Source organism: Mytilus trossulus, chromosome 13 (genome assembly GCF_036588685.1).
Source record: "Mytilus trossulus isolate FHL-02 chromosome 13, PNRI_Mtr1.1.1.hap1, whole genome shotgun sequence".
NCBI classification, from domain to species: Eukaryota; Metazoa; Mollusca; class Bivalvia; order Mytilida; family Mytilidae; genus Mytilus; species Mytilus trossulus.
The window spans coordinates 19,551,937-19,696,115 of NC_086385.1; the positions used below are offsets into that span (position 1 = coordinate 19,551,937).

Consider the following 144,179-nt stretch of genomic DNA (forward strand, 5'->3'; position numbering starts at 1 on the left):
CAATGAAATTACTGCTTTTGGCATGTGTCTCATACAGCCTCTGACAACCAAAGTTCAGCTCCAACCTTCATGAGTGATTAATTATTTGTAAACCTGGTGGAACTGTTTCATCTGACTGGAGAAGGGGTGAAGGCAAGCCACTGGCGCCTCAAAACCAGATAGCCTTGGGAAGATGGGCTTGTCAACCTTGGAGAGTAGCCCATCTAGGAAAAGGAAAACTCTAACTCAAAACCTATGCTGCCTTGTGGCCACACCCTTATACAAGGGAAAGGCTTCAGGACACAAACTCGAGGAAAATCTGAATTTCCAGGATCAGAACATTTGTTTCGAATTTAAGGGTAACCCCTATAGAAAACATAGAGTGCTGAAGAAGGCAGTGTTTTGCTATGCAGCGCATTCTTAACAGACCACAACATCACGCACAAACATCTGTTATGACACTTGAAATCACAACCAATGGATGTGGTGCTCGCCCTGTGAGGACCCACCAGGGAGTCAATCAAATGCTACTGGAGGTACCTTTGTTTCGTCTTGTGGAGTCAGGGGTCGAACAAGATGAGCGATTGGCCAAAAAAACACCAAGCCAAAGTTGAAAAAAAAACAGTCATAAACATCATGCACTGGAATGCAAAAAGGTATCTAACAAAAGAAATGAATTGCATCATTTTCTACATGAAAACAATGTTAACATCTGGTGTTTTCAGGAAACACACTTGCAAGAAGGAAAATCTTTTAGTCAGAGGATACCAAGATTTCAGGAGTGACAGAAAAGAAAAAAAGGAGGTGTTCATGAAGAACCTAGTAAAAAACAACATAAATGCCAGGGAGATTACAACATATATGGTGGAAGCACTGAGAATATCTTGAAATCAAAGTCACCACTGGGCAATGCTCTTATAACATTGACAACTTATACTGTCTAAATGATAACAAACTCTCCCTAGATACAATATTTCTCATGGTAAATTTTAACAGCCAATCTCATAGCTGAGTATACAATACAAATGATAAAAAGAGGAGAAACCATAGTAGATTGTCAAGATGGACAATATCTTATTCTTGTCAATGATCCAACTGATACACAAACCTTCAATTTGCCGCTGGCACACAACAACAACACTATACCTAGCTTTATGTACAGAGGAACAAAGACAACTATTAATGCTCAATTACCAAGATGGAATTACTAGAATGCAAACTGGGGCAAAATTGAAACAAGAGCAAATGAACTTTAAAAGGACATAGTTACTGAAGGAAAGAACATCAACAATGTTGTAAAGATACGGTATTCAACGCAGTCAAAAGAAAGTGTGAGAAAAGACTACAAGCCATACTGATCCAATGAATTATCAAGAAACAAATGATGCAATCACAAGAGCAAGAGAAGAGGCTGAATCAAACCTCAGCAAGAGAATAACGCCAAACTCCAACAAAGCAAGGCAAAACACCTCAAAACAAAACTTTAATGCCAGAGAAGAGGATTGAGAGGGAAAAACATCATCTCTGAATATGGAGAAGGATACAACAAAGCTGTGAAACTTGACGAAAGCTCTAAATGACGAGGGAAGTTAAGGCCAAAAGATAACTCTATATGTTGAAGGAAAAACGACTACAGGAAAAGCTACTGCAAATGCATTTGCAAAAGGTTATGAAGAAGAAAGCAATACCAACAATCCAACTTTACTTAACAAAAGAAGTAATGAACAGATATAAGAGAAAGACAGAAAACACCAGGACATGAAATCATGCAGAATGACATCACAATATCTGGAATGAGTCAATCTACTGGTACAATAAAGCTTAAGAAGAAAAGTCTCCAGGTTCAGATAAAATCACAATGCTACAACACATAGGGAACTCATCAGTAAATACTATGTTGGACATATTCAATCTTAGCTGGAGACCAGGTCAAGTCCCACATTATGCTGGAAGGAAGTACTAATGATGCCAATACTAAAGAAAGGAAATAATAAGTCAAAAGCGTCAGGTTATCGTCATATAAGCATAACAAGCAGCTGTTGTAAATTGTTGTAGAGCATAATAAACAAGCGCATGCACATGAACTTAGAGTCAGAGAACATCATTGGAAATGAACAAGCTGGTTTTAGACAATACAAAAGCACAGCGGACCAGACTACACATCTATCACAGGAAGTAAAAGATGCCTTCCAATTCAAGATAGTAACGTTGGCTGTCTGTGTAGATCTACAAAGATCAGTTTATAAGGTATGTAAAGATGGACTCCTTGTAAAAATGCAATCTAATTAAAAATTAATGATAACAGAGATTAATATTTTATTTAGATTGGTAAAAAATGTTTAGATATGGCATAAGTGGAAGAATTTATAAATGGACCAAATCGTACTTGTACAATAGAAAAGCCAGAGTATTGGTAGATTGGCATTGCGGACAGAAAGTACTCTTAAAACAAGGGGTCTCACAAGGAGGAGTATTACCACCAACTCTATTCGTACTCTTTATGAACCACATAGTACCAGAGCTATCAAAAGGGGTACAATCATCACTCTATTTTGTTCTCTGGTGCTCAGAAGAGTTTGCATCTACAGCTAAATACAGACTACAAAGATTTAGATATGATAGTCACATGGGCTATATAAGCAGTGGTGTCACGGAATAGAAGTTCCTTCATAATGTAAGTTCCCAATGGAAAAAATATTCTGGATTATAACTTCCACAGGAATAAATATTACAGTAGATGTTTCTAACGGAATAAATAGTATAGAATATTTGTTCAATCAGGTACAGGTATTATGACATTGTTTATAAATTAATAAAGTTTCCACTGGAACTTCTGAAATCAACACCAATTAAAAAGTATAGAGGATATAACAAACATACCACCATACCGAATTATACTATTTAACAGATTTGTAATAACATAACACGACGGGTGCCACATGTGGAGCAGGATCTGTTTACCCTTTCGGAGCACCTGACATCACCCCCAGTATACGGTGGGATTCGTGTTGCTTAGTCCTAAGTTTTTAATGTTATACTGTTATTTGTCTGTCTTTTTATTTTTAGCAATTGCGTTGTCCGTTTATTTTCAAAATATGAGTTTACTGACTGTCCCTCTGGTATATTTCGTCCCTCTTTTTAAGTAAGAGAATGGAGTGCATAGCCATGTTACACGCCACCAAATATCAGCGTTCACAAGACCATGAATACCAGACTGAACCAACTCTCCCCAGGCAGACTCAAGAGATCAAGCTTTACGTTAGAGACAAGAGTCTTACAAAGAAAACATGAGGAAACTCTACCTAAATATATCGAACCCATAGCTATCACAATGAATAACAACCCTTGTGAAGATAAACTTGTACAAGCCGATAAGTTAGCAAAGTATAGTGCTGAACAACAACAGGGCGAAAATCCGGGCTGATACACTATCATCAAATCTCTGTTCAACACTTCACAGCAACAAGACATTTACCATCAGCTAACAAGATCTGAACAAACCAACATCTTGAGACTGGAGACAGGACACAACAGACTCTACCAAAGAACTATCTATCAAATCGGCTTTGAGTACACAGCCACGGTAAAAGTTTTAATATATTAATGCGGTCAGGGTATGTCCCAAGTGATGTTGTTTTTTTTTTTTTTTTATCTCGTCTGATTTGCGAAACACAGGGGTGCTAGTCTAACTGTGACCTTAACTACTAAGACAACGTATTTTTATGTTCAACTTAATAATCTGAGCTGAATCGGCTTCAAAACCTGTAAATAGATATAGGAAGATGTGGTGTGAGTACCAATGAGACAACTCTCCATCCAAATAACAATTTAAAAATTAAACCATTATAGGTTAAAGTCATATGCAACTATTACAGTCATAATCACGTTCGATAACTCTGCATGTGACTGGTTCAATTAGGATTTTTATACTGGTTACCTGATGAATTATTTAAAGAAAATTGAAAAATATATTCAGTTCAACTCGGTTTATATACATTCGATGTCTTCTTTTATGAATATGAAATAATATTGCAAAGAATTTCATTGATAATCGGACAACATTTACCGGCATAGGTATTGTCAAAACATGCATCTACATGGGTATTGTCAAAACTTACATCATGATTAGGTGCCATGTTTGTTTTCTTTGATCACGTTGATGTTATGACTTAATTAATATCTCCTTAATCTTGCTATGGCTATTCTTATAATTACAATAACGTGTCATATTTAATTGCAATATAAACAGAAAAAATCATTTGAATTATGTGCATTAACGAAATAAGTGTCGATCATCCTCTACGTTTGAAAATTATTTGTTCGCCATTTTTCAAAATTTTATAAAAATAACAACAGCATGTTTAAGCTTGATAAAAAGGAACCAATGTTCGATTACATGCTGCATTAAGGTAAGACAATGAATGAAAACGCGAGCATCCAACAGTTATTTAATTTTCATAGTAAAAATCGTACAAATAACATTTTTACCATGTCGCCCCACGCTGTCAATCTGGTCGCCATCTTGAAAAATAATAGCAGATTTTCTGAAAATAGCTTATTTTCAAATCAATTTGGAAGGGACATAATAGAAAATTAAACTATTCTATATACGATATTTCAAATATTTATGAATATAATAATAAGCACAAAGACCCACAATTATTCCATCTGTTTTGTTTAAATCGCAATTTAAGGTTAAAGACGACAGAAAATCCAATATTTATCGTAGTTGTATGATTTAACAGTGTGAACTATCGAGGCAACAAGACAAATTTTCAAAAGCATTTGGAAGGGAGAAGATCAAAATTTAAACTATTCCAAAAGGAATATTTATATTTCTTAATATATGAGGAAATACTACAAAGACCCACACTTTTAGAATCATGAACTTAAAGTAATGTATTTCATCGATTCCAGAAAGCCCCTATGCATTTCTATACAATTTACTTTGGGCTTGATACGGGTGATGTGTGACGTCACAAAAGTCACGTGATGACTGCTATAGTTGGATATGACGGTCTTCAACACGGAGCCTTGGCTCACACCGAACAACAAGCTATAAAGGGCCCCAAAATTACTAGTGTAAAACCATTCAAACGGGAAAACCAACGGTCTAATCTATATAAACAAAACGAGAAACGAGAAACACGTATATATTACATAAACAAACGACAACTACTGTACATCAGATTCCTGACTTAGGACAGGTGCAAACATTTGCAGCGGGATTAAACGTTTTAATGGGCCCAAACCTTCTCCCTTTTTCTGAAACAATAGCATAACATCACAACATATAAAAACATACGATAAAATATCAATTAGCAGACTTAACTCAATCAAAAACGTATGATTACACAAAGAACGAATAAATTTGATCTGCGATATCTGAATACAAATGCACAGTTAATTAAATATTAGAGACAAACAGTCATGACCAAAAGGCTATCAAACAAATTCAAACACACTGAGAAAGATTTAACCAATCAATGTTCACTTTAGAAAAAAAACGTTTTTTTATAATCTTGAAGTTTATACAAATGTTGTAAGAATAAGTGAAAAATTGAAGATATTACAAATAATCAAAGCTGGTATACAGCCAAGATCCATATAAATAAAAAATGACAAAAAAGCATTATAAACAGTATCAACAGGTCGAATTAACAAGAAAATACGATTTGAGAGTAGATACCACATTTTTGTCATGTGTATTTCTGACTTAATTTTAGTAAATGGATGAATTATTCGCTACCTCATCTCAGTACAAATACTTTTATCGAAACCCCATTTAGTGTGATAGGTCTAAATACATTATGAGCTCTAACTAGCCTGTGGGATGAATTTATATAGTTTACCAGTGTCAAGTTATCCAGCAAGTTCTCACTATATAATCTTTGCATTCGGTTAAATGGGCAAAAAAGCAAATGTAAAGGAACTACTAGTGAAGTTTTTAAGTATTTGTTTAAACATATAAAGAACAATGGTACGGAGATAAATCGGTTGAAATTACTAAATTTAAAATGTTTACTTGATATAGATCTCTAATTGTGCAAGGATTTTGTGTATAGCCTAAGCTTACTCTACCATGGCTCTAACCAGAGAAATATGATATACAATGTATCAACGTCTCTGCTCGAACATATAGTATCCATTCACAAGTTTGAATTTGTATATACAATACTTTTACTCTGTCAAATATTTATGTTTAAAAAGTCTTAAAATCTAATATAAAGTGTTTTGAAAGAATGCATTTGTATAGTTTTCACACTTCATAAGTTCAAGCTTTCCTTTATTACTTTCTTTTATATTATCTGTGATGAAAAGTCACTTTCTTTCTTTTCTAAAACTTTTTTTCCTTTCATAAGATATTTATGAGAAATTCAAACATTATGACAGAATGTGCGGTGAACCATATAGACCGAGAATCGTTTTATACGCTAATTGATTGTTTTCCCGGACTTGTAACACAGATATTGGTGCTCGGCTCATTAACTCTTCCAATATTTTTTATATTAAGAAATATCGTTAAATTCCGCCGACTCCGTCAGTACACGATTGGCAGAATCATCCAATCATCTGATTCAAAAGTTCACCGAAGGTCAATTGATTCAGGTATGAAAATATGATCTGAACTGACAAATCATAATATAGTAAAGAGAAGAGTCGCAATGGAAAATATTGCTTGTCTACTTGGATTATTGTGTTGGATTTTGGTGAGTGATATTTCTGTTGTCTTATAATCATTTCGTCAATATAGAATAAATGTTTAGTCAATTTACACGCTAATTTAAGTGATTGAAATTTATATTTTCTGGCATATATATATAATCGTTCTTCTTACGGGCAAGGATTTGTACATTGTTACGGGTTATTCCTACGGTAGTATCCGTTCATATTATTAATGTAGTCTATAATTTGTTGAATGATTATGTATTACTTTGTGTAAAATTTTGAATGGAAAGTTCTTCTTTATACATACACCCGTGACCGTTCTGTAGGTCTCTGATTTTAACTTATGTTTTCTTTCGGCTCTCTAATAAATACATGCACGCGTAACGTAGTTTTTTTTATTACTTTGATATTTTATTTTTTTTCTTCAAAAACTAACTCTGTTTAAATGACAATAAATATGAGACAATATCTGAAAATGTCTTTTTGGCAATAGGGAAAACCAAAAAAAAAGTCTTTAGAACCGGTTTTACAATGTTTTATAGTACAAATCGAAGAACACACATTGATGATCTAGGAACTGTTGTCTGTAATTCAAACAATGGTTAAATGTGGTAACAATGACAATTCTAAAAATGGTAACAAAAATTCCAGTTCTTTCCTATTACCAAAGTGAATCAATTTAAAAAAAGTTTTTGATGGGAATAAGCAATAACTTAAAGATACTATTTGTGGTTTACTATATCCTGCAATAGTTTAATAAATGTAAATTATTTATTTTAGCATTTTCAATACCGAAAAGGTAAAGAAATATAATAAAATATAGTATGAAATATCGGTAACATTAAAGAATCTTGAATAACAGGATAGGGAGGAATTATTTTAAAACAAATGCATTATTTCATAGTTTAAGAAAAAAAGATCATTTCAAATTGGTCGCAATTAGAGATAAAAGCAAACAATGCCATTTATCTTTTAAAACTGTATTTACAAGATAAAAACCTGCCAAGGTAATGACATTTTTGAAAATAATAAAATCCTTTCTGTTACCATCTACTATACTAGAAATGCACAATGTTCTCTGCTGTTATCACAAATAAAAAGTCTGTCTTTTCATTCAATATACAGTAATTGTATATTACGTTGAGATTTATTTAATATGATGATCATAACTTTTATTAAATGAAATGGTTGGCATATAGTAGATGAACTTTATGATTCATTAGTGAAATTGTCTTTAACATTATTCCTGTTACTGATAATGGCTATGCTGTTGCTCTTTATCAGGTAGCTTGACAGAACGTAACAGAACTCAGTAACAGAATGGAATTACACAGTAGTCTTTGTACTTTTACTCGAATTGTATGGAAAAAAGAAAATAAAAGAAAACGTTCCCACAAGGGCTTTAATGTCAACAAATAAAATATATATGACGTTCCAATCATCAAGAGTTCTACATTCTATATTCTACATCAACCAATATAAGTGATTACCGGGCATTGAATGTATAAAACATTATCTTTGTATCATCATAAAGTAACACGATCAGTCCAAGTTTCCATGCAACCAAACATTAAAGATCTCAAAGCTATAATACGCGTTAATAGCATTCGTGTGCATCTTATTTTCTCTGATGAGAATTTCAGTCATAATTAACAGCGTTTGGTTGCTGAAGCATAACTTAACTTTAATGTAATAGTGAAGATCAAAGTCAAATACAATTATATTTTTTATGACGGTTTGGTTCCGAACGTAATGTTTTCCTTTAATCAATAAATACAGTCCATAGAACGATTGTTTTCCCTCGATTTCATGTATCGCCATCATTAAACGTAACAAAATAGGAAAAGGGATGGGAAATAATCGCACGACAAGAGGGAAAACAGACCAGATAATGGTGTTCAATAAAGGACAACAAGATAGAACGGCCTGTAATTCAAATTTCAAACTGATGACGCAAGCATTTCTGATATTAAAAATCAAACATTTGTCTATTTCTGCTGTTTTCAGTAGATCAATAATTGATTTAATTAATTGAAAGCAATTCTATGCTAATTGAAACACCTGTTATTAGTTGAAAATCATTAATTATTCCATGTGAAATAATTATTAAATTGATACCTTTATTTTACGTTAGTTTCTATCATTCTAATCAAAGTGACGAACAGAAGATGTATAATAAAAATTACGATGGGATTTTAAGTGTTACTTTTTACTTGGGGACACAGACTATTAAATTTGTTCTCTTTGTCGTAGCCTTGACTCTAGAAACACGGAAATAAAAATCAGCCAGATTTCACCTCAAGGACAAAAACTAACACGTTTTATCTGTTTATCTTAGGTCAACTGCTAATTATACTTTCCTGTATAGAATTTTTTAATATGTTTAACTCGAACAGGTGCTAAACACTTGACAAAGATATGATCATTGCCACAGGACACGGCCACTTTTATTTCATTGAAAATGGGTAAAAAAAAAAACAATAAAATTGTGAATGCTGACGCCTTAAACTTCTATTAGTGGTTGGTCAAGTAGGAAACACCTATGATCGATCCCGCCAGCGCCAATGGCTTCAATAAGTTGTATAAGGTATAAGCTGGGACATTATAATTAGTATGATAGTCCCAGGTATAACTGAGGCGGATCCAGGGGACCCAGTGGATGGAACCGGGACCCACCACCTCTTATGACCATTAATGTTTTCACCTGGAATGGGGACATATGGTTGGAACCTCCTTGTTTGAACATGTGGTGTCCTTTATGAAAAAAAATATGGCTGGATCCGCCACTGTATAAGTACATGTACCTAGATTTGGAGCGTCTTTTTTTTTTATATATATTCACACGAATTCGACATACGGAACATTCACTGAGAATCGTTGACTGTATTGTGCATGACTAGGCACCACCCTTTGACTGACACACAATTTAGACCAGGAGCATTCAATTTTACCGACGAAAACAAAAATCTGACGACTCTACGAGCTTGAAGTTTACTATGAATCAAGCCTTTTCCCAAACACTGACTATATATATAGCCAAGGGATGTAGATTGGATGCACAACTTTGAAATCTTATTTTCTAAGTAGTCTACCATCCAGCGGAAATGTTTCGCTGATGAATGTTGAATGTTCGACTCGAGAGGGGGCTCACGCTTTCTACTGTAATTGTTCGTGGCCATGAATCGCTGTAATAGGGATTTGTTCAACCTTTATAAGATATAATCAGTAGGTTGACATAGGTGTTTAGGGACAGAACATTTTTGTTTAGCTTTCCCGCTTTTTCTAAACTAAGTTGGTTTTCCCGTTTGAATGGTTTTCCACTAGTAATTTTGGGGCCCTTTATAGCTTGTTGTTCGGTGTGAGCCAAGGCTCCGTGTTGAAGGCCGTACTTTAACCTATAATGGTTTACTTTTTAAATTGTTATTTGGGTGGAGAGTTGTCTCATTGGCACTCACACCACATCTTCCTTTATCTAAGATCTGTTATTTTTTTAGTTATTCTATTCATAGTTTCAGGTATTTTTGCGTTCAGGGCCCAGGGGCAGTTCTATCCGTTTTCAAAAGTTTTTTATTATTTATCATTATGTCAACATTCAAATGCATTGATCGTTCAAAAAGGGGGGTACCAACCCCGGAATCCCCCCTTTTAGATCCACCGCTGCTGTCCCTGAAGTACCTATTCGGTAAATTAATAGATTTTGATTAGATAGCCTAATTTGATGAATCTTTCATTACTATCCACGAATAGTGTAAAACATATCTAGGACTTGTCAAAAATATATGATAGGATGCTTTTTGTTTGTTTTGTTTTTTAAGTTTTCAAAGTACATGAATGAGGAAGCAGGACAAGTCGCCCCACTGGCAAGTCGCCCCACTTTTTCACCAACTCGCTTCACTTAAAAAAAAAACCGCCCCAACCTGGATCACCAACTGGCCCTACTTTTTAAAAAATCGCCCCACATGTGAAATTGGTTAAATCATGTTTAATATTACTCCTGCCAACTCGCCCCACTTAAAGGGAAATCACACTATTTAAACTACTAATAATAATTCATTGAAATTTCTCATTTAGACAGATCATACTTATTTCAATATTTTAGGCGAAAAAAAAATTGGGGTCACCGATGTTGTTTTCGAGATATGACGTCATCAAAAAGTTAAGAATTGCGTTATACTGTAATAAAGAAATAGCGCTCAAAAATGCTAAAAGAAGGCAAAATTATTGAAAAACTTTGTTTAACTGGTTTAACTAAAACGGTCAAATGTAACTTTTATCTTATACACATTTATTTTTTTCACTTTCCTTATTTTTTTAAGGCCTTTTTACATTTCCCGCCATTTTTAATTGCCGTTTATTATAGATTTTTCTTGAAATAAAAAAAATCTGCTAATGTTTTTTCCTTCAAAGTTCTGCATTAGTTACAGCTTCAGGGGAGATTTTAAAAGCATTAATAAAAAAGGGGGGTCACCGATAATTTAAATCCGCTACAGAGGAAATAATCTTATAATCATTTTTTGGCGGGAATTATAACTTTTTCTCCTAACGTTATCGAACGACGTTACTAGCATAGCAGCATGTCTTGCAATGCTTGGAACTATTAGGTTAAAATTATATATTTTTACGTTTTACGGCGATTATACCGATTATTTGGGATAAGTTTTGTGTTTTGCTTGCAATTTTTGTTTTGCATATCAATATGGATACTTCTTATAATGTTTTGTTGTACTGAATATGCATTGAATATTTCCCAATGAAAGTAACGTAAGCAACAAACAACAAAATATATCGTATTTGGGTAATGCATAAGCTTTATGAAATGAGAAGATATATACGGTATGATGAGACAACTCTCTTTCAGAGATCAATTGACATAAATCGTATTAAAGTGCAATGTTTTCCCATTTAGATCCGAAAAGGAGGAGGATATATAAACTTTGTATGATGTGGAGAGGTATATAGCCACGCTTTAGGCCCAATTTTATTTCACTTTCAATTCTATACACATAAATCTTATTGCAGAAAAATTAAAAAAACTCGCAGTCAATTTACGCTTTCCAAATTTGAAAAATTTGATAAAGATAATTTGTTATCCTCTTGTGATACAAAACTTTTTTCACAACTTAAGAACCTCGTCTAAACGAACAAACCCAGTCATTGGATTTTTTTGTAATACTTTGTAGTATCTGACTATCAAGAAAATTCTATCTGAGGAACTATATACAGATGATCCCCCATAAATAGCGTACCCCGAATCGACAACGTAGAAAACGTACGAAAATCGTCCAGTGGACAAACTTGCAAGACATTTCCTTTCTTTGAAAACGAAGTCGTTTTGACTACGCAAGTTATCAAAGAGTATGTACCTGTTTTGTAAAGTTAAAGCACAATTACGGAAAAGGACTATTTAGCATGCAACTAATCTAACTTTTTGATGAAGAACGCAAATGACAATTTATTTGTAAAAAACGGCGAAATCCGACATTGGACATCTTGCAAGACTTTGCCGGATGCCGTTGCATTTTAATATGTAGTGTTAGTGATCCAAAAATTCGATTTTGATATGGTGTATGTATGCACTTATGTGAGCCGAATTTACACAAACTAGTCTAGTCTATGGATATAAGTTTTATATGACTTAACTGTTATGATTTATAGTATTGACGCAATAACGTGCGTAACGTCCAAACAAACAGTAACAGTTTATTAAAAAGTAATTGCCAAAGTTGAAGTCATCTGAATTTTTTAATTGCATTTGTTGTATTGGAAAAACTAATGTGTGCTTCATGCTGTATTAAATAATTAATTTAGAATCTTCTACTTCGGAAGATTGAGGGTATCTGGGCTGAAAAGTAAATTTTTCGGGACGTCGGGATCAATTGTTTTTAAACTCGGGATTTCGGAATTGACCCTTTCGGAGTCCGGGATTTCTTTTTTCGATGTTCGGCATGTCAGGAGATTTTTTTTAATTCTGAACCTCGGGATTTCATGTTTTAAGCTCGGGATTTCGGGATCAGGACCCCTCTGCACCACCCCACCCCTCATTAGTGAAAGTTAATTTGAAAATAATTAATTGAATTTGTGTGCCAATATTTAAGCACTCTCTGATATATCATGTTGGCTATTTTTGTTTAAAGAACCAAAGAATAAAGAGTAAAAAAACTTGATGTCCTTTTCAGTCACGGTCTCCGACAATATACCTTTATCACTGTCGACAGTGATCACATTGAGTGATCTAAACTCGAACCTACATCTGAACTTTTATTACTATTTATTAATTTACCATTGTTTTCTTGATTTTTGCAAAACTTTCAATGGCAAATACTACATGAACATCAGCACAAAACATTTGTCTATATGAGTGGAATATTCTTTCACCAGACGGACCATTAATGTGTTTGTTACAGTTAAGCAATACTCTGTGAGACATGTGTTTATACTCTACTACATAAAGACATGCGTGTGTGTTAAATATTTCTCTTGTTGGAGACTGATAAAGCCAAATGTATAGTACGTGTTGAATTATTATACGCCCGGTTATGGGACGTATTATGGTAAACATCTGTCCGTCCGTCCGTCGTCAACATGTCGGACATTAACTCAAAAACGCTTTGATAAATTGTTTATATCTGTTGATGTAAATACCCTTATGATTTTCATAAATTTCTAATATGACGTTAAGAAGTAATGAATCTTTCTGAAATTGTACCACAAGGTTCCATATATCACAAATGAAAGGCTGAAATTGATTTAAGGGGTACATGTAATTTCCAAAAACGGTCAGGAATTAGGGGCCACAAACAAGAATTTTACTAAAATTACTATTAATAATTTTACAATAAATTGTGTTATGGATCTATCTAAAATTGTACTACAAGGTTCCATACCACACAGGGAAGGCTGGGATTGAGTTTGGTGGTAATTACTACAAAAGGGGAGGGGTGGCGTTTCATTTGTTTTTTGCAAATTTTTCGAAATATCTCGAAAAGAAATCTCCTATTGCACAATAGATTTTAATACCTTTGACCACATTTATTTTGTGTCAGAAACCTAAATTATGTCAAAAACTGTATCACAATCCAAATTTAAACCGTATCAAGCTTTAATATTGTATCCAAACTTGTTTTAACTGTTCAGGGTTTAGAGGCGTTAGCTATCAAAGGAACATTTGGCAAAGATGGACGACACTTAGATCATTTCTGTCGTCACATGTGAAATAAAATAACGATTTCAAATAGTACTTCACACATGTACGTCCAGTGGCAAGTTTAGTGCATATTCAGTATTAGAACATATGAATTTGACTCTGCTTTATAAAAACCCGACAGGCTGAGCCGGATAAATACTTATATGAAATGAGATGATTGATGAATTATTTGTACATGTAGCATAGAAGACTATAATAGTTATGACGTTGCATGCATGTGATATGAGAAGACTGTAAGTCGAAATTCCGATTGCTATACGCTAACATGCTGGTACTCTTGGTCTATATGTACCTCCGCCCCCCCCCCCCCGGACAATATACGCTGAACCCTACATACCGCATCGCAGCGATACGCTGCCAAAGTTGTTCCATTTCATGACCACTTTCGGCTATTTTTTGCAATACATTTTGTCCATTTCGAGTACTATTTTCATTTTTGCACTTAAGGTCAAGATGAGTCCATAATATTTTTGGAAATTTACAATTCAATTAGATATTGAACATATACATCAGAAAATGGTCGGAGAGGGTACTAAGTTACATTGAATATGCTATGAAATTCCAACGTTCTTAGTGTTGATTATGCATGATGATTATGTGTATTGTATTGGTAGATCCTTTTTATCATATTGGTCTGGATAGTGGGTCATTCATTTATTAATTAGATATAGGAAGATGTGGTGTGAGTGCTAATGAGACAACTCTCCATCCAATGTTTATTTTGTGTTTCCAATATTATTCTCTTTATATTTTAGCACCTCATCATTCAATTATTTTTTTTTGCCTTTTCTTCTGCATTATTTGCCCATTATTTTGTATTCCGCAGGTAAACCCCTATACAATCTAGAAACTCGCTAGTACAACATATCTGTTGTAAAACATATATGTCCATTATCATTTCTCCTGCTTTAGTGGAACATGCCTTCGAACGTTCGCTTTTCATAAATTAGCAACCTTTACGGCGGAATCGAAAACGGCGACGTCATAATACAGTTACGACACTATGGCGGCGCCGAGAGTGATGCGTATAAACAATAGTGTGATTTCCCTTTAATGGAAAACGGTAATATTTAGATTTATATAAAAAATAAAAATAAAACTCGCCCCACTTCAATGAAAACTAATCTTCAAAGAATACAAAAAAACGAAAATTTATTTAATTACTATTATTTATTCTGAGATTATAATTCGAAAAATAATTTTCGTATTGATGAAGAATAACTGTATTTTTTTAAGATTAGTTATTTGCATAACAATTGAAAAGAAACCTGTTAATTGTATCATAATGCAATATAATATATCATAATAATTAACGGATTTCAATTGGCAGGAGTAATATTCACGGAATTTAACTTATATACAGCGGGATAATATCTTTTTCCATAAGTGGGGCGAGTTGGCATTACTACATTTATCCTGGTTAATAATATATTAATCTAGATATTATCGTTTTCCATAAGTGGGGCGAGTTGGCAGGAGTAATATTCACGGAATTTAAGTTATATACAACGGGATAACATCTTTTTTCCATAAGTGGGGCGAGTTGGCTTTACTAAATTAATCATGGTTAATAATATGTTAATCTAGATTTTATCGTTTTCCATTCAGTGGGGCGAGTTTTCATGAGTAATATTAACGGGATTTAACACATTTCACAAGTGGGGCGATTTTTTAAAAAGTGGGGCGAGTTGGTGATCCAGGTTGGGGCGTTTTTTTTTAAAGTGGGGCGATTAGGTATGGGGCGACTTTCCAGTGGGGCGACTTGTCATGGATGCCATGAATGACATGAATAGGATTTGATAGGCCTGTTCGATGTCTCAACTCCAACCTTTAATTATTACCACAGTAAATTGCTCACAAATTGTGGAATCAGAATGGAAATAAGACAAAGACGTATAGTTTGGTAGAAAAACTTAATCTCTATTAATTGGTACTACAAACGGAAACGAGACTGTGATATTTTTTTTATTGTGAAAGTTTTCGTATAAAAAAGGCTGAATACCAGCGTATGCAAAGAGCATTCGCACCGCCATTGTAAAATTGACTGCTGATGATAGTAATTCAATAAACTAGGAATAGTAACAATACAAGTTATTTCTTGTGTGACTGTTAATACAGGAAAACGCAAAATAGGATGTTTGGGGAAAAAGGGGGGCGGCAAAAAAAACCTCATGTCCTCAATAACCTATGATTCCACAGTCACGTTCCACTCAGACAAATGTTGTTTTAAATTTGACCATTCAAAATCCTTGAATTTCATCTACACACTACTACACCCACAGTGGCGGATGCAGGAATTTTCGAAAGGGGGGGTGCTAGCCCAGGGCAAAGGGGGGTGCAAAACATATGTCCCGATTCAAATGCATTGATCGGCCAAAATAAAGGGGGGGTGCTCACCCCTGGAACCCCCCCTCTGGATCCGCCACTGACCCAGGTATTCCATGTATTTTTGACTGCAGCTAATTTTATAAAAGAATGATAATCAAACTGACAACAAATGAAATGCATACTTTTTGTCAAAATAAGTGCCAAAAAAGCTCAAAAAGTGTCCCACCTCCACTGGCACCTTGCCTCTTTCAATTTTTTGCTGAAGCACTTATTTGAGTATCATTTAAAAATGCCAATATGATATTAACTGCCAATGTATGCAATTGTCAATGTCTGTCATTGTCTGATTTAATGTAGGGGATATCATTGATATTCAGGGGAGGACAAAGTTTAGGAAGGTTTTTGGTGGATTGACTTCATAATCATGAGTGTTGTTTTTTTAGCATGCTTTTTCCACAGAAAATGTATTTTCACTTTGGCACACAACTGATTTCAACTTTTTCTTGAATTTTGTGTGGCAGAGTAATTTCATGGCCTGTTCATTCTGTCTTTAACAAGGATTTTTTTCAGCACTAACCAGACCAAGGTATTTTCAAAATCCCCCCCCCCCCCCCCCCCCCAGGAAATAACATGATCCCCTTCTTTAATAAATCTGTTTCACAACCATTAAACCAATAATTATGTCTATTGACAGGTGAGAATGTGCACTGCGTTAGACTGTAAAGAACAAGCTTATGACTTCAATGGGAAGAGGTGCTGCAATAAATGTCCACCTGGACAAGGATTAAGTCAGGATTGCTCTCATGGTAATGATACACAGTGTGGATCTTGTATACAAGGACACACATTTTCACCAGAATTCTGGCATACAGAAAAGTGTCAAAATTGTTCTGAATGCAAAAAAGATTCTCATGTCAAAACTCCATGCACAGTTATAGAAGATACCATTTGTGAATGTAATGTTGACTTTTACTTCCATACTGTAGCTAAAGAATGTTCATTGTGTAATTTTTGTCCAATCGGATATGGTGCCATCATTCCCTGCAATAGATTACAGAATTCTATTTGTCTCAAATGTCCTAATGGGACCTACTCTGATGTTAAAAGTGCAACATTGCCATGTAAACGCTGTACCAAATGTTCATCAGGCCAGGCAGAATTCAAACCTTGTGGAGACACAGAAAATACTATCTGTTATGGACACCCAAAAGGTATTTATATTATGTTGTCATATAAATTTAATACGCAGTTTTTCATTCTTATTTTAAAAAAAAACCAACTTGACACTCTTGAAAACATAAGTGGCCCTGCCCTCCCTATGGAAAGAAATTTGTTATATATGGAAATCATAGATTCTGATCCAGGATTTTGCAAATTTGGGGGCTTGCACTGTGTAAACACCCCCCTTGTTTTTTTAAAATAAAATAATCAACATGTCAGGGAAAGGATAAATCCTCTAAGAATAGGAGAATCAAATTTTTTTTTTTTTTATAAAAGGAAGTTAAAAAAAGTCCAGCTGAGTTACATCTTTAATTTCAAATTTTGAAATGATCAGAATGTTTGTATATACATTGAAGATAACTTATGTTTGCTCATTATGGCAGATTTTTCTAGATCAATCTAATATATAAGTCAATGATTATTTTGCATTTGAAGCACTATATTAATAATAAACAAGTAGTCCATCAGCTAGTTCTCAAAAGTGCTCTAGTTAAGGAGTTTGTGTTACACCCCAGGGTACCGCGATTTTTTTTGATAGAATTCAACTTCATTATCTTATTGATAAAATACAAGGTGTTAGACTAAAAAAAAAGTGTCCAAAAGAGGTTTAAAAACGTCCCTTTCAATGGTCCCCTCATTTAGCAATCACGACTAAGTAATTTCTTATTAATTTTTTTGATATAAAGCGACTAAAAAAAATAAAGTATAGGTGTAAACAACTAAAACAGATACAAAACTATCATATTTAATGTTCCTCTGAAGATTTTTTGTTTTAAAAAAAAGTTTTTTGTACATTACAAACAATCCGATTTTTTGGTAAAAATTAAGGCACATTTTTTCCTTTCATAAAGAAATTCGTTATAAATTGACCCGTTTTGGTTAATTAAACTTTAGAATTAATCATAATACAATGTTTCAATCATTTGCAGTATTTATATATCGTCTAAAATATGAAATATTTGATAAAATATATGTACGTGCAAATACTCGTTATATTACGGAAATCATCAAATTACCGTCTTTGATTCAGTATACAACATGTACAATGCATTCACACATAAGCATTATCAATTTGCAACTTAAAACACACATTTAAATGTCGATTAATGATGTTTTGGTGAGACAAATTATAAAGTGAATGCGTAACAAAATATTACTGAAAGGTACAAATTAAGGTGATTTTTTTTTGGCGTTCAGAAAAGGTGCACTCTATCGAACTCAATAAAAGTGTGCTTGATTACATCTTGTATTTTAGCTATGTAGTGATTGACTTAAGATTATTAAGTCATTCAATCGACAAACATCGCTTTGAATGAACGTCAAATAGTCAGTTATGAGAATTGGCCATACTTTTTACGTTCTTAGGTTTCTAAGAGATACAAAATAAATTGGCTTTGTTGTTTTCAGTTTAAATAAAGATTCTGTTAAGCGTTGGTTGTTAAATGTACATGACATTGTTATCAAAGGTACCAACATTATAATTTGGTATGCCAGACGCGCGTTTTGTCTACATAAGACTCATTAGTGACGCTCATATGAAAATATTTGTAAAGCCAAACAAGTCCAAAGTTGAAGAGCATTGAGAATCCAAAATTCCAAAAAGTTGTGCCAAATACGGCTAAGGTAGTCTCTGTCTGAGATAAGAACATCCTTAGTTTTTCGGACAAATCAAAGTTTTATAAACAGGAAATTTATATAAATGACCATATTATTGATATATATTCATGTCAACACAGATTGTTGACTACTGGGCTGGTGATACCCTCGGGGACGAAACGTCCACCAGCAGTGGAAAGAGCTTCAATATCCTTAAAATTCGAGATTTGGTAGGAATGGGTAACCCTGAAACATCCGCACAAAAAGAACTTTAAAAAACTTGAATGAAGCGAGACAAAACTGATGTTATGAAATTGTTTCAGACACTGCAAAGCTGACCAAATCCATTTCAAACATCTGAGCATTTATATGGCTTGTTCTCGGGTTCTGTTGCTTATTCGGAATTAATGTACAACCTTCTAAACGCGTATGAAAAGGGAAAATTTGCTTCAAAAATTTTCATTAATGAACGGCTTTTACAAAAGTCAACCGATATCTTCAAAACAATTAAAAAAATATTATTGCTAACATTTTTTAAAAAGGAAATAAAAGATAAGCAGTGAATGGCTGTTAAGAACAACAAAACATTGAGAGCAGATAAAAAAATTGTCGCCTGCTTGTCAAAGCCCAGACAAGATAGTTGGTTGCACAAAAGGCTCTCCAGTTTGAATTAAGTCCTCTTCCAATGTATCGTGCAATCTTTGATGGTACACATGTAATGAAAATTAAAATCTGTCCTGGATGGTCTTTTATAAAAATGGTCATTCCCAATGAAAGCATGTGGATATTTGATGACATGGCAGTTATTCAACCCATTACTAGGATACCACGCACTTTTTTTTATTTGGCAATAGTTATTTTAAAAACCATCCTTGTAGTTTCGAAAAGAGGTCCCGTATTGATTTTGTCACTGATTAGTATCCCAAAATATCCATATTTTTTTTTAAAAAGCAGGTCCTGGGGAGGGCAAATCATTACGATAAGTTCTAGACCATCACAATCGTGTTCTTGGGAATGGACGAAATGTTTGTTAGTTGGGGAAAACAAAGTTGCTCTTGTTGAATTCTTTGTTTCGGAAAAGAGTAAATAATCCTATAGATTTACACTTAAATGTATTGATTTATTTGTATTACATGGAAGTATGTGCCACAAAATAAATGTTGGGAATGAAAAAGCGTAAAATGGTTTTATCTTATAATCAAACAGGAAGAAGTCGATTACAAAATGTTTCTTAATGCAAAAATATGCAGCTGACAAAAGTTACGACTCCATTCTTACAAAACCTTCTGACATTGATGTGGAAGTATTAGCTTACTATTTTCCCAGTTGAATATCAATTCTACAATTGTTAGATTGGTGAGAATATTTGTAGAAAACTGCCAGGATTTCACAGCAGTACAGGTTGTGATTCAGTAAGTGTTTTGTCTGGTAAAGGAAAAAAAGCAAAGTATTTGGCTTTTTGACACGTTATGTGTTTTCGGAAGGTCTATTCCATCGTGGTGAAACCTTTGAAGAGGTTGACGAAGAGTTGGCAAAACACTCGAGAGGTTTTCATATTCTATATATGGCTACGAAATTAAAAATATCGATGAAATTAAAATAAAGAGCAGAACGTTTTGAATTGCAGCCAAAAAAAGTGTATTGTCATCTATAAAAGATGCAATGTTAAAGAACATTAAACAAGCTAACTTTCAGACGAAGATTTGGAAATCTGCTCTTAAACACAACACTGGTCTATTGCTAAACAACTACAGTTGGATTGTTTAAAAAGATTTGATCAGTATCAATTGACTAGACCAACCACCAGCGTTAGATGCTTTAACAATTCTGAAGTGCTGTTCATTTAAAGCTGGTGTGTGTTCAACAAAGTTTATCCTGAACAGATACCTGTATGTAAATGCTCGAAAGCTTGTAGATATAAGGATTATCAAAACGTTGATATTGCTAACGATGACGACGAATATAATGGAAATGATGATAATGATAATTCGGTAGATGCAGGTGACCAAACTGATGATGATTCTATGGATTGACCTTCTGCGTGACCTTAAAATGTAGTGATTCGGTTGAAAAAATAAAATAAAAAGATATAGATCTAGAAACCCTGACAGTGTTGTGTGTTTTAATATGTCAGTTATTAAATTTCATGAATATGATGTATAAATATGTGCCAGAATCGTACAATTCTAGTTGCCTATGTTTGTGTCTGTCGTTGATTCTATGTTTTTGTTTCTTACTTTTAAATGGGTTTTTTTCAACAACCTTTACATTGTAGTTACATTATGCTCTATGTTTCAATATAAAAAATATACCATCTTATCAAGAAAATTAGTACTTTTGCTTCTTTTCATTCAAAATCATGAATTTTGGAAATTACCCTCCCCCTCTTTTCTTGGTCCTCTTCGATTTAAAAATTAATTGTAAATTAGCCTGCGTTTTAATAAGGTATGATTTATTCCATTTAATAAAAAGAGTAGTACTTAATTATTGGTTATTTTTACATTTTTCTGTAAATATGTGCAAAACAAAGTTTTTGATATACCCTTAAACAAGTCCCCTTTTAACCCCTTTTGGACACTTTTTCAAAAGTCTAACACCTCTTAAAATATTCATCATATATCACTCTTGAAATTTATACCAAAAAAATGCGGTACCCTGGGGTGTAACACAGAATTGAAATTTTGCCCTACCAGCTGATGGACTAAAGGTAATATTAAAGGTTTCCTTAGTAATTTAGGTATAAAAAAGACATCTTGAATTCTTTGTTTTATTCAACATCAGAGTTCAAAGAATGTTGTGATCTCTTTAATATATCTATACTGATATCCACAAAGCTGAGCCTCTTGTTGATATTAACTGGTTTGTACTTGAATACACAAGTGGTATACTTGAGCTGCTTCATTGAAGTTAATACATCAAATTGATCACTCAATTAACTACAAAAAATATTGATATCTTTTGAAAACTATATGAAAGGCTTTATTTCACACCACAGTTTTAATAGCATTACAAGTTGGAAAAATTCATCCCTAAATTCTTTTGAAGTCCATATAGATCTATATATACACACATATATAATGAACTAAACAAGCATATATATATATCCAGTTTGAATTAAATTAAACAACAGAAATAAAATGACTCTTTATAAAATAAACGTTTGTTCTGACTATGTTTCCATCTGCCTCAATGCAGACATGGTCTTATGTCAAAGTTATGAAATTGATTATGGTGAGGGCCATATAACCTATTGATCTTGGGCTCAAAAAGTATATATTAAAATAAATCATCTTCACTTTAAACACCTTATGTCATTAAATGTTCAAAGTAAATCAAAGATGCTTATCAGATAAATGTTTTGTAGAGCTCTTTTAAATGTATACTTAGTATACTTGTGACCAAAACATATATAAATTTGTCAAATCATCTCATATTTGGTAAACTTAACATTATTAGAGTTGCAACCTAAAAGCATAAATGTACATGTCTGAATTCAATGTCTGAATGAAAGAGATTTGCTAAAGCAAAATATCTTAGTTTTAAAAGATTAATTGGACCTTCTTTCATTTTTCCATTCTTTCCTCCGATTCCTGAGCCTCCCAGGTACATTTAGGAAGTACCATAGATATACTAAATCTATACACACTGAAATATAGTTCCTAATAATTTGTATGTTTGTGTCTGTGAACAATTTAGGAGCAGTTCATTGAAGTATGAATGTCTTTACTTTGTCTGAAAAAACATAGAACTTACAAAGATCCATTATACCAAATATATAGTTATCATATTTCTCATAGTAAGAGTGAGACATTTATATGACAATAAAAAAACTATTCTTTTTAGCATTTGCTGAACAATGAAAATGTGGTCGAGGACAATGGACATATATAACAGACATAAACATCCTAACACAAGGCATTATGCCCTTTGAAATATAAAGCTTTTTACAATCAGTTTACTTTGTTTCCTGATCGTAATATCAATGTCTAACGTCATTTGACTTTCTAGAGCTATGGTGGCTTTCCTTGCACTGGCCAGACAAAACATTGTGAATCAAGCACTATTACAAACCTACATTGAAAGCTAAACCTGTCATTCTTTACCAGATGATCATTCAGAAATGCTACTTTCTACTTGAGTTCAGATTTTCAGTGAATTTATCATATATCACCTCAGATGGTCCAGTTACACAAGCTCAACTAGCTTTTACCATGGTATACTACTATACTATGGTCCAGTTACACAAGCTCAACTAGCTTTTACAATGGTATACTACTATACTATGGTCCAGTTACACAAGCTCAACTAGCTTTTACCATGGTATACTACTATACTATGGTCCAGTTACACAAGCTCAACTAGCTTTTACCATGGTATACTACTATACTATGGTCCAGTTACACAAGCTCAACTAGCTTTTACCATGGTATACTACTATACTAAGGTCCAGTTACACAAGCTCAACTAGCTTTTACCATGGTATACTACTATACTAAGGTCCAGTTACACAAGCTCAACTAGCTTTTACCATGGTATACTACTATACTATGGTCCAGTTACACAAGCTCAACTAGCTTTTACCATGGTATACTACTATACTATGGTCCAGTTACACAAGCTCAACTAGCTTTTACCATGGTATACTACTATACTATTGAATCACTGTATGCTACTTCTGGTACATATTTTATTCTTGATTGGGAATTTTCCAGAACTTGAATAGAAATGGTTACATTTGTTAACTGAAGTGGCGTTGTTTAAATATCTTTTTATGTTTTATTAATTTATACTAAAAAAAGATGAGTTCTTTGACACGTTATAAAAAATATATAAAGTTACTTCAAAAAGATTACATTAAAGTTAATTGCAACAAATTTCCAATTACATCAAAAGTCTTTTTCTTTTCAAATTTGTTTGCCTGAAATAATTGACAACATAAAATATAAAGCTATATCCTTTTTCAGTATGAATTAAAGGGAATAATTTGAATAAAGATTGCAACAGAAATGAAATAATGATTTAAATTATACATAAATGCTGAAAAAAAAGAAACCTGGAGTTCTATGATGGTTCATGCATGTCAGTAAATTACAGAAAAAAATCATTTTTTAAAGAGTTTCTCATTTTCAAATTATACATTAGGTAAAATAATTTACTATTTTAGGTATTTGTTTTTAGATTTTTCAAACATGCCTTGAGATTAAAGAATTTAATGATTTATTTTTTACAAAGAAACATAAAAGCAATAAAATCTACACAGTAAATGGCAACAAACAATGTGGAGTCTGCAACATTTTGTTAGGGGAAAAATGCTGCAAAAGCATGATACAGTAATCCATTATTCTGTCATAGAAAACAGTGTCAAAATTGAGGTTAAGTCTGTGGTTAAAGTTTTTGTCTTGCCTCCAACAAAAGTTGCCGTAAGTCTAAAAAACATTGTAGTATGTTAAGACTATAGTTTAACAATCCAGTGATGGCTTCATTTTTTTATTTGTTTTTCAACATTGATAGCAATAGGTCAGCTGTTTTTGTTGTATTGAATATTTGTAAGGGTTAAATCTTTATCTAGTCAGTATCATCTGACCTTGACCTCATTTTCATGGTTCATTGATCAATGTTAAGTTGTTGTTTTTTTGGTCTGTCTTTCAATTACCATTGGCAATAAACAGTGAGATGTATCTAAAACCTTTGTCTTGACTATGTTGGACAGGATTTATCTGACCTAACCTCATTGTCATGGATCTTTTTTTTTTAAATCAATGGTTAGTAAAGCAGGTGAGACATTTCAGGTGTGCACTCTTGTTTCAGACAATAATAACTTTGTAAAATCTTATTAATCAGCAGGATTTCATAGCTTTCTGTAGTACAATTACAGTTTGGGGTTTGATATTTAAAACACCAGTAACTTATAAACTTTCATCTAATTTCATAAAGCTTTGAAGGTAGAATCTTTTTATGATAAAGAGATAATTTGAACATCAACATTTTGAAAAATGTTTTTCTTTTCTTCATTTTCTGAATGTTACAGATAAATACGCCTGTTTTGATTGCAGTTAACTTTAAGGTACTTGGAATTTTATTAAACTAAAAAAATAACTTTGGTAAATTAAAAGGTTTTTTTTAGTTTAAGATGCAGCATTAGTAAAATTAAGAATTCTTTATAATTTACTTAATTTTTACAAATGTACAGATTTAGTATTTGGTTGTCACCCTGGATTATCGGGGTTCATTTTATAACAGTTATTCCAGTTGCTAACTTGTATCATTAGGATAGATGTTAGTAAACAAACATTTCCTTTGTTTTGGGAGTTTGTAATAGTTAAGGCAGATTATGATAGTCTTTTTTAACACTTTTACTTTCATACTTGAAATATATTCCTCTTCCTTGACGAAGGGACAGAAATGTATTAGAGTATTTTTCATATTGGTTATTCTTGTTTACGAGTATTTTTCATAGTGGCTACAACATTTTTTTTCCAATAATCTGAAGACGTTGATATCAAGATGAATAAAAAAATGGCTGATTTTTTATACGACCGCAAATTTTGAAAAAATTTTCGTCGTATATTGCTATCACGTTGGCGTCGTCGTCGTTGTCGTCGTCGTCCGAATACTTTTAGTTTTCGCACTCTAACTTTAGTAAAAGTGAATAGAAATCTATGAAATTTTAACACAAGGTTTATGACCATAAAAGGAAGGCTGGTATTGATTTTGGGAGTTTTGGTCCCAACATTTTAGGAATTAGGGGCCAAAAAGGGCCCAAATAAGCATTTTCTTGGTTTTCGCACTATAAGTTTAGTTTTAGTCAATAGAAATCTATGAAATTTTGACACAAGGTTTATGACCACAAAAGAAAGGTTGGGATTGATTTTGGGAGTTTTGGTTTCAACAGTTTAGGAATTAGGGGCCAAAAAAGGGCCCAAATAAGCATTATTCTTGGTTTTCACACAATAACTTTAGTTAAAGTAAATAGAAATCAATGAAATTTAAACACAATGTTTATGACCACAAAAGGAAGGTTGGTATTGATTTTGGGAGTTTCGGTCCCAACAGTTTAGGAATTAGGGGCCAAAAAGGGACCCAAATAAGCATTTTTCTTGGTTTTCGCACCATAGCATTAGTATAAGTAAATAGAAATCTATGAAATTTAAACACAAGGTTTATGACTATAAAAGAAAGGTTGATATTGATTTTGGGAGTTTTGGTCCCAACAGTTAAGGAAAAAGGGGCCCAAAGGGCCCAAAATTAAACTTTGTTTGATTTCATCAAAATTGAATAATTGGGGTTCTTTAATATGCCGAATCTAACTGTGTATGTAGATTCTTAATTTTTGGTCCCGTTTTCAAATTGGTCTACATTAAGGTCCAAAGGGTCCAAAATTAAACTTAGTTTGATTTTAACAAAAATTGAAACCTTGGGGTTCTTTGATATGCTGAATCTAAAAATGTACTTAGATTTTTGATTATTGGCCCAGTTTTCAAGTTGGCCCAAATCGAGGTCCAAAATTAAACATTGTTTGATTTCATCAAAAATTGAATAATTGGGGTTCTTTGATATGCCAAATCTAACTGTGTATGTAGATTCTTAATTTTTGGTCCAGTTTTAAAATTGGTCTAAATTAAAGTGCAAAGGGTCCAAAATTAAACTAAGTTTGATTTTAACAAAAATTAAATTCTTGGGCCTCTTTGATATGCTGAATCTAAACATGTACTTAGATTTTTGATTATGGGTCCAGTTTTCAAGTTTGTCCAAATCAGGATCTAAAATTATTATATTAAGTATTGTGCAATAGCAAGTCTTTTCAATTGCACAGTATTGTGCAATGGCAAGAAATATCTAATTTCACAATGTTGTGAAATAGCAAATTTTTTTTAAATTAAGAGTTATCTTTCTTTGTCCAGTATAGTAAGCAAGAAATATCTGCAAGAATTTTTTTTAATTGGAGTTATCTTTCTTTGTCCAGAATCAACTTAAATCTTTGTTATATACAATATACAATGTATATTCACTTTTTACTACCAACTGATAAATTTAAATAATCTTTACCATTCAGTGATAACAAGCAGTTTTTTTACATCTTAATATTTTATGATGTATTTAAATGAGTAGTAATTGTTGCAAACTCCATTAGAATATTTTAATTGAAATTAGTTTTGGAATAAGGGAAAGGGGGATGTGATTAAAAAATTGGGTTCAATTTTTCTCATTTGAAATTTCATAAATAAAAAGAAAATTTCTTCAAACATTTTTTTGAGAGGATTAATATTCAACAGCATAGTGAATTGCTCTAAGAGAAAACAAAAATTTTAAGTTCATTTGAATACATTCATTCTGTGTCAGAAACCTATGCTGTGTCAACTATTTAATCACAATCCAAATTTAGAGCGGAATCCAGCTTGAATGTTGTGTCCATACTTGCCCCAACCGTTCAGGGTTCAACCTCTGCGGTCGTATAAAGCTACGCCCTGCGGAGCATCTGGTTAAGTGTCTGTTCTAGGTTTGCATCAACCAAATTTTATCAAACTTCTACACACTAATAGTTACCACAAAACTCAAATCAAGTAGGAATTTCAGTTGTGTCACTTCATCTTCTCTTTAGTAATATCCTTTTATAACTTTATATGATATGCAAGCCTAATAATGCATCTTCTGTTACCCATGAACACATTCCCCATTTATTTACAAATGTAACAGTATTAAGTATAATTTGGCTTAAAAGTTTCAATCCTTTATAATAATTAAGACATGTTTAGTTCATGCAAGAACCCTGTGATGAGATTTTTTATTTGAATAGGAAGACTGTTATAAATTATCAATCTTGTTTTTGCTTAAATTTGATAAAAATGATAATTTACAAAAATCATAGTATTGACACAATTCAATTTTTGATTTTTTTTCTTCATGTAATTCTACCTTTTGTGACTTAGACTCAAAGACATACATCTTTTTCTACAGTGATCTGCTTAGAAAGGTTGAGGTATATGTGGTGCAATATTACTTCTCTCTTATGAATCACATGCATGTCAAAAACTCGTTGGAAGTACTTAATAAATTGCATGCATATATTGGTGATTTTGAATCTGTTCAAAGTTTTGATTTTTCTACCCTATATACCACTTTGCCTCATATTCTTATTAAGAAAAAATTCACATCCCTAATTAACTGGGCATTTAAAAAGTCGGAATGTGAGTACATACAAATGTATGTTCAAACTCTTTTAGATAAATTTTTAGTAGCAATAAACAAAAGAACTATGTCAATTGGACATGCTTTGATACTATTTATGCACTTGAATTTTTACTTGATAACATTTTTTTCGCTTTGGAGATTCCGTATATCGTCAAGTTATTGGAATTCCAATGGGGACTAACTGTGCACCACTTATTGCGGACCTGTTTTTGTATTGTTATGAGTTACAATTTATGACTAAAATTAGCAAAGACCCATCAAAACAACATTTGATACAAAAATTTAACAATACTTTTAGATATTTGGATGATATATTGGCTCTCAATAATGACTTCAGTATGTATACTAAAGAAATTTATCCTGTAGAACTTACTTTGAATAAAGCTAATGATAATAATGATCACTGCCCTTTCCTCGATCTTGATATCTATATCATAATTGGGAAGCTTAATACAAAAATTTATGATAAGAGAGATGATTTTTCATTCCCTATTGTTAATTATCCATTTTTAGATGGTGACGTTCCCTTGTCACCATCTTATGGTGTTTATACATCTCAACTTGTACGATTCGCTCGTGTATGTAACAACGTATTAGATTTTAGCGAGAGAAATGTATGTATTACTGAAAAATTATTACACCAGGGTTTTCGATATCACAAACTGGTCAAAACATTTACTAAATTTTATCACCGGTGTAAGGAAATAATTCGTAAATATAACTCAACATGCAGACATCTTATACGTTCAGGTATTTCACATCCAATTTTTTATGGAAATATTCTTTATAAAGCACAAAAATGTCAGTATTCTCCTCAGAAACTAACAAAACCTTTAAATAGACTTATTAGAAGGGGATATAGTTACGATACTGTTGTCAGGTCATTAAAGATTGCATATTTTGGCTTTAATATTGATTCATTGATAGGGTCTTTGCATCGGAACTAAACACATTTATTTCTAAAAAACAGTTGTTGGCATTACACGGGTTATGTTCTTCTCTTATATTTTATGATAGTATGATACTAAACCCCTAATGGGAGGGATTGTGCCTGATATTCATATGATGGAGACATAATCTTTCAATCAGTTTTATTGAGGTCTGGAGCTGGCATGTCAGTTAACTGCTAGTAGTCTGTTGTTATAAATGTATTGTTGTCATTTTATTTATTTTCTTTTGTTACTTCTTTTGACATCGGACTCAGACTTCTCTTGAACTGAATTTTAATGTGCGTATTGTTATTCTTTTACTTTTCTACATTGGCTAGAGGTATAGAGGGAGGGTTGAGATCTCATAAACATGTTTAACCCCGTTGCAATTTTGCGCCTGTCCCAAGTCAGGAGCCTCTGGCCTTTGTTAGTCTTATATGATTTTAAATTTTAGTTTCTTGTGTATAATTCAGAGTTTAGTATGACGTCCATTATCACTGTACTATTATGCATATTTTAAGGGGCCAGCTGAAGGACACCTACGGGTGCAAGAATTCTCGCTACATTGAAGACCCATTGGTTGCCTTCGGCTGTTGTCTGCTCTATGGTCGGGTGGTTGTCGCTTTGACATATTCACCATTTCCTTTCTCAATGTTAGAATTAAAGGTTCATGTACAAATTCTGTGAATGATATTGGCTTATGATATATCCTGTATATATTCTCTGCCAAGTTAGTTTATAATTGCCTGGAATGCCTCTTTTGCAAAAGATTACATTACCAAAACTATATTCATCAAAAAGCAGTTGTTGGGGGAAAAAACAAATTAGAAAATGAACAAGCCTACATGTATCTAAAAGAGATGATTAAATTAATCTGATGCAGTAACCACATCAGCCTGTATTTGATGGTAGTATTTTATGCAGCGAGTATTCCAATGAAATCAAATAAAACTAGTGTATCATGTTTACATAAAGAAGATATCACCAGTTTTTAAAGTCAAGCAATCTATACCAGGATGAATCTAACATGACATACGAACATTAGAATTGATCATACCAAATTTTCTCATTCATTTTTATCTTTATTTCATATTAGCCTTTGATGTCATTTAACTAGTATTTTATTTCATTTTTCATACAATTTTTGTGTGCACTGAAGAAGAGAATATTTCTGCTTTAATTACTAAAAATTCAATTGAAAGTCTATTAGTGTAACACATTTGACTTTCCACCTGATGAGTTGTATTCAAATCATCAAATATATTACTTTACTTTTAAATTTTAATTTTCACCAGAAGAAGGGTGACTTTTATAGATTTTTACCATCATTTTCATGGTTAAATGTTTATTTCATGGCAGGTGAAATGCTATTCTAAAGTTTATATATAAGATGATTGGTGGAATTTTCTAGTTTTGTAAATGATTATAAAAGATTTTTGTACTAGATAATAAAGAATTAGAAAATAATTGAAAATAGCACAGAATAATGTACCAACTACTAATAACCAAAAGGAAATAGACAAAAGAAAAGAGAGGAATAAATCTTTAATATCTTCTACCCTCTACTGACTATGTGTAGGAAAGTGACTCAGAAGCTGACTGACCTAAAAATAGGGGGAGCTTCAGTCATGCTTCAGTGATTCCCTATATAATCAAACAAATGTAGGCCTGTGTACTACCAAATTTTCAAAGTACAGTAACATTTTTTTTAACATTTAGGGAAATCATTGCAAGCACTACACGCAATAAACCATCAAAATATAGTATATATACCAATACATATAATTAACAGCGCCTGGTGATGTTTTAAAGCCTGACCGGTTTCGGTCCAAAAATGACCTTCATCAGAGGCAGAATGAAGGATTAATGTTTGCACCCTATTTATATAGATATGGTAACCGGCGGTTGAGTAAACCAGCGGTTGAGTTAACCAGCAGTTCAGATTTAACTGGCGGTTGAGTTAACAGGCGGTTCAGATTTAACCGGGGGTTGGTTTAACTGGGAGTTGGTTTAATCGGCGGTTGAGTTAACCAGCTTTTGAGATTAAACCGACGGTTCAGGTGAACCGTTGGATCAAAGTTATCCAGTGGATAAATATGTATCTTGTTGATATCTAAAAAGGTTCAATTATCCTTTCAGTGGAATTTTCCATGGTTACAGTTATTTATATTTAGCTAATGTACATGTTACAGTAATCTTTCTTTACATGTTACGGTAAACTTTTCGACATTATACGTTAATAGTTTTGACTAGATGTTACTGTAACATGTACATTAGCTAAATATAGATAACTGTAACCATGGAAAATCCCACTGAAAGGATAATTGAACCTTTTTAGATATCAACAAGATACATATTTATCCACTGGATAACTTTGATCCGCCGGTTCACTCTGAACCGTCGGTTAAATCTCAAATGCTGGTAAACTCAAACGACGGTTAAATCTGAACCGCCATTTAAATCTGAACTGCTGGTTAATTCAACCACGGGTTAACTCAACCGCTGGTTTAATCAACCGCTGGTTTAATCAACCGCCGGTTACCATATCTATATAAATAGGGTGCAAACATTAATCCTTCATTCTGCCTCTGATGAAGGTCCTTTTTGGAACAAAACCGGTAAGGCTATGAAACATCACCAGGCGCTGTTAATTATGTGTATTGGTATATATACTATATTTTGATGCTTTTACATTTTTCTCACTGATACACATAGTTAATATGGCTTCTACTAACGAAAGCTCCATTTTGAGCTCATGTGTTTAGAGACTATTTATGTCAGTACACCTTTCCTATATTGACTACACGGAATAAACATTATCTTTCAAAAAGATAATTATTTAGTATACAAGTTACAAGGGGAGAGCCTGCAGAACAACGAACTTGTAAATTGTAAACTATAAACAAAAAGAATCAAATATGACAGACAGCAACCAATGTCAACCTCTATATAATAGGCTCCTCACTTGTGACTATTTAACAGTCATGAGTTGGAATATTCCTGGACTCAACTGATCACTAAGCAAGAAAAAAACCAAACTAACATACACACAAAAGACACAAGGGCACAAAGTGCCAATAAGAAAGTACTTTTTACCTAGAAATCTTAGTAATTCTGATAGAATGATTGTTTTTGTACATTTAGAGCATATCACATATATTTTTCAAACAATATTTGTTTATTTTAGAAAATTATACATTACAACCAACAACGGCCAAGGATAAGAAAGATTTTGATGTGATACCTGTTTACTGTGCTGTGCTTGGTGCTGTTGTACTGGGACTACTGGTGTATGTCATATTTAAACAGTATACAAGACTGAAAAATAGAAAGATTCATAAAGGCCATGAACCCCATGAAGAAGTGGAATATTCCAAAGCTTCAGGATGTGATAGTGGAGTTTATGTGGAAAATGAATTTTGTAAACAATGTAAGTCAAAGTTTCATCAAAACACTTCAATATAAGATATAGTATCCTCAAAACACTTCTATATGAGATAAAGTGTCCTCAAAACACTTCAATAAAAGTCAAGGTATCATCAAAACACTTCAATGTAAGATATAGTATCCTCAAAACACTTCAATGTAAGGTATATTGTCCTCAAAACACTTCAATGTAAGGTATATTGTCCTCAAAACACTTCAATGTAAGGTATATTGTCCTTAAAACACTTCAATATAAGGTAAAATGTCCTTGAAACACTTCAATATAAGATTTTGTGTCCTCAAAACACTTCAATTTAAGGTATAATATCTTCAAAACACTTCAATATAAGATATATTGTTTCTCAAAACACTTCAATGTAATTTAAAGTATCATCAAAACACTTCAATATAAGTCACAGTATCCTCAAAACACTTCAATGTAAGCTATATTATCTTTAAAACACTTCAATGTAAGGTATATTGTCCTTAAAACACTTCAATATAAGATATAGTGTCCTCAAAACACTTCAATATAAGATTTTGTGTCCTCAAAACACTTCAATTTAAGGTATAATATCTTCAAAACACTTCAATATAAGATATATTGTTTCTCAAAACACTTCAATGTAATTTAAAGTATCATCAAAACACTTCAATATAAGTCACAGTATCCTCAAAACACTTCAATGTAAGCTATATTATCTTTAAAACACTTCAATGTAAGGTATATTGTCCTCAAAACACTTCAATGTAAGGTATATTGTCCTCAAAACACTTCAATGTAAGGTATATTGTCCTTAAAACACTTCAATATAAGGTGAAATGTCCTTGAAACACTTCAATATAAGATTTTGTGTCCTCAAAACACTTCAATTTAAGGTATAATATCTTCAAAACACTTCAATATAAGATATATTGTTTCTCAAAACACTTCAATGTAATTTAAAGTATCATCAAAACACTTCAATATAAGTCACAGTATCCTCAAAACACTTCAATGTAAGCTATATTATCTTTAAAACACTTCAATGTAAGGTATATTGTCCTTAAAACACTTCAATATAAGATATAGTGTCCTCAAAACACTTCAATATAAGATTTTGTGTCCTCAAAACACTGCAATATAAGGTATATTGTCCTTAAAACACTCAATATAAGATATAGTGTCATCAAAACACTTCAATATAAGTTATAATATCCTCAAAACACTTCAACGTAAGTCAAAGTATCATCAAAACGCTTCAAATTATAAGTCACAGTATCCTAAAAACACTTCAATGTAAGCTATATTATCTTTAAAACACTTCAATGTAAGGTATATTGTCCTTAAAACACTTCAATATAAGATATAGTGTCCTCAAAACACTTCAATATAAGATTTTGTGTCCTCAAAACACTGCAATATAAGGTATAATATCCTCAAAATACTTCAATATAAGTTATAATATCCTCAAAACACTTCAATATAAGTTATAATATCCTCAAAACACTTCAATGTAAGTCAAAGTATCATCAAAACACTTCAATACAAGTCACAGTATCCTCAAACACTTCAATGTAAGTATTCAATATAAGGTATATTGTCCTTGAAACACTTCAATATAAGGTAAAGTGTCCTTGAAACACTTCAATGTAAGGTAAAGTGTCCTTGAAACACTTCATTGAATTATCCTTTATTTTCTATCCACTATCATATAGACTTTTTAACATTTAGCGATTGAGAACAAAATTATATCTAACAAATGCCTGAATTGTGATTCAATGTCTCTTGCTACAAAGTTTGCTGAAGGAATATGCTAATTACTCCATCTTCTATTTACAATATAATCTTATAAAGGTTGAGTCTAAGCATCCAATATATACACTTTGTTTACACTACATTTATAATTGATGTGGTAAAGCCAATCATACAGCATCTTAAAAGGAAATAAAGTGTTTAGAAGAATTAGAAATATAATGTATGGTTTATCCAATTCATCAAGAGTTCTTGTAACCATACATATACATATGAAAGTCCAGCTAACAAAAAAACAAAAAAAAAGTTTCTTGTCTGCTAAATCATGAAGGCTATTAAAGGTTAAAGGGAAACTTCGCAAAAAAATCAAAAATTGATATTATGTCCATTCTGTATAAAAATGCTATTATTTATAGATATTAAAGTTTTATTTCCGCTAAATAAGAGATCACCATCGATTTTAAATTTTGAGTATCAGTTCTCTGCAATCCGCCATTTTGTCACCTTCTCCGATGAAAAATTCCGATATGTCTATAAACCACAAAGGAACAAAACTACAGTAAACGATGTAGTCGTAATTGCGTATCGATATCTTGTCAATCGTACGGTTGTTTTATCTGACTGACTAACTTGATACGGAAAATGTTCTTATTTTTTTAAATAACCATATAGTTTGTTATTTTTAAACTGTTAATATTGGAATTAGTTAAAAAGTCAAAGTTCAAATCATAAATAAGTGTTCTGTGGAAATTGTTTTCGAAAATCTAACTTGTTCATAATTCTTTAAAGTAAAAAACTTTATTTAGATAAATTCGGATCTTCCCTCATCTGATCGCCAGCATGGCTAAAGGTATTACTCCCAAAGGTATTGGAAGGGGTAAGGGTGACACGTCCAGGTATTCAATAGATTTCCTGTCCGGCGGGCTTGCAAGTTAATGCATCGTTTCACATCTGTAGGTATTGATCAGTGTACACGACCGTAACTTATAACTCTCTATTTTGAACTATCAGGTGCATGTATATACATTTTTGTCTTGTGTGTCCGAAAGTGATATAATATACCAGTCATTACTTAACTCATACGCTTGTTTATAAATAACATTTCTGGTGTAAAAAATATTATTTATAAAAAATAAATAATACATAAACAAAAAAAATTGAAGAAATACAAATCTATTTACATATTTTTCCAAGGGTTAATTTGGGAAATATAGATTCTTACATTGATACCAGTGGATTATCGGATTTATCCAATCGAGATAGTTAAATTATCAATTTTAAAGTCCGAGCCGCCTCGGCGAGGACTTTAAAATTTATAATTTAACTATCGAGATTGGATAAATCCGATAATCCACGAGTAACTATGTAAGAATCTGTTTCTCTAATGATTAAAAAGACATTTTCTTTTTTTGTTAACCGAAAATCCCCTTCGAGTGCCTTTCACATTGCACGAAGTTTTCAATTTCATTAACACCTGTTATCGTATTTTGATTCATTCAGTTAGCTAAAAAGGTCATGACCCTCAAAATCATCCAATGATCTTTTGAGATCACCAGCAACCACACGTTGATTAAATTTTTTTATACAATGGGTTAGGAAAGGGATAAATTTCCATAGAGTTAGAGAAAATGTAATATATACTCGTTGACTATAGTTTAGGACAGATTGGAACATACCAGAAATATTGATTTAAAAAAATGTGCGCACTTGTCGCCGATTCGTGTATACATACGCCTGGATAGAAAGTTACGGAACTATAGCCCAATTTAAAATATGTATACATGTATACATTGAACATAAGAAAGACACATACATTTTGTGTAAATTGGGGTAAAAGTTTTGTAAATAGACTAGTCCATGTATGCCAACAGTATGTAATCAACTAATTCGATAGACTATTGTATACCGAAGAAGAAGAAAAAAAGAAACAATTTGATTTAAATACAGGTCAATATATAATAACTTGCTTTGGTTCATCGAAGTTAAGAACATAGTAAACTCACAGATTTATATATCAATTAGATTGTTCTTGAATAAAGGACGAAATTCGTCATCATAACAATTGTTCCAACATTCATGTAAAATATATGCAACTGGACGTACACTAATATTCCCTAAGGGATGTGAATATGTTCTAGGAAAACTATTGAGTATCAATTTCGGGATTTATTTTCTTTCTTGATATTCAATGACAGCAATTTAAAGAATAAACTGCTTGTCGGAGATTTTAATAAGGACGTTCCCGATTATGGATAAATTTGATTGACGTTTTTCACACTTGAAAAGAATATCTATTCGTAATTTTTCGATTCCTTTCCATGAAGATCCTTAAATTTCCTGTCAATTTTTTAAACCTCTTAAGTACAAAAGTATTTTTTCTTTATTCGTACACATTATATTCCGCTTCGGTAGAGTAATCTTCAGATAGTTTCAGATATTAATTAATACATGGCTTTCAAAAGTCTAAATGCAAGTGTTCTAGTACATTTTTTCGCCTAATAAAGACAAATAAAAATGCTTTGGTAAAGCTATTTCTAATTTCTAAGTCCCCCCTTTTTTATGAGACATAAATCAAGAACAAGACTTTTATATCATCTCATTCTGACATATGAATTAAGTTTCCAGTCTTTAACCGAAAATTGTGTATTTCTTAGTAAATTGAATTATTTGAATTCAAATAAATAATAGCACCAAATATAATTAAATAATTCCACGGCGATCAATTTTTATTTGTCACCAACTTGAATATGTATTATAAATGTGTGTATTAAATGCTCCCTCTGATTCGAATAGATAGTCACACCTGGCAAGGTGTGCCCTAGAGGCGTGGTTAAATACCGAAGTGCAAATAACAATTTACCTTTCAACAAGCCATCTACGAGTATTGCCACAGAACCGTGAATACACACATCGTATAAACCTAGTCATAGCAGAGATAGTAAAAGGTCAATAGGAGTACACCAACATATTGTCTTTACAGATTATTGTACTTTAATTTGTTCACCTTATCGGTCCGAAAATGCATTTATTAAAAATAAATTTATAACTTTTTGTGTTGTCTACAAAAATAATTCGAATATATACGTTTAACCTAGATAATTTATCTCAGGAATGAGTACAATTGAACGTCAGTGCGTTTTATCTTTTTATTATCGGATGGTTATTAGATAAAGCATAAGTCATCGGCGCGCTTACGATTACGTTAAAATATGATTAAAAACCAAGACTTTTAATGATTGTATTTTAAATCCCGGCATGCAAAAATCAGGAGAAAACGTCACAACCTACAGGAAGTAGTTGATATTTTTTTCATTAATTATTGAATTTCTCCTTTATTACTGCACATATAACGATAAAACTTTGTGAATATATATATTATGTCATAATGAACATATTTAAACCATAAGTAAAAAATCGTGAATTTTCCCTTTAACTACTCGGCAGAAAAAACATTGAAAATATTTGATTGTGCATGGTTTTGATAGTTTTTTTTATCGATTTACTGATATAGTCTTTAAATATATTTGATATTCATATACAAAATAAACTTTACATTAAACATATAGGAAAGTGTTTAGTAAATGTAGTTTGAAATACTAGCAGATATATTCCTTAAGTGATTATTCGTTTAGGTGGTGATCTATAGCCATTTTCTTCATTCTATTTTATATCTAAATTATTCTCCCTTGGTATCAATACAATTCAGAAATTTCAACTAGCTCAAATTTTTCATTTCAAGTACACTTATAGGGTGAAAAGGAAAAAAGTCCTCACATGCATCACCTATAAAGTACATAGTGTAACTTGACAAAAGGGAACAACATCAAAGCTGTTTATCTTATGTAATTGGTAACAGATGTTTGTTTGATGTGTTGTGTCATTCAGTTCATAGGTAATTATGTAACAATCGTTGGCAAGGGGTGGAACTCACATTTACATAATGCAAATTTGATTGCAATTTTATTGCTAAACAAATATTATCCTTAATTTGCACATATTTGGTAATAAAAAGCTTAGCTTTAAAAAGAATTGTAATATAGAAACAGACCCTTATTTAAATAAATTTGAAATAACCTGTTTTAGAATGAATGAATTGGTTTTAAATAAAATAGTATTTTTACCCAAAAATGTTGTTTAAAGCATGGAAATTCTTGTGGTTGGTCCTTAAACGTCTGTCTGGTCTTGTAAGCTCTCACATAGGTACAAATTGCAAAATTTTTACAAAACATATAGAGTGGGGTGCTCATCTTCGCCACATCTTTTCATGTTTTCTACAGTTTATGTTCAGGTCTAAATGTTTTTGAAGTATATACTGATATTTCTAATTGATATAACTTCAAATGCAAAATATTCTTAAACTTGAAAACGTGTTTGTTTGTTTGAATATAATCATCTGAAAAGTTGGATTAAAGGGTGTTTGAAATTTCCTGTTTTTTTGTCAATGGGGGACACATATAGCCGTTTTTACACATCTATTTAAAACCAAAAAAACGCAGCTTTAAACAACATTGATCAAATCAATTTCTTTATTGATGAATAGCAGACATTTCAAAGGTGTTAAAAGAACTGAAATTTAGGGCATTCAGTCAAAGAATTACTTAGAAATACTTCTTTGAATTCATGTTTTTCTTTAGGAAATTGGCCGAAAATTGTTGTCCGTTTTTCTGTCCTTTTCAGTAGGTGCCGCAATTTTGTCTCAGTTTTAAAAATAATCATATTTGTTATATAATATCAATTACCAATATATGTCTTCCATTTCAGCCATCCATTGAAGTTTTTACACCTCAAAATCATAAAACGGCGAAATTGTGTCCCCGGCGAATATGGGCACCCCACTCTATTATAGTTTAATATCAGCAATATCTCTGACAAATTCTGAAATGGTTGATGGTCCACTTTTGAAGAAAAGAGTTATAACCCTTGGAAATATTAAATTTTTGGAAAATGGTCTCATTAGCACTCTCACAGGAACAATTCTTGCCAGATTTTCATAAAATTATACTAGAGGTTAATATCCCCAATATCATTGACAAATTCTTTTTAAATGATAGACAATTGACTTTTTTAAAAGAGTTATGTCCCTTGGAAATATCAGTGCAACTTTATTATTTCAACTGGAAAAATCAATGATTAATTCCAAAGAATGCCTCTACTCTATTTAATTTTATACTTATAAGGAAAAATTTAGAGAATTTGGATATACTCTCAACAATTTTTGTCACATTTTTATTGACTGAATCATGGTGTATTTGTGAATGATTCCTCTGTAACTATCAGTCAAAGACTATACTTAATTGCTCCTAAGTCATTTATTATTCATCTTAAGGGTGTCTAGTTGTAGATTCAATCCATTGTAAATTTATGTCAGTTGTTCTGATAAAAAAAATGGTTGAATATATAGAGAATCACCGAAGTATGACAGGAAAGGCCCCCATCTTTGGCAGTCAATGGGACCCTGCTTATGACAATTTCTGGATCCACCACTGAAATGACTCAAAAATTAGAATCTATTGGTCACTGTATGGCCTTCAACAATAAGCAAACCCCATACTGCAAAGTCCTCTTTAAAAGACCCTGTAATTACAAATGTCAAGCAATTCAAACAAGAAAAATAATGGGCTAATTTACATTTATTTTGGAATTTAAAAAAGTAAAATGTTAAAAAAGATATTTTACCAGCATTTTCATCTTTTTGGTTCTATTGCAAAATTACTTAGGTGTGTGAACAACGCACCAGGTATTTGTCTGGAGGTATATATTTCAGAAAGCAGAATACTTTATGCCTTCAGATGTCGTATGTTCTCATTTCCATAACCTCATTTTCAAAGTTCTTTGTTTCACATTAAGTTTTTATTTGTTGTAAATATTATATATATAATAGAACAAATCAGCAACACTTTTTACAGCATTAAACCCTAAATATACACAGAAAAAAGTCCCATAAAATCTAACTTGAAGAAAACTTGAAATCAGCATTTTTATTTTTTTTGGAACTCCTTAAAAATGAGTCTTTTTTGGGTTAATTTTCTTTAAAATGTAAAGTATGATACTTTGATGGGGTTATAAGTTTGTAATTGTCTATATTATATAATCTTCTGCTAATGAAATGTACAAATCCCAAGTGTTATGGGTATACATGTATTTAAAAAAAAAATGTGCATTTTTCATTCAAGAAATTGCAAATTTGTGGCTTTGTGACTATTCTGAAAAATAATGTGACAATTTGGTATTGCTTATATCTGTATATTATATGTTTTCAGCATCGACATTGTTTTAAGAAACTTTAAACCACAAAAAGAAGAATATATGCTGAATCACTTTTTATTAAATTTGAGATTCTTTACCTTTACATGTTGAAAAATTAAATAAATGCTGAACTAATGAATTACCAAATCTTGTTGTATCTTAATTAAAGATATGAAAACACCTTTAGAGCTGTTTGTTATACCCTAAAGGCAGCTAAAATATCAACAATCAATACATTCTGTTGAATAGAAGTGGTAAAGTTATAAATTTTATTGATATTTCTGCCTTTTTGCAGAGTTAACTTCCTCCCCTTTTCAATGCAAATCTCCATAGGAATTTAAAATTGTGATTTTTTTAGTTTCCTCAAGTAATATTTTATCAGACTTTTTTCTGTGCATATTTGAAGTATAATGCTAAAGATTAAAACTTAAAATCTTCTGCTGCAATAACTTTAAGGTTAGGGTCAAATTTATGCTAGATTGACTGGACTTAAAGGGTTAATACAACTAAGCTATCATTATTTAGACCATACTTTTATATTACAGATAACCAGCTCAGCAGAGTCAGAGATTTACCTGTGAAGAAGAAAAAAGAATTAGAAAAAAATTTATCCATGCATACCTCTGATGGTAATACATGGAAACAATTAGCAAAGGAATTAGGTAATAAAGATATTCAATATCCCAAAGACTAGCAGTATTTACATGACATTTGTTATTCCTGCACATTTGGCATGGGTTTGTTTTTGGTTACCCAAAAGATTTTGATTTGATATGAGCCTCAAATGGTCATGTTTGACTAATTTGACGTGTAAAATTTCAGTTTTAATTACTTCAAGTAAATATTGGTATGTATAACAAATAAAATGTTCAGACTAATTCTGAAAAGTAGTTTCTGCATTTTTAAGTATGTGAGATACAGTTACAGGGGAGGTTACTGCCACTGATTTGTAAAATGTTATAATTTATGTGATATCAGACTGTGACATAATATTTTAACCTTTAGGCTGGACAACAGAAAGAGGTGGGAAAGATACTATAGGGATATTCAAACTCATAGATTTGAAAATAAACTGACAACACATAATGTCTAAAAAATTGTAGCGGGGTTGCTTCCCCTTAGTACAGGTAGAACATATATAGCCAGTCTTAATCAACTGAGCTAGGGAATCGATTCTTTGGCTCAGTGGGTTAAAGCACTGACTGTCACGCAGATGACCGGGGTTCGAATCTCGGTGGTGACGATATGAATTTGTAGAGTAAATATGTGCTCTCCCGTTACAAAAGAAAAAGACAAACAGACAAATAATAGTGCATTAGTAAAACAAGACATAGAAAACAAAAGGCATGAATCAACACAAACCCCACCAAAATTTTGGGGTGATCGCAGGTGCTCTGGCAGGATAAGGGAATTTATTTTTCCGATTAAATCATGTACTAGTATTGAACTTTAATAATCAGATTAAATCATGTACTAGTATTGAACTTCAATAATCAGATTAAATCATGTACTAGTATTGAACTTCAATAATCAGATTAAATCATGTACTAGTATTGAACTTCAATAATCAGATTAAATCATGTACTTTATATATTTTTTAATTTTTTACAGGTTATCAAGAGAAGAAAATTGTTGAGTTTGAATCAAGTTCGTCTGAAGTTGTCAGTCATGTACATAATTTGTTAAACCATTGGTCAAAATATAAACATTCTACAGTGGAAGTGTTAATCAAGGCACTCACAATTATAAACAGATTGGACATAGTGTTAATTTTACAAAGAGACATCACAGAAAGAAAAAGTCATTTACACAATGTTATTTAAGGTGTATCATATTAATATACCATGTTGTTAATTTATATTTATTATTGAAATTTTTTATAACAACTTCTTGTCTTTTTATTTTTGTAGAGCAACCACCACAACAAAAATATTTTTTAAGAATTTTTTACAATCAACACAATATTGCTGGCTCGCCCTATATTTTTTAGAGCTTTTAACTTGTTTGAAGAATTATGAATCAAATTGGTGTGGCTTAATGATGACAAAATGAAGATTAAGTGATATATTCATAATTTTCACTTTTACCGATCAAGAGTTATGGTTCTTGAAAATTTGAAAATTAAGTTACAGTTCTTCAAAGATTGAAAAATTGTGTACCATAACTCGGAAACATTTATTCTAATATTTATAAAAAACAAAAGGGAGCTAACATCAATAGATATTAAAAATTCACAAATTATGCAAATTCATTGAACCATTTTTTAGTTGATGTCCCACATGTTGACCATGGACAGACGAACGGACTATAATTTGTCCCATTAACAGGCATGTAAAAAGTTCAAATTAAAATAAGATAAGGTGCAGATCTATATATTAGTCTGTTACAAATGAAAGAAAAATAAATGCTATAATAAATACTGCAAATTCTGTAAATATTATAGCAAAAGATATTTTACCTGTTTTTGTAGCAAATGCTGTATACTTACGTATCAAAAGACTCAAAAGTATATACTTGTGCATTTGCCATCACAAATGTAGCATTTGCCTGGACTTATAAGTAAAGCATTTGCACTAGAAGTTTTAGCATTTGCCATCATAAATGTAGCATTTGGACTAATTAAAATACCATTTGCACTAATATTCAGTTACCATTTGCCGTTATAAATATAGCCTTTGCAATAGTTCAAATTATTTATATGTTTAAGAAACGCCTTGTTTATATTTCTTTTTACTTGAGTCTCCACCCTTTTCTAAAATTATCTCAGGCTCTTTTAAATACATGCTTGACATGGCAGAATAAGAACTCTTCTAAAATTATTCCTGTAAACTTGGTAAACTTCTACAACATGTGCAGCGTTTTTAGCTCACCTGGCCCAAAGGGCCATGTGAGCTTATGCCATCACTTGGCGTCCATCGTCGTCTGTCGTCGTAAACTATTTCAAGAATCTTCTTCTCTGAAACTACTAGGCCAAATACTTCCAAACTTTAACTGAATGTTTCTTAGGGTATCTAGTTTATAAATTGTATCAGAAGTTTTGATCTATCAACAAACATGGTCGCCATTGCTAAAAATAGAACATAGGGGTCAAATGCAGTTTTTGGCTGATATCTCAAAAACGAAAGCATTTAGAGCAAATCTGACTGGGGTAAAATGTTCATAAGGTCAAGATCTATCAGCCCTGAAATTTTCAGATGAATCAAACAACCCATTGTTGGGTTGCTGCCACTTAATTGGTAATTTTAAGGAAATTTTGCAGTTTTTGGTCATTATCTTGAATATTATTTTAGATAAAGATAAACTGTAAACAGCAAAAATGATCAGCAAAGTAAGATCTACAAATAAATTAATATGAACAAAATTGTCAATTGACCCCTTAAGGGGTTATTGTCCTTTAATGACAATTTTTCACAATTTGTTCATCATATTTGCTAACTTTAAAAAATCTCCTCTAAAACTACTCAACCAAATTTCAACTGAATGATCAGTAGGGTGTATAAAATAAAGTTTGTGTTTTATTTTCTATTTCGTCAAAAAAACATGGCCGTCATGGCTAAAAATAGAACACAGGGTAAAATGCAGTTTTTGGTTTATATCTCAAAAACTCCAGCATTTAAAGCAAATAAGACAAGAAGTTAAAGTATTTATTAGGTACCTGTCCTGAAATTTTCATCAAATTGGGTAACTGTTTTTTCAGGTATAATGCCCCTGAATTGATGATTTTAAAGAAATTTTGCAGTTTTTGGTTATTATCTTGAATATTATTATAGATACAGATAAACTGTTGATAGCAAAAATGTTGAGCAAAGTAAGATCTACAAATAAGTCAATTGGACCAAAATCGTCAATTGACCCCTTAAGGAGTTATTGCCCTTTAAAGACTTTTTTCACAATTTGTTCATCATGTTGACTTACTTTTAAAAATCTTCTCCTTTGAAACTGCTGTATCAATTTCAGCCAAACTTAGGCTAAATGAGTTTCAGAGTATCTAGTATAAATTTTATATTTTATTTCCTTGTATGTCAAGAAACATAGCTCCTATGGCTAAAATAGAAAATGATTTTTTTTTTTGCTTTTGAAGAAAATAGGACGATTCAAAGAACATTTAAATAAATTGAAAAACCAAAATAATCATTGATGAGAGATTTAACCAAAAAAATTAAGGTGAGCGATTCAGGCTCTTGAGAGCCTCTTGTTTGTTAATGGGATATACAATAATTTGCACGGACTTCTTAGTGTATTTCAAAACATTGTTACTGACAAAGAACCGGCTTTAGACAATGAAGATGCTTCCTTTAATTGCATTGAACCAGCTGAATGCATTGTAAATAAAATCTCTAATTTTATGGATGATGCATTGAACGGGCTGAATGCATTGTAAATAAAGCATTGTTAGTAAATCTTTAATTTTATGGATGTTGCATTGAACCAGCTGAATGCATTTGTAAATAAAATCTTTATAATTTTATGGATTTTGCATTGAACCGGCTGAACGCATTGTAAATAAAAACTATTTACACAACTGGGTCGATGCGACTGCTGGTGGACGTTTCATCCCCGAGGGTATCACCAGCCCAGTGTTCAACACTCCAGTGTTGACATGCATATCAATAATGTGGTCATTTTTCGAAAAACTAAGGTTTTTCTTATCCAGGCATAGATTTCCTTAGACGTATTTGGCACAACTTTTGAGAATTTCGGATCTTCAATGCTTGCTTCAATGCATTTCAACTTTTTACTAGTTTGGCTTTATATATATTTTGATATGAGCGTCACTGATGAGTCTTATAATTTGCGTCTAGCGTAACCTGAATAATTCAGTCGTTATATTCCGCTGATCTGCGATGGCTACATTAACCTCATGTCAGAGAAAATTGGACACAGAAAGGGCTTGAATTATTCGAGTTACGTCTGGCCAAGGATTTGTATAGTTAAGATCTAACTATACAAATCCTTGGTCTTGTGTACTAAAATATTATAATCCTGGTACCTTTGATAACTATTATGGATGTTGCATTGAACCGGCTGAATGCATTGTAAATAAAAATTTCAAAACTTCTTTTCAAGCAAGTATAATACATACAAACTACTCATTGAAGTATAATTACTACGAAAAGGAGTTATAACAACTTGAGTTTTTAAAGTAAAAGGTGAATAGTAGGGGTTTAAGGATGGGGGATTTTTATGCCCCACCTACAATAGTAGAGGGGCATTATGTTTTCTGGTCTGTGCGTCCGTTCGTCCATCTGTCCCGCTTCAGGTTAAAGTTTTTGGTCAAGGTAGTTTTTGATGAAGTTGAAGTCCAATCAACTTCAAACTTATTACACATGTTCCCTATGATATGATTTTTCTAATTTTAATGCCAAATTAGAGTTTTTATCCGAATGTCAGGGTCCACTGAACATAGAAAATGAAAGTGCGAGTGGGGCATTCGTGTTCTGAGGACACATTCTTGTTTTTAATTTAACGTCTATAAAAGGGGGTTCAATGCAAAATATGGGGGTTGCCCGATATTCCGACACGCCATTTGTCTGACAAAGGTTAATAACTACTAGGGCCAGATCCAGGAATTTGGAAAGGGGGGTCGAAGTTTTGAACTTTGTCCGAGCGGAGCGAGGCGAACATTTTTTTAGACCTTTTTGGGGCCAAAAAGTATAATATGCACTTTTTACAGGATTCCTGGCTTGGGGCATGTATATTTTGTAGTTGCTGTAAAGTGTAAGGTTGGATATTTTCGATACTGTATTCTCGGGGGGGGGGGGGGGGGGGGCACTTCAAACTTTTTTTGGTAGGGGTGAGCAGCTGAGACATCAAGTACCCCACCCTTTTCATATATTTTGTTTATCAAAAATATATACCTTGTCATATATTAATGAACAAAAAACAGACCTATAGATATATTTGGTATTTTTCATCTTCTTGTACATTAGAGTTTACAAATATTTTGATGTCCTGCTCATTTTACGTTTTTGTTTAGAAGCAACGCAGTCGCAATAATCACACCTTGCTTTTCAATAAATTCTTCACTCCTCTATTTGCCAGTGCTATTTGCCCCTTTTATAACTTTAATTATGAAGAAATTTCAAATTGAAAAGACAATAAAATATGTTTTGTCAGAAAAATGTAGTAAAACTTCAGATAGTGTCACTTTTAACTGATTTGCCGTTCTCTCTTGAAGGACGCTGACACTATGCTATGGAATTTCTTCAAATGTTTCATGTATGCAAACCTTTCAATGTTAATTAGGTGGAAATGTCAAAATGATTGGATTTATTGCATCTACATTTTTTATGTATATCTAACCTCAGTGGAAATACCACATTGAATAAATAGAGTTTAATTTGTTTGACAAATAGCTGATCAATGCATTTACGACAGTGGTTTAACCGCATCAAAAATAAATACGAACATTTGATTAGTTTCAGATACTTAGAATATATATCCAGCAAGTGATAATATCAACCTATTGATATATTTAATCTGAATTTCTCACCCTTTTCATATATCATGAAGCATGAAATAGTGACCTATTCCAGCGGCTCATCCCTACCAGTCATTACATAGGAAGTGCCCCCCCCCCCCCCCCCCCCCCCCGAGACTGTATTCTCTATATTATTGTCTATCATTAAATGATACTAGTAGTATGGATCGAAAGCTATATTCTGATAAATTTGATGTGTATGGGACTTACCAGTAAAAAAAAGACACGGAAAATTCCCGCAGGTATTAAGTAATAAGTTTATCATAACCTCACAAATTTCGTGTTGCAAACAAGATATAGGCCGGACTATATGATTAAATATAAAATACGACATTCACGAGTTAAAAAAGACAAACAAGCAATTTTTATGCAAATATTTGGTTGGTATATTTCACCCAAAAAAATTAAGGGAAGTGAGGGTTTTCAAATCAACCAAGAAGAAATAAAACATTTGTCAGGAAGAGAGAGATTGAGCTTCTTTTTTTTTTGATCAAATGTGAAGAATATGTATAAGATAATGTATGTACTAGTATCTGTTTTCAGCAAAGTCAAAGTATGAATAAACGAATGGCGATATAGATCGAGTGGGCATAATAGAATATAATCTTTTGATTCATTTGCTTCGTTTTTCCAGACCCCACGACCTTGGGTCCATATATTGTTTTCTTTTTTCTTTTTCTTTTTTTTTATTTTTATAAACATGAAATATTATTTCCTTTCTAACAGTATAATTCATTGTTCTTGATAGGAACAACATTAGATGTGGCTTCACCCTAAGGAAATAACAGGACACACAATGTGGATGTTTATTCCTTGAATGCCAACATCTATTAATCAACCGACAATTTACCTGTAAAATTATGTTGGCGTTCAAGGAGGGCACAGGACGTTTGCGCTTTTTACCTGTAAAACGATAGGACATTTGCGCTTCAAATACTATGGACATTTGCTCTTTTAAATTCGATTCACCTGTAATAAATTGACCGGACATTTGCGCTTTTTCCTTAAAGTAGTCTACCTGCAAATAAATTTAACTTAACCATGTATTTATCAATTCATTTTAGTAAGACAAATGGTCCAGAATCCTTCCATATCCACTATAATGAACAGTTCTACTCAACTCATCCAATTTATTTTTAAATATATATTTGAAGAGAATCATTTGACAACAGTCGGCGAATTACATTAAGATTGGTTCTTATGATGATCGGCACCCCAGTCATGCAAGAATTGAGAAAGAGAAACTTAGTTATTTATTTGAAATGTTGGCGCAATACCAGTCAATACAGATAACAAGGGCTAAATTTGTTCACTCTTTGGACATCAGATATCAAGCGATAACTGATCTGTGATGGCTATACGTGATTTAATATCTTTAAAATATTTACTTTTAGCTCTATATTATCTTTAAATATATGTCAAAGTGCTATGACATGAATGTGCTATGAAATGTGATATGAAGTGATTTTGATGTTTATAACCATAAAGGAAAATATGACTTTAACTCTGCCAGGTTATAATAGTCATAAAAACCAAATATTGCAAAAGCGCAAATGTCTTATGTAAAAAGCGCAAATGTCCTATGATTTGAAGCACAAGTGTCCAAATAAAAAAGCGCAAATGTCCTATGAAAAAGCGCAAACGTCCCGTGCCGTTCAAGGAATGGTCCCTCAAGGAATAGGTGCAAGAAGTTACCACAACAAAAGTGCATGCTTATCAAAACAATCATACTAATTAAACAGCCTGGTTAATTTGCAGGTAGCTAAATCTAGTTCAAGTTTTTCAAGTTGTTGACAATCATAATTTGCTGTTACTGCTTGAACAAATATGGATTCTCTTACAATTAAACTTTGAAAAGTGTTTCATTCGAGTTACCAGCTTGGAAGTTATCAAATTAATTGTACTATTAAAATTAAATTAAAATGTTGGCATTCGAGGCGACGTTTTGCATTTGCGCCGATTTTTTTTCCTTCATTTGCGCCGATTATTTTACAGGTAAAGTTAAGGTAAATTACAGGTGAAAAAATATAAGAAGATGTGGTATGAGTGCCGAAGAGACAACTCTCTATCCCAGACATGTTATTTTTATTTATAATTAAAGACCTTTTCCGTTAGCCAGTTGTACAAATGTTATGAATTGTCAATCATAAAAGCCTTCTGTTTACATACTTTAAAATCAAGAAGTAAAAACCTAAAATAAAAGCACTCGGATAACCCTGCCCCAAGTCAGGAGCCTTTATTAGTCTTGTATGATTTTTAATTTTTGTTTCTTGTGTATAATTCGGAGTTTAGTATGATGTCCATTATCACTACTAGTATACATATTTTTAAAGGGGCCAGCTGAAGACCGCCTCCGGGTGCGGGAGTTTCTCGCTACATTGAAGACCCATTGGTGGTCTTCGGCTGGTGTCTGCTCTATGGTCGGGTTGTTGTCGCTTTAACACATTCCTCATTTCATTTCTCAATTTTAAGATGACGAAGTAAAAATCTATTTACAGCATTCAAATCCATAAAAACGGAATACATTCAAATAATAAGCATTTAGTTGTACTTAAAGTTCGTAGATTATAGTAATATATATATATAAATCAAATCAAATAATTTTATTGCCATATAAATCAAAAACATGATCTGTGACAAACATAACATATATACAAAAATACACAATACAATATTAGAATACAAAATGTATCAGATCAAATTACTTTTTTTTTGGGTCTCCCATCCTCAGTTCTAATGACTGTTTTATAAAGGAAACTGTATTTTTAATTTGACTGTGAGATGTGGGGTTTAGTATTATTTTAAGTTTATGCATATCATCTTTAACATCATCTTTCCACTCTGAATTGGTTTTTATTAAGTTAAAATAATTGTCTCTATAAAATTTATATTTAGGGCATTTGAGAAAGAAGTGTTTTTCGTCCTCTATCTCATTACAAAATTTGCAATATCTCTGATCTCTAGGGATCTTAAGATGTCTACCCTTTTCTATTAAAAGAGTGTGTTCGCTAATTCTGAAATTTGTTAATAGTTTTCTGAATTCAGAATGGTTATGTTTTAGGTAAAATTCTTGTTTCAAGTTAATCTTAATATTTTTGTATAGGAAAATTTTATTATTTTCATTTAAGTCCTCTATCCTTTTTCTCAGTATATTATTGAAAAAGACATTGCAATAAGATTTAATTTGCTTTTTTATGTTATTTATTGCTGTACCTGTATTTTGTACAGTTGTTATTATTTCTGGATTAATATCAATTTCTGTTAAAATGTCAGTAAGGTAAGTATACCATGTATATATTCCTTCTGAGTGCATTTTTTTACACATTTCAGACGCCTCTTTTAATACGGGGTTTACATTTTGGGTTTCCAGACGGGAAAAATATAGCAAAGTTTGAGAGAGTATATACTCTTCAATAGGGAGTCGATCAAGCTCTGTTCCTGTTGCTATATTTGAAGAGGATTTTCTTACCCCAAGTATATGTTTACAGAATGAAAGGTGGACTTTTTCAGTGGGACTTTTGTCAATAAAAGATAACTTATCAACTTGTCTGATTAGTTTTCTTTGCTCTCTCTTTAGCTCTATAATAGGTTATATGTGTATCCATATAACATACTTCAGAGTTGTATGTTAAAACTGGTTTTACCATTGTTTCAAATAGATTACATGAAACATTTATGGGCAGCTCTCCAAGAGAGGATGTATAGGACTTTAAAGAAAATAGTACTTTTCTAGCTTTTTGTGACAAGTCTAGTGTACTTTGTATAAATGAACCATTACATTTTATAACATTACCTAAAAATTTATATTCAGAAACATCCTCTATATAATGTTTCTCCATTTATCTTTAAAGAAGTTGTCTTTTTTTGCATTTTGATTGCCCTACTGTCATAATTTTACTTTTTTTAGTATTTACTGTAAGTTGCCAGTTTTCACAGTAATCATTTAATTTATTTAAACTGTTTTGAAGTCCTTCTTGACTTTCTGAGATAATGACCAGATCATCAGCAAATAGAAGGCTTCCTATTTTTGATTCAATAAGGGAGACTGGGTTGGAGTCTTGGCTATCAAAGAGATCACTAATATCATTTATAAATATATTAAAGAGGGTGGGGCTTAGTGAATCTCCTTGTGGTACCCCTCTTTGAATATGGAATGGATCTGATTGTAATTTTTTATAATTAAAGCAAATTCTAGTCTGGTTAAGTTGGTTTTTTAGTAGGTTATATAATTTTTTACCAACACCCATATTTGTTAATTTATATAATAACCCATTTCTCCATATGGAGTCAAAGGCTTTCTTTAAATCAATGAAACAAAGATATAGTTTTTGCTTCTTTTTGTGTATATATTTATTTATTAAAGATTTCAGTATAAAAATACTATCTGTGGTCCTATGTTTTTCTCTAAATCTAAATTGGGATTTGTTGAGTTTATCTTCTAAAATATTTGTTATTCTGTTATTTATAATGGCACTAAATAATTTTGCTATGGAGTTAGTTAACACTATACCCCTATAGTTATTTGGGTCTGATTTGTCCCCTGTTTTATGAACTGGTATCAAAAAAGATAGGTTCCAGTTCGTAGGGTAGCACCCCGACGAAAGTATTAAATTGAAAAGTTTTGTTATAGCTTTTAAGGTTACGCAACTACTGTACTTGAATATTTCATTAGGAATTGCATATATAAGTCTGAAAATTACTCCGAACAGTGTTAGATTTAGATTTTCTACTGACAATTTTTTGTTCATCCCTCAGCGGGATTCGAACTCACACCTTTGATACACTACAGCACCAATCGCTTAGCCTCATGTCCAGCGCTCTAGACCACTCGAACACATCCGCTATATAAAAATATAACTTCAATAGTCGTAGTGTTACCTTGTCACGGAAGGCTAATCTAGAGATGGACATGAGACACGTGTTTTATATATATATACAACTCGTCTAAACATCAACCTAACAATGTTAGACCTGTAAATTTGCTTTCGCCGGGATTCGAACCCATGCTACTGCGATATCGTGACAACTTGGCAAATCGCCTGCACTGTAGCCGTCCCGCGATATATATACTGTCATCAGAAAGAACGTCAGACATAGATACGTGAAGCAGCCATCGCCATTTCAGTTTGGGGGAAGGAATGTATTAAACCCGAAAAATTGGGATAGCCATTTGATTTGTCTTGATTTCTCTGTGATAAGCCCATTTAAAAGTATTAACTTACCTGTTAATTCAATAAGGAGGGGAAAAAATAAAAATCGGCGCAAATGAAAAAATGAAATCGGCGCAAATGAAAGAATGAACATTTTCAAAATCGTAAAAATCGGCGCAAATGTCATACGCGTTTTGCATTTGCGCCGATCTGCATTTCATTTGCGACGATTTTTTCTTTCATTTGCGACAATTTTTACAGGTAAATAACAGGTAAAGTACAGGTAAAATGATATAAGAAGATGTGGTGTGATATCTGAGTGCCAATGAGACAACTATCCATCCCAGTAATGTTATTTTCATTTATCATTAAAGACCTCTTCAATTAGCCAGTTGTACAAGTTTTATATAGAAATGGTTTTATAGTCTCTCACAGTAATTCTTAATAGAATGGTACTTGTAATTTATATTTGTGTATTGTCTGTTTTATATTGTGTATATACTCTGTATGTACTGTATATTTATGTATTGCAAGTAGTGAGACTTTAATAAAATATTGAAAATATTGAATCATAATAATATTATATAATATGTCTCTGATTCAACACACAAAAAAACGTAGTCAGAATCTCACTTCAGTTTGAAACACGTCAATGAAACAAAGTTATACCAATACACTAACCAAAACATGATTAAGAGTTTTTCGACACAAAATAAAACATTGACAGAATTCCGCTTTATTTAGAAAGGATTATTTTTTTTTTAACAATACACTATCCGAAATATAATAAAGATTTATTCAGCACAAACAAAAATGTTGTCTCACTTTATTTTGAGACAATGACAACAATTATACTTATAAGAATACACTTGCCAAAACTTTATTACAATTTATTCAACACAAAACCAATTAAAATTGGGCGCGAACTTGTAGAGTGCGAACATAGGCGGATCCAGGGGGGCCTGGGGGCCCGGGGATTATATAGGGAATCACTGAAGCATGACTGGAGTGCCCCCCCCCCCCCCCCACCTTAGGTCAGTCAGCCTGCCCCTCTGAGGAAAAGTTCTGGATCCGCCACTGGCGAATGTGAAAGGGAACCGGATTCTGCGTAAATCTAGGCTCTACGCCCCCTTTGAATCCGCCACTGTTCAAACTTATAAAAAGTGATGCCGTACCCCATCCTGATCCCCACTCAACTCTGGAAGTGCTACTCATATAGAGTTATCTCCCACTACTAGTTCGGCACTTTGGACAGAGAACAAAGAGAAAACGAAGCCGACCCAACGCGAACAGAACTTTGGATAAACAAGGCATGAAAAGAATTTTATACAGGGAGAGCTTGCTGGTACTGCATGCTAGTATTTGCATTTGTGAGGCCCCTCATGGGGGGGTCCTAGTAATCACATAATCACCATTTTTTTGCCTATATAATCACATAATCATTAAATATTTGCTTATCTTTAGTAATCAAATAATCATAAACTAAAAATGCAGTCCTAGGTAATCAAATAATCATGAAATATTTGGCTTAATAATCAAATAATCATTAAAAAAACGGCCAAGTAATCACATAATCAAAAACCCCATGAGGGCCCTCATTTGTATGGTTAATACTTCTATAAAAGAAAACAAAATGAAAAGAAACACAATTTCTGAGTGAGCTCTATTTTAACTTGCCCAACTTATTAACAGCTGCAGTGTTTTTAAGATACATGTACTAATAATTTAATTTTGGATGTAACATATGTCTTTTGATTGGCTGACGTTATTTTGTTATCAGCCCATATACATAATTTAGTCATGTGACCGTAACATCATCAACGTGTTTCATTGTTTTCTACGTTATAATTAAAAGAAATGATTGTAATATTAACTGTTAAATAACTCGCTATACACGCATTTTTCAGTGTGCACCAATTTTTTTATTTTATTTCTTTATAGAAAGAAAAAAATATAACAGTCATTCCTTATAAAATAACGAATGGGATAACTATTTTACATTCCAGGTCATTCAGATTAGAGAAAAAAAACCATTTACATTTACTATTCAAAAGATCTAGTTTAGAATGCCACACAACCATTAAAATAATTACTTTATATATTACTATATGATGTATACCCTTTATGACCCCCGAACAAGATGAGTAGATATCAAACAATGTCAACTTGCCCCACTTGCCATTTGGCCCATACTATATCCCACTTGACAAAAAAAATTGCCCTATGCTTGTTTACAGACCCGCCCCACTTTTGAAGTGTAAAATCAAATTGAAGAATCAGTCTGAAAACTCACTTATTAACGAAAAATGTTTAAACCCCAATGAATTAAGGTCTGCCAACTCAGCCCACTTTAAAAAATATTGCTTCCTTAAGTTTGTTAATTATTAGTTCGTATCCAGTTGTTCCCAGTACCGTGTAGTGGTATATGTGTTGTGGCTTGATATGCCAAAGGTCTTGCATGAGTTCGAATCCCAGCATATAGTCCATATACACTGGATTTTTTCGACGTGAATTTTGATAAATATTCTTCTCCGTATAATTAATTAAGTTTTATATTCCTGCCAAAATGTTACAGAACAAAGGAAAGCATGCACAATAAAGAAACTCAAACTGGGGTGATCTGGTAGGGGTGATCCTTCTCAGATTACCTCTGTTAGAACAAAGGAGCTGGGATGTAATCTTTTGGTATTACATAACACTTGTATGCAATATTTCTGCAGATGCAGATAAAAAAAAATTGAATCAGATAATGATTGCCCCATATTGCATGAAACTGGCAAAACTTCCAGTGAATAAACTTATAGACAGACTAGCTGAGGTTAACAATTATTAATTATTAATTCTTTTAATAACAATATTCTAAGCATGCTAAATAGATATCTGATGAGTTAATATTTTTAATTCTAAGTTGCTTAGTGAGTAGTTTCAAGTCATGCACTAGTGATTGTCTTCATGGACCAATGAGTTAGGTTTGTTATAACTGTTTAGGTTTTACAAGGTCTTACAAGTTTGGGGTATCACAACTCTCTCTTCTTTATAATGATTGGTTCAATAAGTCACATGTCTTTTTTGGAGGGAAATTCTATTGTCTTGGTTAGAATTTGCTTATATCTTGAACTGAGGGGTGCTGATATAGTTTGTACTCATATTTAATGGACATCTTTGATTTTATAAATAAAAAAGGTAAGTTTTCTAATGTTATACATTTGTAATATGTCATATTTCAACATATATATAACTAATATGATTTTATTGCATAAAATGCAGGGGCGTAGCTAGGTACTTGGTCAACTGTAGGCACCAATCGGCAGGGGGTCTGGGGGCCGCTAAAGGCCCCCAGAAGGTCCAGGGCAGAGCCCTGGTAGGGGGTTCAGGGGGGCGAAGCCCCCCGACGGAAAACGGTTTTCAGCGTTTTAGCTGCAAAATTTTATGTAAAAAATATTAAATTTATTGGTTATTTAATCAAGAAAATTATAATATACGCGATGAAAAGTTCGAAGAATTATGAATAATTTACCATAACATCTGACTGGTGAATTAAATATAAACGCAGTACAATCGGAAATATATATATAAATATTTACAATATGCATTGTACATATATTAGTGTATCCTTTTGATTAAGCAGTCCACCCTGTTTGGTATTTTCATATCTCTGATAAATACGTTTAATTTGATTATTAGTACATATTGACGATCGTTCATTAAAAAAATAGGCACGTAAATAATGATATTACTATATAATAAAACTATCCTTTTGGCTAGACATCAAACATCAAGTTTTTAATTCTTAAACCTTCACCGAAGCCACACAAACACATACACACATAGTCGATGCCTGGCTTATGCAAAAGTTCTGTTCTGTTCATACTATCGTAACAAAATTTAAGAAATTCATATATCTTTATATTCTTTACTTTAAAATCCCTATCTGCTTATGAATTTGATAATTGTGGTCATTACACACAGATTGGAGAGTACCCAAAGTTACTGGAAACTAGTTGATTGATTGATTTTCATAAATATTTATGCAAGTTCAGGATTTTCATAAATATTTATGCAAGTTCAGGACAATTTGATTTTTTTACAATAAATACAACAGGGAGCTAGGTCCTGTAATAGGTGTCGTACGGGACGAAGTTCTGGAAATTTTAAAATGCCATGCATTCATGCATTACATCGGAAAATGATGGATTATTGGATAGGAGCAGAAACTTTGCCTTTCAGTAGACCAACTACGAACTCATCAAAGAGTAGCATTCTCTCTATAGCTAAGCGTCGGATTTACTGTCCCAATTCTGACCAGACGTGACTGTGTATTTATACATCCCACACAGCCAAACAGACGACCAACATTGGCAAGGGTTTTATTGTAGGTCGGGTGAAGACAAAGTGGATAGCTAGTTGAAAACTAACAACAACTATAATTAAAAAAATCATGTCTTTAAATTGAGGTTCATTCAAATTTTTATTGACAGAAGTGAAACTATCTGAACCAAAGTTTTTGTTTAATATAAGTACGTAAAATCATATATAACATTCAATTATATCCAATATTCCATTCACTAACTTAAGGACGAGAGACGAGTGTACGAATGATATTCGTCATCGATGATTAAAGAGTTTTGGCAACTTCACTGGCGTTCATCTACGAATAACGTTGTAACTTGTTTATTATTTTTTTTTAATAAAAAAAATATTTGTGCAAAAATTATGTGTAGGCACGTGCCTATAGTGCCTAACGGCAGCTACGCCCCTGAAATGGTCAAAATGAAAGATTCTAGATATTTTGAAGGTTAAACATGTCAGGACTAATTATCAATTTGCCAAGTTTTGTGAATCAATTACATCAATTGTGGAAACATGTTTGAAGTCATGTTCCAATATTTCTGGTATCTTGTCCATTCACCCTGAGTTCGTTCGCCCATTTTTGTTTGGGGGGGGGGATAAAAACTTAAACATCGTAATCATTAAAAAAAATATTAGCACACAATCATTTTGTTAGACAAATTACATAATATATCTCGGTTTAAAAGTGTATAAACAAATTTAACTTTTAGCAGCAACAGTCATGATTATGTTTTTATTGCAGATATCGAACCAGACTAAGATTGTACATGATGTAGTACCACAAGGGTTCCAGAGTTTTGTTTATACAGGACATTTGTACCTCATACAAGGTAGGTTTGCATTCTGTTTATTGTCTCGACTTGAAAATTATATAAATCAATAGTACTGACGTCACGCTATGTTTCTTTAAATTCATATATTGATGATCAATATGAAAATGATATAACGCCACACATAACACAGAATGATTCAGTGGTTCCCTATATAATCAACCAAATTTTTCCCAAAACACGGAACCCTCCCCCCCTTGATTCGCCTATGACTGGTTTACTTTATAAATTGTGACTTGCAATTTAAATAAAAAAATGTAGTTTTTTTATGCCCCACCTATGCTAGTAGAGCGGCATTATGTTTTTTTATGTCCCACATAGGATAGTAGAGGGGCATTATGTTTTCTGGTCTGTGTATCCATTTGTTCACCTGTCCATTCGACTGTTCATTCATTAGTCCGTCCGTCCCGCTTTCTGACAGGTTACTTAAGTTTTTGGTCGAGGTACTTTTTGTCAAGCAATCGACTTTAGTCAAAAAAGCAAGACTAAGCATCCTACATTTCGTCGGTGTCGTCGTTGTCGGCGGCGTCCACAAATATTCACTCTGTGGTTAAAGTTTTTGAAATTTTAATAACTTTTTAAACTATACTGGATTTCTACCAAACTTGGACAGAATCTTGTTTATGATCATAAGATAGTATCCAGAGGTAAATTTTGTATTTTACTTATAAATGAACTGAGTTTTTTTCTGCAGGGAAACATTACATTCACTCTGTGGTTACAGTTTTTTGAATTCTAATAACTTTCTTAAAATATCCTTGGTTTGAATCAAACTTTGGACAGAAACTTGTTTATGATCATAAGATAGTATCCAGAAGTACATTTTGTAAAAAAATAAATCCATTTTTTCCGTATTTTACTTTCATTTTGACTTTTAAATGGACTTAATTTTTCGGCAGGGAAACATTACATTCACTCTGTGGTTAAAGTTTTTAAAATTTTAATAACTTTCTTTTAAGTATCCTGGGTTTGTACCAAACTTGGACAGAAGCTTATTTATGATCATAAGATAGTATCCAGAAGTAAATTTTGTAAAAAGATAACTCCATTTTTTCTGTATTTTACTTTTAAATGGACTTAGATTTTCTTCCAGTTAACATAACATACAGTCTGCAGTTAAAGTTTTCAAAACGTTTATTAGGCCACACCAATTTGATTCCTTGTTCGACGGACCCGCCCGCACCAATTTTTTTCAAAACAGATTTTTTTAATTTTTTTTATATTCCCGCTTCCCGCATCCGGAAATGTAATCATGTCCATTTCCCGCACTGTTTTTCTTTTTGGTAAATTTCCAAAAGATATCAACATCTGTTTTTAAAATCACAGTCAAACCTGTATATAACGATTTTAAACATAAAAGCACCCCACCAAACCGTGTTAATATCTGTAAGAATATTTGTTTTAGCATGAAACCTATTTATCCAAAGCGGGAGTGCTCCGATAAAAATTTAGAACAACAGAAATACCTTTTAAGAACAAAAAATAGTTTCTTTCCCCCTTACTTATATTCCCTATCAACAAATGTTCGTTGTTAAAATAAAGTACAAAGAACTTCTGAAGGATTTGCCTTCAACTGCAATCATATTAAATGCTGGCGAAACAAAACTATCCATAGCCGCTGCATGTTCATGCACCTGTCCTGATCGATTCAGGGGCCTGTCGTTCTGCATCGTTTGTTGATGTTGTTCATTGGTATTTTCCCGATCGGATACCATATTAGATCGTAGTCCAAATAATTATGACGTCTTGAAAGGCTATTATAATTATTTGGACTAATTAGATCGTTGGTTTTCCTGTTCGAATTGTGTACGCTAAAAAATTTGGAGTCCTTTTTAGCTTGCTGTTTGGTCTGTATCAAAGCCCTGTGTAAAAGGTCGTACTTAGACCTGTGTTTGCTATTATCAGGTTGAGAACAACCCACCCTCAGACAAGGGGTCATTTTACTGATGTAGAAAAGAAAATAGAAATACCAACATGACCAAGGATTGGTTAGTTCTTATATACAAAACCTTTAAAAACTTATAATTTTGTACTCAAAAAAGAGGAGAGTTACATCATATTTTAAACAGCTTTTTCTAAAAGAGTGGTCCACTTTAATATTTTGAATATTAATCATAAACTGTTAAAGTAAACGTGTTAACATGGTTAAAGTCCAGGAATATTACAAAAATGTTTTGACCATTTATTTTAATACCAGATAGATATATAGTTCTTTGAGAAAATATGAACCCTTTTAAACAAACAAATATTTTATAACTTATATTGATCCCTCATAAAACATGTAAAAGGGATAAATTTATAACATTAAGGGTTGCCCCCAAACTGAATATGACTTGGATGGAGAATTGTCTCATTGTCATACATAGACCAGGTCCCCATAGACCAGATTTAATTATTTCTTGGTGAATAGGGAAACAATACTTCAGAAATTAAAGAAATGTCAAAGTACAAGTGATAAGTCAAGTTTTAATATATAGTTAAAACCTACTATTTTATGTTTACAAAAAAAAAATTTAGTCGCTCGCCTCTACTTTTCAAGCTTCGCCTCAAAAATTTGCAAATTAAATATTTTTTTATTAAAATTTTCAAATCGCTCGCTCGCCCCAAATTTTGGAGTCCAAAAATCCGTAGAACAAGAAATTAAATTGGTGTGGCCTTAGATTCATTAACTATCCTTGATTTTTACCAAACTTGTACAGAAGCTTCTTACATTCAAAAGATAGTATCAAGAGGAATATTTTTATTGATTTTTTCCCTCATTTTTGTTGAGCCTGCCATTTAAAGCAAAAGTAGGCGAGACACTGGGTTCCGCGGAACCCTTACAAATTTTTGATGAAGGTTGAAGTCTAATCAACTTGAAACTTAGTACACATGTTCCCCATGGTATGATCTTTCTAGTTTTATTACCAAATTAAAGTTTTGACCTTAATTTCACAGTCCACTGAAAATAGAAAATGATAGTGCAAAGTTCAGGTTAAAGTTTTTGGTCTAGGTAGTTTTTGACACACATTCTTGTTATGTTATGTCATATCTTATTTTAATTTGAGGTTATGCAAAGTATGCAAATATTTACTTTAAAAAATATGTTTTAAATGTATGATATATCTAATATGTTATTAATTTCAAATTAAATAAGATATCTCATTGAAAATACAACATATATTTTAAATTGATAGGATAATTTTTTTAAATTGAACGATATGAAAATGACTTCCAATGCACATGACAGGGATATTAACCTGTCTTCATTTATATGGCACATCACATACCTACTATTCTGATTGCTATGTAATAAAGTTTTGTCCAGGCCTGTGACTTTTGACTCATAGGTAGACATAGTGTTCCTACATTGTGTCATCAGCTTAGTCCACAAATATTCACTCTGTGGTCAAAGCTAATGAAATTTTGACAACTTAAATTTTTGTTAAAAAAAAAAATCTGTTTAACCGTAATTTATACTTATAAATGGTCTTAGTTTTTTCTGCCAGTTAACATTATGGACATCCTGGATGTCTACCAAACTTGGACAGAAGCTTGTTTATAATCAAAGACTAGTATCTAGAAGGAATGCTTCAGTGATTCCCTATATAATCAACCAAATTTTTCCTACGAAAAGGGGGGCCCAGGCCCCCAGACTCCCCTCCCCCTGGATCGGCCTATGGGCGGCGTTGTTAGCTCACTTTTTAAAAGCTTTATAGTTTAGAATGTGGAAGACCTGGATGCTTCATGCTTTGTATATATATGCCTCATGTTACGATTTTTCTGTCAGTCCCATGTCCAATGTCCTTGACCTCACTTTCATGGTTCAGTGACCACTTGAAAAAAAGTTCAAATATTTTGTAATGTTGAATTCTCTCTTATGATAAGTAATAGGATAATCATATTTGGTATGTGCATACCTTGCAAGGTCCTCATGCTGGTCAGAGAGTTTTCACTTGACCTCGACCTCATTTCATGGATCAGTGAACAAGGTTAAGTTTTGGTGGTCAAGTTCATATCTCAGATACTATTGTCGAGCCTGCAACTTTTGTTGCAGAAAGCTCCACATAGGGATAGTGATCCAGCGGCTACGGCGGCGGCGGTGTTAGCTCACTTCTTAAAAGCTTTATAGTTTAGAAGGTAGAAGACCTGGATGTATCATACTTTGTATATAGATGCCTTATGTTACAAACTTTCCGTCAGTCATATGTCCAATGTCCTTGACCTCATTTTCATGGTTCAGTGACTACTTGAAAAAAAGTTAAGATTTTTTGTAATGTTAATTTCTCTCGTATTATAAGTAATTGGATAACTATAAGGTCCTCATGCCTGTCAGACAGTTTTTACTTGACCTCGACCTCATTTCATGGATCAGTGAACAAGGTTAAGTTTCGTGGTCGAGTCCATATCTCAGATACTATAAGCAATAGGTCTAGTATATTCGGTGTATGGAAGAACTGTAAGGTGTACATGTCCAACTGGCAGGTGTCATCTGACCTTGACCTCATTTTCATGGTTCATTGATCAATGTTTCATTTCCTTGGTTAATGTTGAGTTTATGTGACAGTTGTAATAAAGCTTTATATTTAGGTCTATCAAGGTAGTATCAAGGATTAGTTAAGAAGGCGAGACATTTCAGTGTGTGCACTCTTGTAAGCAATAGGGCTAGTATATTCCATGTGTGGAAGGACTGTAAGGTGTACATGTCCAACTGGCAGGTGTCATCTGACCTTGACCTCATTTTCATGGTTCAGAGGTTATTGTTAAGTTTTTGTGTGTTGGTCTGTTTTTCTCATACTTTATGCAATAGATCTACTATATTTGTTGTATGGAATGATTGTAAGGTGTACATGTCTAGCGGGCATCTGACCTTGACCTCATTTTCATGGTTGTGGTCAAAGTTAAGTTTTTGAGTTTTGGTCTTGTTATCTAATACTATATGCCATAGGTCAACTATATTTGGTGTATGGAAATATTTTATGATCTATATGTCAGTCGCACAGGTTTTATTTGACCTCAACCTCATTTTCATGGTTCATTGCTCAGTGTTAAGGTTTTGTAATTAGGCATATTTTTCTTAAAATATGATAGGGAATAGGTCAACTATATTTGTTGTATGGAAGCATTGTTAGCTGTTCATGTCTGCCTGGCATGGTTCATCTGACATTGACCTCATTTTCATGGTTCATTGGTCTTTGTTTAGTTATCTTGGTTAATGTTAAGTTTATGTGACAGTTTTTAATAAAGCTCTATACTTAGGACTATCAACATAATATCAATGATTAGTAAAGAAGGTGATACTTAGGACTATCAACATAATATCAATGATTAGTAAAGAAGGCGAGACATATCAGCGTGTGCACTCTTGTTCTTCTAGATAACATTACATATAGTCTGCAGTTCAAGTTTTTAACATAACTGAGCTTGGATTTTTACCTAACATACTTTGTTGAACCTGGGACTAACAGCAAAAGTAGGCGAGACACTGTTTTTTTCATTTTGTCTAGTTCCTATGTACAAGTGGTAGATCCAGAAATGTTCATCAGTGGGGGCCCATTGAATGCCTATGAGGGGACCCGCTCCTGTCAAGGGACAGTGATTCCCTATATAATCAACATAAATCTCCCCAGAAAATAGGGCCCCTTTTAATCCACCTCTGTGTACACACATTTTTACCTTTTGGTCCCCCTTCCCCATCCTCTTATTCCCCTTTTGGATTTATCTGACATTGACACAACTTTCCCAGATTGGGGACTGTTAGGTGCTTCGTACTAACATGTCTAACCCCACCACAATATGTATGAATGTGTCTGTCCCAAGTCAGGAGACTGTAATTCAGTGGTAGTTATTTTTGGCTGTCTCACATATTTGTTTTTTTGTCTCGCCTTGACTGAGTCAAAAAGTGAGACATAGGTATGCTGTTTCCAGCTTGTATTAGGTTGTGATTAGGTCAATTTATGGGGAACCATTAGTGGTAGGCCAATGTTAAATGGTGTTCAGTTGTATAAGCATTAGCACATCTCAATTCCATGGAGAATATTTGGCACGCCCCCTCAGTCATGGTCTATTGACTTTGAAACTTTTGCTTAGTTTACATGTATTAGTTTGTGATTAGATTAGTTTAAGATGAACTGCTAATGTTAAGTCAATGATATTTGGTATGCAAATGTATTAGCATTTGAAAGTATCATTTCCATGGAGATTATATAGCCCCACCCCTGATCATGGTTCATTGAATTTGAAACTTTAACATAGTTTACAAGTTAATGTTTGTTTTTAGGTTTGTTTAAAGGGAACGACTTATAATGAGTCAATGGTATTTGGTATGCAGTTGTATTAGCAGTGGCACATCTCATTCCATGGAGATTGTTTAGCCGTGTACCTTCAGTCATTGTTCCTTATTTTGTACTTTTATTAGGGCATTAGTTTTTCTCGTTTGAATTATTTTACAATGGAAATTTTGAAGCCTTTTATAGCTGACCATGTTGTATGGGCTTTGCTTATTGTTGAAGGCCATACTGTGGCTTATACTACAGTTGTTAATTTCTGGTCATTTGGTCTCTTGTTGAGAGTTGTCTCATTGGCAATCATACCACATCTTTTTTTTATAAAAAATTACCAATTCAAAATTTATCAAATTAAACTTTTCATATGAATGGCTGATTAAACTCTAACAAAAGGTATAGGAAGGTGTGGTATGAGTGCCAATGAGACGACTCTCCATCCAAATAACAATTTATAAAGTTAAACCATTTTAGGTCAACCATACTTTAGGAATAATAAATGTTATTTTTACTTTTCAGTATGTTGAGAGAAGTTCAGAACAAGCTATTATGTTTGAAGAGGAGTTATCAGCACGTCATCTTTGAATAAATTCAGTTGTATTAGAAGTGAAGCCTAAACAGAAATGAGACATTTATCAAATAATTTAAAGACTACATGGATTTTATCTGGACTAGCATTTGTATGACCCAAATGTGGTATTTTTCATATGAAGACTTACAAGGCAAATAATTGGCTGTGGCAAACATGTGTATATATTTGACATGTTTAAAGAATTGAAGAACTTGTACTGCCGCCTTCAGATTTCAGTAGAATTTGATTAAGACAGTAAATTCTGAGTATGAATTGGAAAATTTTTGCTCATTTCTTATTTTCTTTCTTGAAACTTATTACAAAATAAATTCTTATATACTAGTTCTTGAAATTTACAAGTTTATTTTTAGCCTGAACGTACAACTCAATGCACTGGTTATTCACACAGAAAACTACATTTATCTCTCAGCCATATTAAAAGAAAATGATAAATGGTAGGATTTCAAATGAGACAACTATCCTTAAAATAAATGCCAATGTTCAAAGATAATGAATACCTTATAGTGTATCATGGATTCCATACGAAAGAGAGATAACTATATAAACGTATTTTATATAAGGTATCTTATATACTTTATAAGATATCTTATAAATTATATATGATATCTCCTATAATATATAAGATGTATTATACAATTTATAAGATATCTATGATATCTTCTATATTATAAAAGATATCTTATATAATTTATAAGATATCTAATAAAGAAAAGCATTAACTTATAAGATATCTCATTAACTTTATAAGATATTTTATATAGTTTATATATCAAATAGTTTAAAAAGATATCTTATATAGTTCATTAGATATCTTATATAATTCATTAGATATGTTATATAGTTCATGCAATATCATACATAGTTTATGAGATATCACATATAGCTTATGAGATATCATATATAGTTTATAAGATATCTTATATAAAATATGTTTATAAGATATCTAATAAACTTAAGAAGATAAAGTATATGTACTATATCTTATATACTACATAGGATATCTTATAAACTATATAAGATATCCAATATCTTCTATATTATATAAGATATCTTAGAAAAACAGATTATATAAGATATTGTATTTGCTATATGAGATATCTTATTTATTTTATGAGTACATTATATTTAAGATATCTTATTAATTAATTATATGAGATATCTTGAAATTGGAATAAATAATAAAACAGCTTGCCATATAATAAACTTATAACAATTCATTGTTAGATAGATATGAGTATGTGGTATGAGTGTCAATGAGGCAATTCACCATCCAAGTCATAATTTGTAAAGATAATGATTAAATAAAATTGAGAATGGAAATGGGAAATGTGTCAGAGACAACCTGACCATAGAAAAAAACAACAGCAGAAGGTCACCAACTGGTCTTCAATGCAGCGAGAAATTCCCGCACCCAGTGGCATCCTTCAGCTGGCCCCAAAGCAAATATATACTAGTTCAGTGATAATGAACACCATACTAATTTCCGAATTGTACACAAGAAACTAAAATTAAAATGATACAAGACTAACAAAGGCCAGAGGCTCCTGACTTAAGACAGGCGCAAAAATGCGGCGGGTTAAACATGTTTGTGAGATCTCACACTCCCCTGAATTTTGAAACTTTCTTGTTTTACTGTATAGTTGATTTGCTGTCACACTGTGTTTACCAGAATGCAACATCTTATTCAATCCTAAAATTAGATATCTTGTATAAAAAAGTTATTTCACTTCTTAACACAGGCAACTTGGAATCAAGGTTTTTATTATTATTTCAGTTGTTACATTTAAAAATCATTTTCAGTGTCTGACATGAAAAACATTATGTATCAGTTAGCATTGGATACTTGTGTACACGTATGGGAAGTTAAGTCGCCTTCTGTGTTTAGGGTTCACAGATACTATACCTCTGCTCTAGGTATAGTAACGTCCCCTACCATACGTATCAAGTATCCATTCTTACTGATACAAACTGAGAGTGAGGAGGCTCAGTTCGACTGATGTGCAGTGGCTCAGTCTGACTGATGTGCGGAGGCTCAGTCTGACTGATGTGCGGAGGCTCAGTCAAAACATTTTTGCTTTTACGGTACAAACTGAGAGCGAGGAGGCTCAGTCTGCATGTGAAGCTCTGTAACATGCTTTTAAGGGGAAATGGGTATTTTAATTGTTTTTATCCAAATTTTAATTTGGGGTATTTTACTGTTTTTACTGATACAAATTTTTACTGAGAGTGAGGGGGCTCAGTCTGCATGTGAAGCTCTGTAACATGCTTTTAAAGGGAAATGGGTATTTTAATTGTTTTTATCCAAATTTTAATTTGGGGTATTTTACTGTTTTTACTGATACAAATTTTTACTGAGAGTGAGGGGGCTCAGTCTGCATGTGAAGCTCTGTAACATGCTTTTAAAGGGAAATGGGTATTTTAATTGTTTTTATCCGAATTTTAATTTGGGGTATTTTACTGTTTTTACTGATAAAAACTGAGAGTGAGGGGGCTCAGTCTGCATGTGAAGCTCTGTAACATGCTTTTAAAGGGAAATGGGTATTTTAATTGTTTTTATCCAAATTTTAATTTGGGGTATTTTACTGTTTTTACTGATACAAATTTTTACTGAGAGTGAGGGGGCTCAGTCTGCATGCGAAGCTCTGTAACATGCTTTTAAAGGGAAATGGGTATTTTAATTGTTTTTATCCAAATTTTAATTTGGGGTATTTTACTGTTTTTACTGATACAAACTGAGAGTGAGGGGGCTCAGTCTGCATGTGAAGCTCTGTAACATGCTTTTAAGGGGAAATGGGTATTTTAATGGTTTTTATCAAAATTTTAATTTGGGGTATTTTACTGTTTTTACTGATACAAACTGAGAGTGAGGGGGCTCAGTCTGCATGTGAAGCTCTGTAACATGCTTTTAAGGGGAAATGGGTATTTTAATTGTTTTTATCCAAATTTTAATTTAGGGTATTTTACTGTTTTTACTGATACAAACTGAGAGTGAGGGGGCTCAGTCTGCATGTGAAGCTCTGTAACATTCTTTTAAGGGGAAATGGGTATTTTAATTTTTTTTATCCAAATTTTAATTTGGGGTATTTTACTGTTTTTACTGATACAAACTGAGAGTGAGGGGGCTCAGTCTGCATGTGAAGCTCTGTAACATGCTTTTAAGGGGAAATGGGTATTTTAATTGTTTTTATCAAATTTTAAATTTGAGATATTTTACTATTTTTATCTAAATTTTAATTGGAAATATCTTATTGTTTTAAAAGGGACTGGGTATTTTATTTTATTTTATCAAATTCTAATTGGGAATGTTTCTCCAAATAGGGGATGTTTTACTGTTTTCAGCATGTGAAAGCTCTGTAACATGCTTTTAAGGGGAAAAGGTTTTTTTTTTTATTTTATCAATCCATTTTGGGAATGGGGGACAAAGGGAATATTTTACTTTTAAGACTTAAAATTTAACTTGTACAAGAGACTTGTTTTTTTTTTTTATTTTTTTTTTATTTAGTAAAAATGTTTTGCCCCCTAGTCAAATCAAAGACTTAAAAACTGGTACTCCAAAAGGAAAAGATAAGTGAACTAACTGTGGGCATTTGTCTTGGTGAACTAGCACCTTAAAGTCCAGCTAACCCACAGGCCAGCTGGCTAGTACAAGCAGACAGGTTTTTAATACCATTTGGCTTTTTTAAACTTTGGCATTTTTCATTTGGCTTTTTGCTTTATGTGTTTTGAACTATTTGGATTTTTATACCATTTGGCATTTTTCATGTATGTTTTTTTTCAACATATTTTTTCATCAACACACCCAAACACTTAAAAATGAAAGTTAAATATACACTTTTGGCATTCATAATGTTTATCAATCAAGGTAGCATTCTATTTTTAAAATTTACATTACACAATTTGGCTTTCTGTAACTTTGGCTGTTAATCTTTTGTATGAATGCTATGATAACCATTATGTGTAGAAAATAAGACTACATTTCTAAAAGTGGCTCAGGATCATATTTTTATGTTGTGTATCAAAATTTCCTTCATATTTCTAAAATTTAAGTTCTTCCATATCTGGTACATCTTATAATATCATATTCATCTACTAACCCAATTTTCTCATAGGGACTTAACACGAGGCATAAGGGGTATTATAGGTGGTAGGTGGTTGGTGGTTAAGGGTGTCATGAAAGTGTGAACGAGCGAGAAAGAGAGGGAGAAAAATAAAAAGATGGGGAGGGTGAGGGTATATGAATGTAATTGAAATTTAGAGAGGGAGGACATCTGTGAGAGAATGTGATTTCATAGTAAGGGTAGGATGTACTAGTCTAATGGAAGTGCACTTTTTCTGTTTTGTCTCATGTAGTTTGTGTTTCCTTCATCAATCTGATAACTTAAAATATTGAAATTGCTGCCGTCTAAAATTTAACAGGTTAACAGCCTTTCTTGTTACTGTTTATGTGCTGCTTATTTATAACTATTGTAGCACTTCTCAGTTACTAGATAGAGTTGTAGCTTTTCATCAGTTTTAGCAGCAGCTAAGTGTATCCTGTCTATTTCGGTTGTGAGACTCAAACGTGTTTTCTTTGATTATGGAGACATTTTCTTTTCTTCCCAGAAGCTGATAAGTTTCTATTTTAATTATTTACAGGCTGACCAAACATGATTTAGCACAAATTTAATAACAGCTAGGATAGTTATATAACTGTTGTTCAACTACTGGCATATTTATATATAGTATGCTAAACTGTTGGTAGGTTGGGATTGATTTTTGGGGTTATGGTCCCAACAGGCCAAAATTAGGGCCCCAAAAAGCATTTTCATTGTATCCAGACAATAACTTGTGGAACGTTGTATGGGTCTCTCTGAAATTATACCACAATTTTCCATACCACAAAGGGATGGTTAGGACTGGCTTTAGAGGGTAAAGACTCAAACTAGTTAGGATTTAGAGGGAAAACAAGTTCATAATATTATGTTTGAATTACCTCCCTCAAACTGCTTTTAAATCAGTATAAAGAAATGTTGTACTGTCTTGAGGTAATAAGCTGTCAATTTATTTTTAGAAAAAAGTACAAATTTACTGAACTCAGAGGAAAATTCAAAACGGAAAGTCCTTAATCAAATGGCAATGGTGGATTGAATCTTGTTTTATAGCTAGCTAAACCTCTCACTCATATGATAGTCAAATCAAATTCTATTATATTGACAAGAATTTGTGAACAAAACAAACAGGCATAAAAGGTAAAAATGTGAAAAATACAGCAGTCAACACAGAACTTACTCATTCAAACTGTAAACAGCAATAATTTCCATTAAAGTAAGATCTACAAATAAGTCAACATGATCAAAATGGTCAGTTGACCCCTTAAGGAGTAATTGCCCTTTATAGTAAATTGTAAAAAATATTTTGTAAATTTATATCTTTTACAAAAATCTTATCCTCTGAAATTACTAAAACAACTTTAACTAATCTTGACCACAATCATCATTAGGGTATCTAGTAAAAAAATGTGTCTGATGACCCTGACCCACTAACCAAGATGGCTGACATGATTAAAAATAGTAGGCTGAAATGCAGTTGTTGGCTCATATCTCTGAAACCAAAGCATTTAGAGCAAATCTGATATGAAATAAACTGTTCACTAGGTAAGATCTATCTGCCCTGAAATTTTCAGACAAATCAAGCAACTTGTTGAGTTGCTGCCCCTGAATAGGTAATGTTAAGAACATACTAGTAATATTTTGCAGCTTTTGGTTATTATCATGAATATTATTATAGATAGAGATAAACTGTAAACAGCAATAATGTACAGCAAAGTAAGAGCTACAAATAAGTCAACATGACCAAAGTGGTTTATTAACCCTAAAGGAGTTATTGCCCTTTACATTAGTGGCAAGGTTTCGGTGCAAATTATAGTTGACATGCATTTTGTGTCCGGACACATGGACACAACGATAAATTACAAATATTGAATATAGTTATTCAGTTTAACATAGATGCTTGGTTTTATATAAATGACCAAATGACAAATGACACAATTGAAAATTCAATCAGATTCAATTTTCTTAAATAAATAAATTATACTGCAAATCTCTTTTAGCATTGTTTAGGCACCGGACACATCCATATAGAACACCAATGGCTATACTAATATTTAAATTTTAAATCATTCCTGGATAAAGGTGTGCTATAATCAACATATAGAGTGAACTAATCGTCAATATAATACAATATTATACCCTTATATGAAGTATGAAAAGGGACAAACTTGCGTTGACCAAATTCTTGCAACTTTTATTGTAAATGAACTTAAAAGATAATACGAAATGCGCATGCGCACATACAATCTATTACTCCAGGGTACAGGGAAACCTCTTGAAGGTGTGAGAGCCGACTTTTTAATTGGTCCTCATGACTATTGATAATAAAATCAAATGGCAATGCAACTATTTCAAAGTAAGAATATGTATTATATACCTAGATAGTTATCAGATATCTATGCGTATTAGACGTTTCACACTCGCCTGGCGTTAATGTTCATAATTATAGCGAAAAAAAGGGGGAAATAAAAGTTATAGCAGTATATGTAGTATAACACTAAATGATATAAAATATTTAAGTATAACACTATTTCAAACTACTAAAAATATTTTATTTCCTGCTTTTTTTCCGCTATATTAAAGAAATTGTCAGGCGGCTGCATTTCTATCAACTGACCTGTATCCTGTGGGTGTTTCACAATTCTCAGGGTTACCTGTGATACCCGCTAGTCCGTTAAATAACCCAGGAATTCCGAAAATGATCCGTTTTCATTATGATTCCTAAGCCATCAGACTGATTTCATAAGTAATTTTCCTTTGAAATACGGCGGCAAATTCGTAATTCTAGCTACCATGAACAGGAAGGGCCGTTTAACTAGCTGTGTGTGCTGTCAAATTAACTGACCCATTAATTGCATGGCTTCTCTTGACAGCTTTGGTGTCAAACACACTAATTACCTTAGCTTTTATAAATAATAATAATTTATTTTATTATTGTGTCACATATTGATTGACATACATATCATACAACAATATTAAAACATACATAGAACAATCAATACCCAGCCATATCATTTGGCTTATGAGACACATTGCACAAAATATATATACATTTTCTAAAAAATCCAACGATACCTTGAAATACTATATTTTTAAAAATAATAACTATGATTTTAAAGTATTTTCAACATGATGAATAAAACTTAAGAAAAAATATTTAAAAATGTTTCGTAAAAAATATTTACTTTACATACATCTAAAACTTCACACATATAAATGTGAAAATATTTACATTAAGATATTGCGAGGGGGAAAAAATCAACTGATATGCATAATTTAAATAAACTCAATGAGTTAAAATAATTCTCTACGGTTAAAAATTTAGGTAAAAAATTTATGTAGCATGAAAATAGTTAAAAATTATGTAAATAATTTACGTCGCATAAAAAACTTATGAATACTTTTACATAAAAATGGCTGAATCTCGGAGCAATTCATGATTTGTATAAATTTTAAATCGTCATTCAAATTTTCAAAACTATTAATATGTTGTGAACATTCTGAGTAAAGGTCAAATCTTAAGTCATTATATAGACAGCAGTTCAATAAAAAATGTTTCTCAGTTTCAACACTATTGTCAGAGCAATAAACACATAAACGGTCATCAACAGGTATTGGCGGCTTGGTGTATCTTCCAGTCTCGATGGCTAACGGGAGCGAGCCTGCACGAAACAGGGCCATTACACGTCGGTGCGACCGTGGAATTATTTTTAACACATACGGTTCCACGGAACAGTTGCTTTTGTATTGCCTATATGTTCTAAGTTTATTTCCATTGTCTTTTCCGCGATCGTTAAATAGTTCTCTCTGCCATTCTGTATTATTTAAGATATTAACTTGTTCAGTGACTTTTTTCATGACTACTTTTGTACTTAATGATACATCACTAACAATGTTCCTAATTTCCAATAAGTTCACCATCTTGTTCACCTCGGTATTCCAACCTTTTCGTCGACGTGATGTCCAACTCCAAATATCATATACAGTTCTACTTTGATCCATTCGTGTTAGTTTACACAGAAGCCGAACGCATGAAACGCGCTGTTTATTCAAACATGATGTCCATCCTAAGTCGCCCATAGTAGAAATATTGGACGTATTTCTACCAACTGATAAAAAGTACTTACAGGCTTTATTTTGCACAGAGTTAATTACGCTAAACGATTTGGTTCCCCAAATTCCACTTCCGTACATTAAGATCGGCTCCACCATTGAGTTGTACAACTTTGTATAAACTTTATATGACATACCACCAGATGAAATAAAACGTCCAAAAACAGCCCCCAAAGCTCGGCTTGCTGATTTTGCTAGTTCCTTGGTGTTTTTTGTAAATGTAAGGTGTTCGTCAAGCCAGATCCCAAGGTATTTATAAGAATCCGTTATTGTTAAATCACAATTACTACATGCAAAATTAAAGTCTGAAATATTAAACGATTGCGGTCTGAAGTGAACAACTTTAGTCTTTTCTGGGTTTATAGACAACTTCCAAGATGAGCACCAGTCTGTCAAGACATTAAGCATGCGCTGTAAACTTTGTTCGTCCGGTGCGATTAACGCAATGTCATCAGCATAAAGCAAAATGCTTAATGTTCTTTCACTTAAAGACACTCCACAATCAAGACTATTGATACGGTCGGCTAAGTCATTTATATATACAGAGAATAATGTAGGCGAGAGAATACATCCCTGTTTAACTCCAGATGACACATCAAACCACGGTGTTAGCATATTATTCACTCGAACCGTGCACTGAACATCTTCATATAATGATTTTATTGCATTTAAAAATTGGCCACGAATTCCCATAACTTGAAGCTTGTACCAAAGCAAATCCCGCCTTACAGTATCGAACGCTTTTTTCATATCCACGAAACATACGTATGTTGATTTACGGCTGATTTTTCTGTCATTTAGAATTGAATATAATGCGAAAATGTGTTCTTCACAACTGCGTCCACGCCGAAATCCATTCTGCTCATCACAGAGACAGTCATTTTCTTCAAGCCATTTGCTTAGACGATTATTAAGTACTGTACAGTATATTTTGCACGGTACGGATATTAAAGTTATGCCACGGTAATTCAGAGGACATCTGTCGTCGCTTGCTCCAGGTTTTAAAATTGGATTTATAATCCCACTTGTCCACTCATTTGGTACCTGTCCGAGTTCAAAACAACCCTGAATAATTTTGTACAGCAATTCAATAGCGGCATCATTCTTTAAAACTTCGGCTGGTATATTATCAATCCCCGCAGCTTTCTTGTTTTTCGCATGCGCAACGGCTAGTAGAACTTCCTCTCGTGTAATTGCCTCATTTAACTTTGTTACATCTAAATTTGAATCAAAAGTGTCATTTGCTCGTTGGTTTTCTGTAGATTCACTTGTAAATAATGTATGAAAATCGTCTTTCCATTTGTTCAAAACGCCTTCTTTGTCCGTTTTCACGTTTCCATTTTCATCAACGACTGCCCATGGCACGCATGGCTTCCGTTCATTTACTATTCCGGTTTTGCCGATGGACCTCCAAAATTCATCTTTATTAAACGATTCCAGTTTCTGTTCGAGTTTGTATTGTTCGTCTTTCGCATATTTACGTTTATATTTCCGATTTATTCTATCAAATATTTTTCGAGCATCACACAATTCTGTTTTGTACTTCTTTTTAACACTATTTGAACCTTGCCATTTTAACCATCTTTTTTCAGCTTCACAAGCCTTGTTCCAATGATTCGTTAAATCAGCATTCCAATATGGTTTATATAAAGTTTTTTTTACGTTTACTTATTCCGTTATTAAAAGTTTTCTTGGGTAATTTGTTTTCCATTTCCCCGTATATCAACATTTGAAATTCATCATACGCAGTTTGAACATTTTCAGTAACTCGGATTGAATTTTCAATATTCATGATAGCTTCATTGACTTTTGTTACTATTTCATCTCTATTCATAAAATCGTTTGGTAGATTTGTCACTTTAAATTTCTTGTTTTGATCATCCGAGTTAATATCGTAATTTGTCGTATTAGAGTCATATTTACATCCGATAATTAAATCACAAAGTAACAGTGAATGATCTGGGATTTTTTCAGGCATGTAATTAATTTCATTTATACATTTGGACATCGTTAAAACACTAAAACTATGTACATATTCTATATCCTCGTATGGTACACACATATAATCTACGACAGAGCGTCCCGCGGGCGCAATATATGTAAATTCGTGGTCATTGAAGCGGCCATTCAACATTGCAAAATTTATGTCACACAGAAAATTTATAAATTTATCACCTTGATGGTTTTCACAAAAATCTACCACATTTCGTGGTCGTATTATATCGACGCCTTCAACATAATCACTGGGTCGTATAGGTCGTAAATAATTTGTGTATTTCAAATTTATATAGAATATGTGGTATGCGGATTGCCATTTCCGACATTGCGAGGGCAATAACCTTTTTGCATTTGCATTCCCGAAGTTACTCATCTCTTCCTTCCTTTATACTGTTTTTATACTAAAGGTTACAATTGAATTCAAAGTTATTTGTGCAAACATGCACATACAGAGTAAACAAAAGAAAATAGTAGCATGAATTCCATGCGTATAGAATTATAGCACTTTTCAGTATACACAACAACGAGATTGGGAAATATAACATACCTGCCAACTGTCACTATTTGCGGGGGATTTCTCCCATGGAGGCTCTCAAATTGAAATTTTGAAAGAGCAATTGTGTGCACATTTTAGACAAAACAATTAATTTTACAATGACTTTAGGCTTCTGAGAGTATGAAAATTAAAATGTATTTGAATACCCCTTGCACGCAAAAACCCCATGGGCATTTTGAAAAGTTGGCACCGGTATGCATTATTTGTATAATAAAGTACATAACCGCCCTTTCATGCCTATTTTTGTCGAGCCTTCGACTTTAGTCGAAAAAGCGAGACTAAGCGATCCTACTTTCCGTCGGCGTCGGCGTCGTCGTCGGCGGCGTCCACAAATATTCACTCTGTGGTTAAAGTTTTTGAAATTTTAATAACTTTCTTAAACTATACTTGATATCTACCAAACTTGGACAGAAGCTTGTTTATGATCATATGATAGTATCCAGAAGTAAATTTTGAAAAAATAAAATTCCATTTTTTCCGTATTTTACTTATAAATGGACTTAGTTTTTCTGTAGGCAAACATTACATTCACTCTGTGGTTAAAGTTTTTAAAATTTTAATAACTTTCTTAAACTATCCATGATTTGTACCGAACTTAGACAGAAGCTTATTTATGATCATAAGATAGTATCCAGAAGTAAATTTTGTAAAAAGATAACTCCATTTTTTCTGTATTTTTTAAATACTTTTAAATGGACTTAGATTTTCTTCAAGTTACAGTCGGCAGTTAAAGTTTTCAAAACATTTATTAGATTCATTAACTATCCTAGTTTTTTTTAACAAACTTGGACAGGAGCTTCTTACAATCATAAGATAGTATCAAGAGGAATATTTTTTTTGATTTTTACCTCAATTTTTTTGCGCCTGCGATTTACAGCAAAAGTAGGCGAGACACTGGGTTCCGCGGAACCCTTACAAATTTTTATTTATTAAACACTGTGCGGGACAAATTTGCCATTCCAGGATTCGCAAATCTGACTTTGTCGGTTTACAAGATATCAAAAATATTTTTTGCCCAAGTGATAGATAATCAAAAATATTAGATTTCCCCATATGTCCCAACATGTCACCGTTGTCACTATTGTCACCACAGCTGATTAAAAGTACATTTCACATGGGAAAAGTTAAAGTTCCCATGGGAAAGGAAAAGTTCCAATGGGAAAAGTAAAAGTTCCCATCGGAACTTTAATTTCCCATGGGAACATTGGTAGATAATTTCTTACCATGGGAAATTCTTTTTCTTCCCATGGGAACATCTTTTCCCCTTGTGAACATTTTTTCTTCCCATGGGAAGATATATTTTTCCCATGGGAACATTATTTTTTCTTTTTTCTTTTTTTTCTTCTTCAGAATTTGTAATAGAGCTGTGTAATATCGCAATGGACTGACAGTCACTAGTAACAATGACTGGAACAGTTTAACAAGCATTCCATTTGATAAATTATTTCAACAAATTAAAAGTATTTATATCATACTTTTACACTCAAAAGTCTTTCAATATCGTTGAATGATTGATAGAAATTCTACCGTCCAGCGGCTGATTTTACAATTTGAATCTCTCACATTTGTGTTCGATCAATAGCATCGTGTATTTCATGTAATAGTGTTCGCTGAACTGTCAAGTATCAGAGCCATGCTTTTGTATTTCAGAATTTAATTTAAGAATAAAAATCATAATTCTGTTTTAATCTATATACATGGGGAATCACGAATCGTGTTTAAGATTATTTTCTAATTAAAACCCTATAATTTCATGAAATTGACATCATAATTATTTTTTTTTTTTTTTTTTAAGACTTATTGAAAATCACCTGATTACATTTTCCTTGTATAACTCAGGGAAGAATACACAAGGGGCCCTGTGTTTACAATGATCCAACGTCCAGGGATAAACGGTGGATTCTATCATAAAAAAAAATCTTTTTAATATTTTTTTCCATACATAAGTTATACATTCATATTAATTACACAGATTGAGTTTGCGTATAAAATGTTCACAATATTCTACAGTAAATAAAATGCATTAATAAAAGTCCCCCAAAACACACTACAATCTACACAATAATTTACCTTTACTTATATAATTGGCATTTAATTTTTTGTACTTTTAACACCTGGATTACATTGTTATGTGTCGGTCAGTGGTTTTATAGGTCACATGCTCGACCTTGTAAATGCGTGTATTGTATATTTCTATCGTTGGATGTATTATGTTCTAAAAAGGAAAAGAAAGTAAGTACAAATTATTTCGTCACTTACTAATGTATAAGATTTATTATAAGTTTTATTTCAGCTGCAAAATTTTCTTTTTTGGATGATAATGATTTGTCCATAGATTCAATTAAACTTCCCAGTTCCCGTTTTGCATATGCTATCAATTGGCTGGAAGTAAAACTTTTAGACTGATATTTGATTATATTCCTACATTTCCAAATAATCCATTTAACTGTATTCATAATCGTATTAGTTATGACATTGTACTTTTTTTTGTAATCGTACATTCCTAGCATGATAAGTTCTTCGCTCAATGGAATATATACTGTGTTATTTAGTACATTATATGTTTTAAGCGCATCAAAAATGTGTTCCCAAACAACCATTATAATGTTACAGTTGTGAAAAAGGTGTGTGAGAGTTTCGTTTTCTGTTTTACAAAAATGGCATTTGCCATTATTTGATTTGCCCATTCTAAATAGTTTTTGCTCCGTATAGATAATGTTATGAACAATTTTCCAGCTAATTTGATTTGCTTTCCTAGAGGACATACTTTTATTTAAATTTATCCAGATCTTTTTCCACGGTAATTCCGAATTATACTGAATATTCCATTTTATTTGACAGTTTGGAACTATATCTAAATTTAACGAATATTGGATTAATTTCAAAGATATCTCACTTGGGATTACTACTTTATTCTGTTTATCGTAAAATTCAAATGTATTTTTAATATAATAACCATTTTGGGGGGGTTCTGGATCAACGTGGACGTTTTTTAGTCTGTCCTTGAACAATTTAGGAATAGCTAATTTCAGCCTTGCCCATTCCGAGATCCAGTTTCTCTTATCTTTAAGAGTATTGTATATAAAGTTGTCGCTTTTGATGTTTTTCGTTTCTTCATCCCAAATATCTTTTATTGTATGAATTCCACTTTTTCCGAAGTTAGGGAAAAAAATAGGTTTTTTATTGTATTGAATTTTTATGTTTCCAAAAAGTTGTTGGTTTAGGATATCGTTTTTATTTATTGGACATCATAATTATTATTAATGTACTTATTCTCTTTCGTCGACTTAGCTCGATATGTGTGGTTTTCGCCACTAGAAAGATGTGCACTTATTCTTTTTTAAATTTAGTTCATTGATTTGGTCTGAGACTACTATAACACAGTTATAGTAGTCTCAGATTTGGTCAAATTTCCTAATCATGCTAATGCAATGTTGTTACTCGTCTACACACACATCTTTTATTTCTATTCATTTTTGACAAACTTTTGAAAGTCTTGTTAGATTTTTCTTTTATGATCTCTCAGGTAAATATCAAAGAGAATCCAGAGTTTTCCATTTCCAAGGACGAATCAGGATTAAATATAATCTTTATGATATATTCACTTGTACTTTACTCGTAGGCTTTCTTCGTGTAATTTATCGTTTAAAGGAATTTTTTGATGAGTTGAACTGTTGATCAACTTTAAAAATATTAGGGTTTGACTAACAGTAGTTCCGTAAAAAATAATTCTTTCTATAGTTAAAATGTTCTACAATTCATATTTGTAATGGTACTCGTCACCAATGTTGTTTGTGTCACAGAGACGGCAGATTATGTTTTCTCTCTTTAAATCCTGCCACCTTCCAGATTCAGTCGGCAAGTGGCGACTGACTACCACATCTATATTCATTTTGCATATTATATAAATGAATTTAGTAAGGTAAATATGTCATTATGAAAAGTAGTTTTCAAATTATTAATTATTTTTGAAAATACAACAACATTAAGTTTTATGCAATTCTGTAATAACAGCAAAGCATTCTTGTTGAAACTGGTCTTTGGGTTTTCGTTTGATAAATATTGACACCCATGTATATCTCTAACTGTGCATAATAATTTAATTTCAAAATATGTAAATAAAAAGAAAGAAAAGATATTTGACTGCTTTGTTGATTTACGCAGAGCATTTGGCACTTTGTGGCATAATGGTTTACGATACAAACTCATAAAAAATGGGCTAGGGAAAAATTTTATGAGGTAATTATGGATATGTATAACCATGGAAGTAATATTGAATTTAAATATTACTTCCATGGTAAACCTTAACAGAATCTTCTATTAGAATTGATAATAAAATTTCTAAATCCTTCATATTGGAAAGAGGTGTTAATCAAGGGGATAGTTTAAGCCCTACTATTTTTAATTAATTTATTAATGATATACATCAGATTTTTGACAATACTTGTAAACCTTTAGTCCTTCAAAAATCTGAATTGTCCAGCTTAAGTTTTGCAGACGATTTGGTAATAATGTCAAGTTCACATATAGGACTGCAGAATGCAATAAATAAACTAGAGAAGTACTGCTATGACTGGCAATTAACAGTTAATACTAAAAAAACTAAAGTTATGACGTTTCAGAATAAACTTTCTCCCACCCCTGTGGTATGCTATAAAATCATCCAATTAAATGAGACTAAAGAATACATTTTTTTAGGAAACATTATTAACTATAAGGGTAATTTTAAAAATGCTATCCAAGAACTATCAAAAAAGGGATTGAAGGTCCTATTTGCTTTAAAAAGTAGATTTTCTAACTTTCAATCCATCCGTGTTAATTTATCATGCAAACTTTTTGATGTCTTAATAAGACCTGTTTTATTATATAATAGTGAGGTATGGTTTATGGAAGATTATTTATCCATGTTTAAATCTTTGAAACGTTCAGAACAACATGGTTCTGTTTGTGATACTTTGTCGTTAGAAGATAATGATTCATAATAAATACTGTAAATCTGTCCTAGGACTTAGGAAAACTGCATGTAATATTTCAGCCAAAACAGAACTGGACAGATTTTCTATGGCTTCATTTATTAAACCTCAAGTTATGCTATATTTCTGTAGATTTCATACCCATGATATTAATCCTCTGTTAAAAGAAGCCTATAAATTAAATAAGTCCCTGCATAATGATGGTTTTCATAGTTGGTATACATTTCCTCTAAATATATTTAAAGAGACTGGATTAAATGCTAAAGATTTTGAAACTTGTGATAAACCATACAATAAAATTAAATATTCCTTAAAGATGAAGTTTAAACAGGTATCACATGAATTTTATACAAAAAAAGTCTTGAATAAACTTTCTTCTATAACAGACAGTTCGAAATTATTTCTATATGGTCAAATAAAAATTGAGATAAAAATTGAAAATTATTTATTTAAAGAATCAAATTTTAAAACCAGACAATTAATTTCTAAATTAAGGGTTAGTGACCATAACCTAGAAGTTGAAATGGGAAGATATAAAAATGTACCCAGAGATCAAAGGTTATGTAAACTTTGTAATAAAATTGATGATGAATACCATTTTTTACTATACTGCAAACTAAACTCAACTTTAAGAGATTGCTTATTTTTAAAGATTAATAATTTAAATCCTGATTTTACAAATTATCAACCACTTTTAAAGCTAAAACAACTTTTAAATCCTAAATCTGAGCTTTTGACAGAAATTGGTGACTTTATAAAGCAATCTTTAGAATTGCGAAAATGACTATGTTTTTTTTTATGTTTATATTTGTAATTCATCACTGTCTGTATTAAATATTGTATTTGTGTTTGCTTGACCCATATGGGTGTATTTTTGCAAATAAAATTATTATTATAATGACTCTATAATATTGAAGATACTCATAGCGCAGAGCACACCGTAATTATCAAAAACATTTTTTCACATATGATATTCACTTAGTTTCTGTTCTGTTATTAGCATAATCAAGGATTTCGAAATATTTGTAATTTGCAAATTTTTAATTTGTATTTTTTCCTCACTAGGTACGTGAAATAATATTTTAAATTTATTGAAAAATTGCATTACGGGCATATTCTATACTTCTAAGCTTAAATTAAGAGTCTAAACTTTTTCAAATATTGAATACGCAACAAAATCTCTGTAAAGGCATTTGATTGGGTATATTGGTTTAAAGGTAGACGTGGTTTTCGGTAACTTTCCTCCAATCATGCAACTGGCCTGTGTGCGATGATGCGCGTAAACTGGCTATTGTAACGGCACGTGTCTTACATCGGAATCTGTCGTGCGTCCAATGTTTATTGTGTAATTTCTTGTCATGTGGTCAAATTATGTGACATACACGTTTAAAAGGTTGAAACTTAAATTTGCTTTTTGAAAGATTATCGGCAGTGCCGATATACGGTGTAAAGTGTTTAAAAAAAACCAAGACTTTTAATAATAAAAGAAGGATGCATATCAACAGAGAATATAATCAGGGACTATTATACTAAAGTATTATAGTCCCATATATAATACATGTATAATATGGCTCAGATATTAACTATAACGTGTTCTGGAAAAAAATTAAGTGTACGAGAATTTGAATTACCTAATAAGGCAGTGGCGGATCCAGCCATTTGAAAAGGGGGGGGGGGGGGGGTCCCAACCCAGGACAAAGGGGGGTTCCAACTATTTGTCCCCATTCAAATGCATTGATCGTCCAAAAAAAGGGGTTCCAACCCCCCAGAACCCTCCCCCTGGATCCGCCATCTCGATCACCTTCGACAAAATATTATTGCATGAATGGACTTTGGTAAATCGCTGATTTATAATCGTAGAAGTGATTTGTGACTGTTATACGTAGAGACATCTATACGCATTCTGGTTTACGTTTACAATGAACACACTATACAGGTTTCTTTGACTGAATATCAATCATTTCTGGGCAGACTTGCTTTTTCTTTGTATTCGTAAAAATTATCGTACGTCTCATTATATTTGAATGCTTCAAAAAAGCTTCAAAATACTATAAGCTTGTATTGTTACTTTTTTAGGGTCGATTTCTGTTTGTATATTAAACATACAACAAAAGTTTATATTGGTATATGGTAAGTTATTGTTTCATTTTACATGTTTACCATTGGTGACATCAAATAAAATGTTTTGCGGGTTGTACTATAAAGCCATACGAAATTTTAATATCATATTTATATGCAAACTGAAGGATCTGAAATTCAAATTATACATGTATGTTTAAACCGTTGAATACGGAACACGGGTTTCGCACAAAGTCATCCAGACTAGCCGAATTATAAATACTAGCATCCGTACTTGTATGATCACTTGATCCAAAATTAAGCCTGTCAGATGGAGAAGAAAACGCTTTTGGTTAAGGACTACAGTTGAAAAAGTAACGATTTATAATTTCCAAAGCTAAAGAGCATAAACTGAATTAGAATATGTTCTTTTGTCTGGAATCGGGTATATTTAAGCTCGGTATTTCGGGATTGACCCTTTTGGAATCCGGGAATTCTTTTTTGAATTTCGGAAAGTCGGGATTTAAATTTATTTTAATTCGGGACCTCGGGATGTCGTGTTTTTAAGTCCGGGATTTCGGGATAAGGACCCCTCAATTAAGGGATGAAAATCAGTTTGACATTTGTGTTACCATTTAAAAAAACTATCATTTTATTAATTTAAGTTGCAGTATAAAACAATATTAGGTCAATGTCATAAAAATATAAACTTTGTTTGTACTCGGCGCAAAACTGGGGAAGGGCTCGGCAGAACCTTGCCCTTCCCCAGTTTATCAGCCTCGTACAAAAAGCTTATATTTGTCTGACATTGACCTAATATTCATTCATTCATATCTTTAATTCCTCATACATGAGATTCAATGAACATACAATTAATGAATATAAGCAAACGTTACAACATAATTACACACAAATTATTAGTATTAGTATTAGATCAAAGTATAAGGTAAATACACAAAAGATGATATATGTATATACACAATCTATAAAAGCAGTGACACATCATGTATTGACACATCTAATAACACTGTCTAAGAGATCGACTATATTTTGCTACACACTGGACCGGTGCTTTTCATTTGCGCCAATTGGCATTTCATTTGCGCCAAAAAAATCTTTCATTTGCGCCACAAACCATATTTCATTTGCGCCAAAAACTAAATCTTTCATTTGCGCCAATATTACAGGTAAGTACAGGTAAATACGGGTAAAATAGTATAAAATATAAAAAATTTCAAAAAGTCTTTTAATAATGAAGAAACATATTTCTCAGAAATACAGGTAATAATAGTATAAAACATAAAATTTTTCAAAAAGTCTTTTAATAATGAAGAAACATATTCCTCAGAAATCAGTTATCATAAAATCATACAAGTTATGCTAAAACCTCGATAAAGCATACAAGTAATGCTAAAATCATACAAGTAATATTAAAACCTGAATAAAACCTTGGTAAAATCATGAAAGCAATGTTAAAACCTTGATAAAAACAGAAAAGAAAGCACTATACACTGGAGTACATTATTGAGACATTTGTTAGCACTATAGTAAAGTTACAAGTCTGTTCTGGCACAAACTATAAGCAACGGTCTTGATGTAGTCATGCCTTGAAATTTCCCCTCTTAGATGCATGCCATGTTTCTCCATAGGATAGTCAGTTTTCCCTTTATCCCATCGTCGAACTGCAGCCGGTGTGTCCATATATCTCATTTTGATGTATGTTGTAGCCTGAATCTTCTTTACAACGTCAACATAAATAAACATGTTTGGATGTTTTGAATAAAATTGTTCATTAAAATGTGCATGGAATGACTCTGGTCCATTGTTGGTTCGTTTGAAATTAGCAGTGGGTATAGCAGCCCAAAATGACGGTATATATCTAGATTCCGAGCTTATATAAGTTTCCAAAACATAGTCAGCAAATTTTATGCATCTGCTATCAGTTGGAGATTCAGTCATAATGTCCTCTACGAAGAAGTCTTCAATTTGATCAGGCGGTAGGTATGGTAACCCAAAAATTGATGATAACCATTTACCAATTTCGCAGGTCTTTTACTTATACTCGGTACTTAATCCAAGATCTTGAATTTTCCGCCACCAATTTTGGCCAAGGTGATTATCTACAGCAATCGATTTTTGATCCTGGCAACATTTAAAGGTACCATCCACAAACACTATTTCAAATACTAGTATTAGAAAATGAGTATGAACTCACACATATATCAAGGGGGAGTTATGTACAAACAAAAAACAAAATAAATCGTAAATAACATTTAACTTTTCCGTTATATTACCTGTCATACCTTTAAAATGGCGCAAATGAAGGTTTTTTTTGGCGCAAATGATATATAACCTTGTGGCGCAAATGAAAGGTTTGATTTTTAAAAAATTGGCGCAAATGAAATGCGCCCCACTGGACAACACAGGGGCGGATCCAGCCATTTAAAAAAAGGAGGGGGGTCCCAACCCAGAGTAAAAAAGGGGAGTCCAACTATATGCTCCTATTCAAATGCATTGATCAAGAAGTTTTATATAGGAATAGTACTGTGTCCAGCTGTGTCCGCTTGTATCCCCTTATTTCATAAAGTTTTATATAGAAATACGTTGTGTCCACTTGTGTCCGCTCATTTCTAGAAGTTTTATATTGAAATAGCACTGTGTCCAGCTGTGTCCACCTGTAGCCAGCAAATTTTATAAGTTTTATATAGAAATTGCGTTGTGTCCACTTGTGTCCGCCTGTGTCCCCTCATTTCTAGAAGTTTTATATTGAAATAGCACTGTGTCCAGCTGTGTCCACCTGTAGCCAGCAAATTTTATAAGTTTTATATAGAAATTGCGTTGTGTCCACTTGTGTCCGCCTGTGTCCCCTCATTTCTAGAAGTTTTATATTGAAAAAGTACTGTGTCCAGCTGTGTCCACCTGTAGCCAGCAGATTTTATAAGTTTTATATAGAAATTGCGTTGTGTCCACTTGTGTCCGCCTGTGTCCCCTCATTTCTAGAAGTTTTATATTGAAATAGCACTGTGTCCAGCTGTGTCCACCTGTAGCCAGCAGATTTTATAAGTTTTATATAGAAATAACGTTGTGTCCACTTGTGTCCGCCTGTAACCCCTCATTTCTAGAAGTTTTATATTGAAAAAGTACTGTGTCCAGCTGTGTCCACCTGTAGCCAGCAAATTTTATAAGTTTTATATAGAAATTGCGTTGTGTCCACTTGTGTCCGCCTGTGTCCCCTCATTTCTAGAAGTTTTATATAAAAATTGCGTTGTGTCCACTTGTGTCCGCCTGTGTCCCCTCATTTCGTGAAGTTTTATATTGAAATAGCACTGTGTCCAGCTGTGTCCACCTGTAGCCAGCAGATTTTATAAGTTTTAAATAGAAATTGCGTTGTGTCCACTTGTGTCCGCCTGTGTCCCCTCATTTCTAGAAGTTTTATATTGAAATAGCACTGTGTCCAGCTGTGTCCACCTGTAGCCAGCAGATTTTATAAGTTTTATATAGAAATTGCGTTGTGTCCAATTGTGTCCGCCTGTGTCCCCTCATTTCTAGAAGTTTTATATTGAAATAGCACTGTGTCCACCTGTAGCCAGCAGATTTTATAAGTTTTATATAGAAATAGTACTGTGTCCAGCTGTGTCCACCTGTAGCCAGCAAATTTTATAAGTTTTATATAGAAATTGCGTTGTGTCCACTTGTGTCCGCCTGTGTCCCCTCATTTCGTGAAGTTTTATATTGAAAAAGTACTGTGTCCAGCTGTGTCCACCTGTAGCCAGCAGATTTTATAAGTTTTATATAGAAATTGCGTTGTGTCCACTTGTGTCCGTCTGTGTCCCCTCATTTCTAGAAGTTTGATATTGAAATAGCACTGTGTCCAGCTGTGTCCACCTGTAGCCAGCAGATTTTATAAGTTTTATATAGAAATAACGTTGTGTCCACTTGTGTCCGCCTGTAACCCCTCATTTCTAGAAGTTTTATATTGAAAAAGTACTGTGTCCAGCTGTAACCAGCAAATTTTATAAGTTTTATATAGAAATTGCGTTGTGTCCACTTGTGTCCGCCTGTGTCCCCTCATTTCTAGAAGTTTTATATTGAAATAGCACTGTGTCCAGCTGTGTCCACCTGTAGCCAACAGATTTTATAAGTTTTATATAGAAATTGCGTTGTGTCCACTTGTGTCCGCCTGTGTCCCCTCATTTCTAGAAGTTTTATATTGAAATAGCACTGTGTCCAGCTGTGTCCACCTGTAGCCAGCAGATTTTATAAGTTTTATATAGAAATAACGTTGTGTCCACTTGTGTCCGCCTGTAACCCCTCATTTCTAGAAGTTTTATATTGAAAAAGTACTGTGTCCAGCTGTGTCCACCTGTAGCCAGCAGATTTTATAAGTTTTAAATAGAAATTGCGTTGTGTCCACTTGTGTCCGCCTGTGTCCCCTCATTTCTAGAAGTTTTATATTGAAATAGCACTGTGTCCAGCTGTGTCCACCTGTAGCCAGCAGATTTTATAAGTTTTATATAGAAATTGCGTTGTGTCCAATTGTGTCCGCCTGTGTCCCCTCATTTCTAGAAGTTTTATATTGAAATAGCACTGTGTCCACCTGTAGCCAGCAGATTTTATAAGTTTAATATAGAAATAGTACTGTGTCCAGCTGTGTCCACCTGTAGCCAGCAAATTTTATAAGTTTTATATAGAAATTGCGTTGTGTCCACTTGTGTCCGCCTGTGTCCCCTCATTTCTAGAAGTTTTATATTGAAAAAGTACTGTGTCCAGCTGTGTCCACCTGTAGCCAGCAGATTTTATAAGTTTTATATAGAAATTGCGTTGTGTCCACTTGTGTCCGCCTGTGTCCCCTCATTTCTAGAAGTTTTATATTGAAATAGCACTGTGTCCAGCTGTGTCCACCTGTAGCCAACAGATTTTATAAGTTTTATATAGAAATTGCGTTGTGTCCACTTGTGTCCGCCTGTGTTCCCTCAGTTCTAAAAGTTTTATATTGAAATAGCACTGTGTCCAGCTGTGTCCACCTGTAGCCAGCAGATTTTATAAGTTTTATATAGAAATTGCGTTGTGTCCACTTGTGTCCCCTCATTTCTAGAAGTTTTATATAGAAATTGCGTTGTGTCCACTTGTGTCCGCCTGTGTCCCCTCATTTCTAGAAGTTTTATATTGAAAAAGTACTGTGTCCAGCTGTGTCCACCTGTAGCCAGCAGATTTTATAAGTTTTATATAGAAATAACGTTTTGTCCACTTGTGTCCGCCTGTAACCCTCCATATCAAGGATTTTATATAGGAATAGTACTGTGTCCAGTTGTGTCCACCTGTAGCCAGCAGATTTTACAAGTTTTATATAGAAATAACGTTGTGTCCACTTGTGTCCGCCTGTAACCCCCCATATCAAGAAGTTTTATATTGAAATAGCACTGTGTCCAGCTGTGTCCACCTGTAGCCAGCAGATTTTATAAGTTTTATATAGAAATTGCGTTGTGTCCACTTGTGTCCGCCTGTGTCCCCTCATTTCTAGAAGTTTTATATTGAAATAGCACTGTGTCCAGCTGTGTCCACCTGTAGCCAGCAGATTTTATAAGTTTTATATAGAAATAACGTTGTGTCCACTTGTGTCCGCCTGTAACCCCTCATTTCTAGAAGTTTTATATTGAAAAAGTACTGTGTCCAGCTGTGTCCACCTGTAGCCAGCAGATTTTATAAGTTTTAAATAGAAATTGCGTTGTGTCCACTTGTGTCCGCCTGTGTCCCCTCATTTCTAGAAGTTTTATATTGAAATAGCACTGTGTCCAGCTGTGTCCACCTGTAGCCAGCAGATTTTATAAGTTTTATATAGAAATTGCGTTGTGTCCAATTGTGTCCGCCTGTGTCCCCTCATTTCTAGAAGTTTTATATTGAAATAGCACTGTGTCCACCTGTAGCCAGCAGATTTTATAAGTTTAATATAGAAATAGTACTGTGTCCAGCTGTGTCCACCTGTAGCCAGCAAATTTTATAAGTTTTATATAGAAATTGCGTTGTGTCCACTTGTGTCCGCCTGTGTCCCCTCATTTCTAGAAGTTTTATATTGAAAAAGTACTGTGTCCAGCTGTGTCCACCTGTAGCCAGCAGATTTTATAAGTTTTATATAGAAATTGCGTTGTGTCCACTTGTGTCCGCCTGTGTCCCCTCATTTCTAGAAGTTTTATATTGAAATAGCACTGTGTCCAGCTGTGTCCACCTGTAGCCAACAGATTTTATAAGTTTTATATAGAAATTGCGTTGTGTCCACTTGTGTCCGCCTGTGTTCCCTCAGTTCTAAAAGTTTTATATTGAAATAGCACTGTGTCCAGCTGTGTCCACCTGTAGCCAGCAGATTTTATAAGTTTTATATAGAAATTGCGTTGTGTCCACTTGTGTCCCCTCATTTCTAGAAGTTTTATATAGAAATTGCGTTGTGTCCACTTGTGTCCGCCTGTGTCCCCTCATTTCTAGAAGTTTTATATTGAAAAAGTACTGTGTCCAGCTGTGTCCACCTGTAGCCAGCAGATTTTATAAGTTTTATATAGAAATAACGTTTTGTCCACTTGTGTCCGCCTGTAACCCTCCATATCAAGGATTTTATATAGGAATAGTACTGTGTCCAGTTGTGTCCACCTGTAGCCAGCAGATTTTACAAGTTTTATATAGAAATAACGTTGTGTCCACTTGTGTCCGCCTGTAACCCCCCATATCAAGAAGTTTTATATTGAAATAGCACTGTGTCCAGCTGTGTCCACCTGTAGCCAGCAGATTTTATAAGTTTTATATAGAAATTGCGTTGTGTCCACTTGTGTCCGCCTGTGTCCCCTCATTTCTAGAAGTTTTATATTGAAATAGCACTGTGTCCAACTGTAGCCAGCAGATTTTATAAGTTTTATATAGAAATAGTACTGTGTCCAGCTGTGTCCGCGTGTATCCCCTTATTTCATAAAGTTTTATAGAGAAATACGTTGTGTCCACTTGTGTCCGACTGTATCCCCTCATTTCTAGAAGTTTTATATTGAAATAGCAGTGTGTCCAGTTGTGTCTACCTGTAGCCAGCAGATTTTTAAAGTTTTATATAGAAATTGCGTTGTGTCCGCCTGTAGTCAGTAGTTTTTTTAATGTTTTATATAGAAGTAACCTTGTGTCCAGCTGTGTCCGCCTAAATCACAAGTTTTATATAACACTTGGGCTTCTGTAGTAACCTTGTGTCCAGCTGCGTCCGCCTAAATCACACGTTTTATATAACACTGGGCTTCTGTAACAACTATAATAGACATTGATTGTTTATCTGTTTATATAGTTACATACATACGTGTCCATGTATCCCCGGACACAAAATGCATGCTAACTATATTTTGCACCGAAAATAGGACATATCTAGCCCTTTAAAGTTATATTTAAACAATTTTCTTAAATTTTGTAAGTTATTTCAAAATATTTCCCACTGTCACTCCTGGGCCAAGTTCATTTTAGATAGAGATACTTGTAAGCAGTAAGATTTTCAGTAAAATAAAATCTACAAACACATCACCAAAACACAATTTTGTCATGAATCCATCTGCGTCCTTTGTTTAATATGCATATAGACCAAGGTGAGCGACACAGGCTCTTTAAGGCTTCTAGTTCTATTTAGTTGTTTCAGTCTCTCTTGTTTTTTGCTTTTATTTTTTTGCTTTATTATGCATGACATGAAACCATAACTCCATGTTCTAAAACCTAAATCATGTGCATTGTGTTTCAATATGAAAATATCAAGGGGTGAACGTCAATGATTTAGCCATTTTGTGACAGAAATAAGCAAAAGACATGTCCTCGGTTTGATGGTAAACCAACCAATGCGATATTCCCTCACGGGAATTCAATTTATATGGGGCATGCTACGAGTTAACTTTTTTGGTACGAGTTAACATAGTACGAGTTTCCGTTGGTACGAGTTAACTTGCTTCCCTCGATTATCTCCCTTACACACTTCCTTTACAGCAGACAACAACATTGATTTGAGGATTGCAGACGATTTACAAGATTTTTGCAGCAATTAGATACTGTACATACAATATGAACAACAATTATGGCACAACAATCAGGTAATTTGAAAAATATTAACCCTTTCGGCGCCAAAACGACATTTTTGTCGTTTATCGCTAGCACGCATCCTACAAATTATAATGCAATGCTCGCTAGACACAGGTGAACTGGCTTAATATCTTTAATTGTTTTTACATAGGCGGTAAAGGTAACGTTTTTTCCTGTAGCTCAGTCCATATCGTAAACTTGGATATGTATGATAGCTCGTTTCGAAGCTGTGACATTTGGTTAAATTTTCGGGGTACGAAGTGAGATTACTTTTTCCGTAAATTAGCAAACCCCGAACATCCTTTTGTGATGCGGCTCCTTGTGGTAAAATATCCCCTTTTTAACACAATAAGTTATTTGAAAATTTAATACTTTGAACACATTCAATAGCTCCATAGTTTTTACACATTTATTCTATGTTCTATGTTACAGGAACAGTAATACCTCTGTTCGATCCTCAAGCATGCTATACTGATTTAATTTCTTTATAATTAGAAATAATTATAATTGACCTGTTCAATAATCATGATAATCAGAGACATAAATACCTGGTATGCTTGATTTTATTTTGTTTCACAGTCAATATGGAGCATTTGACAAGCAGGAAAAAAATCTTCAAATGTACATAAGAGGTACATTTAATTTTTATTAATAGTAAAAGTGGATTATAGATACATGAAGAAGAAGATGTGGTAGGAGTGCAAATGAGACACCTCTCCATCTAAGTCACAATTTGTAAAAGTCTATTACAAATACAATAATGTTTTCATTATATGTATGATAGTTTAAATGTGTGGGTTCATAACTTCATTTGTAGGTTTTACTATAAGAATGCCTGGCACCCAAAACAAATAAAAAGGAAGGAGGTAATTTCTTTTTTTGAAACAATGTGAGTTCAATATTCCATGATGATGAGACCTCTAATGATGGCCCACCCTCTTCAACATAACCATTTGTAAGAAGATTAAAATTTTATTATGAAATAACTCAACAACATGGAAAAGGATATAATTAGTTGTCAATATGCACTAATTCTATTTGCCATGCCTGCATTTATGAATTAGAGAATGGCACCCACCAACCAGTGACAGTGTTGCTTTGTTGTGATGATTTGGAGAACTTTGAAAAGTTAGTGAAAATACTGAAGCCAAATTGAGCAACCAAGAAGCATTTATTCTCAAAGGAATGACTGTATTCATATTCTTAGTATATTGAAAGCATACTAGACAATCTGATAAATTGTTAGCTCATAGACCTCCAAAACATAATAAAATATTTATTTGGAAACCCTATATACAGGAAGGAGACACACCATTCAAAGTAGCAAAGGCTGCTGAGTATAATTTTTGATGTCGTAATTCAAAGCTAAATGTTACCATTATCATTCCAAGAAAATATTCAATTTTTTTCTCTCTCTAGAAGTTAGAACTTCAGGATATCATAGTTTTCCAAACTTAAGCCATTAATTGTTATGCATGATTCAGATTGTATGTCAAAATAAATGTTAAATCAATTAAGTCTCATTTCCAAAGACATGTGTCATTAGGTGCTGTCAGGTCAATGTTTCTAACACTTAAAAAAAGCCAATGTATAACAACCACGACAACAGATTATTGAGATTCAAATGGAAAACATGTTTGAGTTTTTTTTTTAATGCTATTTTAAAAAATACCTACTCAATGCTAATTAAGGTGGTATGGGTGTCTTTCGCCATCTTGAATTGTAAAAAACAGAGAATCTAAGGTCCATATTTTCTATCAAGTTAGCAAAATTTGATGCAGGAATGCAGAATTAAATGTGAATTTTCATTTAAAAGAACCAATTTGTAAGAATATAACTTAGAAATATTAATATTTTTACAAGTGTAGATTAATTTTGGTTGTTTTTGAAAATTCAAATTGGCATTTTAAGGGGAGGTAACTCTATAACAGTGCATTTTCTGAAGGACTCTACATGAAATTTTCCTATTTTGTCTTTTAGCCGGAAAAAACGTACGGTGACCCTATCTTTTCTTATGATATTCTCAAAGCATTGTCTGAAAGCAATCTTTTTCTAATTTATTTTACAATTCTATCATTTTGTTTAGTTTTTATTCACAAAATGGTGTTTTTTCCTGTATAATCCATACAAAATTTGTCATTTTGTCACAACCTGTAGCTTGAGAAAATGCACAGTGACCTATCATTTTTATAATATTTTTGATCATGTATCAATAGATACTACATTTTGACAAAGTATGAACAAATTCTATCATTTTTATTTTAGACTCCTATACCACCTTAAGTCTGATTCATGACTATTCAAATTGTTAAAAAATCAGAATAAACATCCCCCATAAAAGAAACAGAGAATTTTAAATTGTTAACATAATCAGAAAAAAAAGTTCCCCCACAAAAGAAGAAGAATAAAGAAGTTGAAAAAAATCAGAATAATTGTTTAAAAGTTTAATAAACATGACATCCAGCACTGAACCCCCTGGCCATGTAATTGGCTGGTAGTTATATATGCCACACTGATTGTAATACTGACCACATTTAATACAGATCATGAAAATGCATGTAAAAAAATATTTTTTATTCAAACCCTTATAAAATTTTGGGCCGTATTTGACATCAATCCGGAATTGTTTTTCATTTATATACAATTTGCAATATGGCCGACGATCAATAGGGGGGACAGACACTTAGTAACATGTACACAAATAATTGAATGGAAGTAACAAGATACCAGAGAAAATGTTTACATTATCCTTTTTTATGTCTTTGGGAAGCAATAACTTGAAAAATCTACGGTGCACCTTTCTGGAACAACGGTAAATTACCGATCTTTTTTCGTCAGCTTTCTGAAAATGTTATTTAAAAAAGCCGCCGATCTCTACTTTTTTGCGCCAGCACAGTTTTATATAGTATACCTTATATTGTGTCTCTTGATTGGGAGAAAATCTCCTAATCGGGAGACAAATTACATTATTCCATGTCTCCCAATTTGGAGACATCTCTAGATCGGGAGACTGTCTCCCGATTGGGGAATATAATTGCCTAGCTGCTCTACTTTCCTAATCACCACAAATAATTAAGTTCAGTCATTTGTTAAAAATAGAAACATGTCCAATATCACTAAACAGAGATTTTTTCTTTACACGTGACTTTTGAGTTCCTCATTTCGAGGCACATTAGGGGGATGTTGTCCCAACTACCAAAAGACTGGAGAGACGCAAACATATCCAGTTTCTTCAAAAAAGGAGACAAACACCTGGCAGAAAACTACAGACCTGTATCCCTAACATCTGTCATCAGCAAAATTCTAGAACACATCGTATGCAGGCATATTCTTAAACATCTGGAAAAAAACAAAATCCTAACCAACTTGTTTAATTGTACACATTTTAAAAACAGTATCTGGAAAAAATCGGCTTTCTCTATATAAAAAGGTCAAGACAGTTTGAACCACAGATATTAATACATATTGAATTGAGACACCAAGTGATGCATAAATAAATATTTAGTGAAATTATGAAAATTCGCAAGCCGTTGACATGTAAAACATTAATTGACTTGAATTATAGAATATCAAAAAAATAAAGAATTTTAGGCTATATAAAAAAAGAAGCAAAATGAATGCTAAATATTCACGCTGAACTACATGTTCTGGTCTAGTCAGAAAAGTGACATTCTTCAAAACCACACCGGCAAATCAAAATGAAATATAAGTCACACAATTGTAATGTTAAAGCAAACTTATCTAGATTTATATACATTATCAGAAAAAAGATAAGTTATTGTTGTGAATTCATGGAATATTTGCTGCAGAACAATTTATTACTCAATAAGTTGAGACTTATATGATGGTTGAATTATAACAATGCTATATATTTTGTGGTGATATGCAAAGATCTGCAAAATGTTCAGTCGAACTCTTCATCGATGGTGCTTAAGAAAAAACAGACCTGCGCCAAGTATGAAGAAACTGAGAACACTGCTCGTTTTTTTAAATCATTTGATGATATCAAATCTTACATTTGGTGATGCTTTATAGAGGGGAGTAAAGAGAGGGGGTAATTATACGAAAGAAGGCGAAATAAAATTGCCATTTGACGATGAACGAACAATTAAAACTTTCTTGCACGTTGATCTTTTTACCGATTTCACAAATTACGATGAATAACAACAACCTTTTTCACGTTTACACGTGGAATAAAAATGTCAAAACATGTTGCACGAAAATAACTGTTTACCACCCTTTTTATATCAGAATACAGAAATTTTTTCGCCAAGTAACACAAACATATTTTTCTTTTAAAATTTTCCTTTTTTTCCAGCCCCCCCCCCCCCCCCCCCCCCCCCAAAAAAAAAAATTAAAAATAAATAGGAAGTGGTTTTTACAACAAAACGAAGCATCTTATCACTTGGAATTGATCCCTCGTGTAAGGTGTAGTCGTTACATTCCCTTTTGTGACATGTGACAGAAGTCATTTAACCATATCATTTTGTCATATCATACAATCAACGCCTTTATTAATTAGTCCTTTGATGTCAATAGCTATGAATGCAATCAGCTGATTATTGATTTTCTGTCAAAATCTTAACGAGTTCAAGGTGAATTCAGAGTATTGTCTGATTGGTAAAGTCAGAGAAACCCGAAAAAGTAAATAAACAAGATGGCTGAAAATAAATCATTATATATATTTCTTTCACCAAATTCTTTCGCCAATGACAAATTTTAATCGCCACAATTATTATTTTTTTGCAAATTTGAAAAAATGGCGACCTCAGCAGAAACCCTGCATGCTTCAATGATTCCCTATATTATTATATTTAATCGGCCAATTTTTTTCCTCAAAAGGGGGCCTGGGCCCCTGAAAAACCCTCCAAATCTGCTTTCCCATTTTCAGCCCCTTATACAACTTAATCCAGAGTTTTCCTATAGTATCTATAGAGAAAAGATTATTAATATTATTTATTTTTTCCTTAGCTGGACTGAGTTACTTATTTTCAGCTTTTTCCAGGACAAGTTATTTATTTTTGTCCCCTCTCTCTCCTTCCCCCTAGAATATCAAATGTTTGTCCCTTTACAAAGCATGTAAAAATACTTTATGAGACACTAAAGGTGGTATTGTACATGTTTTATGTAACAGGTACTGCAATCCCACTTGGAGTGTACATGGTGTATATTCAGTTTGCAGTCTTTAAACATTGTCTTCATTTGTGGACACGGCATAAAACACATACTACATGTATACTGTTTAATAAAGTATTTATATTTGGCAATTTTTAATTTAAAACACAACACATGCCATATATCGATTATATCTCCAAGTGGGAGTGCTCCAATATATAACGGAGGAATCTACCTGAACAGAACAGAACAGAACAGAACATGCCTATAAAAAAATCATCCATAATTTGGCCATTTTTATAAATATAAAACACAACACAGGTTGATATGTATATCTAATATTTGAACATGTTGAATATTATATATGAAGTTACAACAGAGGCAGAAATTTCAAATCAAAGTGTAAACTATACACTGGCAATATAAGCTGTGTGCGTACGTTCCTGTAGGGTTGGCATCATACAAGTTATTATTTAGAACTAAAACAAAAAAGTTAATTTCTTAAAAGGGCTGGACTGCAGTTGAAAGGGTCCTCGGCATTTTATACTTCTACTGAAAAAAAATGTGATATATATATATGTTGTTATGATGTTCAACATATAGGAACAATATTTCCCCTTGAAACACGTCACCTACAGACCCGTCAAACTCGAAGTGTTCTTGCAATGGTTTATTATATGTTGAGTGTTCATCACAATTTCTAAATGAGCCAACATGTTTAAATTACGTCCTTCTTTTATCAAATCAAAAGTTGCTGCATTATTTATACATACCGCATATATATTCAAAAGGATACATGTATGTAAACATAAAATATCAGTTAAACCTAAATCTGACTGTGTCCATCCGATATACAGATGTAAAATGCAATAGTCTATCATGTAAAAAAAACACCATTTAATTTGATGGTGCAGTAGTTAGCATGCTTGTCATGCATTCGGGAAATCTATGGAATATTTTATTAGGGTCAAATTATGAACTTTAAAATTTTAATTTGATTTGGACGCAGAATTATTAAGTAAAAAAAAGTACACCAATTTTTATTTAAAGGTTAAATGGAGCATATTTGAAATTGAGAATGGAAATGGGGAATGTGTCAAAGAGAAAACAACCTGACCATAGAAAAAACAACAGCAGAAGGTCTCCAACAGGTCTTCAATGTAGCGAGAAATTCAAATTCCTGCACCAAGAGGCGTCCTTCGGCTGGCCCATAAACAAAAATATACTAGTTCAGTGATAATGAACGCCATACTAATTTCCAAATTGTACACAAGAAACTAAAATTAAAATAATTACAAGACTAACAAAGGGCAGAGGCTCCTGACTTGGAACAGGCGCAAAAAATATTGACTTGAATATTTAGATAAACAGTAAACAATTTTTGTTTTGAAGGTCTGTGTAAATTCATTGTTAAGCTTCATCCAAGTCACAATGTTTAAAAAGTAAACAATTATAGATCGGCCTTTGACACAGAGAATTAGCTCACACCAAACAGCGTGCAATATGAGGATCCCTAAATGACCAGTGGAACACAATTCAAACCGGAAAACCAACGGTCTAATCTATTTACAAAACATTTATTTGAATTCTTTCCTTAATAAAAAATCTTCTATTCCTACCTACCAATCCTTTAGTTGTATTTCAAGAAGGTGAAGTTTTTAAAATTGTTTTTGAAAGTGTTATTTAATGTTGTATTTGAAAACGTCAGACCAAAGCACAACAGCAACACCATTGCACTATGCTTTCCCATCACACCTCTGAGTCCTATATGTATAAAAAAGAAGATGTGGTATGAATGCCAATGAGACATTACTTTCTTTAAGAGACCAACATGAAACAGAAATTACAATAACAGGTAACCATACGGTCTTTAACAATGAGCAAAGCACATACCACATAGTGACTAGTCAGTTATATAAGGCCCCTATATGACAATGTAAAACAATTCAAACGAGACAACTAATGGCCTTATATTTATATATTTATATAAAAAAATGAACGAAAAACAAATATGTAACACATAAACAAACGACAACCACTGAATTAATGGCTCTTGACTTGGTACAGGCACGTACATACAAAAAGGGGGAGGGGCAGTTATTCAATATAACTTCAAATTTGAATTTGATGCTTGAATTACCAGAAAAAGTGTTTTTTTTATATTCTTGCTTAAGTTTCCCAATTTTAAAGTTTTGGCTCCAACAAGTCCATTTCAATGTTAGAGTTTTGTGCAAATAAGAGTCACTGAATATGCATAATATCATTTTCTTTTCCTGAATATGCATTTACTTTAACCTGCCACTGTACTGTTTTTAAACAATTATCCATCCAATAACTTAAAAATATGGTCATGGGAATTATTTTATTTTTTGTATGTTATTTATGATGATAGACCTTTTAGTTTTACAGTCATTTCAATTTTGAGGTCAGAAATATATTTTTGGTTTTGGAAAATTAATTAAACTTTTGATATAAGACATGTGTTAGATATGTTTGCTGAAAAAGCGATATTTCACTATTGATTTTTTACTAACTTTATTGATAAATGATTCTATTTTTTTGCAGGTGAAATCCTTTATGCTGTAGCTTTGGAGAATTTACTAGTGTAAATAATATATTTTGTGAGTCAAATGCTAAAGCTGGTTGTAACAAAGTTCTACCTCTGATATCATGCAACAAATCCATTGAATCTCACTGCAGACGTTTTCATATTAACTTTAAAGATGATAGTGAAGCTGACTTATTGAAATATCGTGGAGGATTGTTTGATATACCAACAAAGCAATGCACAATTTGTCCAAACCATAGGTACATTTTAGGCTTAGGATGGAGAAGCAGTCAGTTATGCATGCTGAAATATTGTTCAAGGGGAAAAGAAACACAAAAAAGAAAACAACCTCTTTTGAAAGGAACTAATGCTTTGTGTCAGTCCCATTATCTGTTGAAACAAAGACACCAATTAATACAGATTGGATCAGGTAACAATCTATTTAAAGAATAAGTCTAATGAACCAATATTCAAACTATGAATAACAAACCATTGATTATAAATGTGATTATTTGGCCATTTGTTATTGATTATTTGATTACTAAACCAAATATTACATGATTTTTTTATTACAGGCGCTGAGTTTAAAGAAATAGTTAATGATAAATGTGATTATGGGAACTCCCCATGTGGGGCCTTACTTTTCACTCTGTAATCATGTCAGGATTTACTTTCCCTGATAATGCATTAAAACAACATCAATCAATCATATAAACCAAATCCAAACAACATGATAAATTGTAACTAACCCATGCTGTAAATTATTTGTATGTATTTGACCTATAGATGCTTTGAATGATTTTTAGTCATGAACAGTTAAATGACATCCTCCACTTCAATATAAAGTAAAGTTTTTTTTTACATTTTGATTACAGGGGTGTGTACTTTTTGTAGGAAAGAAATAGTGAAAGAATTAAAGGACCATGAAACAAAGGATAATAAAGATAATGAATGCCAGCTGAATGTAAGAATCAATTATAAAAATATAAAAAAGAAGATATGGTGTGATTGCCAATGACTGAATGAGACAACTATTCACAAGAGATCAAATGACACAGAAATTAACAACTAAAGGTCACCATACAGTCTTCAACAATAAGCAAAGCCCATACTGCAAATTCAGCTGTAAAAGGCCCTGAAATGACAAATGTAAAACAATTAAAACGAGAAAACTAACGGCCTCTTTAATCTACCAAAAAGATTAACTAAAATTAAATATGTAACACAGCAAACGGCAACCACTGAATTTCAGGCTCCTGACTTATATGCACATACATACATAATGTGGTGGGGTTAAATATGATAGCTGGATCCCAACCCAACCCCGAACTTGAGACACAGGGGTGTAGCAGTACAACATAGGAACAAACTATAATAAATCAGTTGGAAAAAGCTTAACTCATCAGATGAATACAAAAAGAAATAAATCTAAAAAAAACACACAGTGGATGTGGCTGGGTACTTGTATATCCCAACAACAAAAAGAATTAGTACAGATCTGAGAGTACTCACAGCAGTTACTGATCATGCCAGGTAGTTCAAGTAAAAATCACAAAAAAAATTCTGAAACCATTTACTTATTTTAAAGAAGCAAATCACTAACAAATTGATTTCAAATTATATATATAAACAAATTGTTTTCCATGCTTTACCATTTATTGAGACTTCATCATAACAATTGATCTACAATCAAGCCACATCAGGAAATCCTTATATTGGCGGTGTTCAAACTCCAACTTGGCCAAAAGGCCAAAACGAAGAAGAAAAAAAAATTATGGATGAGCTGTCTAGTACAATACCTTCCAGTTTTGGTCCCTTTTATCATGATATAAATATTGATAGGTTTCTGGGTTATCCTCATTTTTATATGATTTCCAAAAACATAGTAGATTCAGTTATTTTCCATATATATATATTTAAATGATGCAGCCAGATTGGAATTGATTTATTTATTTAATTTTTTTTCCAGAATGAAACTTGTATTGAAAGAGATCTAGAGACAAATATGGAGTTGCACAGTCAGTTTTACCTAGCAGATCAACTAGAATACCATATGGAAGAATCACAATCATTAGAAGAAAGTGAGAGATATGAAATTACAGTAAGTCACCTGTTTATAATGTACATGTATATATCAAGTCATATTTGACAGAGCTTTTATGTTTTTATGCAACACTTGTTGATAAACAGGTAATATGCATAAGCCTTATCTGTCTGTACATTTGTATGTCATTCCCCAAATGATCTCCATTCTCTAACTTAAATTTTCCTCAAACAAAAAATATAGAACTTATACATAATGCTTATAACCTCAAAACATAGATCAAGTTCCAATTTGGTTGGTGTTACCTTTACCAATCCTTAATTGTATGCCTTTTAATGTTATTATATCTGAACGAGGGCATCATCTGTGTCACAGTCTCCATTTATTATATAAGTGGGGTACAAAAGGTCAGCACCTATTGTGAAGCTTTCTATTTCAAATCTGATTGTTATGCCTCCGCCGCTATGTTAATGGGGCATTATGTTTTACCCATGTCTGTCTGTATGTATATGTTCTTATGAAGATCCCAAAATTGGCTTCCATTCTCTGACTTTAGTTTAAAAGTTAATGAATTATTTTGTCATCTTTGCTGTCATTTAAATTCTGGTATGGAAGTGTTGAGAGATTTTTTTTCAGAAAATTAAAAATGGCAAATATTTTGCATAGAGCTCATTAAAAAAAATAAATCTTATAGAATCTTTATTTTTTTAACAAGATTTTCAAAAAAAGATCATGTAATTGATATTTTGGTTGTATGTATTGTATGGCACACAGGCAGGTTAGTTGGTAAGCCAGCAGCTCTGGTCCAGTGTCTATGTATAATGATAACCTTTGAACTGTTGCTTATATTTTTCATAAAAGCTTTTTGAATTTAACATATTGTTACTGATGGAACAATGAAGGTAAAGTTTGATATTAGCAAATTCCACTGTCATGGTTATAGATTTAAAAATGGTGTGATACAAAAAAAGAAAGAACAAGACTGGTTTAATTACCCTCATTGTGTTATTCTTGTTTCTATTTGTTTTTTATTTAAGAATAAAATAAAATAAAAACAAATCTCTTTTTTTATAGAATGAAATGTATGTGAAAAACAAGCAGAAAGTGGAATGCAGCAGTCCTGGTTACCTTGCAGAATTTGACAAATTTGTAGAAAATGAATAAGTAAAAGAAAGTGAGACAACTGAAATTACAGTAAGTTTAAAACTAAAACACTTTGATATTGTTACATTAAATTCAAGATGATATATATGACTTATTTACTCTATCATCCGTTGTTAGTGATTTATATGTTGCCTGTGTTAGTGTCTTCATCGGTGGAGTCACAAAAACTTTTGTCACACTTTTCTCATCAACATAACATTGGGCACAATCTTTATATATGGCTTAAAGCTTTAACATTGTGTTATAGTGTGTGTATTTATTTCATTGCCTTTCAACTTCCTGTTGAAACTTGTCACTTCTTGGCAACATATGTTTTCCATGGAAATATAAAAAAAGAAAGATGTGGTATGATTGCCAATGAGACAATTATGACACAGACATTTAAAACAACTATAGGTAACCATACAGTCTTCAACAATGAGCAAAGCTCATAACACATAGTCAGCTATAAAAGTCCGATAAGACAATGTAAAACAATTCAAACGATAAAACTAATGTCCATATTTATGTAAAAAAATGAACAAGAAAAAAATAAATGTAACACATAAACAAACGACAATCACTGAATTACAGGCTCCTGACTTGGGACAGGCACATACATACATAATGTGGCGGGGTTAAACATGTTAGCGGGATCCCAACCCTCCCCTAACCTGGGACAGTGGTATAACAGTACAACATAAGAACGAACTATAAAAATCAGTTGAAAAAGGCTTAAATCATCAGATGGAAACTCACATCTAATGTTATTTTTAATCCTCCTTGCACTTTTGCGGGGACATAGAAATACTGGGTGTCCAGTTTTGTTAGTGCTCCCAAAGGAGGAATTATTGTGAGTTTTTTTGTATGTAATTTATACTAGTACTAAAGGTTAATATCAGCAATATCTCGGACAAGTTCTAAAATCAACTTTTTTTAAAAAGAGTTGCCTGCTTGGAAATATTAATATTATGGAAAATTACCTTGTTAATACTCTCATAGGTATAAATTCATTAAATGTGTATATTAGCTATACCTCAATCAAATTTTAAGTTCAGTTCTAAATGTTATAACACTTAATTTTTTTAAATATTTATAATCAGTGCAAGATTTTTTATTAAATTTGATATAAACATATTCTTTGTAGGAATTTTCCCAGACAGATTTTACAGATGATGAACTCAGGGTAGTATTTGGCGGCCTGACAGCCAAGAGTCTGTGCCTGAAAATGACTTAAAAAGAAAAGCCCTGGATTATTTTTTGACTGTTTGTGGTCTAGATCCAGTCAGCCACCTACAATGTAATTGGGAGGAAGCGTCTGAGCGCACTAGAAGAAATCACACAAATACAGCAACTTCAATCTTTCAAGAAGTTTTGAATGTTATTGCTCCTGGACAAGTGTCTTCTTTATCAAATGCTGTGCTACAAAGATTGTCTTCAACACAATCAGATGACAATAATATGCTTGAAGTTTTATCTGCTGCATATAACCAAGCCACAGATTGGGGAACACAAAGACAGATTTTATCTCTGTTTGGGGGAAATTACTCCTTGAAAGCAATTTAGGAATTTATTCCTGACTTGTCAAAATACAAGTACACCACATCTAGAAAACATTCTTCAATGATTGGTACTGGACAACCTGTTAGTAAAACATCATATAGTTGAGAGGGTTTGACAGATGAGCAGATAAGCCATTTCATGGACTGCTGATGGAGCCAAAGCATTTGAAGATCTAAAAAAAGTTGCAGAATTACTTGGAAAACTGGGAAAGGGAGCACCATGGCAAGAGTCTATCCAGAAATCATTAACCTTGGGGAAGCAGTACCTCAAAATAGAATACAAGGTAATTAAGGATGTTCGCTACTCATTATTTTTGACACAGTTTGCACACCGTAGTTAAGAACGAATGCCGTAATATATTTTTTATTTTTCATAAATTTAAAACAATGTATTTGACTCAAAGTTATCAGATATTATATCTTACCTTATTTTTAGTGAAAGTTTAATTTTAAAACAATTTTAAATGTCAAATTAATCCAGAATATACGACAATAATATTTACGCGGCATTTTGCTAATTCCGGCAATTTGTTTACATTGACATCAGACGACATCAGAAGACCTGTCAACAGATCGTTTACCAGTATATTGGAACATTTTTTAACCATTTTACGTCAAACTTTTATATCTAATTTTCTTTTAATATACATCGTAGCTATTTTTATAAGATCTTTATTCAATGGGAAGGTTTAGCAGGGCCGTAACTACATTGAGGCAAATGAGGCAAATGCCTCATGTTTTAAATTTCAATTAAAAGACCGATTTGTAGGATAAGGCAAAAATCGTAATTTTCATAATCATTAATACCGGATTTGTCTATCTGTTCTTGTCTTGTATTGTGCTGACTTGTGATTTTTTTATGACTAGGTTAAGATATAGTGACAGTGCAGTCTGAGTAATATACTTTTTAAAAGTACTAGTACTGCTTAAGTCTACCCTATATAGAGACCATAGAGACCATATTGACTTTGTTTTGCGGTATTTTAAAGTCTTTTATTATTGAAAACCCTCCAGCAACTATATGTTTTTTGCCTCACTATTTAAAGAGGCTAGTTATGGCCCTTATTAGACGGGGATTTCTGTCTTGTAAACAGAAACAGAAAATCGAGTCAATAAGAAAGGGTCAGAACATCAGACAAATGGCTCGCACTGTATTACTAGATCATGCATATACAACTTCATATTCCTCATCTTCATATAAACAACCAGACTTGTCAAATTTTATACACGAGGAAGTCGTAGATGAAAACAATGTAAACATAACATCAGACGATATTTGGAGAAATGGAAGAAGGGTTGTAGAACTTGGGGTATTGGCAGATAATCTCGCTGCGTGCAAACAATGTGGTCTTCCACTCTCTTTACAAAATTGTTTAGATATAACAACATGTGGCCTGGCTGCTGTCTTGAAAGTTTTATGTGTCAACCAAAGTTGTAGAAACATCAATGTCATACCAACAGGAAAACAGCACAACAGAATATTGGATGTAAATACAAAGTTAGCAGCAGATAAATATAATCATTTCATTCATTCAAAGATGTCTTACTTTATAAATTCTTGATAAGTTGAACCAAGGATTTGTATAGTATAGTAAGACTTATCCTTGGTTAAACAAAACAAGTCTATAAGATAACCCATTTGAATGGTTTTACATGCATGACATGTACATGTACACTAATAATTTTGGGGACCTTTCAGGGGTCGAAATTAGCGCTAGTCCGGTAGTCTGCGACTAGTAAAATTTGCGTCGGACCAGTAAATTTTGTCAGCTGGTGGTCCGGCAGACCAGTAGAAATTTGTCGATAAAAATCAATGATTGCATCGCAATCTCCGTTTGTTTACAGAACAATTTACCTGTGAAATTAATTACACAGTACTGGGGGGTATTACAATTGATCAAGTTAATTAATATCTCGGGTGAGCATCCTTCACAACAATATAAAATGTGGAAGTATTTGGAAGGAGTTAAACCGCTGGACAAAAAAAGTACGATAATTTAATCCTGTCCCTTCCTGCTCATTCTGCTGATGCAGAAAGGGGGTTTTCTGAGATGAAACTTGTAGAGAATGATTGGCGATCAAAATTGCCTCAAACTGTTTTATCAGATCTTTTATTCATTATGTTTCACACTGAAGATATAGCATCATTTGATCAAGTCCCGGCTATTGAAATGTGGAATATTTCTGGACAGCGCTCCAGACAATCTAGTCAGGCACCCTATGGTCGTGAGGATTGCGATGACGTGGAAGACAATGTTGATATTTTTTCTGTCCTTGATCCTGATTTTGATAAAGAAAATCATTGAGATTACCAAAGCCTTTATCAAAACCAGAATAAAGACTATTCCTTTGTTACTGTCTAACTTATGTAAACGAAAGCATCAAAATCAAACAGCTGTCATTTGTATTAGTGTTTGTCAAATGAATGTCTTTTGCAGGACCAGTAGATTTGGAGCCGGACCAGTAGAGTTTTCAGTCCACTGGTCTGGCTGACCAGTACACAAAAAAGCTTAAATTCGACCCCTGGGACCTTTATAGCTTGTTGTTTGGTGTGAGCCAATGTTCTGTGTTGAAGGCCGTACATTGACCTATAATGGTTTACCTTTTTAAAAATTGTTATTTGGATTGAGAGTTGTCTCATTGGCACTTACACCATATGTTCCTATATCTGTATAAATTGATAATCAGGCTGAAAGAAAAAATATGTGCGTTGCTTGTTCACCAGTAGCTATAATGTATATGTACAATCCCCTATTTTTTATCTCTCAAATATGTGTAATATATTATATTACATGTATGGATATTTTTGACTGAGCGTGTACATTGTAGTGACTGTTAAACTTCATATCTGATATACATGTATATCTTATCCTTATTCCCTCTGACAAGCATGTTTTTTTTTCTTAAAAAAAAATTCTGATCCCATACATGCCATATTTGATAAAAAAAATATTGTAGTCAAATAGATGACAAAAAAAACATTCAGAATCTTTCTTTCCCCATGCCTTATACAGGTAACATGTAGCAGGGGCAGATCCAGCCATTTAAAAAAGGGTGTGTTCCTAACCCAAGACAAAAGGGGGGAGGGTCCAGTGAACTACATCATGTACATGTCCCCATTCAAATGCATTGATCGTCAAAAAAAAAGGGGGGTCCAACCCCCCCCCCCCCCTGGATCCGAGTCTGTGTAGTGTTAATTTTGATAAACATAATTTGATTGAAAACTTAAAATAATTTTTACACTTTGTGTGGAAAAAAATCTGACTTGGAAAAAAGTCACCCCCTTTGAATTTGATTAAATTGGTTGCTTCCCTAGCAAAATTTTTACTGTAAATTCAGAAATTATTGTGAAAAAATGTGACAGAGTTGTAAATAATTTAAACTTGCATTTTGAAATATTTACATGAATTAAAACATGATTTTTCTCAAAATTAACATTTAAATACCGTTTAAGTCTAAAAAAACAAAATTGCAATTATAATGAATGTTCAAAGTAATTTCTGAATTTACAGTAGTTTAAATTATTTAAAACTTTAGTCTAAATGATAAGTACATTTTACAAAATAAAATGCCTTCATGTACATGTACATACATAAATATGGGGCTTCAGTCTCTGAAAGATTATAATTTTGCTACACATAGCTGGTCTTTTGATAAAAATTTACTCGATAAGTATCAAGTAAGCAGACTAGCTAGTATAAGGGTTCACCAATCTTGGGGATTTAGTCAGACAATCATGTACATGTACATGTAGATATGATGTAAAAAGAAGGCAAGTTAACCATTTATGATAGCTTCATATTTGCTATTTGGGCATTAATAAGTTCTATATAAATGTCCATGCACATGTATATGAATCATAATTTTAATTGCACAAGTAACTACATATATGTATGGACCATTATTGGGAATTCCAGATATTTTCATCCGTCCAAACATCTAATTTTAAATCTAAAAGGTTTAATAATACAAAGACACTTATAACCACACCAATTCTGACTTAGGACAAGCACAAATAATTGCAATGAGTTTAAACTGAGTTTAAAACTGTTAGATTTAAACCTTCCAATTTTTTATTAAAAAAAAAAGATGTGGTACATGTATGATTGCAAATGGGACAAATCTCCACAAGAGACAAAATGACACAGAAATTACAAATTCTGGTCACTGTATGTCCTTCAACAATGAGCAAATCGGGTACCTCACAATAAACTATAAAAGACCCTGAAATTACGAAGAGAAATTAATTATTATCCAGGCCGAGTTCATGTACACAAAAATGAAAGGAAAATAAAGGAGAAGGGTAAAAAGGCCTAGTTTTGGCCCAAGAAAATAAAATGTTTGATAACCATTATAAATTGGCACATAATGTATAGAAATACATAGGGTCAAGAAAATAAATTAAAAACAGAAAGATGTGTATCTGCTGACGTCACAATTACGTCATAATATGTATTGTTTTCACAAAAACGATGAAAAATATAGAATTTATGCAGTTTTCTATCATTATTTCCTTTGAGGAAACATCCTGCGCAGCCCAGAAACAACAAAATAATTTAACAGAAGCTTTATTATAACTATTGGCATAATCTCACCAAATATAAAGTTGTTTCTTGGGTGCGCACATACTTTTTCAATCTAAAATATGCTTAAAATTTAATGAAAAAACAAGGAAAATCATGAAATTTAACAAAATATGCAAATTAGGTCATGATTCATTGCCATGGTAACTTGTTCGATGTCAAATTTGTTTTGTTTTTCTTAGTACCTTATACCTTAGTCAAGTTTTGAGTAATTTAAATATATGTATGATCACTTTCAAATTTGCAGTAATTTTTGGGCCAAATAAGGGCCTTATTGCCCCTACTCCTTTATGATGAAGCCATATCAACAAACGACAACCACTGAATTACAGGCTCCTAACTTGTATAACATATAGAATATGTGGTGCGGTTAACCATGGAATTAGCCATGTTAGATATGAAAGAGTAAAAAGATTATATAGGGGAAAACTAAGGCCCAACTTCAGGTAAGGCGGTGAGTCAACCCTTAGGAGGCTGTGAAACTAGATTTATAACAAAAATCAACTCCAGATTTAATAAAAAAAAAAATCTTAATTTTTTTTAGCATCAATTCATACTGGTCTTGGTGAAAGACAGGTAAATGGATTTCTATCCACATTAAACATACCTCCTGTCAGCCACAGAATGTTTGATGAACAGCAAAAAGAAATTGGAACAGTACTAGAAGGAATTGCAGAGAAATCGATGAAAGAATGGACTGAGAAAGAGAAAAGTATGACGAAAGAGTCAGTTAATAGAAATGATTTTGAAGTGTGAGGAATAGTAAATTCAGAAATTATTGAGTGCATTTATCTATTATTGCGATTTTATTAATTTAGACTAAAATGTGATTTAAATTTTTGCAATGTTTAGAAAATTCCTTTTTTACATATAAATAAATAATGATAAATTTCAAAATTTGAGTTTGAATAATTGCCATATATAACTAAACCTGTCACAATTTTTTCGCAATAATAAAAACAATGCAAGTAGTACTTCAATTTTATTGAAAGAAATTATTTAGTCTTCTTATAAATATAAATTGAAATTTGTATTGATAAGTGGCTCTTTTATATCTAGTCACTCATGCAGGTTTCATGCTACATCTGAAGACCTTAATTCGTCTGTTGTCTGCTCTATGGTAGGGTTGTTGTCGCTTCGACACATTACCCATTTCAATTCTCAATTTTACTCATTTTCAGTATGCTTAAGGTTTATGTACCCTTCTGTAGCCATTTTTGTACAAATTTTTCAAACCTCAATTGTATCAAAACTACAGATATTATAATGAATAATAGAGATAGGCCATTACGTATATATTCCAAGGGGAAACTTGATGCAAACCATAATTTTTTACTGTTTCATTGCATTTGATAGAAAAAGAGGACTTTGTGGCAAATAAATCAAGATTTTTATAGAAAATCCACACCCTTTAATACAGAGATTTTTTGTTATAAAATTTCAAACACAAATTACTCACTTGATTTTCTATGATGTGCTAGTGTTCATTTTTTACAAAAGGTTCTAAGCAACCTGTAAATTACAAAACACCTCGTGCTGAGTCACTAAAGTGGAGCGCACCCTTAAAGGTGTACTTGATTTTGGCTATTTTTATATTTGTTTTAACCAATAACTACATTTATAAACTTGTTTTAAGAAATCAATGATAGCACTGCATGCAAAAATCCTATATCTATCAGTCATCAAATTGCCAAATATGTGAGTACAAAGATAAAGGCTGTGGATTTTCTACAAAAATCTTGATTTATTTGCCACAAAGTCCTCTTTTTCTATTAAATGCAAGGAAACAGTAAAAAATAATGCTTTGCATCAAGTTTCCCCTTGGAATATGTACAAAATGGCCTATCTCTATTATTCATTATATCTGTAGTTTTGATACAATTGAAGTTTGAAAAGTTCTTACAGAAATGGCTATAGAAGGGTGCATAAACTTTAAGAACAAGTTATACAACAAATCTGAATTTCAGGTATAAATCAATGTTTAAAGTCAATTTAGAATTGATAAAAAGGGCAGTTTTTAAGGTTACTTTAAAAATGGTGTATGAATACAATAACATAATGTCTTGAAATTATTTAAAGAGTATAAATTATAGTTTATCCCAGTTGCCATAAAATGATAAACATGTATCCATGTGTCATAATTTTACATTATTTTTACTTAAAGATGTAGTGGAAATGAGGACATAACCGTAGCAGTTGACGCAGGGTGGCAAAAGAGAGGAAGTGGCAGATCTTATGATAGTCTCACAGGTAAGTTAAAGGAATTTTTATGTGTTTTATTACTTTGAACGACAAAAACTTTATACAAAGAAAACTATACATAGATTTTCAAGCGATACACATATAACCAATTAAACATACACCAGGGAATTTTTTCTTAATACAACTCCACATGAAAATTTTCATACAAATAATTATGTCCGGTGTCTCAGCTGAGGGGGTATTTAGTGTTATATATCCTTATCCTTTGGTAAGAGTCGGCTGTACTGTAGATATCAGTCTGTCTGTTACATTGTCAGTCTATTTATATTTACTTATTCGTTTTACATTGTCTTATCAGGCCCTTTTATAGCTGACTATGCGGTATGGGCTTTGCCCATTGGTGAAGGCCGTACGGTGACCTATAGTTGTTAATGTCTGTGTCATTTTGGTCTTTTGTGGATAGTTATCTAATTGGCAATCATACCACATCTTCTTTTTTATATAAATCAAATGTTTTCAAATTTGAAAACAATTATTATGATTATAATACATACACTTTAAGTTTGATTTTCAGTCTGATAACCTGTAGGGTTTTTAAACAGGAGCCTTTATGTCCTTTGATACAGTCTTCTTTTATTATACCCCACGCAACGAGTTGCGGAGGGTATAATGTTTTTGACCCGTCCGTCCGTCAGTCCTGTTTCTTGTCATCGCAACTCCTCTCAAACCACACAACAGAATTTCACGAAACCTTTTCAGATAATAAGGACATACTATGTAGTTGTGCATATTGACAGGAATTTACGATTCAATTTTTTTTCTAGGAGTTACGCCCCTTTGAACTTATTTACTTTAATGTACTACTGCAACAGTTTGTCATCGCAACTCCTCTCAAACCACACAACAGAATTTCAGGAAACCTTTTCAGATAATAAGGACATACTATGTAGTTGTGCATATGGACGGGAAATTGGGATTCAATTTTTTTTCTAGGAGTTACGCTCCTTTGAACTTATTTACTTCTATGTACTACTGCAACAGTTTTTCATCACAACTCCTCTCAAACCACACAACAGAATTTACGAAACCTTTTCAGATAATAAGGACATACTATGTAGTTGTGCATATCGACGGGAAATTGTGATTCAATTTTATTTCTAGGAGTTACGCCCCTTTGAACTTATTTGCCTTAATGTACTTCTGCAACAGTTTGTCATCTTAACTCCTCTGAAACCACACAACAGAATTTCATGAAATTTTGTAGATAATAAGGACATACTATATAGATGTGCATATTGGCAGGAAATTAATTTTCTTATACAATTTTTTTTTCTTACACTTATTTAATTTCTCCAATGACAATGTGGGGACGTGGGGTATGTGAGCGTGCTCACTAAGGTTCTTTAATTTTTTATAAAATGTAAATTATTCTCCAATTTGAATGAATTGATTTATTGTATGAATTATTGTACAGGTCATTGCTGAATGATTGGAACAAGAACAGGCATGATTTTAGATTATAGTTTAAGATCAAAAACATGCAGAGTTTGTGTAACAGCTAGAAGGATGAAAAAGATACACGAAGTACATACTTGCAAAAAGAGTTACAGTGGGAGTTCCAAAGCAATGGAAGCTGACATGGTGGTACAAATGGTAGCAGATGCAAGAATAAAAGGTACAAACATTATGACCATAGTTGGAGATGAGGATGCTACAACCATAGCCAGACTGAGAAATAAAGTAGACAAGTCAATAATAAAGCTTTCTGATAGTAATCATGTTAAGAAAACCCTAGGAAAGAGTCTTTTTGCTCTGAGAAATAAACATTCTCGCCTTACTACAAAGATCATTTACTATTTTATGAAATGTTTTAATTTCTTGGTTGCGCAAGCAAGAGGAAGACCAGAAGAAATATCAAAGAATTTACCTGCACTATCTAAACACCCCTTTGGTGACCACACCAGTTGCGATCCCAGTTGGTGCCAGTCTTTTGAAGACTCCAGTATGAAATTTCGCTCTTTACCATATGGTAAACCTCTAAAAGACAAGCAACTGCAGGCCTCATTGAGCACATTATTCAGTAATTACATAACTCAGTCTGAAAAGCTAGCTAAACTTGAGAGTACACAAGGCAATGAAAGCTTTAATAATACAGTGGCTTCAAAAGCACAGAAAAAACAGACATTATGGTAGTTCTGGAAGTCTTGGCTATAGGGTTGCTGCAAGTGTCGTTCAAAAAAATAAAGGTCAAAAGTACCTTGTAGATGTAAGAACAAAATTGAAAGCATAATTGAATTGTTGTTAGTCTCCTAAACAAGCTTGAACACTGAATTTCATATGTTTCTACTAGAATCATATGAATACTTGTACATTGTAGCCATTCAGATCCACTGAAACTAGATTTATACATAAACCAGCTGTAGCAAACTATTTAGTAATAATAGTTTACATATTTGAACACAAAATTAAGTATCTCTCCAGCTTAGAATTGTGCAATAGGAAAAACATTGAATTTCAATTAACTTGGACAAAGGGAGATAACTCTCAAATTTGTAATAAAGTACAAACAGAATAAATTTATAGTTCACATTTAAAGGTCAAATATGTCCTGTAATCAAGCAGAACTGCCACTTTGGAATACATTTAATTATTTTAGTTTAATTCTATATATAGAGCTATAACATATCTATATACTGTATGAATAAATGGGTACTAAATAACTTATTTCCCAAATTGCATGATTCTTAGATGGGTCTGCTTCTTCAAGTTTGGCATAGAATACAAAATTATCACAATTCATGTTTGTTTGGGAGACTCTTTATTTTCCTATCTATTGACAGGACATACTATGGTATACATTTCTGTTTGTCTTTGTAAATTGAGTCTAAATTATAGATTTTTTTTGGAACTTGTCTGAGAATTAATACTAACTGAAAATAAAATTTCTCCTATAAAACCACAAAAATAAACCATTTCATGGATAATGGGGTACCATATTTGCTTCTGGCCAATCTGTTTATTATGATTATGACATTTTATCATTATTTAATGGGTTTTTTTCATTAATTGTTCACCTGTGAAAGGAAAGTTAGAGAGAAATAGGAAAGCAATATTTTTTCTACTTTTAGTTTTTTTAAAGAATTTGATGAATGCTGGCTTATTGTCTTGAACACTATATAACTTATTTAAAAGTTTGATAGAATGTTAACCAACCAAATAAACATGATAAAAGGAATTACATTTTGCTCCAATTTTCATTCCTTTCCTTTGACAAAATAAAACAAATTGACAATTTATTTATTGATTGCCACATTGCATTTTTGATTATATATTCATAATTTTGTTCTTGTTATTTCTTATGATATTAGATTACTTTTAAGTTCAAATTACTCATATTAGGCCAATGGCAATGGAGAATAAACTACATAACACTTAACAGAAAAACATATATTTTTATTAAAATAATTGTAATGTCATTAAAATCAGTATATATTGCTTTGTAATGGAATGATAACAATATTTTCACACTAGAATAACATAGTTTTTCAGTTCACAAATCAATGGGTGATAACTCTTTTCATGCCAGGTTAACTTAGTATATTACATTCAGCAAAAAATATAAATATTTTACTTTTCATATAAAGTTGGAAGGAATTTACTATAAACTCATACCAATGAATGAACAAATATTTATTTATATATATAAATACATTACAGGCAAATAGAACAGCTGGTCTTTCACCTGGTGTTCACACATCAAAAGTTAGCACGCTGAGAGATCTCCAGTACAAAAAGAGAAAGGCAATTGCAATTACGAAGAAGGCTAAACGGAGAAGATTAGAGTTGAAGACAGAACGGTAATTTGAAAGATGCGATGCATTTTATAGGTATAGATTAAACGTCCCCTACCATACGTATCACATACTAGTATCTGCTATAACTTGTACGAACTGAGAGTGAGGAGGCTCAGAAGTCAAAACATAATAAGTCTAAATATTGAAATTGCTGCCGTCTAAAAGTTCACAGGTTAGCAGCCTTTCTTGTTACTGTCTATGTGGTGCTTATATATAAACATTGTATCACTTCTCAGTAGCTAGATAGAGTTGTAGCTTTTCATCAAATTAAGCAGCAGCTTAAAGTGTTGCTTTGAAATGCAATGATTGCCACTTTATTTGAACTTAAAACAAAAGAGGTGTGCCTTCAGGGGTAGGGTTTGAACGGAGGAATTTAACATAGAAAGCAATGGGACCATGAATTAGTCGTGTCCTTCCTATAAATTTGCGAAAGAAACTCATTTTGTATTTTATCATTTAGCAGATTACTGTCAACAGTTTCAGAAAAGGTATCAATCAAAGGCATTGAAATTCTAGTTTGAACCACATTTTTGGTGTCTTAAGAAGAAAGTAGTTATAAAAGACAGAAAATACACGTCAAGTCTAAACAGTAAGTATACAATTAAGCTGTATTCTAGTATTTTAAAGTTGCATGCAATATGACATAATTATGCACGGGACAAACTATTGAACGGGACAAACTTAAATTGACCTAAAAGTCAATTACAGGAAGTAGTTGGATACTATTCATGATATATACGTATGGTGAAGTTAAGCTTGGCACTGTGTTTAGGGTTCACAGTTACTATACCTCCGATCCGATGCATTTTATAGGTATAGATTAAACGTCCCCTACCATACGTATCACATACTAGTATCTGCTATAACTTGTACGAACTGAGAGTGAGGAGGCTCAGAAGTCAAAACATAATAAGTCTAAATATTGAAATTGCTGCCGTCTAAAAGTTCACAGGTTAGCAGCCTTTCTTGTTACTGTCTATCTGGTGCTTATATATAAACATTGTATCACTTCTCAGTAGCTAGATAGAGTTGTAGCTTTTCATCAAATTAAGCAGCAGCTTAAAGTGTTGCTTTGAAATGCAATGATAGCCACTTTATTTGAACTTAAAACAAAAGAGGTGTGCCTGCTGGTAGGGTTTGAACGGAGGAATTTAACATAGAAAGCAATGGGACCATGAATTAGTCGTGTCCTTCCTATAAATTTGCGAAAGAAACTCATTTTGTATTTTATCATTTAGCAGATTACTGTCAACAGTTTCAGAAAAGGTATCAATCAAAGGCATTGAAATTCTAGTTTGAACCACATTTTTGGTGTCTTAAGAAGAAAGTAGTTATAAAAGACAGAAAATACACGTCAAGTCTAAACAGTAAGTATACAATTAAGCTGTATTCTAGTATTTTAAAGTTGCATGCAATATGACATAATTATGCACGGGACAAACTATTGAACGGGACAAACTTAAATTGACCTAAAAGTCAATTACAGGAAGTAGTTGGATACTATTCATGATATATACGTATGGTGAAGTTAAGCTTGGCACTGTGTTTAGGGTTCACAGTTACTATACCTCCGATCCGATGCATTTTATAGGTATAGATTAAACGTCCCCTACCATACGTATCACATACTAGTATCTGCTATAACTTGTACGAACTGAGAGTGAGGAGGCTCAGAAGTCAAAACATAATAAGTCTAAATATTGAAATTGCTGCCGTCTAAAAGTTCACAGGTTAGCAGCCTTTCTTGTTACTGTCTATGTGGTGCTTATATATAAACATTGTATCACTTCTCAGTAGCTAGATAGAGTTGTAGCTTTTCATCAAATTAAGCAGCAGCTTAAAGTGTTGCTTTGAAATGCAATGATTGCCACTTTATTTGAACTTAAAACAAAAGAGGTGTGCCTTCAGGGGTAGGGTTTGAACGGAGGAATTTAACATAGAAAGCAATGGGACCATGAATTAGTCGTGTCCTTCCTATAAATTTGCGAAAGAAACTCATTTTGTATTTTATCATTTAGCAGATTACTGTCAACAGTTTCAGAAAAGGTATCAATCAAAGGCATTGAAATTCTAGTTTGAACCACATTTTTGGTGTCTTAAGAAGAAAGTAGTTATAAAAGACAGAAAATACACGTCAAGTCTAAACAGTAAGTATACAATTAAATATAGATTCTTACACTGCAACAAGTGTATTACGATATTTCTCCACTCGAGACAGTTAAATTTTATTATTTAAAGCGCGAGGCTTGCCGAGCCCTTTAAATAATAAAATTTAACTGTCGAGAGTGGAGAAATATCGTAATACACGAGTTATAGTGTCGGAATCTGTTTCTCTAATGCTTTTTATCGTTCTTTTTCAAAGATTTTCAGAAAATTGTGCTATTGATATGCGACGTCATCAGGCAAGGTCTCCTTTTTTCATGACGTCACAATAGGAAAATTGAGAAGAAAACACAAAACGTTTTGACGTCATAATCAAATTTCGACTTATCATTTGCCGAGAACAGATTTTTCACTAGTGAGGAGAAATATTTTTCTCACACCGGTCAGGAAATGTGAAAATAGCACAAAAATTAGAGAAGCTGTATTCTAGTATTTTAAAGTTGCATGCAATATGACATAATTATGCACGGGACAAACTATTGAACGGGACAAACTTAAATTGACCTAAAAGTCAATTACAGGAAGTAGTTGGATACTATTCATGATATATACGTATGGTGAAGTTAAGCTTGGCACTGTGTTTAGGGTTCACAGTTACTATACCTCCGATCCGATGCATTTTATAGGTATAGATTATTTTATCATTTAGCAGATTACTGTCAACAGTTTCAGAAAAGGTATCAATCAAAGGCATTGAAATTCTAGTTTGAACCACATTTTTGGTGTCTATGAAGAAAGTAGTTAAGACAGAAAATACACGTCAAGTCTAAACAGTAAGTATACAATTAAGCTGTATTCTAGTATTTTAAAGTTGCATGCAATATGACATAATTATGCACGGGACAAACTATTGAACGGGACAAACTTAAATTGACCTAAAAGTCAATTACAGGAAGTAGTTGGATACTATTCATGATACGTATGGTGAAGTTAAGCTTGGCACTGTGTTTAGGGTTCACAGTTACTATACCTCTGATCCGATGCATTTTATAGGTATAGATTAAACGTCCCCTATCATACGTATCACATACTAGTATCTGCTATAACTTGTACGAACTGAGAGTGAGGAGGCTCAAAAGTCAAAACATTTAAATAAGTCTAAATATTGAAATTGCTGCCGTCTAAAAGTTCACAGGTTATCAGCCTTTCTTGTTACTGTCCATGTGGTGCTTATATATAAACATTGTATCACTTCTCAGTAGCTAGATAGAGTTGTAGCTTTTCATCAAATTAAGCAGCAGCTTAAAGTGTTGCTTTGAAATGCAATGATTGCCACTTTATTTGAACTTAAAACAAGAGGTGTGCCTGCTGGTAGGGTTTGAACGGAGGAATTTAACATAGAAAGTAATGGGACCATGAATTAGTCGTGTCCTTCCCCTATTTGCGAAAGAAACTCATTTTGTATTTTATCATTTAGCAGATTACTGTCAACAGTTTCAGAAAAGGTATCAATCAAAGGCATTGAAATTCTAGTTTGAACCACATTTTTGGTGTCTATGAAGAAAGTAGTTAAGACAGAAAATACACGTCAAGTCTAAACAGTAAGTATACAATTAAGCTGTATTCTAGTATTTTAAAGTTGCATGCAATATGACATAATTATGCACGGGACAAACTATTGAACGGGACAAACTTAAATTGACCTAAAAGTCAATTACAGGAAGTAGTTGGATACTATTCATGATACGTATGGTGAAGTTAAGCTTGGCACTGTGTTTAGGGTTCACAGTTACTATACCTCTGATCCGATGCATTTTATAGGTATAGATTAAACGTCCCCTATCATACGTATCACATACTAGTATCTGCTATAACTTGTACGAACTGAGAGTGAGGAGGCTCAAAAGTCAAAACATTTAAATAAGTCTAAATATTGAAATTGCTGCCGTCTAAAAGTTCACAGGTTATCAGCCTTTCTTGTTACTGTCCATGTGGTGCTTATATATAAACATTGTATCACTTCTCAGTAGCTAGATAGAGTTGTAGCTTTTCATCAAATTAAGCAGCAGCTTAAAGTGTTGCTTTGAAATGCAATGATTGCCACTTTATTTGAACTTAAAACAAGAGGTGTGCCTGCTGGTAGGGTTTGAACGGAGGAATTTAACATAGAAAGTAATGGGACCATGAATTAGTCGTGTCCTTCCCCTATTTGCGAAAGAAACTCATTTTGTATTTTATCATTTAGCAGATTACTGTCAACAGTTTCAGAAAAGGTATCAATCAAAGGCATTGAAATTCTAGTTTGAACCACATTTTTGGTGTCTATGAAGAAAGTAGTTAAGACAGAAAATACACGTCAAGTCTAAACAGTAAGTATACAATTAAGCTGTATTCTAGTATTTTAAAGTTGCATGCAATATGACATAATTATGCACGGGACAAACTATTGAACGGGACAAACTTAAATTGACCTAAAAGTCAATTACAGGAAGTAGTTGGATACTATTCATGATACGTATGGTGAAGTTAAGCTTGGCACTGTGTTTAGGGTTCACAGTTACTATACCTCTGATCCGATGCATTTTATAGGTATAGATTAAACGTCCCCTATCATACGTATCACATACTAGTATCTGCTATAACTTGTACGAACTGAGAGTGAGGAGGCTCAAAAGTCAAAACATTTAAATAAGTCTAAATATTGAAATTGCTGCCGTCTAAAAGTTCACAGGTTATCAGCCTTTCTTGTTACTGTCCATGTGGTGCTTATATATAAACATTGTATCACTTCTCAGTAGCTAGTTAGAGTTGTAGCTTTTCATCAAATTAAGCAGCAGCTTAAAGTGTTGCTTTGAAATGCAATGATTGCCACTTTATTTGAACTTAAAACAAGAGGTGTGCCTGCTGGTAGGGTTTGAACGGAGGAATTTAACATAGAAAGTAATGGGACCATGAATTAGTCGTGTCCTTCCCCTATTTGCGAAAATAACTCATTTTGTATTTTATCATTTAGCAGATTACTGTCAACAGTTTCAGAAAAGGTATCAATCAAAGGCATTGAAATTCTAGTTTGAACCACATTTTTGGTGTCTATGAAGAAAGTAGTTAAGACAGAAAATACACGTCAAGTCTAAACAGTAAGTATACAATTAAGCTGTATTCTAGTATTTTAAAGTTGCATGCAATATGACATAATTATGCACGGGACAAACTATTGAACGGGACAAACTTAAATTGACCTAAAAGTCAATTACAGGAAGTAGTTGGATACTATTCATGATACGTATGGTGAAGTTAAGCTTGGCACTGTGTTTAGGGTTCACAGTTACTATACCTCTGATCCGATGCATTTTATAGGTATAGATTAAACGTCCCCTATCATACGTATCACATACTAGTATCTGCTATAACTTGTACGAACTGAGAGTGAGGAGGCTCAAAAGTCAAAACATTTAAATAAGTCTAAATATTGAAATTGCTGCCGTCTAAAAGTTCACAGGTTAGCAGCCTTTCTTGTTACTGTCTATGTGGTGCTTATATATAAACATTGTATCACTTCTCAGTAGCTAGATAGAGTTGTAGCTTTTCATCAAATTAAGCAGCAGCTTAAAGTGTTGCTTTGAAATGCAATGATTGCCACTTTATTTGAACTTAAAACAAGAGGTGTGCCTGCTGGTAGGGTTTGAACGGAGGAATTTAACATAGAAAGTAATGGGACCATGAATTAGTCGTGTCCTTCCCCTATTTGCGAAAGAAACTCATTTTGTATTTTATCATTTAGCAGATTACTGTCAACAGTTTCAGAAAAGGTATCAATCAAAGGCATTGAAATTCTAGTTTGAACCACATTTTTGGTGTCTATGAAGAAAGTAGTTAAGACAGAAAATACACGTCAAGTCTAAACAGTAAGTATACAATTAAGCTGTATTCTAGTATTTTAAAGTTGCATGCAATATGACATAATTATGCACGGGACAAACTATTGAACGGGACAAACTTAAATTGACCTAAAAGTCAATTACAGGAAGTAGTTGGATACTATTCATGATACGTATGGTGAAGTTAAGCTTGGCACTGTGTTTAGGGTTCACAGTTACTATACCTCTGATCCGATGCATTTTATAGGTATAGATTAAACGTCCCCTATCATACGTATCACATACTAGTATCTGCTATAACTTGTACGAACTGAGAGTGAGGAGGCTCAAAAGTCAAAACATTTAAATAAGTCTAAATATTGAAATTGCTGCCGTCTAAAAGTTCACAGGTTATCAGCCTTTCTTGTTACTGTCTATGTGGTGCTTATATATAAACATTGTATCCCTTCTCAGTAGCTAGATAGAGTTGTAGCTTTTCATCAAATTAAGCAGCAGCTTAAAGTGTTGCTTTGAAATGCAATGATTGCCACTTTATTTGAACTTAAAACAAGAGGTGTGCCTGCTGGTAGGGTTTGAACGGAGGAATTTAACATAGAAAGTAATGGGACCATGAATTAGTCGTGTCCTTCCCCTATTTGCGAAAGAAACTCATTTTGTATTTTATCATTTAGCAGATTACTGTCAACAGTTTCAGAAAAGGTATCAATCAAAGGTATTGAAATTCTAGTTTGAACCACATTTTTGGTGTCTATGAAGAAAGTAGTTAAGACAGAAAATACTCGTCAAGTCTAAACAGTAAGTATACAATTAAGCTGTATTCTAGTATTTTAAAGTTGCATGCAATATGACATAATTATGCACGGGACAAACTATTGAACGGGACAAACTTAAATTGACCTAAAAGTCAATTACAGGAAGTAGTTGGATACTATTCATGATACGTATGGTGAAGTTAAGCTTGGCACTGTGTTTAGGGTTCACAGTTACTATACCTCTGATCCGATGCATTTTATAGGTATAGATTAAACGTCCCCTATCATACGTATCACATACTAGTATCTGCTATAACTTGTACGAACTGAGAGTGAGGAGGCTCAAAAGTCAAAACATTTAAATAAGTCTAAATATTGAAATTGCTGCCGTCTAAAAGTTCACAGGTTATCAGCCTTTCTTGTTACTGTCTATGTGGTGCTTATATATAAACATTGTATCACTTCTCAGTAGCTAGATAGAGTTGTAGCTTTTCATCAAATTAAGCAGCAGCTTAAAGTGTTGCTTTGAAATGCAATGATTGCCACTTTATTTGAACTTAAAACAAGAGGTGTGCCTGCTGGTAGGGTTTGAACGGAGGAATTTAACATAGAAAGTAATGGGACCATGAATTAGTCGTGTCCTTCCCCTATTTGCGAAAGAAACTCATTTTGTATTTTATCATTTAGCAGATTACTGTCAACAGTTTCAGAAAAGGTATCAATCAAAGGCATTGAAATTCTAGTTTGAACCACATTTTTGGTGTCTATGAAGAAAGTAGTTAAGACAGAAAATACACGTCAAGTCTAAACAGTAAGTATACAATTAAGCTGTATTCTAGTATTTTAAAGTTGCATGCAATATGACATAATTATGCACAGGACAAACTATTGAACGGGACAAACTTAAATTGACCTAAAAGTCAATTACAGGAAGTAGTTGGATACTATTCATGATACGTATGGTGAAGTTAAGCTTGGCACTGTGTTTAGGGTTCACAGTTACTATACCTCTGATCCGATGCATTTTATAGGTATAGATTAAACGTCCCCTATCATACGTATCACATACTAGTATCTGCTATAACTTGTACGAACTGAGAGTGAGGAGGCTCAAAAGTCAAAACATTTAAATAAGTCTAAATATTGAAATTGCTGCCGTCTAAAAGTTCACAGGTTATCAGCCTTTCTTGTTACTGTCTATGTGGTGCTTATATATAAACATTGTATCACTTCTCAGTAGCTAGATAGAGTTGTAGCTTTTCATCAAATTAAGCAGCAGCTTAAAGTGTTGCTTTGAAATGCAATGATTGCCACTTTATTTGAACTTAAAACAAGAGGTGTGCCTGCTGGTAGGGTTTGAACGGAGGAATTTAACATAGAAAGTAATGGGACCATGAATTAGTCGTGTCCTTCCCCTATTTGCGAAAGAAACTCATTTTGTATTTTATCATTTAGCAGATTACTGTCAACAGTTTCAGAAAAGGTATCAATCAAAGGCATTGAAATTCTAGTTTGAACCACATTTTTGGTGTCTATGAAGAAAGTAGTTAAGACAGAAAATACACGTCAAGTCTAAACAGTAAGTATACAATTAAGCTGTATTCTAGTATTTTAAAGTTGCATGCAATATGACATAATTATGCACGGGACAAACTATTGAACGGGACAAACTTAAATTGACCTAAAAGTCAATTACAGGAAGTAGTTGGATACTATTCATGATACGTATGGTGAAGTTAAGCTTGGCACTGTGTTTAGGGTTCACAGTTACTATACCTCTGATCCGATGCATTTTATAGGTATAGATTAAACGTCCCCTATCATACGTATCACATACTAGTATCTGCTATAACTTGTACGAACTGAGAGTGAGGAGGCTCAAAAGTCAAAACATTTAAATAAGTCTAAATATTGAAATTGCTGCCGTCTAAAAGTTCACAGGTTATCAGCCTTTCTTGTTACTGTCTATGTGGTGCTTATATATAAACATTGTATCACTTCTCAGTAGCTAGATAGAGTTGTAGCTTTTCATCAAATTAAGCAGCAGCTTAAAGTGTTGCTTTGAAATGCAATGATTGCCACTTTATTTGAACTTAAAACAAGAGGTGTGCCTGCTGGTAGGGTTTGAACGGAGGAATTTAACATAGAAAGTAATGGGACCATGAATTAGTCGTGTCCTTCCCCTATTTGCGAAAGAAACTCATTTTGTATTTTATCATTTAGCAGATTACTGTCAACAGTTTCAGAAAAGGTATCAATCAAAGGCATTGAAATTCTAGTTTGAACCACATTTTTGGTGTCTATGAAGAAAGTAGTTAAGACAGAAAATACACGTCAAGTCTAAACAGTAAGTATACAATTAAGCTGTATTCTAGTATTTTAAAGTTGCATGCAATATGACATAATTATGCACGGGACAAACTATTGAACGGGACAAACTTAAATTGACCTAAAAGTCAATTACAGGAAGTAGTTGGATACTATTCATGATACGTATGGTGAAGTTAAGCTTGGCACTGTGTTTAGGGTTCACAGTTACTATACCTCTGATCCGATGCATTTTATAGGTATAGATTAAACGTCCCCTATCATACGTATCACATACTAGTATCTGCTATAACTTGTACGAACTGAGAGAGAGGAGGCTCAAAAGTCAAAACATTTAAATAAGTCTAAATATTGAAATTGCTGCCGTCTAAAAGTTCACAGGTTATCAGCCTTTCTTGTTACTGTCTATGTGGTGCTTATATATAAACATTGTATCACTTCTCAGTAGCTAGATAGAGTTGTAGCTTTTCATCAAATTAAGCAGCAGCTTAAAGTGTTGCTTTGAAATGCAATGATTGCCACTTTATTTGAACTTAAAACAAGAGGTGTGCCTGCTGGTAGGGTTTGAACGGAGGAATTTAACATAGAAAGTAATGGGACCATGAATTAGTCGTGTCCTTCCCCTATTTGCGAAAGAAACTCATTTTGTATTTTATCATTTAGCAGATTACTGTCAACAGTTTCAGAAAAGGTATCAATCAAAGGCATTGAAATTCTAGTTTGAACCACATTTTTGGTGTCTATGAAGAAAGTAGTTAAGACAGAAAATACACGTCAAGTCTAAACAGTAAGTATACAATTAAGCTGTATTCTAGTATTTTAAAGTTGCATGCAATATGACATAATTATGCACGGGACAAACTATTGAACGGGACAAACTTAAATTGACCTAAAAGTCAATTACAGGAAGTAGTTGGATACTATTCATGATACGTATGGTGAAGTTAAGCTTGGCACTGTGTTTAGGGTTCACAGTTACTATACCTCTGATCCGATGCATTTTATAGGTATAGATTAAACGTCCCCTATCATACGTATCACATACTAGTATCTGCTATAACTTGTACGAACTGAGAGAGAGGAGGCTCAAAAGTCAAAACATTTAAATAAGTCTAAATATTGAAATTGCTGCCGTCTAAAAGTTCACAGGTTATCAGCCTTTCTTGTTACTGTCTATGTGGTGCTTATATATAAACATTGTATCACTTCTCAGTAGCTAGATAGAGTTGTAGCTTTTCATCAAATTAAGCAGCAGCTTAAAGTGTTGCTTTGAAATGCAATGATTGCCACTTTATTTGAACTTAAAACAAGAGGTGTGCCTGCTGGTAGGGTTTGAACGGAGGAATTTAACATAGAAAGTAATGGGACCATGAATTAGTCGTGTCCTTCCCCTATTTGCGAAAGAAACTCATTTTGTATTTTATCATTTAGCAGATTACTGTCAACAGTTTCAGAAAAGGTATCAATCAAAGGCATTGAAATTCTAGTTTGAACCACATTTTTGGTGTCTATGAAGAAAGTAGTTAAGACAGAAAATACACGTCAAGTCTAAACAGTAAGTATACAATTAAGCTGTATTCTAGTATTTTAAAGTTGCATGCAATATGACATAATTATGCACGGGACAAACTATTGAACGGGACAAACTTAAATTGACCTAAAAGTCAATTACAGGAAGTAGTTGGATACTATTCATGATACGTATGGTGAAGTTAAGCTTGGCACTGTGTTTAGGGTTCACAGTTACTATACCTCTGATCCGATGCATTTTATAGGTATAGATTAAACGTCCCCTATCATACGTATCACATACTAGTATCTGCTATAACTTGTACGAACTGAGAGAGAGGAGGCTCAAAAGTCAAAACATTTAAATAAGTCTAAATATTGAAATTGCTGCCGTCTAAAAGTTCACAGGTTATCAGCCTTTCTTGTTACTGTCTATGTGGTGCTTATATATAAACATTGTATCACTTCTCAGTAGCTAGATAGAGTTGTAGCTTTTCATCAAATTAAGCAGCAGCTTAAAGTGTTGCTTTGAAATGCAATGATTGCCACTTTATTTGAACTTAAAACAAGAGGTGTGCCTGCTGGTAGGGTTTGAACGGAGGAATTTAACATAGAAAGTAATGGGACCATGAATTAGTCGTGTCCTTCCCCTATTTGCGAAAGAAACTCATTTTGTATTTTATCATTTAGCAGATTACTGTCAACAGTTTCAGAAAAGGTATCAATCAAAGGCATTGAAATTCTAGTTTGAACCACATTTTTGGTGTCTATGAAGAAAGTAGTTAAGACAGAAAATACACGTCAAGTCTAAACAGTAAGTATACAATTAAGCTGTATTCTAGTATTTTAAAGTTGCATGCAATATGACATAATTATGCACGGGACAAACTATTGAACGGGACAAACTTAAATTGACCTAAAAGTCAATTACAGGAAGTAGTTGGATACTATTCATGATACGTATGGTGAAGTTAAGCTTGGCACTGTGTTTAGGGTTCACAGTTACTATACCTCTGATCCGATGCATTTTATAGGTATAGATTAAACGTCCCCTATCATACGTATCACATACTAGTATCTGCTATAACTTGTACGAACTGAGAGAGAGGAGGCTCAAAAGTCAAAACATTTAAATAAGTCTAAATATTGAAATTGCTGCCGTCTAAAAGTTCACAGGTTATCAGCCTTTCTTGTTACTGTCTATGTGGTGCTTATATATAAACATTGTATCACTTCTCAGTAGCTAGATAGAGTTGTAGCTTTTCATCAAATTAAGCAGCAGCTTAAAGTGTTGCTTTGAAATGCAATGATTGCCACTTTATTTGAACTTAAAACAAGAGGTGTGCCTGCTGGTAGGGTTTGAACGGAGGAATTTAACATAGAAAGTAATGGGACCATGAATTAGTCGTGTCCTTCCCCTATTTGCGAAAGAAACTCATTTTGTATTTTATCATTTAGCAGATTACTGTCAACAGTTTCAGAAAAGGTATCAATCAAAGGCATTGAAATTCTAGTTTGAACCACATTTTTGGTGTCTATGAAGAAAGTAGTTAAGACAGAAAATACACGTCAAGTCTAAACAGTAAGTATACAATTAAGCTGTATTCTAGTATTTTAAAGTTGCATGCAATATGACATAATTATGCACGGGACAAACTATTGAACGGGACAAACTTAAATTGACCTAAAAGTCAATTACAGGAAGTAGTTGGATACTATTCATGATACGTATGGTGAAGTTAAGCTTGGCACTGTATTTAGGGTTCACAGTTACTATACCTCTGATCCGATGCATTTTATAGGTATAGATTAAACGTCCCCTATCATACGTATCACATACTAGTATCTGCTATAACTTGTACGAACTGAGAGTGAGGAGGCTCAAAAGTCAAAACATTTAAATAAGTCTAAATATTGAAATTGCTGCCGTCTAAAAGTTCACAGGTTATCAGCCTTTCTTGTTACTGTCTATGTGGTGCTTATATATAAACATTGTATCACTTCTCAGTAGCTAGATAGAGTTGTAGCTTTTCATCAAATTAAGCAGCAGCTTAAAGTGTTGCTTTGAAATGCAATGATTGCCACTTTATTTGAACTTAAAACAAGAGGTGTGCCTGCTGGTAGGGTTTGAACGGAGGAATTTAACATAGAAAGTAAGGGGACCATGAATTAGTCGTGTCCTTCCCCTATTTGCGAAAGAAACTCATTTTGTATTTTATCATTTAGCAGATTACTGTCAACAGTTTCAGAAAAGGTATCAATCAAAGGCATTGAAATTCTAGTTTGAACCACATTTTTGGTGTCTATGAAGAAAGTAGTTAAGACAGAAAATACACGTCAAGTCTAAACAGTAAGTATACAATTAAGCTGTATTCTAGTATTTTAAAGTTGCATGCAATATGACATAATTATGCACGGGACAAACTATTGAACGGGACAAACTTAAATTGACCTAAAAGTCAATTACAGGAAGTAGTTGGATACTATTCATGATACGTATGGTGAAGTTAAGCTTGGCACTGTGTTTAGGGTTCACAGTTACTATACCTCTGATCCGATGCATTTTATAGGTATAGATTAAACGTCCCCTATCATACGTATCACATACTAGTATCTGCTATAACTTGTACGAACTGAGAGTGAGGAGGCTCAAAAGTCAAAACATTTAAATAAGTCTAAATATTGAAATTGCTGCCGTCTAAAAGTTCACAGGTTATCAGCCTTTCTTGTTACTGTCTATGTGGTGCTTATATATAAACATTGTATCACTTCTCAGTAGCTAGATAGAGTTGTAGCTTTTCATCAAATTAAGCAGCAGCTTAAAGTGTTGCTTTGAAATGCAATGATTGCCACTTTATTTGAACTTAAAACAAGAGGTGTGCCTGCTGGTAGGGTTTGAACGGAGGAATTTAACATAGAAAGTAAGGGGACCATGAATTAGTCGTGTCCTTCCCCTATTTGCGAAAGAAACTCATTTTGTATTTTATCATTTAGCAGATTACTGTCAACAGTTTCAGAAAAGGTATCAATCAAAGGCATTGAAATTCTAGTTTGAACCACATTTTTGGTGTCTATGAAGAAAGTAGTTAAGACAGAAAATACACGTCAAGTCTAAACAGTAAGTATACAATTAAGCTGTATTCTAGTATTTTAAAGTTGCATGCAATATGACATAATTATGCACGGGACAAACTATTGAACGGGACAAACTTAAATTGACCTAAAAGTCAATTACAGGAAGTAGTTGGATACTATTCATGATACGTATGGTGAAGTTAAGCTTGGCACTGTGTTTAGGGTTCACAGTTACTATACCTCTGATCCGATGCATTTTATAGGTATAGATTAAACGTCCCCTATCATACGTATCACATACTAGTATCTGCTATAACTTGTACGAACTGAGAGTGAGGAGGCTCAAAAGTCAAAACATTTAAATAAGTCTAAATATTGAAATTGCTGCCGTCTAAAAGTTCACAGGTTATCAGCCTTTCTTGTTACTGTCTATGTGGTGCTTATATATAAACATTGTATCACTTCTCAGTAGCTAGATAGAGTTGTAGCTTTTCATCAAATTAAGCAGCAGCTTAAAGTGTTGCTTTGAAATGCAATGATTGCCACTTTATTTGAACTTAAAACAAGAGGTGTGCCTGCTGGTAGGGTTTGAACGGAGGAATTTAACATAGAAAGTAATGGGACCATGAATTAGTCGTGTCCTTCCCCTATTTGCGAAAGAAACTCATTTTGTATTTTATCATTTAGCAGATTACTGTCAACAGTTTCAGAAAAGGTATCAATCAAAGGCATTGAAATTCTAGTTTGAACCACATTTTTGGTGTCTATGAAGAAAGTAGTTAAGACAGAAAATACACGTCAAGTCTAAACAGTAAGTATACAATTAAGCTGTATTCTAGTATTTTAAAGTTGCATGCAATATGACATAATTATGCACGGGACAAACTATTGAACGGGACAAACTTAAATTGACCTAAAAGTCAATTACAGGAAGTAGTTGGATACTATTCATGATACGTATGGTGAAGTTAAGCTTGGCACTGTGTTTAGGGTTCACAGTTACTATACCTCTGATCCGATGCATTTTATAGGTATAGATTAAACGTCCCCTATCATACGTATCACATACTAGTATCTGCTATAACTTGTACGAACTGAGAGTGAGGAGGCTCAAAAGTCAAAACATTTAAATAAGTCTAAATATTGAAATTGCTGCCGTCTAAAAGTTCACAGGTTATCAGCCTTTCTTGTTACTGTCTATGTGGTGCTTATATATAAACATTGTATCACTTCTCAGTAGCTAGATAGAGTTGTAGCTTTTCATCAAATTAAGCAGCAGCTTAAAGTGTTGCTTTGAAATGCAATGATTGCCACTTTATTTGAACTTAAAACAAGAGGTGTGCCTGCTGGTAGGGTTTGAACGGAGGAATTTAACATAGAAAGTAATGGGACCATGAATTAGTCGTGTCCTTCCCCTATTTGCGAAAGAAACTCATTTTGTATTTTATCATTTAGCAGATTACTGTCAACAGTTTCAGAAAAGGTATCAATCAAAGGCATTGAAATTCTAGTTTGAACCACATTTTTGGTGTCTATGAAGAAAGTAGTTAAGACAGAAAATACACGTCAAGTCTAAACAGTAAGTATACAATTAAGCTGTATTCTAGTATTTTAAAGTTGCATGCAATATGACATAATTATGCACGGGACAAACTATTGAACGGGACAAACTTAAATTGACCTAAAAGTCAATTACAGGAAGTATTTGGATACTATTCATGATACGTATGGTGAAGTTAAGCTTGGCACTGTGTTTAGGGTTCACAGTTACTATACCTCTGATCCGATGCATTTTATAGGTATAGATTAAACGTCCCCTATCATACGTATCACATACTAGTATCTGCTATAACTTGTACGAACTGAGAGTGAGGAGGCTCAAAAGTCAAAACATTTAAATAAGTCTAAATATTGAAATTGCTGCCGTCTAAAAGTTCACAGGTTATCAGCCTTTCTTGTTACTGTCTATGTGGTGCTTATATATAAACATTGTATCACTTCTCAGTAGCTAGATAGAGTTGTAGCTTTTCATCAAATTAAGCAGCAGCTTAAAGTGTTGCTTTGAAATGCAATGATTGCCACTTTATTTGAACTTAAAACAAGAGGTGTGCCTGCTGGTAGGGTTTGAACGGAGGAATTTAACATAGAAAGTAATGGGACCATGAATTAGTCGTGTCCTTCCCCTATTTGCGAAAGAAACTCATTTTGTATTTTATCATTTAGCAGATTACTGTCAACAGTTTCAGAAAAGGTATCAATCAAAGGCATTGAAATTCTAGTTTGAACCACATTTTTGGTGTCTATGAAGAAAGTAGTTAAGACAGAAAATACACGTCAAGTCTAAACAGTAAGTATACAATTAAGCTGTATTCTAGTATTTTAAAGTTGCATGCAATATGACATAATTATGCACGGGACAAACTATTGAACGGGACAAACTTAAATTGACCTAAAAGTCAATTACAGGAAGTAGTTGGATACTATTCATGATACGTATGGTGAAGTTAAGCTTGGCACTGTGTTTAGGGTTCACAGTTACTATACCTCTGATCCGATGCATTTTATAGGTATAGATTAAACGTCCCCTATCATACGTATCACATACTAGTATCTGCTATAACTTGTACGAACTGAGAGTGAGGAGGCTCAAAAGTCAAAACATTTAAATAAGTCTAAATATTGAAATTGCTGCCGTCTAAAAGTTCACAGGTAATCAGCCTTTCTTGTTACTGTCTATGTGGTGCTTATATATAAACATTGTATCACTTCTCAGTAGCTAGATAGAGTTGTAGCTTTTCATCAAATTAAGCAGCAGCTTAAAGTGTTGCTTTGAAATGCAATGATTGCCACTTTATTTGAACTTAAAACAAGAGGTGTGCCTGCTGGTAGGGTTTGAACGGAGGAATTTAACATAGAAAGTAATGGGACCATGAATTAGTCGTGTCCTTCCCCTATTTGCGAAAGAAACTCATTTTGTATTTTATCATTTAGCAGATTACTGTCAACAGTTTCAGAAAAGGTATCAATCAAAGGCATTGAAATTCTAGTTTGAACCACATTTTTGGTGTCTATGAAGAAAGTAGTTAAGACAGAAAATACACGTCAAGTCTAAACAGTAAGTATACAATTAAGCTGTATTCTAGTATTTTAAAGTTGCATGCAATATGACATAATTATGCACGGGACAAACTATTGAACGGGACAAACTTAAATTGACCTAAAAGTCAATTACAGGAAGTAGTTGGATACTATTCATGATACGTATGGTGAAGTTAAGCTTGGCACTGTGTTTAGGGTTCACAGTTACTATACCTCTGATCCGATGCATTTTATAGGTATAGATTAAACGTCCCCTATCATACGTATCACATACTAGTATCTGCTATAACTTGTACGAACTGAGAGTGAGGAGGCTCAAAAGTCAAAACATTTAAATAAGTCTAAATATTGAAATTGCTGCCGTCTAAAAGTTCACAGGTTATCAGCCTTTCTTGTTACTGTCTATGTGGTGCTTATATATAAACATTGTATCACTTCTCAGTAGCTAGATAGAGTTGTAGCTTTTCATCAAATTAAGCAGCAGCTTAAAGTGTTGCTTTGAAATGCAATGATTGCCACTTTATTTGAACTTAAAACAAGAGGTGTGCCTGCTGGTAGGGTTTGAACGGAGGAATTTAACATAGAAAGTAATGGGACCATGAATTAGTCGTGTCCTTCCCCTATTTGCGAAAGAAACTCATTTTGTATTTTATCATTTAGCAGATTACTGTCAACAGTTTCAGAAAAGGTATCAATCAAAGGCATTGAAATTCTAGTTTGAACCACATTTTTGGTGTCTATGAAGAAAGTAGTTAAGACAGAAAATACACGTCAAGTCTAAACAGTAAGTATACAATTAAGCTGTATTCTAGTATTTTAAAGTTGCATGCAATATGACATAATTATGCACGGGACAAACTATTGAACGGGACAAACTTAAATTGACCTAAAAGTCAATTACAGGAAGTAGTTGGATACTATTCATGATACGTATGGTGAAGTTAAGCTTGGCACTGTGTTTAGGGTTCACAGTTACTATACCTCTGATCCGATGCATTTTATAGGTATAGATTAAACGTCCCCTATCATACGTATCACATACTAGTATCTGCTATAACTTGTACGAACTGAGAGTGAGGAGGCTCAAAAGTCAAAACATTTAAATAAGTCTAAATATTGAAATTGCTGCCGTCTAAAAGTTCACAGGTTATCAGCCTTTCTTGTTACTGTCTATGTGGTGCTTATATATAAACATTGTATCACTTCTCAGTAGCTAGATAGAGTTGTAGCTTTTCATCAAATTAAGCAGCAGCTTAAAGTGTTGCTTTGAAATGCAATGATTGCCACTTTATTTGAACTTAAAACAAGAGGTGTGCCTGCTGGTAGGGTTTGAACGGAGGAATTTAACATAGAAAGTAATGGGACCATGAATTAGTCGTGTCCTTCCCCTATTTGCGAAAGAAACTCATTTTGTATTTTATCATTTAGCAGATTACTGTCAACAGTTTCAGAAAAGGTATCAATCAAAGGCATTGAAATTCTAGTTTGAACCACATTTTTGGTGTCTATGAAGAAAGTAGTTAAGACAGAAAATACACGTCAAGTCTAAACAGTAAGTATACAATTAAGCTGTATTCTAGTATTTTAAAGTTGCATGCAATATGACATAATTATGCACGGGACAAACTATTGAACGGGACAAACTTAAATTGACCTAAAAGTCAATTACAGGAAGTAGTTGGATACTATTCATGATACGTATGGTGAAGTTAAGCTTGGCACTGTGTTTAGGGTTCACAGTTACTATACCTCTGATCCGATGCATTTTATAGGTATAGATTAAACGTCCCCTATCATACGTATCACATACTAGTATCTGCTATAACTTGTACGAACTGAGAGTGAGGAGGCTCAAAAGTCAAAACATTTAAATAAGTCTAAATATTGAAATTGCTGCCGTCTAAAAGTTCACAGGTTATCAGCCTTTCTTGTTACTGTCTATGTGGTGCTTATATATAAACATTGTATCACTTCTCAGTAGCTAGATAGAGTTGTAGCTTTTCATCAAATTAAGCAGCAGCTTAAAGTGTTGCTTTGAAATGCAATGATTGCCACTTTATTTGAACTTAAAACAAGAGGTGTGCCTGCTGGTAGGGTTTGAACGGAGGAATTTAACATAGAAAGTAATGGGACCATGAATTAGTCGTGTCCTTCCCCTATTTGCGAAAGAAACTCATTTTGTATTTTATCATTTAGCAGATTACTGTCAACAGTTTCAGAAAAGGTATCAATCAAAGGCATTGAAATTCTAGTTTGAACCACATTTTTGGTGTCTATGAAGAAAGTAGTTAAGACAGAAAATACACGTCAAGTCTAAACAGTAAGTATACAATTAAGCTGTATTCTAGTATTTTAAAGTTGCATGCAATATGACATAATTATGCACGGGACAAACTATTGAACGGGACAAACTTAAATTGACCTAAAAGTCAATTACAGGAAGTAGTTGGATACTATTCATGATACGTATGGTGAAGTTAAGCTTGGCACTGTGTTTAGGGTTCACAGTTACTATACCTCTGATCCGATGCATTTTATAGGTATAGATTAAACTTCCCCTATCATACGTATCACATACTAGTATCTGCTATAACTTGTACGAACTGAGAGTGAGGAGGCTCAAAAGTCAAAACATTTAAATAAGTCTAAATATTGAAATTGCTGCCGTCTAAAAGTTCACAGGTTATCAGCCTTTCTTGTTACTGTCTATGTGGTGCTTATATATAAACATTGTATCACTTCTCAGTAGCTAGATAGAGTTGTAGCTTTTCATCAAATTAAGCAGCAGCTTAAAGTGTTGCTTTGAAATGCAATGATTGCCACTTTATTTGAACTTAAAACAAGAGGTGTGCCTGCTGGTAGGGTTTGAACGGAGGAATTTAACATAGAAAGTAATGGGACCATGAATTAGTCGTGTCCTTCCCCTATTTGCGAAAGAAACTCATTTTGTATTTTATCATTTAGCAGATTACTGTCAACAGTTTCAGAAAAGGTATCAATCAAAGGCATTGAAATTCTAGTTTGAACCACATTTTTGGTGTCTATGAAGAAAGTAGTTAAGACAGAAAATACACGTCAAGTCTAAACAGTAAGTATACAATTAAGCTGTATTCTAGTATTTTAAAGTTGCATGCAATATGACATAATTATGCACGGGACAAACTATTGAACGGGACAAACTTAAATTGACCTAAAAGTCAATTACAGGAAGTAGTTGGATACTATTCATGATACGTATGGTGAAGTTAAGCTTGGCACTGTGTTTAGGGTTCACAGTTACTATACCTCTGATCCGATGCATTTTATAGGTATAGATTAAACGTCCCCTATCATACGTATCACATACTAGTATCTGCTATAACTTGTACGAACTGAGAGTGAGGAGGCTCAAAAGTCAAAACATTTAAATAAGTCTAAATATTGAAATTGCTGCCGTCTAAAAGTTCACAGGTTATCAGCCTTTCTTGTTACTGTCTATGTGGTGCTTATATATAAACATTGTATCACTTCTCAGTAGCTAGATAGAGTTGTAGCTTTTCATCAAATTAAGCAGCAGCTTAAAGTGTTGCTTTGAAATGCAATGATTGCCACTTTATTTGAACTTAAAACAAGAGGTGTGCCTGCTGGTAGGGTTTGAACGGAGGAATTTAACATAGAAAGTAATGGGACCATGAATTAGTCGTGTCCTTCCCCTATTTGCGAAAGAAACTCATTTTGTATTTTATCATTTAGCAGATTACTGTCAACAGTTTCAGAAAAGGTATCAATCAAAGGCATTGAAATTCTAGTTTGAACCACATTTTTGGTGTCTATGAAGAAAGTAGTTAAGACAGAAAATACACGTCAAGTCTAAACAGTAAGTATACAATTAAGCTGTATTCTAGTATTTTAAAGTTGCATGCAATATGACATAATTATGCACGGGACAAACTATTGAACGGGACAAACTTAAATTGACCTAAAAGTCAATTACAGGAAGTATTTGGATACTATTCATGATACGTATGGTGAAGTTAAGCTTGGCACTGTGTTTAGGGTTCACAGTTACTATACCTCTGATCCGATGCATTTTATAGGTATAGATTAAACGTCCCCTATCATACGTATCACATACTAGTATCTGCTATAACTTGTACGAACTGAGAGTGAGGAGGCTCAAAAGTCAAAACATTTAAATAAGTCTAAATATTGAAATTGCTGCCGTCTAAAAGTTCACAGGTTATCAGCCTTTCTTGTTACTGTCTATGTGGTGCTTATATATAAACATTGTATCACTTCTCAGTAGCTAGATAGAGTTGTAGCTTTTCATCAAATTAAGCAGCAGCTTAAAGTGTTGCTTTGAAATGCAATGATTGCCACTTTATTTGAACTTAAAACAAGAGGTGTGCCTGCTGGTAGGGTTTGAACGGAGGAATTTAACATAGAAAGTAATGGGACCATGAATTAGTCGTGTCCTTCCCCTATTTGCGAAAGAAACTCATTTTGTATTTTATCATTTAGCAGATTACTGTCAACAGTTTCAGAAAAGGTATCAATCAAAGGCATTGAAATTCTAGTTTGAACCACATTTTTGGTGTCTATGAAGAAAGTAGTTAAGACAGAAAATACACGTCAAGTCTAAACAGTAAGTATACAATTAAGCTGTATTCTAGTATTTTAAAGTTGCATGCAATATGACATAATTATGCACGGGACAAACTATTGAACGGGACAAACTTAAATTGACCTAAAAGTCAATTACAGGAAGTAGTTGGATACTATTCATGATACGTATGGTGAAGTTAAGCTTGGCACTGTGTTTAGGGTTCACAGTTACTATACCTCTGATCCGATGCATTTTATAGGTATAGATTAAACGTCCCCTATCATACGTATCACATACTAGTATCTGCTATAACTTGTACGAACTGAGAGTGAGGAGGCTCAAAAGTCAAAACATTTAAATAAGTCTAAATATTGAAATTGCTGCCGTCTAAAAGTTCACAGGTAATCAGCCTTTCTTGTTACTGTCTATGTGGTGCTTATATATAAACATTGTATCACTTCTCAGTAGCTAGATAGAGTTGTAGCTTTTCATCAAATTAAGCAGCAGCTTAAAGTGTTGCTTTGAAATGCAATGATTGCCACTTTATTTGAACTTAAAACAAGAGGTGTGCCTGCTGGTAGGGTTTGAACGGAGGAATTTAACATAGAAAGTAATGGGACCATGAATTAGTCGTGTCCTTCCCCTATTTGCGAAAGAAACTCATTTTGTATTTTATCATTTAGCAGATTACTGTCAACAGTTTCAGAAAAGGTATCAATCAAAGGCATTGAAATTCTAGTTTGAACCACATTTTTGGTGTCTATGAAGAAAGTAGTTAAGACAGAAAATACACGTCAAGTCTAAACAGTAAGTATACAATTAAGCTGTATTCTAGTATTTTAAAGTTGCATGCAATATGACATAATTATGCACGGGACAAACTATTGAACGGGACAAACTTAAATTGACCTAAAAGTCAATTACAGGAAGTAGTTGGATACTATTCATGATACGTATGGTGAAGTTAAGCTTGGCACTGTGTTTAGGGTTCACAGTTACTATACCTCTGATCCGATGCATTTTATAGGTATAGATTAAACGTCCCCTATCATACGTATCACATACTAGTATCTGCTATAACTTGTACGAACTGAGAGTGAGGAGGCTCAAAAGTCAAAACATTTAAATAAGTCTAAATATTGAAATTGCTGCCGTCTAAAAGTTCACAGGTTATCAGCCTTTCTTGTTACTGTCTATGTGGTGCTTATATATAAACATTGTATCACTTCTCAGTAGCTAGATAGAGTTGTAGCTTTTCATCAAATTAAGCAGCAGCTTAAAGTGTTGCTTTGAAATGCAATGATTGCCACTTTATTTGAACTTAAAACAAGAGGTGTGCCTGCTGGTAGGGTTTGAACGGAGGAATTTAACATAGAAAGTAATGGGACCATGAATTAGTCGTGTCCTTCCCCTATTTGCGAAAGAAACTCATTTTGTATTTTATCATTTAGCAGATTACTGTCAACAGTTTCAGAAAAGGTATCAATCAAAGGCATTGAAATTCTAGTTTGAACCACATTTTTGGTGTCTATGAAGAAAGTAGTTAAGACAGAAAATACACGTCAAGTCTAAACAGTAAGTATACAATTAAGCTGTATTCTAGTATTTTAAAGTTGCATGCAATATGACATAATTATGCACGGGACAAACTATTGAACGGGACAAACTTAAATTGACCTAAAAGTCAATTACAGGAAGTAGTTGGATACTATTCATGATACGTATGGTGAAGTTAAGCTTGGCACTGTGTTTAGGGTTCACAGTTACTATACCTCTGATCCGATGCATTTTATAGGTATAGATTAAACGTCCCCTATCATACGTATCACATACTAGTATCTGCTATAACTTGTACGAACTGAGAGTGAGGAGGCTCAAAAGTCAAAACATTTAAATAAGTCTAAATATTGAAATTGCTGCCGTCTAAAAGTTCACAGGTTATCAGCCTTTCTTGTTACTGTCTATGTGGTGCTTATATATAAACATTGTATCACTTCTCAGTAGCTAGATAGAGTTGTAGCTTTTCATCAAATTAAGCAGCAGCTTAAAGTGTTGCTTTGAAATGCAATGATTGCCACTTTATTTGAACTTAAAACAAGAGGTGTGCCTGCTGGTAGGGTTTGAACGGAGGAATTTAACATAGAAAGTAATGGGACCATGAATTAGTCGTGTCCTTCCCCTATTTGCGAAAGAAACTCATTTTGTATTTTATCATTTAGCAGATTACTGTCAACAGTTTCAGAAAAGGTATCAATCAAAGGCATTGAAATTCTAGTTTGAACCACATTTTTGGTGTCTATGAAGAAAGTAGTTAAGACAGAAAATACACGTCAAGTCTAAACAGTAAGTATACAATTAAGCTGTATTCTAGTATTTTAAAGTTGCATGCAATATGACATAATTATGCACGGGACAAACTATTGAACGGGACAAACTTAAATTGACCTAAAAGTCAATTACAGGAAGTAGTTGGATACTATTCATGATACGTATGGTGAAGTTAAGCTTGGCACTGTGTTTAGGGTTCACAGTTACTATACCTCTGATCCGATGCATTTTATAGGTATAGATTAAACGTCCCCTATCATACGTATCACATACTAGTATCTGCTATAACTTGTACGAACTGAGAGTGAGGAGGCTCAAAAGTCAAAACATTTAAATAAGTCTAAATATTGAAATTGCTGCCGTCTAAAAGTTCACAGGTTATCAGCCTTTCTTGTTACTGTCTATGTGGTGCTTATATATAAACATTGTATCACTTCTCAGTAGCTAGATAGAGTTGTAGCTTTTCATCAAATTAAGCAGCAGCTTAAAGTGTTGCTTTGAAATGCAATGATTGCCACTTTATTTGAACTTAAAACAAGAGGTGTGCCTGCTGGTAGGGTTTGAACGGAGGAATTTAACATAGAAAGTAATGGGACCATGAATTAGTCGTGTCCTTCCCCTATTTGCGAAAGAAACTCATTTTGTATTTTATCATTTAGCAGATTACTGTCAACAGTTTCAGAAAAGGTATCAATCAAAGGCATTGAAATTCTAGTTTGAACCACATTTTTGGTGTCTATGAAGAAAGTAGTTAAGACAGAAAATACACGTCAAGTCTAAACAGTAAGTATACAATTAAGCTGTATTCTAGTATTTTAAAGTTGCATGCAATATGACATAATTATGCACGGGACAAACTATTGAACGGGACAAACTTAAATTGACCTAAAAGTCAATTACAGGAAGTAGTTGGATACTATTCATGATACGTATGGTGAAGTTAAGCTTGGCACTGTGTTTAGGGTTCACAGTTACTATACCTCTGATCCGATGCATTTTATAGGTATAGATTAAACGTCCCCTATCATACGTATCACATACTAGTATCTGCTATAACTTGTACGAACTGAGAGTGAGGAGGCTCAAAAGTCAAAACATTTAAATAAGTCTAAATATTGAAATTGCTGCCGTCTAAAAGTTCACAGGTTATCAGCCTTTCTTGTTACTGTCTATGTGGTGCTTATATATAAACATTGTATCACTTCTCAGTAGCTAGATAGAGTTGTAGCTTTTCATCAAATTAAGCAGCAGCTTAAAGTGTTGCTTTGAAATGCAATGATTGCCACTTTATTTGAACTTAAAACAAGAGGTGTGCCTGCTGGTAGGGTTTGAACGGAGGAATTTAACATAGAAAGTAATGGGACCATGAATTAGTCGTGTCCTTCCCCTATTTGCGAAAGAAACTCATTTTGTATTTTATCATTTAGCAGATTACTGTCAACAGTTTCAGAAAAGGTATCAATCAAAGGCATTGAAATTCTAGTTTGAACCACATTTTTGGTGTCTATGAAGAAAGTAGTTAAGACAGAAAATACACGTCAAGTCTAAACAGTAAGTATACAATTAAGCTGTATTCTAGTATTTTAAAGTTGCATGCAATATGACATAATTATGCACGGGACAAACTATTGAACGGGACAAACTTAAATTGACCTAAAAGTCAATTACAGGAAGTAGTTGGATACTATTCATGATACGTATGGTGAAGTTAAGCTTGGCACTGTGTTTAGGGTTCACAGTTACTATACCTCTGATCCGATGCATTTTATAGGTATAGATTAAACGTCCCCTATCATACGTATCACATACTAGTATCTGCTATAACTTGTACGAACTGAGAGTGAGGAGGCTCAAAAGTCAAAACATTTAAATAAGTCTAAATATTGAAATTGCTGCCGTCTAAAAGTTCACAGGTAATCAGCCTTTCTTGTTACTGTCTATGTGGTGCTTATATATAAACATTGTATCACTTCTCAGTAGCTAGATAGAGTTGTAGCTTTTCATCAAATTAAGCAGCAGCTTAAAGTGTTGCTTTGAAATGCAATGATTGCCACTTTATTTGAACTTAAAACAAGAGGTGTGCCTGCTGGTAGGGTTTGAACGGAGGAATTTAACATAGAAAGTAATGGGACCATGAATTAGTCGTGTCCTTCCCCTATTTGCGAAAGAAACTCATTTTGTATTTTATCATTTAGCAGATTACTGTCAACAGTTTCAGAAAAGGTATCAATCAAAGGCATTGAAATTCTAGTTTGAACCACATTTTTGGTGTCTATGAAGAAAGTAGTTAAGACAGAAAATACACGTCAAGTCTAAACAGTAAGTATACAATTAAGCTGTATTCTAGTATTTTAAAGTTGCATGCAATATGACATAATTATGCACGGGACAAACTATTGAACGGGACAAACTTAAATTGACCTAAAAGTCAATTACAGGAAGTAGTTGGATACTATTCATGATACGTATGGTGAAGTTAAGCTTGGCACTGTGTTTAGGGTTCACAGTTACTATACCTCTGATCCGATGCATTTTATAGGTATAGATTAAACGTCCCCTATCATACGTATCACATACTAGTATCTGCTATAACTTGTACGAACTGAGAGTGAGGAGGCTCAAAAGTCAAAACATTTAAATAAGTCTAAATATTGAAATTGCTGCCGTCTAAAAGTTCACAGGTTATCAGCCTTTCTTGTTACTGTCTATGTGGTGCTTATATATAAACATTGTATCACTTCTCAGTAGCTAGATAGAGTTGTAGCTTTTCATCAAATTAAGCAGCAGCTTAAAGTGTTGCTTTGAAATGCAATGATTGCCACTTTATTTGAACTTAAAACAAGAGGTGTGCCTGCTGGTAGGGTTTGAACGGAGGAATTTAACATAGAAAGTAATGGGACCATGAATTAGTCGTGTCCTTCCCCTATTTGCGAAAGAAACTCATTTTGTATTTTATCATTTAGCAGATTACTGTCAACAGTTTCAGAAAAGGTATCAATCAAAGGCATTGAAATTCTAGTTTGAACCACATTTTTGGTGTCTATGAAGAAAGTAGTTAAGACAGAAAATACACGTCAAGTCTAAACAGTAAGTATACAATTAAGCTGTATTCTAGTATTTTAAAGTTGCATGCAATATGACATAATTATGCACGGGACAAACTATTGAACGGGACAAACTTAAATTGACCTAAAAGTCAATTACAGGAAGTAGTTGGATACTATTCATGATACGTATGGTGAAGTTAAGCTTGGCACTGTGTTTAGGGTTCACAGTTACTATACCTCTGATCCGATGCATTTTATAGGTATAGATTAAACGTCCCCTATCATACGTATCACATACTAGTATCTGCTATAACTTGTACGAACTGAGAGTGAGGAGGCTCAAAAGTCAAAACATTTAGATAAGTCTAAATATTGAAATTGCTGCCGTCTAAAAGTTCACAGGTTATCAGCCTTTCTTGTTACTGTCTATGTGGTGCTTATATATAAACATTGTATCACTTCTCAGTAGCTAGATAGAGTTGTAGCTTTTCATCAAATTAAGCAGCAGCTTAAAGTGTTGCTTTGAAATGCAATGATTGCCACTTTATTTGAACTTAAAACAAGAGGTGTGCCTGCTGGTAGGGTTTGAACGGAGGAATTTAACATAGAAAGTAATGGGACCATGAATTAGTCGTGTCCTTCCCCTATTTGCGAAAGAAACTCATTTTGTATTTTATCATTTAGCAGATTACTGTCAACAGTTTCAGAAAAGGTATCAATCAAAGGCATTGAAATTCTAGTTTGAACCACATTTTTGGTGTCTATGAAGAAAGTAGTTAAGACAGAAAATACACGTCAAGTCTAAACAGTAAGTATACAATTAAGCTGTATTCTAGTATTTTAAAGTTGCATGCAATATGACATAATTATGCACGGGACAAACTATTGAACGGGACAAACTTAAATTGACCTAAAAGTCAATTACAGGAAGTAGTTGGATACTATTCATGATACGTATGGTGAAGTTAAGCTTGGCACTGTGTTTAGGGTTCACAGTTACTATACCTCTGATCCGATGCATTTTATAGGTATAGATTAAACGTCCCCTATCATACGTATCACATACTAGTATCTGCTATAACTTGTACGAACTGAGAGTGAGGAGGCTCAAAAGTCAAAACATTTAAATAAGTCTAAATATTGAAATTGCTGCCGTCTAAAAGTTCACAGGTTATCAGCCTTTCTTGTTACTGTCTATGTGGTGCTTATATATAAACATTGTATCACTTCTCAGTAGCTAGATAGAGTTGTAGCTTTTCATCAAATTAAGCAGCAGCTTAAAGTGTTGCTTTGAAATGCAATGATTGCCACTTTATTTGAACTTAAAACAAGAGGTGTGCCTGCTGGTAGGGTTTGAACGGAGGAATTTAACATAGAAAGTAATGGGACCATGAATTAGTCGTGTCCTTCCCCTATTTGCGAAAGAAACTCATTTTGTATTTTATCATTTAGCAGATTACTGTCAACAGTTTCAGAAAAGGTATCAATCAAAGGCATTGAAATTCTAGTTTGGACCACATTTTTGGTGTCTATGAAGAAAGTAGTTAAGACAGAAAATACACGTCAAGTCTAAACAGTAAGTATACAATTAAGCTGTATTCTAGTATTTTAAAGTTGCATGCAATATGACATAATTATGCACGGGACAAACTATTGAACGGGACAAACTTAAATTGACCTAAAAGTCAATTACAGGAAGTAGTTGGATACTATTCATGATACGTATGGTGAAGTTAAGCTTGGCACTGTGTTTAGGGTTCACAGTTACTATACCTCTGATCCGATGCATTTTATAGGTATAGATTAAACGTCCCCTATCATACGTATCACATACTAGTATCTGCTATAACTTGTACGAACTGAGAGTGAGGAGGCTCAAAAGTCAAAACATTTAAATAAGTCTAAATATTGAAATTGCTGCCGTCTAAAAGTTCACAGGTTATCAGCCTTTCTTGTTACTGTCTATGTGGTGCTTATATATAAACATTGTATCACTTCTCAGTAGCTAGATAGAGTTGTAGCTTTTCATCAAATTAAGCAGCAGCTTAAAGTGTTGCTTTGAAATGCAATGATTGCCACTTTATTTGAACTTAAAACAAGAGGTGTGCCTGCTGGTAGGGTTTGAACGGAGGAATTTAACATAGAAAGTAATGGGACCATGAATTAGTCGTGTCCTTCCCCTATTTGCGAAAGAAACTCATTTTGTATTTTATCATTTAGCAGATTACTGTCAACAGTTTCAGAAAAGGTATCAATCAAAGGCATTGAAATTCTAGTTTGAACCACATTTTTGGTGTCTATGAAGAAAGTAGTTAAGACAGAAAATACACGTCAAGTCTAAACAGTAAGTATACAATTAAGCTGTATTCTAGTATTTTAAAGTTGCATGCAATATGACATAATTATGCACGGGACAAACTATTGAACGGGACAAACTTAAATTGACCTAAAAGTCAATTACAGGAAGTAGTTGGATACTATTCATGATACGTATGGTGAAGTTAAGCTTGGCACTGTGTTTAGGGTTCACAGTTACTATACCTCTGATCCGATGCATTTTATAGGTATAGATTAAACGTCCCCTATCATACGTATCACATACTAGTATCTGCTATAACTTGTACGAACTGAGAGTGAGGAGGCTCAAAAGTCAAAACATTTAAATAAGTCTAAATATTGAAATTGCTGCCGTCTAAAAGTTCACAGGTTATCAGCCTTTCTTGTTACTGTCTATGTGGTGCTTATATATAAACATTGTATCACTTCTCAGTAGCTAGATAGAGTTGTAGCTTTTCATCAAATTAAGCAGCAGCTTAAAGTGTTGCTTTGAAATGCAATGATTGCCACTTTATTTGAACTTAAAACAAGAGGTGTGCCTGCTGGTAGGGTTTGAACGGAGGAATTTAACATAGAAAGTAATGGGACCATGAATTAGTCGTGTCCTTCCCCTATTTGCGAAAGAAACTCATTTTGTATTTTATCATTTAGCAGATTACTGTCAACAGTTTCAGAAAAGGTATCAATCAAAGGCATTGAAATTCTAGTTTGAACCACATTTTTGGTGTCTATGAAGAAAGTAGTTAAGACAGAAAATACACGTCAAGTCTAAACAGTAAGTATACAATTAAGCTGTATTCTAGTATTTTAAAGTTGCATGCAATATGACATAATTATGCACGGGACAAACTATTGAACGGGACAAACTTAAATTGACCTAAAAGTCAATTACAGGAAGTAGTTGGATACTATTCATGATACGTATGGTGAAGTTAAGCTTGGCACTGTGTTTAGGGTTCACAGTTACTATACCTCTGATCCGATGCATTTTATAGGTATAGATTAAACGTCCCCTATCATACGTATCACATACTAGTATCTGCTATAACTTGTACGAACTGAGAGTGAGGAGGCTCAAAAGTCAAAACATTTAAATAAGTCTAAATATTGAAATTGCTGCCGTCTAAAAGTTCACAGGTTATCAGCCTTTCTTGTTACTGTCTATGTGGTGCTTATATATAAACATTGTATCACTTCTCAGTAGCTAGATAGAGTTGTAGCTTTTCATCAAATTAAGCAGCAGCTTAAAGTGTTGCTTTGAAATGCAATGATTGCCACTTTATTTGAACTTAAAACAAGAGGTGTGCCTGCTGGTAGGGTTTGAACGGAGGAATTTAACATAGAAAGTAATGGGACCATGAATTAGTCGTGTCCTTCCCCTATTTGCGAAAGAAACTCATTTTGTATTTTATCATTTAGCAGATTACTGTCAACAGTTTCAGAAAAGGTATCAATCAAAGGCATTGAAATTCTAGTTTGAACCACATTTTTGGTGTCTATGAAGAAAGTAGTTAAGACAGAAAATACACGTCAAGTCTAAACAGTAAGTATACAATTAAGCTGTATTCTAGTATTTTAAAGTTGCATGCAATATGACATAATTATGCACGAGACAAACTATTGAACGGGACAAACTTAAATTGACCTAAAAGTCAATTACAGGAAGTAGTTGGATACTATTCATGATACGTATGGTGAAGTTAAGCTTGGCACTGTGTTTAGGGTTCACAGTTACTATACCTCTGATCCGATGCATTTTATAGGTATAGATTAAACGTCCCCTATCATACGTATCACATACTAGTATCTGCTATAACTTGTACGAACTGAGAGTGAGGAGGCTCAAAAGTCAAAACATTTAAATAAGTCTAAATATTGAAATTGCTGCCGTCTAAAAGTTCACAGGTAATCAGCCTTTCTTGTTACTGTCTATGTGGTGCTTATATATAAACATTGTATCACTTCTCAGTAGCTAGATAGAGTTGTAGCTTTTCATCAAATTAAGCAGCAGCTTAAAGTGTTGCTTTGAAA

General features: G+C 33.1%; 1 protein-coding gene and 1 long non-coding RNA gene across 5 annotated transcripts; both read left to right on the forward strand.

Moving 5' to 3' along the window:
- Positions 1–6,550: 6,550 nt before the first annotated feature.
- On the forward strand, positions 6,551–42,409 carry LOC134695478 (tumor necrosis factor receptor superfamily member 16-like). Of its 3 annotated transcripts, none has more exons than XM_063556750.1 (5): positions 6,551–6,689; positions 16,875–17,391; positions 32,303–32,545; positions 41,068–41,184; positions 42,134–42,409. In XM_063556750.1, exons 1-5 carry the CDS (start codon positions 6,645–6,647, stop codon positions 42,343–42,345), a joined length of 1,134 nt encoding a protein of 377 aa, XP_063412820.1. In that variant the 5' UTR covers positions 6,551–6,644; the 3' UTR covers positions 42,346–42,409. The 3 variants fall into 3 exon arrangements, with proteins under 3 accessions (XP_063412820.1, XP_063412822.1, XP_063412821.1); XM_063556752.1 differs by lacking the exon at positions 6,551–6,689 and adding an exon at positions 15,470–15,782; XM_063556751.1 differs by lacking the exon at positions 6,551–6,689 and adding an exon at positions 15,472–15,755.
- Positions 42,410–53,384: 10,975 nt separating this feature from the next.
- On the forward strand, positions 53,385–64,418 carry LOC134694947 (uncharacterized). 2 transcript variants are annotated; one of them, XR_010102659.1, is made up of 3 exons: positions 53,385–53,498; positions 57,246–57,333; positions 64,116–64,418. It is a non-coding gene; the product is annotated as an uncharacterized LOC134694947 (long non-coding RNA). The 2 variants fall into 2 exon arrangements; XR_010102658.1 differs by lacking the exon at positions 53,385–53,498 and adding an exon at positions 55,217–55,336.
- Positions 64,419–144,179: the final 79,761 nt, after the last annotated feature.

Coding starts and splice junctions, on each gene's coding strand:
- LOC134695478 (XM_063556750.1), top strand. CDS start 6,645: ATGGAAAATATTGCTTGTCTACTTGGATTATTGTGTTGGATTTTG. Junction 32,546..41,067: donor AAATGAATTTTGTAAACAAT/GTAAGTCAAAGT, acceptor TTTATATTACAG/ATAACCAGCTCAGCAGAGTC. Junction 41,185..42,133: donor ACAATTAGCAAAGGAATTAG/GTAATAAAGATA, acceptor AATTTTTTACAG/GTTATCAAGAGAAGAAAATT.